Source organism: Armigeres subalbatus, chromosome 3 (assembly GCF_024139115.2).
Source record: "Armigeres subalbatus isolate Guangzhou_Male chromosome 3, GZ_Asu_2, whole genome shotgun sequence".
Classification (NCBI taxonomy): Eukaryota; Metazoa; Arthropoda; class Insecta; order Diptera; family Culicidae; genus Armigeres; species Armigeres subalbatus.
The window spans coordinates 350,484,636-350,628,814 of NC_085141.1; the positions used below are offsets into that span (position 1 = coordinate 350,484,636).

Below are 144,179 nucleotides of genomic sequence, written 5' to 3' on the forward strand. Positions count from 1 at the left end.
TTTCAGTAGCCGTCGTGGAGAGAGGGTTCGAAGTAAGCTATTTTATAACACTTTTCATTTTCTTTCTTCGTATTTAGAATTGAATATATATGATTATTGCAGAAAGAGCTGGTTCACAAATTACGTAACGCTTTTTATATAAAAAAGGGTTATTCACGCGAATGTACAATATCTCAGAAACAAAATGTTCTAGTAAGGATGGGTGAAGTTGAATTAGACGATATAAACATTACGGGGTTTTCGAAATAAAAATCAACCAGAATAATTTGATTCCGAGTGAATTTTTCTGATGAACTTGGTTGAACTTGAATCTTGTTCTAGTCTAGGAAATTGTCGAGTCTTGATATCAATTGACATTTGACGATGTTGTGCCGTATGATATACGAAGTCATCATATATTACATAGTAACTTAGCTTAGAAACCACAGTTATTAACGAATAGACTTTTAAGGTTTCATCAAACTTCAAAGGATGTCATCGCGAATAAATTTCACCAAACAATGTTTATAATATAAAATAATTGCATGTCTTTTATGAAAAAACCACAATAACTGCATTGCTAAAAGCCCTGTACCAAAATAGAAACCAACTTACCAACCTATAACAACCAATCAGAAGTCGTGCCCATTCGCCCCAAACCTGCTCAGCGAATGTGTTTTTGTGTTAAGAGAACCCTTCCTATGCAAGGGTGGCCCGCTTAGCAACAAAATCTCTCGACGGAGGTTCTTTATTTGTGAACCGAGCGTATCTGCGAAATGTGTAATATGGGATAAGAAAACTCATGCATTGAGAACCAACGAGAAGCAAACGCAAGAATGCTTAACGTGTGAATCCTACTTACGTGTCCTTGTATTTCTGCACGTCCTGTGGGCTCAATGACGGGCGGGTGCTGGCAAAGGCTTCCAATAAATGTCGCTGGCTAATCGTTATCTTCTCGGGAACATGCTGTGTGCGAGGCAAGAAAGGAAGCGAAAGAAGACAAACGTATTAAAGGAGTATCGTTTCATGATCGGCTATTAAAATCAGCTTTGTGGCGAGAATAAAGAAGGGTGTTAGAGACGGGGAAGAACAGTCAAATGAAGGCAAAACCATTTCATAGTCTTTTTTCTAGCTGGTATGGCTTGAGGAGTTCTGAGATATTTTTTAGTAAATAACAAAATTAAAAAACGGTATCCAATCTCGGTGATCGTCATCAACTTTCGGAATTTTTCACTAGATTTGTCAAAATTCAACAAGGTATAGGTATAGTTACCAGTTTTGGCCATGTTTCTAATTTGACCAGTTTCTCGCCTCACTCCGAAAATAAAGATTTTTTCGAGGGTTTCATTAGCTGTAACAGGAGACATATCCCTTATGCTTCTTTGCTGTGGAAACTAATCGATAGTTTTTGGAAAATATGCAACTTACTTGATGGGCTACAGCTCTTCGATGAACCTACGCCGAATGGAGTATCCTTCTCCACTGGACTCGATCCTGGGCCAATCGCTTCCAGTCGCCCTGAACATTGAGCGCCCTCAGGTCCTCTTCAACTGCAAAAAGCCATCGTGTACGCGGCCTTCCACGAAGCCTGCGGCCTCTTCCGGGTTCTCTACTAAATATTATCTTCGCTTGTCGTTCTTCCGGCATACGAACAACGTGACCAGCCCACCGTAGTCTGCCGTGTTGCATAAGCTTAATAATATCCAGCCCTTTATACACCTGGTACAATTCGTGATTCATGCGACGCCGCCAGATACCGTTCTCCTGTTTACCGCCGAGTATTGTCCGCAGCACCTTACGCTCAAACACTCCGAGAGCTCTCCGATCAGCCTCCTTTAACGTCCATGTCTCATGGCCGTATAAAGCCACCGGAAGGATCAGAGTAGTATACAGCGCGAGTTTTGTTTTCGTTTGCAGACTACGGGACTTAAGCTGGTTACGAAGTCCGTAATAAGCCCTATTTGCAGCTGCAATACGCCTTTTCACCTCGCGGGTAACATCATTATCGCACGTCACTAATGTTCCAAGATACACAAATTCTTCTACCACTTCAAATTTTTCACCATCCAGCACTATTTCGCTACCACCACCACTAATGAACCCACGTTGATTGCCAGCGACCATGTACTTCGTTTTGCTGGTATTGATCGTGAGTCCAATCCTCGCTGTCTCCCTCTTAAAAGGCGCAAAAGCCTCTTCCACGGCGCGGCGATCAATTCCGATAATATCGATATCGTCCGCAAATCCCAGGAGCATATGCGATTTTGTGATAATGGTACCGCTTCTTTGCACACCAGCTCTCCTAATCGCTCCCTCGAGCGCTATATTGAACAGTAGGTTCGAGAGTGCATCACCCTGCTTTAATCCATCTAAGGTAACAAATGACGTCGATATTTCATCCGCAACCCTTACACTTGATTTCGATCCGTCCAACGTTATACGAATCAGCCGTATCAGTTTCGCCGGAAAACCATGTTCAAGCATAATTTGCCATAATTCATTCCGTTTCACTGAGTCGTACGCCGCCTTGAAATCAATAAACAGATGATGTGTCTGCAAGTTGTACTCCCGGAATTTATCAAGGATTTGTCTCAGGGTAAACATTTGATCCGTCGTTGATCGGCCCTCACGAAAACCTGCTTGGTATTCGCCGACGAAGGACTCTTCAAGAGGTCTCAATCTGTTGAACAGAATACGGGACATAATTTTGTACGCCGAATTAAGGAGGGTTATTCCTCGGTAATTGGCGCACTCCAGTCTGTGCCCTTTCTTAAACAGAGGGCAAATGAGGCCGTCCAACCAGCTAGCAGGCATTTCCTCGTCTTCCCATATTTTCGACATAATATGGTGCAGAACTTCATAAAGCTGCTCACTGCCATGTTTGAGAAGTTCAGCCGGGAGCTGATCCTTCCCCGCAGCCTTATTGTTTTCAGCTCTTTGACAGCTTTTTAACCTCATCTAGTGTAGGTGACTCCACAGCTTGTCCATCGTCGCTAATATTTATTCTGTTCACCGATGCACCGTCACTTCCTCCATTCAACAAAGTCTCGAAGTGTTGCTTCCACCTGGCAGCCACTTCAGTTTTATCTGTCAGCAAATTCCCTTGTTGGTCGTTGCACATGACGGGAGATGGCGCTGTCTTTCTCCGCACGCCATTGACAGACTCATAAAACCTCCGCATATCGTTCTGCTCCATTTTTCCTGCGCCTCACTAATCACTTGTTCTTCGTACTCTTTTTTTTCCTGCGGTGGGTTCGTTTTTCGGCTGCTCTTGCTTCCTTGTACCGATCTCTATTCGATCGGGTACCTGACACCAACATCCGGCTTCTGGCAACGTTCTTCTCGTCTGTCACTCTCTGGCACTCCACATCGAACCATCCCTGTCCTGGGTCTCCTCTGTGCAGTGCCTACCACTTCTCGTGCTGTTGTGCCCACCGCTCCATGGATCGACTCCCATAGATCGTTGATGTTGTCGCTAACGTTGATTGCACTTATCCGTTCGTCGAGCTTCTGGCGGTACTCAGCCGATACACCTTCCGCCGACAATCGCTGGATATTGTAACGCATCGTTCGCTGTGATCTTTCGTTCGATATAGTTGACAACCGTGATCGAATTTTACTGACAACGAGGTAGTGATCAGAGTCAATGTTCGGACCTCTGAATGTCCGCACATCGATAACATCCGAGAAATGGCGCCCATCCACCAGAACATGGTCTATCTGGTTGCAAGTTTCACCATTTGGGTGTCTCCAGGTGTGCTTTCGGATGTTCTTTCGTGCGAAGTAGGTGCTACTGATGGCCATCCCTCTGGCAGCAGCAAAATTTACTAGCCGTAGGCCGTTGTCATTGGTAGCGGAGTGAAGGCTCTCCCTACCGATTATGGGACGGAAAAAGTCCTCTCTACCGACCTGAGCGTTAGCGTCTCCGATAACAATTTTCACGTCATGCTTTGGGCACTCTCCATAGGCTTTATCAAGACATTCATAAAACGTGTCCTTCACGTCGTCGGATTTATCGTTTGTCGGTGCGTACACGTTGATTAGGCTGTAATTGAAGAATTTGCCCTGTATCATCAACACACAGATTCGTTCGCTAATGGGTTTCCACCGCATCACTCGCTTCATCTACTTTCCCATCACTACGAAACCAACTCCATGTTCTGCTTTTCCGCCGCCGCTGTGATAGATGTTATACTTGGATGCAGTGTTGGTCGTGGGGTCCACGGCTCGTAATTCACGTTCTCCGGATCTAAGCCATCGGACTTCTTGAATAGCGGCCACGTTCACTCCAACTTTCTGTAGTTCACGAGCCAGAAGGCTCACTCGTCCAGGTTCATTTAGGGTCCTGACATTCCAGGTACCGAGTTTCCAATCATAGTCCTTATTTCGTTGCCGGGTCGGTTGCCAAAAATAACGTTCTCTTTTTCTTCTATCTCCATTTTTCGTGGTATTTGAGAGGCTTCAGTAAGCTACCTTACCGGGGTCGCGTTACCTACATCGCGATGATGGGGCTGCCACCTTAGGTATAGCTGACGCGATACAGCATTTCGTTAATCAGCCGCTGGGTACCAGGCAGACGCTGTTTGAGCCGCACCTCCTGATGAACAGACGCTCGAGGCGTACCTTCTCACTCTAGCTGATGTCAGAAGGACAACAGTGCCCAGGCTGCACTACCAGCTAAGTACACAACCCTTAGCTGGCGGTCTTTTGTCATCGGACGACCCGTGGAAGCGTGAGATAGGGACTTGTGGGGACCAGAGCTCTGTTGGGCGCTCCTTCCTTGATGTCAACCCACCATTTTGCAGCCCATGCAACTATGTTGGCCAAATTAAACTATTGTATGAAACTATTGAATTCTCAACAATCACAAAATTTTAAAACTCGGGTAAGATACGATAAAATTTCTAAATCTTTCGCATTAAAGGAGATGTAAAATTAACCGTCTTCGATTTTCGGCACTGGTTTTAAATAAAACAATACTTTGAAGTGCATTAAAACGACGCTTTCAAGAAAAGGCACTATCCGTCCGGCGCGGTTGGTTTATTGATTGGAACTGACTAATTACAGAGTTAGGCGACTTTCTCCCCTCTTCGCGCTAGCTAAGAGTTGGGCAGAGAATACTGCAAAAGAGATGAGAAGGTATCATCTCTATCCTACATTGGATGCTGTAAGATAGCCTGATTATCACAATCTCAGGGAAGCTGAGAATTGCACAGTGGTTCTGATGAAGGAATGGTTAATTTTAGTTACAGTCGCTTTACAGATATTTTACATCACCGGCCGCCTTGAAATACGCGGGATTTCAAACCTAAACTTATAGATAACATCTTGACTTATCAATCTAAGCTTTACAACATTCAATTTCACAGTACATTAAACGATACAAAACAATTTAGCCGAGACTGCCCTCATACGAATATGATCTTTAGTGCTTCCAGAAGATGACTTTTTGTTACGACTCCTGTTGACGACTCTCGTTGTTGACCCGCTGCATAGCGACTCTTGCAGAACTTCTGACGTGACGTTCGTGTGGACCGGAGCAGTGTGACATTGGGTTCACATCCTTCTTGCATATTGAGATGTACATCTGAGTAATGGTGACGTGTTGAGGAGTTGACGTAACCTTGCGTGATCATCCTATGCATCATCCTTCCAGCGTACTCGTAATGACGATGATAGCTTGACGTTTTTCGAATCAATACATGAAACCATAATGTGCGCATCATAATGGAAACAAACCGGTTCTCAACCGGTATGATGGAAGTTGTCATCTAAGGGAATCGAGAATTGAGCAGCGAGGCAATGAGTGAAACAACAAGGCATCGCATCGTGGTAGAGTCGCAGAGCCTCCGGAGCAGGCAGGCAGCTATGGCGGACGAAGCACTTAACTGGTATGCGGGGACCGGCTGGTCCCCGCAGGTGCACCTGCACCTATGTTGATGTGATGACATCCAGGACACTGATGGACATCTTAGTGGAGGCGCATACCCTCCTGTAGACGTAGACGGCTATGGCGGACGGAACATTCTTTGAGTTTTTTCATCATTCATTGAAACACAAATACTTAACTGGAGTGCGGGGACCGGTTGGCCCCCGCAGGCGCTCCTGCGCCTAGTTGGAGGACTCTTGGGTCCTCTAATCGTGTAGCAAGTTAGTGTTTTCACGAATGGGCAAAACGCATATTTTGGAAATTGTCCGAGTAAACGTGCCGTCCTTAGTTTTTACCGCCACCGCCTTTATGTTTCCATCCGCTCCTGCGTGGATTTGTACCACTCGACCGAGCAACCATTTTAGAAAAGGCATGTTGTCTTCATTTATGAGAACCATTGTTCTCACGCTCAAATAGCTCTTTCTCTTTGGCCACTTCGCCCTGTTATTTAGATCGGACAAGTACTGCGGTGACCATTTTGACCAGATATATTGAACAAACGCCTGTGCTTGCTTCCACCTTGGCAGTTGGTTGTCTGGTAGCTCTGGAACTGATGGCTCTGGTATCGCTACAAGAGACCACTGGATGAGGAAATGTCCAGGTGTCAACACATCCATGTCCCCTGGATCGTTTCTTAACGGTGTAAGAGGCCGTGAATTGAGGCACGCTTCGATTTGCACCAAAATGGTCTGCAGTTCGTCTTGAGTCACGATCTTCAAACCGATTGTCCTTCTCAAATGGTGCTTCATCGATTTTACAGCAGTCTCCCAGAGGCCACCGAAATTCAATGACTTAGGAGGAATGAAGCAAAACTCGATTCCTTTGTCGGCTGCTGTGGACACGATTGCTTTCTGCGCTTGCTCCGTCATGAAGAGCTGCTGGAGTTCATCTAGTTTGCGTCTCGCTCCCACAAAATTGGTTGCGTCATCGCACATGATAACTTCTGGGATGTCCCTTCTGACAGTGAATCGTTTCAGAGCACTTATAAAGGCCATCGTAGTCAAATCGGCTACCATCTCGATATGGACGGCTTTAGTCACCAGACAGACAAAAATTGCCGTGAAATATTTAACCATGACCCTCTTCCGGAATGGGTAATTATCTTGGAAGGGGCCACAGTAATCCACGCCAACTCGAAGAAATGGTGGCGCAGGTGTCACTCGAATTGTCGGCAAATCAGCCATTAGCTGTTCCTGCACGCTGGGTTTGTTGCGAAAACATGTAACACAATCGTGAATGAATCTGCGTGCCAGGCTTCTGATGCTAAGAATCCAATATCTCTCCCTAACGCTGGCGATCAATAGCTGCTGACCGGCATGAAGAAGTTGCTTGTGGTAGTAACGCATTATAAGCAATGATAGAGGATGATTCTTGTCGAATATGATGGGATGCTTTCTGTTCGCCGAGATTGGAGCATTTTCCAGCCGGCCGCCGACTCGAATTATGCCTTGGATTTAATGAAACGATACGGTATGTAGATTTCACTTCTCCTCTTCTGTTCAAATCCATAATCTCTTGATCAAAACATTCTCGTTGAGCGATGAGCGTGAGTCTACGAATGGCTCCTTCCCATTCCACGTGTGTAAGTGGCCCGATACGTCTGTTTGAGCGATCAGCTTGGAGCGTGTTGTCCTTGAATCTGATCCACCATGCAACAATATTCACTAGCGTATGGAACGACGACGTCCGAGTGAAGATAACTCCTTGACTACAGCAGCAACAGTTTGATATGGATGTACATTCTCCTCTAACAGTGCTGCGTCTACTTGCGATCTGGACACCGCGATAGTTGTTGGCCAGCTCGACTTGTCTTTCAGCATCCAGCTAGAGCCGCTCCACCAGAGGGAACAGTTCTTGAGCTGCTCCGGAGTTGCTCCTCGTGATATTAAATCGGCTGGATTATCTATGCCAGGGACGTGGCTCCACTGTCCTTTTTTCGTCAAATGCTGCACTTCGGACACTCGATTCGCTACAAACATCTGCCTGCGTGATGGAATAGAAGCTAGCCAGTACAGGACAATCATAGAGTCCGTCCAAAAGTAGGCCTCAAACGAACTCGGAATACTTTTTGAAACTGCTTCGTACACGTGGGCTAGCAGCAAGGTAGATGACAGTTCAAGCCTGGGGATGGTTTGCAGCTTTCTTTTCTTCTTGGTTGAACCTTCCAAAGGCGCCACCCTGGATTTTGCTATCAGCAGACGTGATGTTATCTCTCCATCCCAATGTACGCATCGTATGTAGATACATGCACCGTATGCTTTTGTGGAGGCATCGCAAAACCCATGCAGTTCGACCGACTTGAGTTCCTTACGAAATCCGATCCATCGAGGAATCTGCAGCTAGTTCTTCGTATCATGATATCTTAATCATCCACAGATGCTGAATGAATATTTTTCCGGACACAATAACTGGCCCAATGAGACCACTTGGAACGAAAATTCTTGCAAGGTCAGAGACAGCGACGCATTTCGTTATGGCAGATTCATTCCACTCAGGTGCTTTGAAGTTGAAAAAATCTGATTGAGGCTCCCACACAAGCCCCAAGGTCTTGATTGCTGCACTTGAACCATCTAACTCGAAAGAAGTTCTTTCCCCAGACAACCAGAATGCGTGCATAATAGAATTGTTTTTTCTGTTATGCGATGCCTATGCGCACAATTTTCATCGCACACCAGTCGCGGAAACGCTTTTTACGTACAAAAGTGGAGGCGATATATGTGTATTTCTTATCCGACGTTGCACGGTAGTATATGCGATGGACACGAATTTTATGCGAGTTTGTTCGTTATACATTGCGATGTGGTTTGTGATAACAAGCTGTGTTTGACAGATAATCCGATTTCATTTGAGTTTGTTTGTAGAAATATGCTATGTCAACAAATGAAGCTAGAATAAACTCGAAAAATAGCCTACTGTGCGGGAAAATTTATAAATAAATAGATGAGCTTTGCACCACAATGGGATTTTGATGAAATTTGGATCGGTAAACGATTTTAATCGTGCATTGTTATGCGATGATGGGATCGGTAGGAGAGTCACGCCAGAAAGTCCTCTGCAATCTACGATCACTAGGCTGTACTAGTACCATACAGTACATTTTTTCGACGTCGGCCACTATCGCGTATTGATTCCATCGAAAGCGTGTGACAATGGATATCAGATCATCTTGTACTGTGGGCCCAACCATAAGGGCATTGTTGAGTGACACTCCGCTGGTCGTTGCACAAGACGCATCAAAGACGACCCGAAGTTTTGTTGTGGTGCTATCTGGCTTCAGGATGCAGTGATGAGGAATGTAGTCCTCCTTCCTCCTCGTAATTCAGCTCTACCATGTGACCCAGTCGACGATACTCATGGATGAATTCCTTGTACATCCTTTTCGTTTCTGGGCTTGCCTCCAGTCTCTTCTCTAGGCTCAAAAAACGTTTCAGTGCTGTGGCCCTTGAGTCTCCCAATCGTTGGATGAGAAACTCCTTCTTCGGTAGCGTTACAACAAATCTAATTGGTTGCATAGCGAATTGTTGTTCTGTCGTATATGGCCTCACATATTGATTCCACGACTGATAAAACGCGAATTCGATCGACAGGTTTCCAGTTCCCAAAAACGCTTGACTAACTGATCCACTTGGTCCGTGCAAAAATTGGCAACCATTGGTCTCACAATACTCGCTTCGTCTGGTGCCGCACACAATCCATCCCAACTCTGTATTTAGCAGTAAAGGTCCATCCTGCTGAGGTTTCAGCTTCTCGGTTGATAATACTCCATAAAACAATCCTGCACCCACGATGATGTCCACCACATTAGGTACGCAGAAAGTTGGATCTGCTAGCACGATGTCTTCAGGTAACTGCAATTTCTCACGGTTGATTCTCGCGCTAGGTAGAACGGTTGTCACTTGCGGAAGAACGTAGAACTTCTCCTCCTTGGTGAATTCAGATATTCTTGAGTGAAGGTGAGCAGTGACCGATTGTTTACACCTTCTCGTAGCCTGGCCAATGCCGCTTACTGAGAAAGACTCCTTGGCTCTTCTAAACTTCAGCTTCTGCGACAGGTTCTCCGACATAAAACTGGACTGGGAACCACTGTCCAGTAAGACTCGAGCGAGCATAGTACTGCCAAAACTATCTTCAACAATAACTACTGCAGTTGCAAGTAGAGCTGGTCGATCTGATTTGTTGTCAGAAAGAGATGCATTGTAGCTTGTACTTTGGGGTTGTGTTGTTGGTGGTGTTTCGTGTTGCGTGTTTTGTATGCTTGTGAGTAGAGATGGTCGGGTTTCACATTTTGCAAACCCGAACCCGACCCGAACCCGATTTAGAAATTCCTTTCAAACCCGGACCCGACCCGAACCCGGAATGAAAACTCTTATCGAACCCGAACCGGCCCGTATCCGACAATTTGTGCAGTCCTAAACCCGAGCTGGACCCGAACATTTTTTTTTGCAGAAAACTCAAACTATATATTTTAAATTTCTCTTTACACCCAAAAGGGTATAGACCCAAACAACGAACAAGCCCTAAAATTACCAGAAACGAATAAAACAATATTCAATACTTTATTTCTCGTTGACAGCTAGGTCTCGGTGCGAACAGAAGCTTTTGTTCTTGCTACATGTGCCACTGTTTACGTATATTCGAGGTTCTTTTTTCACTTTTCTCGCCAATCGTGGAGATCGCTACCATCGGTTCTCAGTGCCCTGCACATAAATCTGTCCGCGTGTTCCTGCTTCCGACGTTTTACCGGGAACTGCAGTCGTTTTTCAACCAAAATACTTGACGCGACGCGAGTGTGCTTTTTTCTAATTGCCAGCTGCAAACGTCAAACGAACAGTGTTGTTTTCGTGATACCGTAAAGTGGAGTACCTCTGAACTTCAACCACAAAAGTGAACATAGTTCATAGTTGGCATAGCTGAAATACTTTCCTGCTGAGGGGAGACAGTCTTTCCGACTAATTTCACCGGATTGCCAACCATGGAGTTGGCACCGGATGCCTTTCCCCCCATCAGTGATCTTCGATGGAGACTTTGCTGGTGCACGACTGCCAAGCTATCTGGACAAAAATGGAACATCTGGAGCAATCCAAGTCCTAAGACTGGAAGCTTGCAATGGATCACTACCAAGCGACCCTTTCCTGCTACGTAAATCTGTTGAAATGTGCGTGGGTACGAAAATAGACGGAGCCTTCCCGGAAGGAAACGAGGGAATAACATACGCATTAAAAGTTCGCAGCTCAGCACAGGTAGCAAAACTGCTGAAGCTGACTTCTTTATCAGATGGAACTGAAATTAAAATCTCCGAGCACCCAACTCTCAACACCTCTCGCTGTATTGTCAACTGCAGTTCTGTTTCAAGCCTTAATGATGAAACTGTCCTGGAAGGTCTTGCTAACCAAGGTGTCCGAAGCATTCGTCGTATCAAACGAAGAGTTGGAGACAAAGAAGAAAACACGTCAACGATTATTCTCACAATCAGTGGAACCGTGATTCCCTCTCACGTGGATTTTGGCTGGATCAGGTGCAAAACTCGTCCATACTATCCCACCCCCATGCAATGCTACAATTGCTGGGGGTTCGGACATACTAGCAAACGTTGTAAACAACCTAAACCTACCTGTGGAATTTGCTCGCAAGAACATGCCGTTGACAAGGAAACTAAATGTGCTGCAGAAGATTTCTGTAAACGCTGCGACCAACACAACCATCCGCTATCCAGTAAAAGATGCCCAACGTATTGCAAGGAAACCGAGATCCAACGAATTCGGGTTAACTTGGGTATATCCTACTCGCAAGCCAAACGTCATTACGACCAAACTCACGGACAAAACAGCTACTCCAAAATTACAGCAGCAGGAAAAGACCAGACAATTACCGAATTATCCTCTAAGGTGGACAAACTTCAACATGAGATGGAAAGGAAGAACAAAAGGATCGAGATTCTTGAATCGAGCAAAATGCTATCCGATAATGAAATGATCGAAGACCTGCTACAAAAGCTAGAAAATCTTACATCCGCAATGAAGCAGAAAGATGAACGCATTCGTGCCTTGAAACAGCCCTGCAGAGTGGCTCCCGTATTTCACTCGTCCGCAAGCACGGTACAATCGAAGACCTGGTCTCAAAAGTAACCAATCTTGAGACCAAACTGGAGCGCAAGGAAAAAGAAGTCAAGGTACTCCGTACAATCTTTGACAAACAGCAGCGGCAGAAGCAAGATTGGACCGCCGACAACTCGAAGAACGAGTCCGCACCGAAAAAGGACACGAAGCCGAAGAAGGAATGGAAACCTACCCCAATGTACGAAAGTGACACCAGCCCGATTGCCTGCTATACAACTACTGAAGAGAGAACCCCAAAAAGAGACCACCCTCCCACTGACTCGGATGACTCCTCCAGTCAAAGGAAAATTAAAGCTCTCACTTCCGACAGTGACATCTACGCTGACGTTTCCACCTACAGCGGCGACGACTGCATGTCGGAATGAAGAGGAAACGCCTCCAGTAATTTCTATACTGATCCTCTGTTTTTCGAAACATCATACTCTCATTTTTGCCATGGGCCCCGAAATGCATAAAAAAACTACGCTTTCTGCAAAAGAAGATAATACTGGTCGCTCAATCACCGAAATACTTTTACAATTCGACACTCATCATCCCAGCAACACAACCCATCCAAAACCCCCTCGGGACAATGGAGGACCCGCCGGTTCGGAAACTGAATCACCACCGGAACTAGCGAACCATTCTCTACATCCCAAGCATTTTGGAAGAAGTAGAATTAGAGGAAGAAAAGACCAACCACCCGCAAGATTTAGGACATTATCAACCGTCAACTCCATCGCAGCAGCTTACGACCGTGACCAACTGCTTAGGTTCGGCCCCACCGCCGTACCTTCAGCTGGTTCCTCTAGGCATATTCCCGTCGCTAACTTTAAAAAAACTTCGCTTCCGAGGCAGAACTAAGGACCTCCAACAGATCGTCAAACCCACGTAACGCAATCGCAGCTTCCCCATTCGTACTACAGTGGAACATAAATGGTTTCAACAACAATATCAGCGACCTTGAATGGCTCATCCAAAATAATCCACCAGTCGTCCTGGCCTTACAAGAAGTCCACCGTTCCAGTGTAGATAGACTCAACCGATCGCTAGGAGGAAAGTACCGTTGGGTATATAAAAGTAACGCAAACATCTATCACTCGGTGGCTATAGGAGTCCTGGCATCATTCCAATACTCTAGTATCCAGTTGTACACAAGTTTACCAATCGTAGCAGTGAGAATTAATTATCCGTTTCCCGTATCGATAGCGAGTGTGTACTTACCATGCGGAAAGATACCAGACCTACGAAACCAAATCCTCCAGGTACTGAAATCCATACAAGGACCAACATTAGTCTTAGGAGACTTTAACGGACATCATAATTCGTGGGGGAGTCCCATTTCGAATGCGAGAGGAATCACATTAGCAGAGACCGCCGAAGCACTAGATTTGGTACCACTCAATGACGGTTCCATAACCTTCACTAGTGGCCATCGTGAATCTGCAGTCGACGTATCACTAGCAAGCTCTGGTATCGTAAATCGGCTGCTCTGGCGTGTCGGTGACGACCCACTCGGAAGCGACCATCATCCAATCACAATATCACTCCAGGAACAAATACCAGAAATCACACGTCGCCCACGATGGCTGTATGAGCAAGCAGATTGGGCATCTTTCCAGACTATTATAGATGAAAGTCTTAACACAACCGAACAAAGCAGTATTTCCGATTTCATACAGACTATTCGACAAGCAGCAACCACAACGATTCCGATCACCAGTCCAAAACCAGGGCGCAGGGCCCTGGTATGGTGGTCACCGGTAACCAAACAAGCAACTAAAGCTAGGAGGAAAGCCCTACGTGCAGAAAAGCGTCTACCTGCTGATCACCCTAACAAAAGAAATGCAGTCGATTTATACAAACTAAAACGAAATGAATGCCGACAAATTATACGGGATGCTAAAGATCGCAGCTGGGAGTATTTCCTAGATGGAATAAACAGCAATCAATCGACGACAGTGCTATGGGGAAGGGTTAATGCTCTCAGTGGGAAACGTAAAGCTCGCGGTATGGCAATCTACCTTGAAGGTGTACTCACCCACGACCCTGCCATCATAGCTGATGAGCTTGGTCTGTACTTCTCATCTCTCTCATCCTTCGATACATATAGCGATGTTTTCATCCATCGGAAAAATGCCACCATAGATGATTTGGACAAAATGCTCATCCCGACCGATACAACGTGCCTGCCAATTAACGAACCGTTTCGTTTAAATGAGCTAGAAATGGCGCTATCCAGGTGCAAAGGCAAATCTGCCTGACCAGACGAAATAGGCTACCCAACCCTGAAGCATCTCACTCCCAATGGAAAGGCGACTCTATTACGACTGTTAAACAAGGAATGGTCCGACAATTCCCTACCACAAAACTGGAACCACAGCCTTGTAATCCCTATTCCGAAACATGGACTGTCTTCAAGAACACCTAAAAGCTTTCGACCGATATCATTGACATGCTGCATCAGCAAAGTTATGGAGAGAATGGTAAATCGTCGGCTCATCCACTTTCTCGAATCTAATGGGTATCTCGACCACAGGCAGCACGCCTTTCGCTCCGGCCACGGAACGGGTACGTATTTTGCAACTCTTAGTCAAGTTCTTCATGATGCCAAATCCGAGGATCAACACATCGAGCTTGCCACATTGGACCTGGCGAAAGCTTACAATCGAGCTTGGACACCCGGTGTTATACAGCAGCTCAGGAAATGGGGTCTATCAGGACACATTCTCCACTTCCTACGAAACTTCCTCCGTAAAAGAACCTTTCAAGTTTGTGTTGGCAATTACCGCTCGAAATATTTTGCTGACGATAATGGGGTCCCACAGGGCTCTGTCATTGCCGTCACGATCTTTCTGGTGGCAATTAATGGAATCTTCGTTAACCTTCCGAAAGAAATATACATCTTCGTATATGCAGATGACATCATGCTCATAGCTGTGGGTTCAACTGAGAAAGCTTTGCGGCGCAAGCTCCAAGCCGCTGTGAACGCTGTTGCCAAATGGGCAAACGAAGAAGGTTTCGATATCGCCACCGATAAAAGTGCTATAATGCACATTTGCAGTTCGTCTCATCGTCCCATGCGTTCAACGGTCTGCGTCAATAGACAAACAATCCCTTTGAAAAAATCGATTCGAGTATACTAGGTGTCTATCTGGATCGCCGTCTTACATTCCAAGATCAAGCAAGTAAAACAAAATTGTAAACCACGTTTGAATCTCTTACGCACCTTATCAAAACGTCATCAAATGAGCAACCGCGATGTACGGTTACGAGTATCCGAAGCAATCATCAACAGCAGATTACTCTACGGTATTGAACTAACCTGTCTATCAACTGACGCTTTGACAACAGCACTCGCACCCGTATATCATCAAGCAATTAGGATTACCTCCGGCCTGTTGCCTTCGACACCTTCTGATGCTACATGCGTAGAAAGTGGGAGGTTGCCCTTCAAGCTACTCATCGTTGATACCATCTGCAAACGAGCTACTAGCTTTATCGAGAAAACGGAACCATGTAGGGGTGGAGTTTTTCTCCTTGATGAGGCGAATCGACTCCTCGAAAATCATGCCAACAAGGTGCTCCCCCCGGTGGCCGAAATTCATTGGAATGGAGCCAGAAGTTGGAATTCGCCAAAACTGAACTTCGACATGTCAATCAAAAACCAATTTCGAGCAGGAACGAAATCTCATGCGCTATCTAAGTGTGTTGTAGAACTACTTGGTACCAAGTTCCGCAATTTTACGCTTCGATACACAGATGGTTCCAAATCTGGCGACAAGGTAGGGATAGGAGTCACCGATGCAGTAACAAGTCATTTCTTCCGTCTCCCAGAGGCATGCTCAGTTTTCTCGGCAGAAGTTGCTGCAATCCTCTTTGCTTGCACTACACCATCACCAAATCCGATTGTCGTACTGACAGACTCCGCCAGCGCCATTTCAGCGCTATCTTCCGGCGTAGCAAGCCATCCGTGGATTCAGGAGATCCAACTACAAGCACCTTCTGATACCGTCTTCCTTTGAATACCAGGGCACTGTGAGATTCGCGGCAATGAAGAAGCCGACCATCTAGCAGCTTTTGGTAGACGTTCAAATCTATTAACCAAGAATGTCCCCAGCCAGGATTTGAAAAAATGGATATCAGTCACTATTAGAAACTCATGGTATAATCAGCAATCCCATTTTCTACGGAAAATCAAAAATGATATCTGTCGCTGGGAAGACCCAAAGAAACACTCCGAGCAAAAAATCATCTCCAGGCTGAGAACTGGGCATACAAAAATTTCCCATAACATGGGGCACGCAAAATTCGGTTGAACATTTCATTATCAACTGTCCACAATATGAAGCGGCACGAGTCCTCCACGATATACCAAGTAGCATACGGACCGCACTCAACAACGATCCTGATAATATAGCCCGGCTGATAAATTTCCTGAAATATACTGGATTATACCAGAGCATCTAATCAAAGTTTTCACCATGTGCAGAAGTTTATAGGCAACGAGAGAAGACAACGCCCAACAAGGACCCACGTGAACTCACCTCGATCATCTCATGGCCATTTCTATTGTTATTTGAATTTCATTATAGTTAATATTGTAAACTCTTACTTGTTAGTATTGCCCAGGGGGGTTTAAAATGCCCTCTTCTTTCTCCACAGAGAAGAACCAGTCCAGGGCTGAAATTCTCTTGAATAAAGAAAAAAAAATACTTTATTTCTCAAACACGAACCCGACATTTTTTCATCTCACAAACCCGTACCCGACCCGAACCCGACATTGTTCTAAATTTTCAAACCCGAACCCGACCCGAACCCGTCGTGTCTCTACTTGTGAGGTTGGAATTGTTGGCAATGTTTGATCGCTGAGATGGATGGGATTTTTGTGATAGTGGTTGTGTTCCTGAGGTTGAAGCATTCTGTGTCTGTATCTGTGGGTTCTGAGGAGGACGTTGGAATCACTTGACCGGCTGTGGAACTGACTGACGGGAGAACGATTGAGCTGTGCTTAGACGTAACATAGAATAATGCCGTTGACCACACATGCGACACGAACTCCGACTGCATGATTTAGACACGTGACCACGACCTAAGCAGTTAAAGCATAAACGGTTCATCATCACTGCATTTCTTCTTTCTTCAACCTTTAGAGTCTTGAACTTTCCGCACATGAATGGTGAATGCTGATTCCCTCCGCAGAATGGACAGACGGATTGAGCTTGAAGTTGGATTCCAGTGTAGCTGCCGGCCGGTTTCGTTGTCTTCTTCTGATCCGACTGAAAGCGGAGCGGAGTTGGTGTAAAAACCGACTGGAGAACGATACAGTGGTTTTTCAGGAACTTTAGCCTAGCATTATACGTTGGAACCTGAGACGAGACCTGCAAAGACGGCTTCTTTTTCCCTGTTTTGACACTTGCTCTTCTTTTCATCACAGTTGATCATCGATTCTCAACTGTTTCCTTGAGTGTTTCACCTAAATCCCGGGTAGAATCTTCTGAGCACAATAAAAGTGTTTGTGATTTACGGATTTGTAAACTTATTTTTATAAAGATTTTCCTATCGGAAATAAAACACGTATTCATAACTGTTAAATATTAAGCTGTCCGGCTTTTCTAGAATACTTTTCAAAGTGAAAAAGTACTCGTAAAACAAAATCATTCGGAATACTTTTTGAGGGATACCAATACTTTTACACAAAAAGGTGCTGGTTGCATCTGACAATTCGTGACAGCGCTTGCTGGTTGCAGATGAAGTTACATTTTTTCCTCTTTGCAAGTCCCGTCCCAGGTTGGAACATCTCGTGACCGATGCTCGGTTTCCCAGAGTCTCAGAGTTGTAGTGTCCAACTTGCTCGCCAACATGTATGCTAAAATCGTGCTCCATTTAGCAGTTTCTTCTCCCAGCTTATCAAGCATTTGAAGATGTTTATCAAATTCACTTAAAATGTGATTCAGTGAATCGAAGCATTCCTTGCGTACTGGCTCCAACGCAAAAAGAGCGTCCAAATGCGATTTGACCAAGAGCTTCTTGTTTTCATACCGTGACTCAAGAGCCTGCCACGCTATGGTATAGTTGACTGCGGTCATCTCGATCGACTCTATCTCTTGGAGGGCTTCTCCGGAAAGGCATGAACGGAGATACGTGAATTTGTCAATCGCTGATAGTTGACTATTGTTCGCTATCAGGTTCTTGAAGGAATCGCGAAACGTTAACCAGTCCCGCAGGTTTCCTTTGAACAACGGCAGCTTCAGCTGGCAGTTTCCCATGGGATAGCTGTTGCGTCGCCGTGGCAGCTTCTTTGAGTTGATTAGGACTCGGAATACAGGCCTGTAACTGTCGTCTCAACGTGAAGTACTCGTCGACAAACTCCTTCATAACGTGTCCGTTCTGCTTCTCCCGCTTCTGGACCCGTGATGCTTTGTCCTGCTTGCCCTCCTCCTCATCGAGCTCAACATCTTCCAACAGCATTTCGATTTGCGTGCGAACGTCACAGAACATCTCGAAAGCCTCGTCAAGTTTTGTGATTCTAAACGGAACTGTATCCCCATCATGAGAATCCTCATAATTAGACACGAAATCCTCGGTTGAAGCGACGATAATCTTGATTTGTCTCTCCTGCTTCGATAGTTTCCGCAATTCGTTATCAGCCATGGTATGCCACTTGCACTTGCACTCATCTAATTATCACTAACTCACATTCACAGTTCCACAGCGACTCGCGATTGATTGATCGAATAGCGATTGACAGAAACCCAACAGATAGAAATGGAAAAAACTGCAGATCAATTAAGCATTTTCAAAACCTCAATAAATCAGAAAATCGACTCAGCGAATCAAACAAAATCCCATATACCCTCAACAAGCAACACATGCAACTTGCTCGACTTTAGACGGCTGCCTAGCAGCATGCAATCAATGCTCGTCTGTTTTAACAATAGATACCCCAAAGTAAAACATGCAACTTATCTTGCTTGTCGCTTCGTAGACATAATCAGCTTGGTACAAACGCTCGGCAACATCCAGTTCCAACTCCAACAGCAGCAGCACTCGATGGTTTCTTGGTGACGATCAGCAACATTCGGTATTCACAGGCCAGGATCAACAACAGCAGCAACAGGATAAACCAGCACGATAGTCTTCGCCAGGTAACAGATACACCTTCTTTTCCAGTTCACGTCCCAATAGAATGATTATTCTTCACCAATTTGCTCGATTGGCCGTACAAACTACTAATGGCGAACTTGCCTCTTTTAGGCATTCAATCAATTGACGGCAAATGTCCACAAAAGCCAGTACACATAAAGCACGATTCGACCTCTTGCTTATTGTTCAATTCGACCGGGCACTTTCACAGTAGGTCTCAGACCTGAACTATAGTCACTGTTCGTTAAACAATACATATAGACGGAGAGCGTATCACATCATAATATGTATACCGCAATGGAATTAGCACCCGACGATTTGCTATCGATAATCCGCGCGATATTCACGATATGCACTTTTCTTAATATCCGCTTCCAAGGACCAAATGTAAAATTAACCGTCTTCGATTTTCGGCACTGGTTTTAAATAAAACAATACTTTGAAGTGCATTAAAACGACGCTTTCAAGAAAAACTATCCGTTCGGCTCGGTTGGTTTATAGATTGGAACTGACTAATTACAGAGTTAGGCGACTTTCTCCCTTCTTCGCGTTAGCTAAGAGTTGGACAGAGAATACTGCAAAAGAGATGAGAAGGTATCATCTCTATCCTATATTGGATGCTGTAAGATAGCCTGAGTCTCACAATCTCAGGGAAGCTGAGGATTGCACAGTGGTTCTGATGATGGAATGGTTAATTTTAGTAACAGTCGCTTCACAGATATTTTACAGGAGACATAAAAGAAATATGCTTACATATTTCAAACAGTTGCCGATTTCAAACTCCTACCATCTGTCGAAAAATCACTATAATAAAGTATTCAAAAACTTCCGGCGTGTAATCCGACCTGCTGTCGCAGGAGAGTAGCATCGATCTTCTTCCACATCCTGGCTAGGATAACTTTGCATTGGACTTTTTATTATTGAAGAAATAACAATTTTAAAACTGGATCCGTAGTTTATTATTTTGGAAAACAGCCAGGTTATCAAGTGAATCGAAAAATAAACGTGCCATCGGAAAGGGATCAGCCGAATACGTTAGGTAACTGTCGGGGACAAAATAGTACTTATCGCCCGTAACAAAAGATATTTTAGTTACTAGATAAAGATTGTCGCTTCAGTTCCCTTTGTTCTGCTGTCCGGAACATGTTGGGTACCAAGCTGTCAAATCGTATGGATTTTCCTTCTTTGACATTTAGCTCCCCTATCCTCGCCAGCAAAAGATGTTCCGGACAGCGACGACAGCGACAATCTTTATCTAGTAACTAAAATATCTTTTCCCGTAACTAATCTGGGAAAAAACTGGTTGCTTTGCAAACGTGTTGTAAGTCATCGTGGCCTACTGATTCTCAATTCAAATTATGCCGCGTTGGCGCGGTTGCGTATGGCGAGTCACGTGAGACGTAGGATCGATAAGAGATATCGGCAATGGATATTATGCATATTACACACTGCCAAACAAGAATTCAAATAACTTTAAATTCTTGACATACAAAACTATCGCGACAAAAAATACAAAATAACTCGATTACTCGCCAACATTACTTATCAACACCAAGCCATTGATGTATGTATCAATGCAAAACGATTACGATATCAGCAGAAGCTAATGTGATAAAAACACAAACTCCTGCTAGTCATTACCGTTGTTACCGAACTAGCAGGAAATCATCATCCTTACTTTGTTCTCCCTTTCCTCCTTTATAAAACGGCAAAGACCTCCTTTTCACAACAGCGCTCACATTCAAGTGCTAACAAAGTGATGCCCTCCGAGCAACCCCACAACCCCTACAACAAGAGCAGCTAAATCCTCTCCAGGTTTCGTACCGCGCTTTCCGTTTCGTGATGCAATAAACGCAAAACGGAAGCCGCGGAAATATCTTATCGCTGCTGCCTTGTGGGGTGCGGTGCGAGCGACATCGCTACTCGCTGTGCTTTCGCCTTACGCTTTGCGACTCTCGAACGGAGACTGAGCAGTAATTAACTGCTCTAAGGCAATATCATCTCCCACTCGCTGCGATGGCTGCTGACAATAATTAAAATCTGGTTGTAATTTAACGCGAATTTGGATTCGTGCGTTCCATTCTCTGGCGGCGTTTGTTCGCGCGGATAGAAAACACCACCAGGAGTTGCATAATTGGATTAGTTTTCCAGGCGAACGGAGATTGTCATCATGCCGCGGTATGAAAAAGACACCGAAGAAAATTTCACCTACCTCATCGTCTACGGCACTGGTAAGGCACTCCTGAACGGCAAGCATATTAGCCGACGTCAGAATGGATTGGATGTCTGCTCCGGTATAAGTATTGGATTTCTTGGCGAAATATGGAAGTTGCACATCAGCGGCAAGGTCCAACGAGTGACTCAGGTTTTTGAAAATCTCGTGACGTGATTTCTGAAACAGAATAAACAGATGTTAGAAACCATCAAGTGATAATGTTAGATACTTTCTACTTACTTCATCTGGTAAACTGCACTCGACTAATCGATCAATTCGACCGGATCGTAGCAATGCTGGATCGAGGAGTTCTGGTCTCGAAGTGGCTCCGATCACCGTCACTCCTTGAAGGCCTTCCACGCCGTCCAGTTCGGTGAGCAATTGATTCACCACACGGTCCGTTACTCCCGTTGAGTCGTGACCCCTTCGGGGTGCTAAACTGTCAAACTCATCGAAAAATAGAACACATGGTTTGGCACTTCGTGCTCGGTCGAACAAATTGCGCACATTCTCCTCACTCTGCCCGATGTATTTCGCCAACAATTCTGGACCTTTTACCGATATCATCCGAAGGTTCCAGGTTTTCGCCAGCTTAGAAACTGTAAAACTCAATAGAGATTAGTCTTAAATTTTTTTTTCTACATTGTACCCACCTAAATAAGTCTTTCCAGTGCCGGGAGGACCGAATAGTAATATTCCGGCCTGATTCCGTAGCGGTGAACACTCGAAGATTTTCGGGAACTTAGTCGGCCACATCAACACCTCCTGGAAGACATCGATGGCATTTTCCAGGCCTGGAATTTGATCCCCCGGAACATCGTCCTCGTCATCCAGGTTACTCGAACGATTTTCTATTCCTTGCAAACAATACTCGTTTGTAACATCCAAGGCACTTCCAATCATTTCTTCCGTCACTAATGGAGATTTAAAATCTACATGCGTAATAAAAAAAAATCTGTCATTAATAGAAAATATTATTGATGCCAAAATTCGAATCCTTACTTTTTTTAAACGCGTAAAATACGGCACGATCAACCATCTGTACCAAACTGCCAACCGAATATCCTTCAGTCGAGTTGGCCAACTTCTTCCAGTTGATCTTCTTCTCCAGTTTGCACCGCTTGTTAACGAACAAACTTTTGATCACAATTTCCCTATCAGTCTTGTCAAGATTTGGAACCTTCTGCAGGTTGTGGAACAGGTGAGATCCCCGTGAAGCGTACAGCCTCCGGTTGAGGTTGGCAACGCTGCCGACTGAGGCGATCACCGAGATCGGATTGGCACTGGTAAACTCCTCGATCTGTTTGCGCACCACATCTGACACTCTGAAAAGAACGGCATTGTTTAGGGGCGCTTTCTGAATTCTTGTGATCGCAACTTACTTGTTGTGGTACTCGGCGTCTTGGGTGTTCTGATCACCGGGGTTGTGCGTTAGGACGTCTAGCCCTTCCAAGTACAGCACCGCCGGGCTGTGGAACATACACATGTAGAAAGCGTGGCGAAGATCCTTCTGTATCGAGTCCGGTTTACGGCCTTTGTGTTTAGAGCAATGGAAGGTGTTTGTGTAGCAATGATATGGCGCTTCATTTAGCCGACGAAGCACCGTTTGGATAATGGTTCGTTTGCCACTCTGATTGGAACCTGGGAAGGAGATGCAAAATTCAGTCAATACAAGCGGTGTGTTTTTATTTCGAGAAACGCACGTTTTTGGAGGATGAAAATAAAGTACCCGTTCTGAGACCAGGATCCAGACGAAAGTTGCCCCAGATAATCGTCCACCATTCTCCGACTAGCAATAGGGTTTCTTACCCCATTTTCGGCCAATCATGCGTACGACTGAATTATTTAATCGGTATTTATAACATGCCCAACAAACAATTTGAGCTGAATAAGCTAGTTTTTCAGTCGAAGAAGACTGTTTTTGGTAGAAAAATCGCTTTATGAGCTCCCAATGTTTGTTGGGTGAAGCAACTTTTCCTTTATTTTGTGGGCCATGCAATACTGCTATGGTGCTCACTTCCGCTTAAAATAGCTATTCTTGTTAAACATTGCTTGAAAAAGCTTTTTAATGGTTTAAATTAACGAGGTGCAGCACTTATTTAATGTGTGTCATGAATTTATAGTTATTTGAATTCTCGTTCGGCAGTGTATAACTCGTCTTACTCGCAACCGCGCCAATGCGGCACAATGAATCACATACAGTAGTTGGTTTCCTACCCGCCGCTCCCACATCCAGGCGTTATCGTATATGCGCAAATAGCCAGCATGAGTTAACCGCCAGAAATTTGTATGGCGAAAGACATCCACCTGGGAGGACAGTAGCAGCTACAAAAGTAAACACCGTTTACCTTTGCTATGACGAAACCCTCATCATCAGGAGATGATAATATATCCTGGATGGGATATCGCCCGCAAGTCCAGATGGCAACCATCTGAGACTTATCCGCAATCCAACTGCCGTTTCCAGCAGGGATACTATATGGATCGAACAGCAAAGCTACATCAGCTTTACACTCGATAACCGACTGTTGTATCAGCAGTTTAGGTTTAGCTGTGTTACCTGCGTGTCTGGATCCTTCTAGAGGCCGGACAGGCCTGGACACCGGTAAGGTGTCTGTTGTCTGTACCCGGGGGACAGATCAGACACCTTGGTGCAGCCTGACAGGTGCGAGCTTGGTGGCCTTCAGCTCCACACCTACGGCATAGCTTACTGCGATCAGGTCCTTTACAGTCCTATGACTTATGTCCGTTGCAAGACACCTGAAGCAGGTCTGAAGCGGTTGGCTTATACTTAGCGGACATACCGACCAATCCACTTTCAGTTTAGCCCTATATATTACCTTTTTGGCCTCAGCCTGAGGTACTTGGAATGAGGCAACCTGCATTCCCGCGTAGCTTTTGCGTAACCGAACCGCAGATTACTGGATATTGACATTGCACTGATCTTTCAGTGCGTCGACCATGTCTCTGGCCTCGGTCACTTCATCCAGGCCCTTGCACTGGAAGTTCGAGACTGGTCATAAGGCTCTTACCCCATCACCTCTTCCGTCAACTTTTTGTACTCAGAACTGTTCTGAACAGCATCCCGCTTCAAGGCGAGAATCATCTCTCATGACCTTCAAGACTGCAGCGTAGCTTTTATCGTCAGTTTTGACGATAATCGCCTCGCCTCTGTCTTTACGCTTACCACTGCCATTGGAAGGCGCACCCGTCTTCTCCTGGACTCTACCCTTCTTAGCAGTTGTGCGCACCGTTCCACCTGCCGCACTCTTTGCGGCCTGCTGATGTTTCCTCCTCGCCTTCTTGGGGTTCACGAGATCCCACCAGGGTAGGACTTTCTCCAGGCGAGCTTTAGTGGTCCTTGTTGGTAGAGGCACTGGTTTCTCCGGCTTGGGAGGGCCGGCCTTCCGCTCAACCTTCTCCCGTCTTTCCCACTTAGGGTCTGCAGACTTCTCGGTAGCGCCTCCTGCGTAACCTTACTGAGCTTCGGAGTCGCCCCTGTCACGGTCATCCTCCTTAGGAGTTCCTCGGTCTGGCTCTCCGCCAACCGTTTCCCTTCGGCCAGGAGGCGAATCTTCGATTCAGTCTCCTCTTATTCCTTCTCCACCTGGTGTTCCTCCATTTTCCGTTCCTTCGTAAGTTTGAGTATTTCTCGCTCCGCACTCTTACTGGCCTCTAGTAGGGTCCTCCACTCGGACTTGGCCTCCACTACTAGGGCACAAAGCGCTTGTACACCAAATTTGAGATTCTTGCTGTAATAACCACGGTTGTCCAGGAACGACATGATCACGCCCGATACATCCGTGATCACCTCCATCGTCTGGCCACCGCGTTCTTCGTGGTTCGCCATCACCGAATTGATGGCACGGGTCAGGGTGGGGCCGTTCATCTTCACTTCGACCGGCACCTCCTCAGACCCTCCACAGGCTTCTCCATCGCCTTCCCCCGGCGATGTTTGGGGAGACATCTCAAGGCCACTACGTCTGACGAAAATATTCTCCTTGCCACCACACTCCTCCCTCATTCGTAGATTTGGTAATTTATGAAGATTTCATGTTTGTTGGGTCCCCCTTGCGGCTGCTGTCGAATCCTGCTGGTGTAGTCGCCTTCGCGATCTCATGGTTATCTATACATACCTTGCGGCATGCAGGGAGGCCACGCGAGGGTTGACACTTTGGTGTTTAGTGCCAGATCAGCGCTAGTCAGGAAAGAGCATCTGAACCCTGATGTGCCGATGGTACTCTCTGGGCTTATGCTTTTGAAGCGGCACACAGTCGCTTTGATATAGTCTGCTTGCGGACACTTGTGGTTTTTTGGGAGTGAATTGACAGAGCCCACTGCTAAACCCCACCACGTCTGTCAAGCCCTTGGACGTAGTCCCTGTTGCCCCAACATCTTTTGGTCTAACAAGCACATTATGTTCAATAATGCTGTCGCTGTCAGATATGCTTGCAATTGTTTCATTCACTTCTACTGTCGTCGCGGAGTCACCATTCAGTGAATTGTTGTGTGCTGCGACGAAGGTAGCAGCTGATGCTTCAGCTTTCTGTGCAGATGTTACTAGCAGGCTGCCATCAACTTTCAAGGGAGGGCTGTGCTTCACGTTATTCCGGAGATTTTTGCTCAAATTTTCGAATCGATACTCTGCGCTTTTACTACAAATGGTGTTATTGAGCTGAGACACAATTGTCCCTAGCATCGGGTCTCGTGTGCGTAAGTACTGACGTCGTTTTACCTTTTTTAAACGGAGCAGCAGCTTATTGATTCGGGAAGAACAGTTTTCCGAGGAACGATTGTTATTTCCGGTACGCTTGCGTCTTCAGCACGTCATCCTACATTTTCAAACAGATTGATGGCTTCGTCTATTTTGTCAGGTCGATATTCTCGTTGATCGTCCTGGAGAAAAGACTCCAATTTGCTTGGTTGTAGCACCGAGAACTGTAGCATTGTAGCACCGACCTGGAGGCACCGTTGGAAGATGATCCGACGACAGTTCACGACAACGACGACAACGATCGGAACTGACATTTTGATTAGATTCACAGGGTGAGATCTAATATTAATGACCATCCTCTCCCTGGTGGGTGACGTGTTGAAGACTCTGGATAGTTGATATAGAAATCCGATGACATGTACTCCTGGAAGAGAATACTACCCGCTATATTTGTACTGGCACAATTCCACATCGTGTGCCGAGCGTTGAAATCTCCAACAATGAAGAACAGAACATCCTAAGATGTTAACATTCGTATATCGCGCCTAAACTGGTGTGGGTGTTGCATTTTATTCAATCCGGGATAGTAGGCTGCCACAATGTTCAGTGACGACACAGCGGTGTTGATTGTGATTCATATGGGCTCAATAGTCGTAGTCGAGAGATCCAGTTGACTGTAGGAGAGTTCTCTTTTTATATGGATAGCTACGCCTCCACCACGGTCTGCATTCGTGCATTGGCGATCCATACGAATTGCCGTGTAGCTTGGGTGGTACGAGATACGTTTTCACTAGGCAATTGTTGCACATTGGGTTGCTGGAGTGGCAACCTATCGTTTTGGGATTGTACAATTCTGGTCTTTCGGCCCACAGTGGTTAGATTTTTCCTTTTCTCAAGCTTATTCAGATACAACAAGCGTGTTGGACACCCTCTGAAGTTGACAATGTGATTTTGACTACAGTTTGCACTTTTAATTTTGTCTTTCGTCACTGATCTATTGTCTGCTATAGCAGGGATTTGGCATTCTTTTGTTTGGTGGAGCTCTCCGCACTTGACACATTTCGCTTGCAGGTTGCAGTTTTGCATACCATGTCCATATTGTTGGCATCTGAAGCAACAATCAATATGAAACTGGAAATTTTTTCGTGGTTCCTGTTTAGTAAGCTATGAACGGTCTTCGGTACCCAACAATAAAAGCGTCGCTGCATTACGTAATCTATTGATGCACCCTTAGAACAAGTTTTAGCACTGCTGTCATCAGAGATGCCAGATTTGAAGACATGTCTTCAATTTGAAGACATTTGAATCTCTGTGAAGACATTTATTTCGTGAAGACATTTTGAAGACTTTTCAAAATATTTGAAGACTTATCTACTTATTTGCAGATACTCGAAGACAATCAATAAGCCAGCGAGAGAAAAAATAGTTTTATTTCTTAGTTATAAACTCTGCGACTTCTGTATAGTCGGGGTTCAGCCAAATCACACCAAGCGCCAATGAAAAATTTACTATTTTTTGCCAAGGTTTTCATGTAATAGATTCACTTGGTCAAAAATCGCATCGGACATCGTTCAACGCCATAGCTGAGGATCCCTTACAACAAATGTACGCTTGACTTAACATGAAATACTTTCCGTTTGTTTTTTGCGAACAAAATATCACAAGTTAGTCAAAAAGCCGCTTGGTGCGGTTTGGCTGAATCCCAACCATATGTAAATTATGCAAAAAAATACAAAAGTTATAATAGTCTTTGTCTGGGGCTTAGAATTTCAAACATAAAAATACATTCACACTAGCTGGCTGATAAATGCAACGCATTTTAGACTTTATACGCACTTAACTTAAAAAAATCCCGATGGCGTGTATGTAAAAAGGTATTTCAATCATTACATTGGAACGCAATAGCCGATATAATTTACGGCAAAAATATATTTAACTCTTCTATGACTTGATTTAATCTAATCAATCGTTGAGCTAGAACCTGATCTTTTTCTAAATTCCTTACGAATTCATTTGATCCTTTCGGTATGTCCATGTGACTTTCCTCTAAATATTCGACGGGAAACTCTTTGAATTTTCTGTGAATCTTTAAAAGAATTTCCGATGAAAATTATGAGGAATTTCTTGTCTACATTCAATAGAATTGAAATTGGAAATTCAGTACAAAATTAATATTTAATAATTTCCGTAGAAAAGCATAAAGGAAATCCTCCAAAATATAAACGAAAAATTCATCTTGATTTCCACGATTCCCACAATAAATCCCTTTTAGTTTCCACAAGAAAATTGTCTCGAATAATTTTCATAAAAAAATCTTACGAATGTCGATAAGAAATTTAAATTATGCTGGATATTTCTTATAATTTTCAAGGTAAATTTCTACAGGAAAATCTACCTAGAAGAAATTCAGAGGAAACTTGCTACCAGTGTTGTGAAATGTCATTTGCATTCGTTTGTATAATTTCCCCAGAACTTTTTTCAGAAGGTTCATGTTGTATGACGAACTTATAGCGGTTAAATGGGCCGACAACTTTGTCTAACGAGACTTTGCTGTAAATATGTAATCTGGGGCGTGGGAGGCAAAATGTCATTCAAATGACATTATGTCAAATGACACGTGACATTTTGGCGAGTTTTCACTCTCCAGCCTTTGATGTTATACTTAGAGCAATGTACCCTTGGACAAAAATATAACCCTACTCAAGCGTTATGAGTACATTCAAAATTATGAGTACATTCAAAATTAGTTATGAACAAATTAGTCAAATGACATGCAGATGACATTTTACAAGCCTGCTTGCTACACACTTTTGTTAAATTCTTTCTTGAATTCCTTTGGTAGTTCTTCTGGAAATATCTTTAAACATTCTTCCAGTAATTTCTCTGCAAATTCCTCTATGAATTTCTTTAAAAAAATCGTCCTGGTATTCTTTCTGTAATCTTTCCAGGAAATTGTCCGGAAGTTTCAGGGGTTTTTCCGAAAAATCCTCCAGGAATTCATTTGGAAGATCCTCCGAAAGTTTCTCCAGAACTCCTTCGGTATACATATAGTTCCTTCACGAATTCCTCCAGTAGCTCCTCCAGGATTTTTTTCGAAAGTTTTCCCGGGATTGCGGCGGAAGCTCCACAAGGGATCCCTCCGGAAGTTCTTCCTCTGGAAGATCTTTTAAGAAAGTTGCCGAATGACTCTCCAAGAATGCCTCCTGAAGTATAATATGAAATTTATCTGGTATTTCCTCCAGGATTGCTTTCGGAAATTTCTGCAGCAATACATCAGGAAGCTCCACAAAGAATTCATCCAGAACTACCACCAAGAATTTCTCCAGAAGTTTCTTCAGGAATTCCACCGGAAATTGCTTCAGTAATTCCTCAGGAATATTCTTCAAAAATTCATCAGGAAAATCCTTCAGGTATTCCTCCAGAAAAAAAACATCCGGAATTCACCCTGAAGTTTCTACAGGAATTCCTTCTTAAGTTCCTCTAAGAATTCCTCCGGAAGTTCCTTCTGAACTTTTCCGGAAGTTTCTTCAGTAAATCCTTTGGATCTTCCAACAGGAATTCCTCAGGAAATTTCTTCAGGAGACTTCCAGAAGTAATTAGAAGCTTCATCCAAAAGAAATTATTATAAGTTATAAGAAGCTCCATCAGGAATTTATCCGGAAGTTGATCTAGAAATTTAACCGGAAGCTCCTTCAGAAAATTCTCTGGATGTTACTTCAAGTATTTCACAGTAAATTTTGAATCCCAACAGGGTTTCTTTAAAAAGAAATTTGGAAGAATTCTCGCCTAACTTTTCAAAAGGACTTAAGTAACATTTTTTTCATGAATTAATTTGAATACTGCATTCAACAGCCTTCTTGTTCTGTTGATTGTGCTATTCAACTTAATTCATGAAATAAATGTTACTTAGGTCCTTTTGAAAAGTTAAGCGAGAATTCCACGTGAAAATTCAGTTTAAAATACGACTCAGTACAAAATCCAGGGGAAACTCGTTTATAATAAAAAATTAAATAATTTTAAAGAATATTCTCTTGAATTCTAACAATTTGTATGTTAAAAAAATAAACATTATTCCACATCAGTAAAACAAGGAGATTATTGAATTTACAAACCTATTGGATTTTGAAATTTCTCGCTAATAATCGTAATTTTAATATTGAAGACATTTGAAGACATTTTTAAACGACTGTGAAGACATATGAAAATATCTTCTGGCATCCCTGGCTGTCATAGCAACATTTTCGTAGGTTGTTTTTTCTTCAAACAAAAACAATCTACAAAAATGGAAGCTGCAACTGTTTGCAGTTAATTACTATTGTGAAAAAAATACTACTTTATAGTGAAGTTTTACCTATTTAAAGCCATTAGAAAACTGTAAGTGTTCTGGTGAACATGATTGTAAAAAGTAGAACTTATTATATTTGAACTTTTTTTTAGAAAAGTGAATCTCTAAACCCGCATCGCAAGCCATATCCCTTTTACCAATAACAGTATGACTCTAATTTTATGGCCCCGGAACCGCTCAGTCCCGGAAGGGAACTGGCATAGACCCCTAGCTACTGCTGTAGACATGGCAGCCGTCTAGGGTGGGCGCAGATTGCAGAAGGCCTCTTTTTGCTCAGGGTTTTTGGTGCGGGAAGGCTATCGGAAGCGTGAATATAGGTAACTGTGAAATTTTATTTCAACTGAGAGTTTTATTCAAACAGTAACAATTACCAACAGGTGCTTGGTCGATAAGATGGTCGGTTAGTCGTTGGACGATAATGCGACGGTCGGGTGCCTTGATGCAACCCACGAGCATTCGGTCGTCAAAGTCACCCGCGGGAGGCCAAACGGGAACGCAGCCGTCTCGTGGCCGAAGGGTGGTGAGACCCTAAATTGATAAGGCAGCTGGAATGTCGTACAAACAACAGCTTCCGACAAGTGGCCGAGCGATGTTGCGGTCAAACGATAACGTAGCCGGCTCCCAACGAATTGAGCCGAACTAGAATCCAGGGTACGAATGGGCGATCGAGCAGGATGCCATTGCACTATAGGATTTCGGGCGGTCATTAATCGAAAATGTCATGTCTTCCGAATTATTTTAAAATATTTTCTCTCCATTGTCAATACTCTAATTAAGAGAAATTCTGAATTTGAAGTCTCTAGGTGCACTAGTTCCAAAGATATAAGGTGGCAAAGTCAGAAATGGGTAAAAAGTTAGCAAATTTTCTGAAAAAATATTTTATTTTCAACTATTTATTGAAATATTTTTAAATGTTTTTTCTTCAATGTTAATACATCATTACAAAGGTTATTGTATAAGCTTTTAAATGGTGTGCAAAAACTAATGGTTACACTGTGAAAAAAATTGAAAAAATGCGGAAGCAATATTTTTTCCAAAACGACGCTATTTTCAACTTTGATAGTGAAGAACTTTTTTTCCTCAGGAATCCCCAGGTTCTTTTATGATACACATCAAGGACAAAGCTTCGACTAAAATGTCCTGAAAGAATTTCTTGCCAGTATTTGCAATTAACAGAGTTAAGTCACTCTGATTTTTTTTCATTTGTTTTTTACCGTGTTTTGCCTCTCTCGTACTCCAAGGTTAATGCTCATTCCAAAACGAATGTTTGATAGAAGGCCCGGAGACCCCTAGTGGTATATATCAACTAACTCAGCGCGAAGAATTGAGGTGATGTCTGTATGTGTGTGCATGCGCGTCTGTATGTATGTGCGCAAAAGAACGCAATCGCCATTTAGACACTTATTTGTGTCCGATTTTCTCGCAACAAGTTTCATTCGACGGGAAATCTAGTCCCATCGTTTCCTATTGAAAATGGGTCAGACTGAACTATGCGCTCAAAGGGTATGGTCAAAATACATTTATTGGTAATAACTTCGACTTTATTTATAACCATTTGAGCTCATTTAATTAACTTTTCAAAGGAGTAAATGAATAAAACCCCAATGCAATGCAGCACAACGGTAACGGAAGGATTTAACAGTTCGCTCATATATTTCCTGTCAAATTTTACCGTTTCCGTCGCCATTCCGCTGAAATGCGTTTGGGGCTTGAGTGGTTTGAGTCATTCTCTAAACCTAATTTTCTGAGCTATTCATTAGCTACTGATGGAGAACTAAATATGAGATTTCATAATATGTAAATATTTATAAATCTCCTGGAATCAATAATTCCCGACATGTTTATTGCAAAAGTAAAGACGAACAATATCTTAGTTAGAACGGAGCGTATGAAATTCCTGCTAGTGTTCATGAATGTCTGGCTAATGGTAGGGAAATATTTATTCACTCATCTACACTTTGAGGTTCACTGGCTGAACAACCAGCGGAAAGTCAATATAAACAGTTGAAGAAATTTAGAACTCATAATGCAAGAAAATGATCAAGAGAGGCAAATGTTGACGTTTTCCTTCGTGCCTTACATGAATCAGATCCAGTTTAAGCTCGATTTGGATAACGAGGAGACGTTGGAAAAAATTTTCACTTAGTTATTCTTATGCCATGCGTAATTTTGTAATATTTGAAGATTTTCAAAAGTTCTTTATCTTCTAATACTTTAGATGAATTTATCTCATCTTCCATCGTTGATGGAATTGAAGAAAATATCATTGAAGACTTAAACCTTGACACAGAAAAAGAATGATGCTGTATATAACTTGTAGAAATCATGAAAACAAATCAAAAGTAATTCAAATAGTGTTGTTATTTAAATTAAAAGAATTTTGCTTTTCGGAAGAATGGAGCATTCTTACATTCCACAATGAATGTCCACATTTTTTGAGAATATATTAATCTCATTTTTTGAATAACTTGTACACGTAAAAATGTCATGGGATTGCGATTTCTAATTTGCTAATACCCTTTTTCAAAAGTTATTTTCAATTCTGATTATTTGATTAACATTTAATGCTTTATGATCCTTCAGATCCTAGTACTTTGTCAAACAAATTGTTCTAAATACAAATTGTGAGGCATGAGAGTGAGAACAAAAAATATCACGGAATGTCATGAAATTAATGTCATTTAACATGATCGCCGCCATAATGTCCATAAATTGCTGAACTTAGTTTTTGTACAGCCCCTTCCTTCTCCTTAAGAAAACGCACGAAATTTCAACTTCCCAAATAGGTTTGCTTTGTCACGTTAATCGAACCTATGAAAAAATAATTACGTAATTCATAGACGATCCCCAAAGGGGGGTTGGAAATTGTATATTCATGCTATTTCAACCATACCCAGCTAAAACTAAGTGGAAAATCACTTTAAAAGTCCAATTTTATTTTGACCGCTCGCTTGTATGGGGATCCCCCATAGTGCATTGGCAGGTGGCCGTAGCGACCTTTGACAGATAGGTCAGAGCCGCGTCCTTTCTCGAGAAACTGCAGATATAAATATACGCAAAAAAAACACTTGGCACCTCTGTCTTTAACTTTCCCACAAGAACCCTGTCGACCAAACGCTTAGGCTTCTGTCCCACCGCCTCAGGCTTGAGTACTCATCCCTCACGGAAGCGCGTCTTTTATCTTCCCTATTTTCATACTGTTAGAGGTCGCTCAATCACCTGGTTTGCATTTTGACGACCCACCGTATAAATTTAATTTTACCGTTTAGAAACAAAAAACAAGTAAGAAGCCTTCACGCTTCAATTGATCAACTAAAGATAACTAAATGTTACCACTGGTAACATTTAGTTTTTGTTTTCCTTGGAATTCGATTAAAAACAAGGATTTTCCATTTGCGACGCTCCTGCTGCAGATTCTACTGATGCACGCAAAAATCGAAACTATTCGCAAAGAAACGAAACAGATTCATCTATCGTACTATTCTAGAGCAAAATTATTTTCATTATTTGAATTGATCACGATCATAAGAACAACATTGATGTAGGCAAGGATGTAGGTGAATCTGATCTGTACCGAAATTTTGCAAGTTCAAGCTGAAGAGTTATATCGAGTGTGTATGGTCCAATGCACCGAATGAACACAATGACGTTTGAGACGGGCGCTGTTTACTAAAAATGAACACTTGCATGAACTCGATGAATGAAAAAGTATTCATTCTTAGTAAACAGCGCCCGTCTCAAACGTCAATGATGAACTCGGTGCATTGGACCATGGTCCAATGCACCGAATGAACACAATGACGTTTGAGACGGGCGCTGTTTACTAAAATGAACACTTGCATGAACTCGATGAATGAAAAGTATTCATTCTTAGTAATCAGCGCCCGTCTCAAACGTCAATGATGAACTCGGTGCATTGGACCATTGGAATGCTATCAGGGATACATGATTCTGCCGATAACATGCGTGGACGTACGGTCCTTGAAACTTTTGAGCATCCTCGGGCCGCCGCCATTACATGTTCATCCTTAAATAGATTCACAGTTTGGTCAAAATTCATGCAAAAAAATGCAAACGTAATTTTCCAAAGTAATTTCTTGTAAGCCTTCAAGGGAGTTCTAACGAATCTGAAAACAATTGAAAATATTATAGTTAAGGAAAATTAAAAATATTGTAACTCCCGCAAACCATTGAAAAATAAAAATAATAAATAAATAGTCAGGATGATAACCTTGACAACAGTAAAAAATACCTGCCTACCTAGTGAAAAACTATAACTATTCGAATTTATGTTGAAGCGTTGCTTTGTTTTACTGGGTAAGAAATCTTAGTACATGGAACCATAAAATGAGTACTAATTTGTTCTGACCCCAACATCTTGATTATTATATCTATGTCTGAAGCGTCAATCTTCTTCCAAGTGTTGAAACGCCGTTGAATCGTTTTCTGGAGCGTTAGGAGCTTTACACCCGCATAGAAATAAAACGTACACTGAATGGTTATTATTATAAGATTTCCATTCCGCATGTGATCAACATTAGCTGTACGATTCACGTACAATCATATGATTAATTTATCAATCGCTTTGATCATACCAAATTGTTGACAGATTATACATCTTATAGTAAAGATTACTTGAATGGGAAATGAAAAATAATATGTAAAGGAAAAAATCATACATGATATAATTTGGGTAGCTATTCACACCCGACTGCATAAAAAGAAGTATTTTTATTTTCAGTGTTAAAGTCGACGGCACTTGGTCAGGAAGATTTGAAAGCTTCGTAGTTTTGAATGAAGTCGGTGGTGATCGAGGTGGCGATCTCAGTGGTGATTGAAAAAATGCATGTAAGTCAAAACTCTATTATATGAAATATGTTTTGAATCTATTTTTCTTTCTCCCACATGTTCGTTTATCTACAGAAGCACCCTTTTTATTTCATTACGAGGGGGAGACATAGGATGATATTACGCCACCTTGTACGCCGGTGCAATACGCTGTTCATTACTGCGCTACCGGATTCATCATATCAGTTGAACCGCAATGACATGCTTATGCAGGTAATATTCTGCTGTATAGCCCCTTTTCAATGTATGTGGTGCTCGGGTTGTAAAACGGCCATGCGTTGATCCAATGACTGAACGGTATTGTCACAGGATGCCGGACCCAAGTAACCAAAAGTTCCATTAAAAGTACGCTTTTCGCTTAATCAGCTTGCGTGAGCTGATTAAGCGAAAAACGTACTTTTAAAAGAACTTTTGGTTACTTGGGGAACTCTGATGAATACACTAGACCATCATTACAAAGTCCACGGAGTGTTTCTGTATTGCGACTTGACTAATCGCAATAACCTTTCAATTATTGGGCCGATATTAGTTAGTGGTGATTGGTTTCTATAGATATTGCGCCTATCTACGTTCGTATCATGATATTTAAGCTCAAATCCAGCCATTACAGTCGCGTTCCATTTTATTGCGTTCATGGCTTTAGTATCACGAGTGGTCAGCAATGTTTATTATTTGATCTTGTAGCAGTCATGAAACAAATCTTAACAGAAATTATTTTTAAGAACAGGTAACCACCGGCTAACCCTAAATGGGCCTATTTTACAAATATTTATAATATAATTTCGTCTTGAGTAATACCTATACTTTTACTATTACTTTTATATTTCCACGCATCTATTTGTTAGAAAGAACACCTTGCGTAAGGTACCCCAGGGCAAGTGAAAATACGGGGTAAGTGGGTACTATGGCTGTCGATTAATCGGTGAACGCTTTTAATGGTAACAATTTTCTAGAAAGATGAAGCAGAACTATCAACAAATTCACCTGACACAAAAATATTTAGAATCAAAACCATTTGCGGCACCATACTAGTGCTATTGCTTGATCATGACTTTGAACTACCAGGAAAAGCTATTACTTTTATTTTAATTCAATGGATTCCCAACAAAATAGTCGTTTCTAAATTTATCAATGATGTGGAAAGTGAATATTTTGAGCAATTAAATAGTTGTGTGACATCGAAAACTATTTAAAAGTTTTGATTGAAGCCAAAATCTGCAGTTTTCACTTACCCTTGAGTTTTAATATACGTGGGGCAAGTGGGACATATTTGAACAAAATCTTCGATAGAACCATTTTAACTGTTTTTAGATTGTTGTCTTGTGAAAAATAACTCCGACACTCATATATCATATGGACCTGAATCAGCTGCAGTTCGATATCTTTGGTTTCGTTGTTAAGAAGTAGTGTACAGTTGATTTACCAAATGTGTGTAAATTATCTGAAAATTATCTCCCGCATGGAAAAAAGCAATGGTTATAACTATGCGAAATTTTTGTTTACAGTGCAAATAATCTATTTATTCTACAATAGATCAACAGGTTTTGTCTTGTGTTTAGTTATTTTACAGCATCAGATTCAAGATTTTCAGATAAATAAAGTGCTTAAGACATAATAATCACCTAAATAAAAACCTTCCTTTTAAAGTTCTAATTTATATAACAATTTGTGTTCTAAATAGAGAAACATTCATTCGAAAAGTGAACAAAGATTTGCTTATCCTTTCCATCTAACACATTTGGTAAGACAGTAAGCTAATGGAAAGCCAGACAACAGCCAATTAAACAGTGAACCAACTGTTGTCTTGTTTTTATATCTGCTAACATTGTAACCCTTTTCTTTTTGCAAAACAAAAGTCTGACGAGCAATAAACCTCCATTCATGATCTGAAATACTACGACTCAGAAATAACATGAATAATATCTACATTCTTCAAATTAGTTTCGCTCGACAGTATAAAGCAGAATAGGTCCCACTTGCCCCGTTTGAAGAAGTAAGTGGGTCCCACAGGTAAATTTATTTCTGCCACTACCAATATTTTTGTAACTGAATAAATGGCTTACAACAAGTCTACACTTCAACACCGGAAGCATATAATGATGTATCCGTGGTTAATGTCCTGAAATACCCTGTTTTCTAAGTATGCGTTAACAATTTTGCTGAACTAGCGTTTTTTTAGGTCCCACTTGCCCTGGGGTACCTTAATACAATGCATTTATCCCCGATCATTGTGAACAGATGACCACGTAGCGTATTTTCAACGCCACGTGCATGCAGTGTTAATATAATCCAGGTAGACATCAATGCGGGGAAGCTTTTCCCCGCATCACTTTTGCGTTTTTAACTGTTGAAAAGACGCTACGTGGACATCGAACCTAACATGTGGAGTTAACAACAATTTTTAACTAATACTTCGTCGAATCTCGCTCTCGCTTTGCATCCTATCGCTTTATCGCATCCTTACGTATATATTATAGAAATGCTCCATCACCACTAAATGTATTCATTCTTTCAATATAATTTACAGGTGGAGTTGTTAAGTGGACATCTGTACGAAAGGAGTCCTGTTAACGCAGCTTATGCTTGCGCTCGGCAATGGCGGCGAATGTGGCAAAATACAGTACATGTAGAGTCCTATAAGAAGAGTAACGTCATGTGCCACGTTTGACAGGTCTCCTGCTCGTTTGGAACGCGCATTTGTATGAAACTGACAGACGATTCTGTTCCAATTCTGACACTTGACGACACTGTTATTATAGTCACTGTAAGTACATGTACTAAGAAGATTAGAAAAAGCTATATTTTCTTATAAATAAAATATAACAGAAACTTTTTAGTGTTGGCTTATTTTATTACACAAAATTGAAGAAAAAACAAAATATTATCCCATTGAAGTTTGTAAAATAATATTATACATCGTAAAATACAGTAATTGTATAATTGAATAATTATCGCACAGCGTTTAATTTGGATTAGAAGCTGAATCGTTGATAAATCATACTATTTATTATTTTTGTTGAATATAATCAAAACTCGAATGATCGCGTGGAATAAAAAATGAAGATAAACTCATGATTCACGGTAAAATTGCTTTGCAATAATACATGCAAAAGTTGATGGTTTTGAATGGTAACGATACTTAACAACCCATTCAATGTATCATCCAAAATCTAAATAATATAAGGGCTATCGTAAATATCATTCATGGAATAATAAGCGTACAGTATTTTCTATGATTCCGCTAAAAATTCAACTATAGTTCTTTATACTCTGAAAACGATAACTAGAAGAATAGTTGTATAATTTCATTTTATTCGGGCAGCCCCTTGTGGAAATTGTAGCAGGTAGGCGCAGCGATATCGCCAGAACTCGACGCAGAAAGCAGCTTAACGTCCGATGGAACAATGCTGTTAAGCCGCAGTTCAGCAATAAGTTTTGTTTTGATGGTGATTTGTGTATTACCAATTCGGAGAAGGTAATCATCTTGACTAATGTTTGCTGCGACTTACATTTGATTCAGTTCTGTAACCGTTTTATCGTAAACGAATATCGGTGGGCAACGTATTTTCCTAGAACTAGCACAGTGATTTATGGTGCCACTTACGGATGACACATCGTTTGCAGCTGCGTCCATATTGTCCAAAGACTCAGACAGCGATTGGAACGAGTTACTGGTCGGTACACTAAACACCGGTAGGTGGGTAGAAGATGATGGTTTGCATGTAGGTGGCACGGGTCGCGATTGTATCATCCCCAGGTTGATATTTCCGGAGGTAGTTCGGGTACGATGTGAGTCTTCAGGAACCACTAAGGACTTTCCCAACATTGTGTAGATTTGTTGTGATGAGGTTATGCAGAGCCGTAGCGTGGACTTCCAGCGCCCTTGGCGAAACCTTTATTAGGCTCAGATGTTAAAAAAACGTGCTATGAGCAGGGAGATTTAATTTTTTTTTGCGAGGAGGGTCTAATGAATTTTTGCTTTATGAATTCCTAAAGCCTCTATAACCTGCATATGTTCCAATAGGTAGAGTGTAAGGGTCATTAAAAGACCAGAACATTTCTAGAAATCCGCTGAAGTTTAACGATGTTCTGAAAGATTTAGTAAACTAACGCAAGTAAAAAAACAGAACCAGTAGTGTGTGGATTTACGACAAAAAAGGATTTAATTAAGAAAATAAATTAGCTCTCAATTTGTGCTTGCTATTCGATTTTGATTGCTATCGAACCTAGTCACATCAAGAAGAACCCTTATATGAAGTGGATGACCATCGGAATCGCCATTAGCCCTTTCGATGACGAAAAATTCAATTTCGGAGTGGCTTGGTTTGCAAAAACTACTGATCTTTCAATGAACTTCAACTTTGGAGTGAATTGGTTGATTGTGAGAATAGCGATTGGTCCAAGTCGTATCAAGAACAAAACAATTCCGGAGTGGGTTGATTGATGGCTCGAATAACCAACGAGCCCTATTCAGATCAAGGTATATGAGTTTTTGGAGTGGGTCTGACGGTAGTTTGGTGGCACTGTTTGTTTTGGAAGAACCAATAAATTTCTACTTTAAAGAAAGTCAGTTACTGATCTCCCTCCCTCTCCCTAATCTGATTTAGCCATCGTTACTGAAATCCCTCGATACATATTCTCATATTCAGCATACCATCATTTCAAATACTTTTTCCGCTAAAAGATTTACCAGTTTATAAAGATTATACTGGATCAAGTGCGATCGCATAGTTTGTCGGCATAAAATGAGAGAATTTATCTCAAATTCATACAAATTTCTTATCAGAAGATCCGTACATCTGTTACAGTCGCCTCTCTACATCTCGATGTTCTATATCTCGATATATCTCCCTATGTCGATGGTTTCCTCAGTCCCTTCAATAAACATACATTTAGGCTTCCTACATCTCTATCTCGATATCTCTCTATCTCGATGGGTTCTGATCATATTTTGTTCAGTATTCTCTCTCTTTATGTCGATATGTTCAAATTTTTAGGCTACTAGACCATCTTTGGACAATAACAAACACATCAACAACAGGAAAAGACTTATTTGTTTTGTTGTCGTTTTTCGTAGCAACGAGCTTTTTTGGATCTAGTACCCATCTCAATTTTCCTTCCATTCCTCGATCTCTCCCTATCTCGATGGTCCCTTCAATATCGAGATGTGGAGAGGCGACTGTATTAGATAACGGTTTGCATTTTTAAGTCGCGAACCAAAACTATATGTACAGTCGCCTCTCCACATCTCGATATTGAAGGGACCATCGAGATATGGAGAGATCGAGGAATGGAAGGAAAATTGAAATGGGTACTAGATCCAAAAAAGCTCGTTGCTATGAAAAACGACAACAAAATAAATGTCATTTCTTGTTGTTGATATGATTGTTATTGTACAAAAATGGTCTAGTAGCCTAAAAATTTCGACATAAGGAGAGTGAATCCAGAACATAATATGATTAGAACACATCGAGATAGAGAGATATCGAGATAGGGAGGTTATCGAGATGTAGAAACCCAAATGTTAGTAGATTCAAGGAACCGGGGAAACCATCGACATAGGGAGAGATATCGAGATATAGAACATCGAGATGTAGAGAGTCGACTGTATTTGATTTACGCTTCGCCTTTGGCTTATTGAAGTCCTTATCTGGGGCTTCTTCCCCAGAAGCTTGTTTCATGCTCCTTTCCATTTGCATTTCCTGTTCCTTCCTTTTCCTTCCACTTTCTTTTCCATCAAGTAAATAATGAAAAAGACATTCCTAAATCAGGGGAGCACGCCGACGTTTTGATATATTGAAATGTTATGACCCCGGGAGTTCCCAGAAAGAGAATAGCCTAGACCCCAAGCTGCTGGTCTGAACAACGGCAGCTTCCGGGGTGCAGCTTCCGGGGCGCAAAATGCCTCCTTTCTCCCAGGTCCCAAGGACTTTATTCTTTTTACTTTACCTTTAATGGTTTATTCCGCGGTATGGGCGGCGATGAGATACAGTGGCAACGGCTTGGTCAGTTAGCAGTGGCAGATGGCGTTAGGTACTGGCGCGACGTGTAGCTTGATGGTCGTCGAATGACCCGGCGTCCACGAGGTGTTGCTTCTCGACGATCTTATGGCCGAGGTAAATTCCGGAATTTCCGGAATTGTGTTAGTTGGCACGATACGTGAGAAAAGCTGGGACGAACAATAGCTGTACTGTGGTTATCAGGACTCCGTATGACAAAATGGCGTTCGTTGCGTGGTACCGCCCGTAGAAAGTACCTTCAGTAATACGACAAGTCCCGGCACCTCTGGGCAGAATGTTAGCAACCTCGGTGATTCTCACTTGGCAGGTCTTGCCAAGCTCGGGGACGATCGGCTTCTTCACTACGCACCGCTCACTGGAAGTCGTCTGCCGACCGGATAGCTTTGGTCCACGGAAGTCGTCTCGCAGAACTGGGGCCAACAGTTGTCAACCCCAGAAACGAATAACCAAACGTTGGCCAGCCTAATGCCAATTCATCGCTCAGGCACGCGGAAAACTACCAGCAACAGGACGCCGATTTGCAAGATGGCGTTCTCGTGTTAATAACACCTACAGTTGGTGAGAGGCGTCGAAAAGGCGCAATCACCACACACGCACGTAGCTGGATTCCCAATTATTTCGTTCCCAAACGTCAAACTATCGGACTGTCTATTTGGGCTGATTTACCACTTATCATCAAATTACGAGTTTCACGACGAATGGAATAAACTTCAAAGATGCGAGTTGGCTGTAGGTTTTTAGTATCTCGTACCTCTACTGATCGTTTATTCCTGTCTTCATCGAAGACTCTGGAGCACATATTTTTGATAACCCTATTCGTTTGCCACCCACTTTGGCCGTTTTAAAATTACGATTAGACACTAACTTGACAAATTATTTCCCTGCATTCCAACACCATACACAAAGTGAAACCATTTGGTAACAACCTGTATCAGTTATTGTCGGAACAGGGCCTTCCAACAATACATCAAATGATTGATTATGTATGTAGTCCCCGAGAGAATCGTAATAAAAGGTTAAATTTGTATCACTTTGAACCAGTGAATTTTTGAATAATTTGCCATCATTTCCTATAGCGGAATTCTGGATTTTGGCGCCCCCCTAGGGCCAGGCGCCCTTGGCGGGGACCAACCAGGCCAACCACACGCTACGGCGCTGGTTATGCGCAATTTGTTTTTCTCGTAATTCTTAGGGGCTCCATACACGCTGCGACGTGTTGTACAACTTTGATTCCGCTCCAGGAAATTTGGCTCGGTCGGAGTAAAGTCGGAGCGTCCGTGGGCAAGTTGTACGACTGTTGGACAGTCCACAGACGATCCGACTTTACTCCAACCGAACCAAATTTCCTGGGGCGGAGTCAAAGTTGTACAACATGTCGGAGCGTGTATGGGGCTCCTTACGAATAACAATATTAACTTTTCCCACCGGCCCAGCATTCTCACCAGTGCCGGTCACGGGCTTAAAGCGGGAAGGTTTCTCCAGGATGACCAATAACGGAGCCAAAGAATAGAATATAACAAAGCGCGCTACTACAAGAGAGATGTTTATAGTTAGTATGAATGAAAAATTTACCATTTTCTTTTTTGTGTAGTTTTCATTCTAGGTACGAACAAAATATTAGAAGTCAGTCAAAAGATGCTTGGTGCGTTTTCGATTTTACGTCCTGTCACTTTTGAGTTTAGTTTGATTTTAATTCGATAAATGGGACGTGGGATGGATAACGGCAAACATATGGGTATCACGCTTAAAGATTTATCGTTTATATGGGATGTATCGTTTAAGGTTCATTTTATACGCGTTTCTCTCAAAATATTTAACTTAAATCAAAGGGTGCACAGATTGAAGAATTGGTCACGTGACGCCTATGCGAAATACGTCGATAATTAGTTAGACGAGCAGTATCAAAGATTGAACAAAGGTTAGATTTATCTTTGCCAAGATCGATTGATCGAATGACGGAATTCCGCCTTCAACTCACCTGCAACAATCACATTGTAGCTTTTCCTCACAGTGCTCCTCTCATCAAGGCACAGTTTCAACTTCAGCTGATCCACACAGTCATCCACTATCTTCTGGAACTTTCCAATTTTCACCTGCTTTTGCTCAACCTCACCCAGCCCCGGCTTCGTTTTCTTCTCATCTTCCTCAACTGGAATCACTCCGTTTAGGTCTTTCACTTCTCCCGAACACACTATCTTACTCTGCCGCAAAATTACCGCGTTCACCAAACAATACTTCAAATTCCCCGGCTGCAATTTCACCGTCAAGAAGTACTCCGGAAGTCGAAAGACTTGCCCCTGATTCAACAGCACCGGATGCACTTTCGAGTTGAACAAAATGAATTCTTTGAACTTTTCCACGATATCACTTTCGATCTTCGCCGCCACCTTAGTCGCCGGAACCAGCTCGATCATGTCCACAATATTGAGCGCGTTCTGTTTCGCTCGAAGAGTAATCTTCTCCCCGTGATGGATTTCCAGCTGATCCATCAACTTCTGATTTATTTCCACCGTTGGATAGGCATTCTTGGGGAACCGCTCCCCATCGGATGTGAGCCGAACGCTCACAAAGTACTCCCGATCGTCGTTGGTGGTCAGCAGAAACGGCAAGTTGATATCCATTCCGGCGGGGATGTTCTCCTTGGTGATGTAGATGTCACAGATTTGCGAATTGTTTCGCCGACAGTTCCACACACCTCGGAGAACACGAAATTCGTAGGTTTTGGGAGCTTCCCTAGCGAGGGTGGCAACCAGATCGTCCAAATATTGCGATTTGTTTTTAAATTTGGAAACCGTGGGAGTTTTGGGTTGTTCATCGGTGACAACGGAAGGCTGTTCGTTAATGAAGCTCGCCATCGATTTACTGCTATGAAGCTTGGTCAAGTGTCTGTCGAGATCGCTTTCGAATAGTGAGTTCCGAAGGGCAGTTTGAGCGTTTGATAACACGCCATTTCCGTGGGTAGAGCTCCGTTTCAAAATGCCATTTTCTTTAGGTTTCTCGTTCAAGTGGTTTTCTTTGCCATTTTCAAGAGAATTGTTTTTGTGCCACGTGGTCGGCCGCTTCTTAACGAGGTCAGTAGTGGGAGCTGCCAAAGTCGAACTGAGCAAACCAACCGAATTCATCAGCGTGTCTCCATTTTCGTGACCGTTCGATTTGTTCCGTTGTTGGTTCCGTATTCGAACGAGCTCCGCTATGTTCAAATTTGTATTGCTGCGCACTAATGCTCCTGGCACGGCTTGTGAATCCTTTTTCAGTGGAGATGTTTTGTACGGCTCTACAACCAATTCGGTGTCGTTTTCGAGACGACCATATGGGAGAGGAGGGATGGTAAATTCTGGAAACAGGATAATAGATTATTAACTGTCAAAGCTATGAATCAAGAACTAAAAGAATGATTAGCATCAATAGAAAAACGTAGCTCGTTTGTCATGATTTTCCATTGGTTCAACTTACTTATTTTGATCTTGATGCTGATGGAATCGTTAATCCACACTATCAAGTGTTGTCCTTTTGTCACTATCCTCGTCTGGTCCAGCATGATCGATTGAATTCGACTGCTACTAACTTTCTGTCAATCAAAAACAATTAAATATATAAGCGCTGATCGGCTTCGTTAACATCAAATTCGGAAACCAACCAGCATCTCCCAGTCTTTCTCGCTGGCCGCCGTCACCTCAACCGATTTCAGTGACCGTGCCTCGATGATCATGGCCACATTAACGACATCGCCTTCCTTCAGTCCCATTGAGGTGGCCACCTGTGCATTGATTCCGATTCGATTGTCCTGATAGCCGCCACCTCCGAATGGGGACCATGACATGAAGTAGCTGTCGATACCGCGCGTTATGCTCAAACAGCCGTTTTTCTAAAAATAAACAACCAAACAAACCAAAAAGCGCTTATTAAGAGATGAACATTTCCTCCTCGTTACGCGTACCAACCCCGGCCCTTCCCAAACTCCCCGTTTTGTGCCCCCGAGTCAGCTCGTTTTCGTCGTCGCTGGTGGCACGATTATTTTTATCTCTCATCCCGAACGAGAGCCAATCCACTTCAATAAGTGGCAGATTTTTGCGCTTTCCTTAGCGCTAGGAGAGATTGGAAACTCGGGCAGGTTTAATTACTAACCACTGTCACGGTCTAACAACTAAACCCGACTCTCTGCTATGTCGCTTGAGATATGAATGAGATTCTGTCTCTCCGGAATAAATGATTAGCATTCCAATGCGATGAATCGAATTTTTGATGCAATTCACCACTCATTTTAATGATATGCATAAGAGTACGAAAACCAGATCAAAGTTCAATCCAACTTACGTAGCTTGACAGCATCCGATAATAGTTGTCCGGAAGTGTTACGTAGTTGTTCCGGAATGGAGAATATGAAACGGTCAAAGTCCGACGATACATCTTCTATCTTTTCCCCAGACAAATTTGCCTTCTTGGGTTTTCTTTTTCACGAACTGTGGCACTATGACTTGCAGCAGCTGCACGACCAACGAGACTACACCGCACTCACTTTCGTTGGCGACGTATTTTTCGTTCTACTTTGCTTTAAGATCAAACTTGCACTACCCGTCGTTGATCTGGTCGGGAGCTTGTTACGTCTATCGTTCTGAGGCAATTTTTCTGAAAATCCTCCCTGGGATATTGCCTGGTTTGATAACACGCTCGTTCTCGATTTTGCTGTGACACGACTACTCACTCAAGGCTGATTGCGCATCAATGAATGAGTATAGGTGAAAGTTTTTTTTTTATTTTGTATGATTTCCTACTGTTTGATGGTTTAATCTGTGAATGACTGTTTACGTTGTTTACTGCTATTTTCGTGAGAAGCGTAGATCCAGCGAATAGACCAGTGCATGATGACGTAGGTTGACAGTTCACAGAGCTTTTTCACCGGGACTTAGCCTCTGGCGAAGCTTCCGATAAAATTGTTTCGTCATTTTATTCGCATGTAGATGTCCTTTGCGATTGATTTCATGCTGAATGCATAGAATATCATTGAAATATTCGGATCGCAGCAATTTTAAACTAAAAATATGAATTTTAATTTTCTCCTCATCGATTTTTCTTCTAACACCTTGTAAACAAGCTCTGTGAACTGTCAAATAAGTGAGGTTAGATCAAGATCTTGCATAGACTAACGCAAAATGAACTCCCCCAAGAAATTATGACGTTTGAGCGGGTCGCATAATGAACGCAAAATGAACTTTTGTTCGAGAAGACGACCCGCTCAAATGTCAAAATCCATCGGGTGAGTGAATTTGATGAACTCCTGCACAGGTCTATTGGTCTATAACGGAGCTCTGAGTGATAACGAAAGTGAACCACAAAATGAAATAAAAAGCAAAATAAACAACATTGAAGACGAGGGGTGACACATTAGCGGAACACGTTCGTGAAACAAATATAAAAATTTATAAATTTAGATCATTCCTACCATCAATCATCATTCAGCTCACTCAGGCTTTGGTCCGATTCGTGAATTAAAATCGAATTAAACTTAAAAGTGACAATACAAAACAATTTCTAACAATAACCCTGCTCGCACATTCTCTCGGCAACCGTTGTGATAACAAGTTGGGAAGTATAGCCTTGTGAACAATCAAGTCGCGACCAGACTTTCCAAATATACAGCCTTTCTGCTGCATTCAGTTTGAAAGAGCACTAACTGTCGCTTTGCATGCTATCAGTAACTTTTAGTAAATCTGTTCGACGATATCGACCTGCTAGTAATGAACGATGCCTCACCAACATTAATTAAACCACCAAACACCCGTCCCTCAGCACTAGATTTAACTCTTGCTACACCACAAATAGCCACCAAGATAGACTGGGAAGTTTTAGATGAGGAGCTGTCAGGTAATCATAAGCTAGTCACATTCAAAATAATAGACTCTGAACTCCATCCCATTCAAGCAAGTTGTAGTTAACAAGAAAAAAACTATAAATCTAGTTAATAAAATAGATGTAAATAGAATAAATAATGCCTCAGACCTACAGGAATCTCTAAATGAATGCATAGATAAATCTCTTTACAACATAACAGACAATAAAATAGTACCTAAAAAATGGTGGACCTCTGAAATCAGCAACTTAAAAACTATTTCAGGAATTTAACGATGCAAAACTTTCTAGGATTTCGCAAAGCTAAGGCTAAACTCAAATCTGTTATCAGAAGAGAGAAAAGGAAGTCTTTTAACACACTGATAAAAGAACTAACCCCAAATCTACCACCAAAAATACCATGGTCAGAATGTTGAATGGAGGGTTTCATAAAAAGGACAATCTGATTTGAATGAATAACGAAGAACTGGCTCAAAATCATAAATACAAATTTTCCACCAATACATAATATGTTAGTTTCACCTCAAAAACAGAAAAAAACACTTCCACACAAATCACTAAGACAGATTTTGTAAACACTCTCAGACACAAAAAAGACTCATCAGCACCTGGAAACGATTACATCTTCTACTACATTTTAAAACAGCTAAAACCAGAACGCCGTATGAAGCTTGAGATCCTGGGACTGAGTGAAGTCCGTTGGCCATACTTTGGAGAACACAGAACGCCGTAGGGACAAGTTCTGCTATACTTAGGGTGACCATATGGTATCCTAAAGGAGGACATGTCCTCCTTTTTCATTAAAAACTAGATGTCCTCCTTTTGCGCTAAAATGTCCTCCTTTTTGGAAATTGGAAAACAGTGACATAAATAACTATTGCTGGAGAAATTCTAGTTTAACAAACAATAACAAAACATTGCATACGTTTGCGTTTCTGGTTTTAATTCTAAAATATTTTCCTTTAAGTTTTGGAATGTAATTAATGTAAATATAGAAAATGAAATGCGTGAGCTGAAGTAATACAGGTGCCAAAAATATCAGAAGCTTGGGAATTTTGAGTGGAAAAACAGTTTAGAATTTGTTCAATTGAGAACTTTGTGGTCATACAGTTAACGGTATTATTCTAATTCACATGCCTTAAATTGTGATTCTCAATGGCACTCAAGAAAAAAATCGCTGGACAACCAAGCATCTTGTATTCGGTCCTTATACAGTCGGGATTTGCTGGTTGGGATTTTAATACTTAGGTCTAGTTGGGCCTCCGCTGGTTGGGTCATTACCCAACTAAAAAGCAACCGTACGTCAAAATTTCAAATGACTGTCAGTTGATCCAACTAAAACACAGAATTCGTTAGTAGCGTCGAGGTCGTGGCCCAACCAGCGAATCGTGACTGTAGAACCTAATGTTCGGTCAGTTATTCATGTTTGCAATAAAGTATTCAGAATTGTAAACAATGATTCTTGTTGGAATTGTGTGGAATATTGCTGAAAATTCCAGCAAGATAATATTCAACATTTGTGATCTACTGATTTTAAAGTTAGTTGCAGCTTCAATCTTTCCATTTAAAAAATATGTTACTGGTAGTTTATAATTAGAAAGTGCTTCATGTAGACTGTAATAATAGACGGAAACGCTTCATCTGTAGTTATTAAAGTAATCTATTATGTTAATAAAATAGTAGAAGACGTTGTGTTTGCCTCGACTTACAAAAACTTCTTCCAACAGACTTTCCTGTGCCAAAATCTAACAAACATAATATTCTTAATCATATTAAAAACTTAATCATATTAAAAATCGATCGATGTTTTTAATGTCCTCCTTTTTCAACCAAATGTCCTCCTTTTTCGCTCAATGCGGGTGAATTGTCCTCCTTTGGAAAAAAATCATATGGTCACCCTAGCTATACTCTGGTTTACGAGGTGAACACGCTCTCCGGCATCGGGGATTTGGTTTCCTACTAAGCGCTCAGGCACACTCTGCGCTTATGAAATGGGAACCTATAAGTGAAAGGATAATCGTTGCCAGATTTAGAACACGGGTCCGAAACCTTACTATTATGCGCCAACCGACGCTGCCGATCTGCAAGACAAAGAGAACTTCTACAGTCAACTCAATGCCGTCGTAGATAGAATTCCTAAGGGTGATATCAAGATCTGTTTGGACAACTTCAAGGCGAAGATCGGATCCGACAACTCCAACCATGAGCGCATTATGGGACGCCATGGTCTCGAAGAAATGAGCGAAAACGGAGAGCTGTTCGCAGACTTTTGTGGTAATAACGACATGGTGATCGGCTGATCACTCTTCCCTCATCGACCGGTTCACAAGGTCACGTGGGTCTTTCGTGATGGCTTTACATAAAATCAAATCGACCACATCTGCATCTGCCGAAAATGGAAACGGAGCCTTCTTGATGTACGGAATAAACGTAGTGCCGATATCGCGTCTGATCATCACCTGCTCATCGGCGAAATACGCCTGCGCATTGCGCTAATTCGTCGGCAGGAGGAAAGAGTTGGTCGACGTTTCAACACACGCCGACTGGAAGATGCCACGGAGAAACGGTCCTTCGTTGAAGAACTGGAGACGCGTGCTGCAGATATTCCGGAAGGTGGCAGCGTGGAAGACCAAGCACCGCCATCAAGAATGCCTTCATCGCCACCAGCGAGAACAATCTGGGTGAACTGCGCACCTAGAGAAAACAATGGATCACCGATGAGACCTGGAGGAACATAGCGAGCGATCGAAAACCAGAGGAGCCAAAGTCTTAGCTCGTCAACGATACGCGGCTCTTGAGAAGGAAGTAAAACGCTCATGTCAACGGGACAAGCGAGCGTGGACAGACTCTCTGGCCGACGAAGGAGAGAGAGCCGCCGCAACCGGGGACATTCGCCTCCTCTACGATATCTCACGAAGCTTAAGCGGGGCTAAGATGAATGCAACGATGCCTGTGAAAGACGCGAATGATCAGTTATTGACCGACCCAACTGACCAGCTGAAACGCTGGTTCGAGCACTTCGAACAACTTTTTCAAGTACCAGCCAGGCCATCACCACCTCGGCATGACCTGCCTAGGATCCGACGTATAACACGCGCCAATACCGAAGCTCCATCACTGCTAGAGATTCAAACAGCCATCCAAAGCATGAAATCGAATAAAGCCCCAGGGGTCGACCGCATATCAGCCGAGATGCTCAAAGCTGACCCCATGACATCCGCTCAACTACTGCATCGTTTGGAATGGGTGCCGGACCGACTCAGTCGAGTGGGGGAATCCGAGCTCAGGATCGTAAAGTGACCTCTTCCTCCATGTCGTTGGTCCATATGGTTCCGTTTTGATTGCAGCGACTGTTGCCCCAGGCTTGATGCTTGGCATTCAGGTCACCGGCAATGATGAACTGACCTTGTCTCCGCGTAAGCCTGATGATGTCCCTCCGAAGGGCGCCCGATGATCCGTCGTCGCAGTACGCCACGATGAGCGTGATTGAGCCGACAGAGGTAGTAACTTCCACACCGATGGCCTCAACGATGCGCAGCTGGAAGCTTGGCAGCAGGCGACAGTTGATGTTGTAGCAAAGGGCGATGGCCACACCACCTCCCTTGGTCGGCCGGTCGAGTCGCACGATGCGAAAGTTCGGGATGTTGACTTTCACCTCCGGTTTAAGGTGCGTTTCGGTGATGAACGCCACGTCTATTGCCTTCTCCTCAAGAAAATCCATCAGCTCAATTGTTTTGTTCTTTAGGAAGCAAGCGTTCCAGTTGACCAGGCCCACCCTAGCAGCCATTTTCAATGATGAACATGCTAAGAGTGAAGACCTGGTCGAAGCGGGTTTTGCAGCCGCACAGCCGAGTGGCGAGCTGCGCGAAGATCGGCATCAATTGCTCCGAAGTGTACAGCGGAGCAGATTCTTCCAGTGGGACGGCTCCGTTCTGCTGACGGAACCCAGGAGGGAGTGGGGGCCATTCGCTGGTGGATGGTGCCGACGATGCAGGAGCTTGAATCGACGCAGCTGCCAGTACGGCTATAGCGATGGGAGTATTGGAATCACGCGACGAGGAGCCGGGATGGCTGGAAAGTTCACCTCGATGATTGCAGGAACACGGTTCTTCTTCGGAAGGGCCCTGGTGGTAGCCTTTTTCCGGATTTCCAGGAACTCTTTGGGCAGCTCTTTGTGGTGGCCCGATGTTTGTCGCCACAGTTGGCGCACTTGGGATCGGCCACCTTCATCTTGTCGCACTCGTCAGTCAGATGGGGTTCGCCACACTTGTTGCAGCGCGGCTTCAAGCGGCAGTTCCTGGTGCCGTGCCCGAAATTGAAGCAGTTGGTGCACTGCTTGTAGTACTCATACTTGTAGACCTCGAGGAACTCCACGACGGATTTGTGGTGGTCCTTATTGACCGGCATCACTATCACGCCCTCGCTGCAGAGCGAAATGTACACTTGAGCCCTTTAGCGATTAATTGGCCAATTTTCGGGCGCAAACAGAGGCGGGCACTTCTCCTCCCGCTCAGGTTGCACCTGTGGCAGCCTCGGTGGCAGCTGCGATTGCTGCTTGTTCCTCTATTTCGGCGGATTGCCGGCGTCATCAAGCGGTTGTTTTTGGTGCGCTGTGAGGCAAAAGCGAGATGGTTGTTACCGGATGTGTTGAAAATTTGGTTAGGTTACTATTTTCACACTATTCACTATTTTCACAAACGCTGTGAGTTTTGGTGTGGCCAAAAGACCAGCATCCAAATCACTACTTTCATTGTTGTCCGGCATTCTTGCAACATGCCCAGCCCATCGTACCCTTCCGGCTTTAGCTACCTTCTGGATGCTGGGTTCGGTCTCCCGAATACTCCGAGTGCTTGTAAGTAAGTTGATAACTTTCCACTAAATCATTCACTATTGGTGACTGACGACGTAAGATGATCTGGGATATCACTTTGTAGGCGGCATTAAGAATGGTGATCGCTCGAAAGTTCTAGTTTGTCGCCTTTCTTGTAGATGAGGCATATGACCTTTCCTTCCACTCCTCCGGTAGCTTCTCAGTTTCCCAGATTTTGACAATCAGTTTGTGTAGGCAAGTTGCCAGCTTTTCAGGGACCATCTTGAGGGGCTCAGCTTCGATATCATCCTTAGCAGCTACTTAATTGGTCTTTAGTTGTTGGATGGCATCCTTAACTTCCTTCAAGAGCGGGGCCTGGTTGGCTTCCATCTTCCGCTGTACTGACGTAGTTATCTCCTGATCTACCTTGACTTTCACTGCCTGTACTCTCAGTGCCATTCAAATGTTCATCGTAGTACTGCTTCCACCTTTCGATCGACACACGTTCGTCCGTCAAGATGCGCCCATGCTATACCCGGCACATTTCGGCTCGCGGCATGAAGCCTTTGCGGGATGCGTTGAGCTTCTGATAGAACTTGCGTATTTCTTGAGAACGGCACAGCTGTTCCATCTCCTCGCACTCCGCTTCTTCCAGGCGGCGTTTCTTCTCCTGACAAAGGCAGGTTGGCTGTTTCCGCTTCCGTCTATAGCGTTCCACGTTCTGCCGGATCTATTGCTAAAGCTCTGGTAGATGGTAATGGTATGATAACCTTTAAACGCTACGATGATGAATCCACTGTCCTTGAGCAAAACACTACATCAGAGGGGTAAAATGGTCGGGTGGGTTCCTTCAAGAAAAACTGCTATGGTCGTGATATCCCGCGGATGGTGAAAACGAGACAATTTCTTCAAGTTACGACGCCAGATCAATCCCCAATATCTTGGTATGACCCGCCATGGGCACAGCGCATTAGTCGCATCAACTCCGAAGCCCCATCACGAAGTAGAAGATTGAAGCAGCTATCCGAAGCATGAAATCCAACAGGGCTTCCAGGGTCGATCACATTTCAACAAAGATTTCCGAAGCTGGTGCCCTCCACCTCCACGCATCGTTGCATCAACTCTAGACCAACATTTTACAATTCAACGAACTCCAAGAATTCCTCTGGTTAGATTTTTTTTTACGATCGTGGAGAATATGTGAGAACTTCTGAAAAAAATTTCAGCCCTGGCCAAACCCTCCTTTATAACGGGTCTTACAATCAACGTCTACACGACCAAATACCGTCGTGCGGGGCTTCTTGTGACAAATCGGGGCCTACTTTGGACATTTGCAACAAGATTTTTTTTTATCTATTGCGTTTATTTGACAGGCTTAGGCGTGTATAACACTTAATGGAGCCGAGACTTTATGATATTTACAATCGATATCATCTTATTATCAACAGTTAGTAAGGGGAAAGGGTATAGACCAAGATACTCGAGGCGACTCAAGGTTAGGTTGCGTAATTTCAGGACGGGCTAGGTTGGGATTTAGGTTTGAGGTATTACAGCTGCTCATCCGGGTATTTGACGTCATTAACGGTATGGCGTAGCGTCGGGCTCGAGTTGTGGTTCGTCAGGGAGCATCTTCCGGATGTTCATAGCTTCGTATTCTTCTTCTTCTCTTCTTATTAGCATTACATCCCCACACTGGGACAGAGCCGCCTCGCAGCTTAGTGTTCATTCAGCACTTCTACAGTTATTAACTGCGAGGTTTCTAAGCCAAGTTACCATTTTTGCATTCGTATATCATGAGGCTAACATGATGATACTTTTATGCCCAGGGAAGTCGAGACAATTTCCAATCCGAAAATTGCCTAGACCGGCACCGGGAATCGAACCCAGCCACCCTCAGAATGGTCTTGCTTTGTAGCCGCGCGTCTTACCGCACGGCTAAGGAGGGCCCCTATTACTTCGTATTACACAGAACAATAAGACAAAAACAGCAACAAGAATTATGACGTAGATTACTATCAAAACGCCATTGTCACCATTCGGGTGCCTTGCTGATAGTTGGATGGCAACTTTCTGTTTTCAAATTTATTATTGTTTTTGTTTAATTTCTTTAGAAAATCAAAAATCCAAAGTGGCCCCCGGAGGCACGGCCCGTCTTCAGTGTCTTGTACTTGACTCGTAAGCGTTTCTAGCTTTTAATACCATGTGCGTATACTTTATTGTTTGATGACAATTACGATTACAATAAAATATGAATGCGTTTAACACTAATTAGAGTATGCATAGTCTATAACATTAATAAATAATCCTAGAATAGATTCATGTCTAAAATTGATTAGAATGGTTAGCACAATTCATTATTTTGAACCACAGGAGTACGTTTTCTGGAAACTTTTGAATATGATTGATCTACCATTTGATGATTCTTTCATTTCTAAAGAGATCTTTTGAACACCCAATCAGGCCACATGCAACACTGACCTACGGAAGCTCGCTATTGTTCCGCATCCACGCCAGCAAAATACTGAGAACCGGCTGTAGGAACGCTATCCTTCAAATGTCGCTATATAAACTGATAAACGTTGAATCGTGGCTGATGCGTTTGCCGTCACCCTTCGTCTCCGCCACGGCCATGATCACGTCCAGCAGCAGCTCCCGCGTTAGCTCCTGCATCTTCGGCAACCGGGCGACCTGCCAGAAATTGTGCACCACCATCCGCAGGGCGTAGTTCTTGATGTCGGGAACGTTCATTTTGTCGGACGCCTCCAAGATCTGCAGCACATTGTCGTAGGTGATGTTGTTCTCTAGATTGTGCTTGCAGAAGGCCTGCAGTCGGTTGTTGGTGAAACCGTAGAAGCACGGGGCTTGAAAGAGGTACAGCGAGTCCTCCGGGGGCATTTTCGTGTCACCGTAGTAGATGTAGCGCAGGAGAGAACTGAACGCCTCTTGAGATGGGGAGATATCTCCGATTTGTATCTGAAAAGGCAATTGTTAGGTGTGTGCTTACTGCTTTCAGGGACTTACAAATTAACTTACATTAACAGTGTTGTCCGCTGGCATGAAGGAGCGGAACATGGCTTGGAAGTAGGTGCATCTGGCAGCGAGAATCGATTTGTGTGCTGGAATAACAATTCCTTCGAGGACCAGATTGATATCGCAAAATTCTTTTCCGCCAGACTTCAGAAAAACTGCCATGTCGTTTTCCAGCGACGTCCCGATTGTCTTGTCGTACTTCATATCGGTGGAGTGTTTGCTTGGATTCAGGCGCTTGCGGATGATTTCTACAATCAATGGCTTTTCCAGTGCAGCAAACTCCGGAGACATGACGATATCGTAGAAGTGATCCTCTTTGGTGATGAAACCCAAGCAATGATCCTTAATTAAAGTGAGACCCATTCGATCAGCATTGTAAAGAGCGTCCAGGACGTTTGGTTTGGAGATTTTGAACTCTAGATATTGCACGCAGAGTTGCTCCAACCTTGGAATGTAAAATTGGACGGCAAGCTGATAAACATCCATCATAAGCAACACAATTTTGTTACAGGATGGATCCTTAACTGAAATTAGAACAGATTCAGATTATTGTTCGCCCTACACAGAAAAACCGAAATATGCACTTACAATCAATTCGATCTGTGTAGATGTAGTTGAGAACCATTTCGAAAGCCTCAGGTTGTGCGTTTGGTAGCTGAACTTCCAATATTGGACGTTCAGCGAAGGGAACTTCCGTCGTTCCAAATAGTTTTTCAAAATGCAAGTTTCTTGCATCACGAGCCGCTCTAGAAAAAAGGAACTTCATTTTTTAATCATCTGAAAAAAAAATGGCACTGCAGCTACTCACAATATCTTAGATCTCAAAAACTGCGAACGCGCTACGATCATCGCAATGTGCGCCGGAACTTTGACTTCATCCGTTCCAACGACAAACTGCACATCGCAGAACTGACGATTTTGCAAAAACATTCCAAAGTCGTCCTGCAGCGTACATTTCGGATAGCTGGAAAACTGGAACCGATACATGTCGCCGCTGCGCACGTTATTATCGATGGTTCCACCGAAGATGTACATGGCATCGCCAATTACTGCCGCAGCGTGAAACAACCTTCCACTCGGGACTTGCGATTCCGGTGCCGGTATGACCGTCGACCAAACCTGCGAGTCCAGATCGTAGCAGTACAAATCGTTCGGCAGAGTAGAATCAGCTGCCCCGCCAAACACGTACAGGAACCGATCGTGATGGACCATAGTGTGCCCATAACGGCGAGCTGGTGGCGGAGGAGCACCCCGCAAAATATGCTCAGTTGAGATCCGGCGCCATCTGGAAAATTAATCATTAAATTACTCGTAAATGTAATTTTAATTAAAAGAGGTTCAGACTTACGTTTTATCTTTGAAATTGAATTGAAATAGCGTGTTCGTAATTTGAAGCCCACTCTGGCCGGAGAACACGTACATACATCCACGAGCCACGGCCACCGGGAAATTGCAACACGTCGGCGGACAGTCTCCCCTCTGTTGAACCTCCTCCCACTGGTGGGTTTCGCCGGTCAACCGAATCGTCCACATATCATTCAACCGGGCGTTCCCATCGTACCCGGCGTAGATCCAAAGCTTGTTATCGTAAACCGCTGCACCGTGGGCACTCCTCGGCACCGGGGTCCTTCCGACAAACTTCCACTCGGTCCACTGTCCATTCTGGAAGTTGTACTCAAACAAATCGTTCTTGTTGGTCAAATTCGAGTTGGAATGGATGTCGCCCGTGTATCCTCCGAATACAAACATCGACGTCCCGTGGACAACCGCCGAATGGTGGTAACGCGGTGCCGGCGATGTTCCCGTCGAAAATGCCTGTGCCCAGGACTTATCCTTCACCCCGAACCGGATCAAATCGTTCAGCATATTTTTCCCATTGTCTCCTCCGAAGACAAAAATGGCATCTTTGTAGGCAACTACCGTGTGCTTGGAGCGCCGAGCCCCAACAAACTCATCACATTCAAGCATGCGTTTCCATTTGTTTGCTACGCTAGGCGACGGTCCTGGTGTCGGTCCGGATGCCAAGGAACTGCTGCTGCCCGGACAAACCAGAGCAGTAGCCGAGGGCGTGGGCGAAGTAAAGCGATTTGCGTTGGCCATAGTTTCTGTTGCGATCTGCACTGTTTTGTCAATAATTTAAACCACAGGAGCACTTACTGGGCTAAATAAATACATATATTTGCATTATTTGCAAATTTTGAATGAAAAATCAACTTAAACACTCCCGGTTCCGACTTCCGAGACAAGGGAAATCTGCAGCTTTTTTCGTTTTTTTCACTTGAATGTTCGGTGTACGTTCACGAATTTTACCCAAGCATTTTTAGAGCATACACGCCGTTTGTTGCTTTCGTTTAAATTTAAATCAATAGTGATTCAAATTGTTCGAAGGCATTTAGCAGCAGCAGCAGCTGTTTAATTTAACAGCAGAGATTCAAGGGTCTGTCTCATTTGGAGAATTAAACTTAAAAGTGACAGTTCGAAAATTAAAAAATCACCAGGACATCGATGGAAAATGATTCGATATCTGTCAAAAGTAATCTTGCTCTGCGAGCAGGGTTATTCGATAATTATTGAAATGTCATTTTTAAGTTTAATTTCAGTTTAATTATCCAATTGAGACAGACCCTAAAGCTTAATAATGAAATCAGTAGTGATTCAAGGTGATTTACTATCATTCCAAATTTTCGATCAATACAGCTCAGACAAACAGACGTAACACTGCATGAGGAAATTCGCATCGACCATGAGCTAAACCACGGAACGGAAGTACAACAGCTTGGTGTAAATTCATTGCATGAATAAGAGCATCATAAGGCTTGCTGACGTTAATCATCTTTCTTTTGCACGCGCACGGAGGGGATAGGATTTGTTTTCATCGGGAAACGCTTCCGAAGCGTTTCCCGATGAAAACAAATCCTATCTATTATGTGCGCGTACAAGAGAAAGATGATCAAACGTCAGCAAGCTCTATTATAAGTCGCGAGCATTTTAATCACCCGCGCAGAGCTGTCATTTAAGTTTCGTCATTCGTTTCCGTATCGGTCACTATTTTCGGCTCTCAATTTAACTGCTGTATTCCGTACCGGTGAAGTTTGACAGTTGATATGATAAACAAAAGATATTTTAGTTACTAGATAAAGATTGTCGATGTCGTCGCTGTCCGGAACATCTTTTGCTGGCGAGGATAGGGGAGCTAAATGTCAAAGAAGGAAAATCCATACGATTTGACAGCTTGGTACCCAACATGTTCCGGACAGCAGAACAAAGGGAACCGAAGCGACAATCTTTATCGCTCGCCAAGTCGTTTTGCACCTGGTCTGCCCATCTCGCTCGCTGCGCTCCACGCCGTCTCGTACCTGCCGGATCGGAAGCGAACACCATCTTTGCAGGGTTGCTGTCCGGCATTCTTGCAACATGTCCTGCCCATCGTACCCTTCCGGCTTTAGCTACCTTCTGGATACTGGGTTCGCCGTAGAGTTGGGCGAGCTCATGGTTTATTCTTCGCCGCCACACACCGTCTTCTTGCACACCGCCAAAGATGGTCCTAAGCACCCGTCTCTCGAATACTCCGAGTGCTTGCAAGTCCTCCTCGAGCATTGTCCATGTTTCATGTCCGTAGAGGACAACTGGTCTTATAAGCGTCTTGTACATGACACATTTTGTGCGGTGGCGAATCTTTTTCGACCGCAGTTTCTTCTGAAGCCCGTAGTAGGCCCGATTTCCACAGATGATGCGCCTTCGTATTTCACGACTAACGTTGTTGTCAGCCGTTAGCAAGGATCCGAGGTAGACGAATTCCTCGACCACCTCGAAGGTATCCCCGTCTATCGTAACACTGCTTCCCAGGCGGGCCCTGTCGCGCTCGGTTCCGCCCACAAGCATGTACTTTGTCTTTGACGCATTCACCACCAGTCCAACTTTTGTTGCTTCACGTTTCAGACGGGTGTACAGTTCTGCCACCTTTGCAAATGTACGGCCGACAATGTCCATGTCATCCGCGAAGCAAGTAAATTGACTGGATCTGTTGAAAATCGTACCCCGGCTGTTACACCCGGCTCTCCGCATGACACCTTCTAGCGCAAACAGGCACGAAAGTCCATCATCTTGTCTTAGTTCTTCTTCTTCTTCTTCTTCTTGGCATTACATCCCCACACTGGGACAGAGCCGCCTCGCAGCTTAGTGTTCATTAAGCACTTCCACAGTTATTAACTGCGGGGTTTCTAAGCCAGGTTACCATTTTTGCATTCGTATATCGTGAGGCTAGCACGATGATACTTTTATGCCCAGGGAAGTCGAGACAGTTTCCAATCCGAAAATTGCCTTGACCGGCACCGGGAATCGAACCCAACCACCCTCAGCATGGTCTTGCTTTGTAGCCGCGCGTCTTACCGCACGGCTAAGGAGGGCCTTGTCTTAGTCCCCGGCGCGATTCGAACGAACTGGAGTGCTCGCCCGAAATCTTCACACAGTTTTGCACACCATCCACCGTTGCTTTGATCAGTCTGGTAAGCTTCCCAGGGAAGCTGTTCTCGTCCATAATTTTCCATAGCTCTACGCGGTTTATACTGTCGTATGCCGCCTTGAAATCAACGAACAGATGGTGCGTTGGGACCTGGTATTCTCGGCATTTTTGAAGGATTTACCGTACAGTAAAGATCTGGTCCGTTGTCGAGCGGCCGTCAACGAAGCCGGCTTGATAACTTCCCACGAACTCGTTCACTAATGGTGACAGACGACGGAAAATGAACTGGGATATCACTTTGTAGGCGGCATTAAGGATGGTGTAGATGGGGCATATAACCCCTTCCTTCCACTCCTCCGGTAGCTGTTCGGTTTCCCAGATTCTGACTATCAGTTTGTGCAGGCAAGTGGCCAGCTTTTCCAGGGCCATCTTGATGAGCTCAGCTCCGATACCATCCTTACCAGCTGCTTTATTGGTCTTTAGCTGTTGAATGGCATCCTTAACTTCCCTCAAGGTGGGGACTGGTTGGCTTCCATCGTCCGCTGAACTGACGTAGTCATCTCCTCCGCTGCCTTGACTTTCACTGCTTGTACTCTCAGCGCCATTCAGATGTTCCTCGTAGTGCTGCTTCCACCTTTCGATCACCACACGTTCGTCCGTCAAGATGCTCCCATCCTTATCCCGGCACATTTCGGCTCGCGGCACGAAGCCTTTGCGGGATGCGTTGAGCTTCTGATAGAACTTGCGTGTATCTTGAGAACGGCACAGCTGTTCCATCTCCTCGCACTCCGCTTCTTCCAGGCGGCGTTTCTTCTCCTGAAAAAGGCGGGTCTGCAGTCTCCGCTTCCGTCTATAACGTTCCACATTCTGCCGGGTACCTTGCTGCAGCGCGACCGCCCGCGCTGCGTCCTTCTCCTCCAGAATCTGTCTGCACTCTTCGTCGAACCAATCGTTCCGTCGACTTCGACCCATATACCCGACGTTGTTCTCCGCTGCGTCGTTAATGGCTGCTTTGACAGTATTCCAGCAGTCCTCAAGAGGGGCCCCATCGAGCTCACCCTCTTCCTGTTGGGCAGACAAGGGAACCCCCTCACGAAGAACAAAACAATACTAGAGTTCCCTCTCTACACCACGGCAGGACTGATAATTCTGCCAGCAGCTGCAGTTCTCTTTATTCAACAATAGGTACATACAATAATCCATAACAAACTTCCTTAATCTATACCAAAGAGCAACTACAACTAACCGGCGCCCGCTTCTTATCCATCTTCGTCTTTATCATCATCAGTACAGCGAAACGTCGCACACTACCTGATATTCCAACACTCCTCCTTAGTGTGCACGCCTCGCAACTCTCCTGGCTCCTCCTAACACCGAGCCTTTAGTCCAGAGCTCCTCCTCGCCGAACAATTCCTCCTGGTCCAATCCGTTGCCCGTACAAATGGCCTCTATCCGACGTTTGCACAGCACCCTGTTGACCATCTCCTGAATGTTCCGACGCTCCTCTTGGACTGCTGCTGACCAGCCAGCATCCTACCGAAAGTTCCAACCTCCTGATGATTTCCTTCCGGCGCTACCCAAGACTTACGTGGCTGATCCATGATCCCACTGCGCCACGCGACTTATGCGGCTGATCCATGATCCCACTGCGATAACGTCGACGGACATAACATCCCACTAAGATGAAGAACGGGAATCGTTCCTGGGCCCATAACCTGTTGGGCAGACAAGGGAACCCCCTCACGAAGAACAAAACAATACTAGAGTTCCCTCTCTACACCACGGCAGGCTACTGACTGATAATTCTGCCAGCAGCTGCAGTTCTCTTTATTCAACAATAGGTACATACAATAATCCATAACAAACTTCCTTAATCTATACCAAAGAGCAACTACAACTAACCGGCGCCCGCTTCTTATCCATCTTCGATCTACAGCGAAACGTCGCACACTACCTGATATTCCAACACTTCCGGCAACGCTGCCTCGAGATGCTGCGCGTATACAGTGGCGACATCAGATTGCTTCAGTCGCTCTAGGTCGTACCGCGGCGGTCGTCGGTACCGAACATTGTTGATGATAGTTTTGGGCGCAGTTTAACCATCACCATATAGTGGTCAGAGCCGATGTTAGCGCCACGATATGTCCTGGCCAGGGAATCAATTTTTCTGAAATGCGCTTGCGAAACAAGCGACAAAAGAGAACCAACGACAAAGATTTGTTTTTGTCGGAGATAATAATGACAAAGATCCGAAAATTTTTGTCAGCAACAAAAAAGAAGACAATCTTGTTGCTAACTTTTAATCCCGTTATTTTTCATTATTTCTAGAGCAAATTTCGGTTTTATGCTATCATAGTTTCTGCTTTTATGGAAATATTCGAGAATCGAACAATGATTACAATATTAGCATAGTATTCTCGGAAATATCAGAGCATGCAAGGCAAATGATTCTTGTCATATTGTGTTCGGGTTCTGATAAAGGTTTGTCGCTAGGTGCGTTTGTCAGAACAAACTCTGTTGACGACAAAGGGTATATTGTTAGGCGTTGCTCGAATATTGATTCCCTGGTCCTGACGTCGATAATGTCGGAGAAGTGCCGTCCATCAATCAGAACGTGGTCGATTTGTGATTCTGTCTGCAGTGGTGATCTCCAGGTGTACCGATACGGGAGGCTGTGTTGGAAGTAGGTGCTGCGAATGGCCATATTCTTGGAGGCGGCGAATTCAATTAGTCGTAGGCCGTTTTCGTTCTTCAGCCGGTGAGCGCTGAACTTTCCAATAGTCGGTCTAAACTCCTCCTCTTGGCCAACCTGAGCGTTCAAATCTCCTATGATGATTTTGACGTCGTGGCTTGGGCAGCTGTCGTACTCACGTTCCAGCTGCGCGTAGAATGCGTCCTTATCATCATCAGTACTTCCGGAGTGTGGGCTATGGACGTTGATTATGCTGAAGTTGAAGAACCGGCCTTTGATCCTCAACTTGCACATTCTTTCATTGATCGGCCACCACCCGATCACGCGCCTTTGCATGTCGCCCATCACTATGAAAGCTGTTCCCAGCTCGCGATGCTCCCGATGAAGTTGAGAGATTTGCAGTTCTCCAATCCGAGTTTCCAATCGCTAGTCCCTTTTTGTCGCAGTGGTCTTCGCCGATGGTTCCGGTCCGTACTCTCTTGTTGATTGTTCGTTGCGTTTTTTTTTGGCTGGCTTGCAGGGCCTGAACCAAACCCCCTAAATTTCCGGAGGACCATTCCTCCTTATTTCCGGTGGACCATGGTGCACAGTTTCACTTAGAGTCCCTCGCTGGCACTCGGACGATGATCAGCCGCTCCTAACATGGAGAACAGACGCTGTTGTGAGCCGATCCTGACATGGAGAACAGACGCTCAATAAGATTTGCACCTCCGGAGAGGAGCAAACCCCCCCTTCCCTGTCAGCATACGACCATAGTTCCCACCGGGGTTGGTTACCCGATCTTCCCTAAGGTTGCTCGTATCCCGGCCAGCACCGCGGGGAGGTAGGGATAGGAGTTGCTGGGTAAGAGGCTAAGGACCGCGAGATGGGGTCTATTTTATTCCTTCACGTACGCGAAGTACCAATGGTACGCTTTACCCAGCATTTGCCATGCCAAGCGGGCGGAGTTCCAAGAATATCCGGAAGAAGGCTTTCACCAGGAACTTGCCGAAAATTAACCGTGTTTCTGCGCTCAACGAGGTGAACTATCCGGCCATCCCGGCCCCCCTTCGAGGGATTCCGATCATCGGAACAAGCGACTGGCAGCGGGAGCTTTGATTTAAAATTTTGAATAACATTCTCTCAAGAGACTGGCAACGCTGCATAAAAATGGAATCCGTTCACGATAGATATTTGACTTTCTTGGCTTCCACCCTGGTTGATGCTTTTGCGAAACAGCTGTTCTCGCAAAGAAAGACGCATCTAAAGAAAACTGTCAAAATCACGTGCGCGGCGCGCGAGATGCGAAAAGCGTCCAAAACGAGACCTGAAATCAAGTGCTTTTTATTTTGATTCTTTTCGTTTCATATGAAACCTTTTTGTCTTGTTGTGAAATGATTACAAATTTAATGTGTGACAGTGTTTGTTAAAAATTTATGTTCCTCTCCTGTAAGTCTCCGGAAGTAACAGCGATGGACTCGGATGAAGATGACGACAGTTTCGATCAAGATTGGGACAATCTTCAAACCATAACCAAATTTGACGGAGGTATGAACGGAAATTGCAGTAAATCTGGAATATTCTGGATTGTTCCAATGGGTGTGCTCCTTTTATATTACAGTGCGATCCCAGGACGAACTCACGTCGGTGACCCGTGCCTCAACCAGACTAATGGACAACGGTCTCCAGAGTCGTATTGCTGCCAAAGCGAGCACGCCGGTATCGCTGCTGGTGGAGAGTTTGGTGCAGCAACTGTGCGCCCTCCTGGAGGCGGACCCGCAGCGGTCGAAGGATCTGTACGAAAAGATCTGCGAGCGACTGCACGGGGTCAATCTGATAGATGAAACGTACTCGATGGGAGAATTCGAAATGATGCGTAGTGAGTATCAGAAGGCTTTGTACCAGTTGGTCAGTATTGCAAGGGGACAGAATCTACCGGCGGTGGCACTGGAGAACATCTGGCCATTGCAGCCATCGCTTGGACTGGAGTGGTCTCGCTATCACAGGGAGTTTACTGAATTGGATTTCATTGCCGGAGGAGGGTTCGGCAAGGTTTACAAGGCCCGAAATAATTTGGACGGAATTGTGTACGCCGTGAAGAAGATTACAATCCGATCGACTACGATCCAAAACGTGTTGGTGCATCTGGCCGAGGTGAAGACGTTGGCCAGTTTGAATCACGTCAACATAGTGCCATATAAGGCGGCATGGTTGGAACCATTGATGGCTAATGGAGGGTCAGGCAGCAGTGGTTCGGAAGAGGATGGAACGGGCGTGTCCACCATTGACGAAGAAGATGAAGATTACGAGGAGGAAGAATCTAGCAACGAAGAGGAGGAAGATGATAGGATTTCAAATGGAGTGTCGTTCAGTTACGTTTCCGGTTATCAGGTAAATCAAAGCATTTTTTTTTCAAATTTCTAGTTGATAAACGCTAAATTTATTATAAATGTTTGTTTTAACGCAGGCACCTAACAAATTCAATTAAATTGAATTCCTACATTTTAATCTAAATCTATCTAATATTTTAATCTTTAAGTTATATAACTTATAGTAGGTATGATCATGGTTTATGAAATTCTTACCCCTTGTTTTTAGTCACGCAAGAGGAAATCCACGCTTAATGATTCGCTCAAACTAGAAGACAACACCGACGATTTCAGCATTCAATTCGAGGACAGCAATGGATACATGTCGGAAGAAAATAACCAACAGCTGGCCGAGTTGGATGACGCACGTGCAAACCGAATCAGTTTAGAAGAATCACAGCCTCATGTGAAACTAAAGTGGGCTACGCTTTATATTCAGATGACCCTTTGCCACCTCACACTTCGCCAGTGGCTGGACGATCGAAATCAATTCACTTGTTTCGAAGAATTCTACAGCAAATTTTTGAACAGTCCTCGCCAAGAATGCACAACTACTGCCAATCCAAAGAACTCCTTTTGTCGTCAGACTTCGAAACGAAGTACCAGTAGTTCTGGCGATTCTGGGTCACTGGTAGACGCTAAAGCTTATACGCCAAGTCCTCCGCAGGACGATAGACCTGCCAGCCACACGCCGCACCACTTGGATGTGATAACCGACGTCCTACATCAACTGCTAAATGGTCTCACCTACATCCATTCGCGTGGAATTGTCCACCACGATATCAAACCGAGCAACATTTTCGTCAGCGTCAGTGACCACGATAAATCAATTTCCATTCAGTTGGGAGATTTCGGTCTCGCGTGTCCACTTCAGAGCTCCCACACCGGAGCAGGTTTCGGGACACCTCTCTACGCAGCCCCGGAACAACTGGAAGGCAAGTGCGATCCCAAGTCGGATATCTATAGCATGGGAATTATTCTCCTGGAACTTCTGATCCCCTCCGACACCGACATGGAACGTGCCGATATGATCAAACAGGTTCGCAAGGGACAGTTTCCCGATCATCTGGACCCGGAATACACAGAACTGCTCAAAAATATACTCAGTACTCGCCCAAGTCGTCGTCCGGATACCTTCGCCCTGACCGAAGCCGTCAATTGTATGAAGCTCAACCGCGACAAAGTCATCTCCCAGCTGAGGAAGAGCCTTTCGCAACAGGAAGAGCAAATTCAGGCCCTCAGGACAACAATTGACGAGAAAAATCGTCAGCAGGAAGAATCGCAAGAGGAGCTGTCGCTCCTGGAGCTGCGAAATAGCGAGTCGTTGATTCTGAAGGAACAGCTACGCTCCAAGGACGAAGAGCTGAAAACCAAAGATCAAGAGATTCTTAGGTTGCAAGAATTACTTAAGAACTATCAGACTAGGGATAGCGATGGAGGAGAAGAAGGAGGAGCAACTAAGCAGTAGTGATGAAAAAACGCAATTTTGTAGCGTGTTGACACCATTTTATCCAGTTCGACTGCAAATCAAATGGATGATTCCTAAAAGTAGGTAGTTTTGATAGTTTTCGTATGATAATTGAAATATATTTATTATGACAAATAAAAATTTCTGCTTCATATACAGTGAAAGCCCAATAGATTGTGGACACTTGTTCACCGGGGTCAAGTGGGAAGCAATAAAACACGCTATTTAATCGTAAACTAAACCGCGATCTTTAATTTTTGCTTCCTCTACGAACGTACAAGACAATTTTTTCGACTCTTATTTAAGGTTTGTGTTTGTGAATGTAATGATGTTGGGCAAAGCACATTGGAGTCGAAAATCTCAACAAGCAAAATCAAGAAGACTATTCAAAACAACAAAACAACACAGCAGTCACCTATTGAATTCGGAGCTTATATCCGATGAAGCTGATAAAAAAGCTGATGGTCATAGCCCGGATCAAGAATCTCTCACCAGTTCTCGTTAGCAGCCTCCAAAATAAAAATTAATGAATGCTCTATTGGGTCGCGTGATAACTTCACTCTCCCCACAAGGATTTTCAGGAAGACGGCGTTAAACACATAAATGAACGAAATGGGTCGCGTAATAACCTCACTCTCCTCGTTACACCAGCAGAATATCCTAAGCTTACAGGAACCGGAGGTCAACTCTCGGTGCTTGTCAGCAAGCATCACAATTGCCGCCACCATAGCGTCAAATGAATCTGTATTCCATACACCAGCTCAAAATACAGACTCTTGCCGTACCGCTCAAGACAAATCCGCCGCATTCAGAACTAGAAGATCTCCATTTGCCTTGCAGTGGAATATTAATGGTTACTATAATAACCTGCCAGATCTGGAGAATCTCGTTTGCAACTACAAACCCACTATTCTGGCAATTCAAGAAATCCACCGAACGAATATCAACGGACTAAACCGTACGTACATTGGGAGGACAATACCAGTGGGTTCTCAAGAGCAAAGAAAATATTTTTCACTCGGCAGCCATAGGAGTCCTGACACCAATTGCTTTCACCATCATCCAGCTGCCCACAGACCTTCCAATCATGGCAGTCAAACTGGAGTATCCAATACCAGCCGTGCAGCAAAACTCCTCATCTGAAAGATACTCTCACTGCTCAGTGGCTTAGATGGCCCTATCTTATTCCTTGGGAACGCAAACGGTCACCATCCGACATGGGGTATTTAGTCTCAAAGTTAACACCAGAGGATCAACTTTAATGCAAGTAGTAGAGGCATTGGATTGTAGGGGTATTTGGGGGGCAGTAGAGGTAGAGGCATTGGGGGCAGCAGGGACTATGTCCAAGGGCTTGACGATCCCTCCCCAGGCCATCTGCGAGTTGTGGCGCCTGCCTAGGATGTGGTGGGGTTTGACAATGGGCCCTGTTAAACCTCTATAAAAAGCTGCATGTATCCGCAAGTAGGCTCCGCAAAAGCGACCTGTGGAGTTTGTTCCGTTAATATACAAGCGTGAGTCTCCAGGAAAACCTTTTACCTTGGATGGTGCAGCACATGTGACTGACATCCACGTGCAACGACCGCTTCTATTATTGTTTTTTCTATTATTGGTATCAGGCCTACTTCGATGGTTTCAAAGCCATTGAATATTTACTTATATAGTAAACGGCAAGTGCTATTTCACTGCCACACATTCCCCCCCTTCTCAGGACTTTTCGATTTTTTTTATTATTACACTTGCCAAATATTATGAAAATGGCTTTATTCAAAGATTAATTTTCTTATTAGTTGCTTCCCAATAAACTTGGAAGCTGATAGGGCGCGTACTCAACAAAAATTAGTCTTCTTCTGCTTGAAACTAGCGTTTTTTCAGCTTAAGTCGTGTGTTGGGTAGCTGAATTTGACTATTTGACTAGCACCACTCGCGCTCATTACAAAAATAGCAACTCTGAGCACTTTATGCGAGCACCACTCGCGCTCATTACAAAAATAGCAATACTGAGCACTTTATGCGAGCACCACTGGGCGCTCATTTAAAAAATTAGCAATAATAAGTTGAATAATGTTTCTAACTGAACACCTTCGGGTCCGAGGAAAGCAGCCTTGATCTCGAATACATGTCGGTCTGGTCTCGAATACATGTCTGGTCTGGTCTTGATCTCGAATACATCCTTGTCCACCAATTTTTGAAAGTTGCTGATGTTAGATTATAATCGTCGTCCATCCATCCCTTTGCTGTCGTAATCCCTTAAGAATGTCTTCCTCTTGTTGTACATCTCAATATCTGTCGTTAATCCCTCCCGTATGTCTTCCTCTCATCGTTGTCTCCCAAAAAAAAGTTTGTCTCGTTACAGATGTGAAACATTGCCAAGGATTTCAACTGTGTAAACATCAGCATTGTTATTAATTAAAAACCCTAAATTCCCTCCCTTTCCTATTGTATTCCCTAACCTCGACCAAACCGCGAGTCTTTCGGTTTCCCAAAGCTAACATTAGTGTATAAGAATCATGAAAAAATGTATTCAAAAACATGATTACGGCTCCGTAACGCTTGACGGCAAATGAGCCTTCCAAATAAATGATAGTTAAAACAAAAGTTGAATAATGTATTCAACCAATGAAAATAGAGTGCGAGACACTGAAGACGGCCTTACTGTTGAGGTCGAAATACGTATCTGTCAAAGGTACAATAAAGTAGTGGAATTAAATGGAATAGGTAGTATAAACTCGTCTTATGACAAGAAAATTGACAGTATCTATTTTCATTGGTATTCCACCGATATTTTGGTTTTGGGAAAATTTTGATTCAGCGGTCGTGATGTGGAGCCGAAATATAAGTCTGAAAATATCACTAAGTGAATAAGGGTCTGTTCACAAATTAATCAAACCAAAAAGCATGGCAAGCGTATGAACATTACAAGCGCCCTTCGTACGTCAATGCAAGCAGAGAACACAATTGCTAAACTGAATGGCAATTGTAAAGCTCTCACGTATATATTTTCACAAATATGTACTCACCATTTATGTATTCTTACCTATTTCTTCATAACGGGAATTTCCAAAAGATACCTCCCGTCTCCCCCGATAATGATAGTTTTTTTTTCGAGCACTTTACTTTCACTTTTTTTTATCACCCGCGTAGTACAAAACGAAGAATGCTACACGATACAATTTGTCCTTGGGCACTCCCGCTTGCTTAAGACCAGATTCTAAATAAATGTATTATTAATGACTTTAATCTGGCAGGATCGCCAAATGTGGAGTTTGTTCCGTTAATATACAAGCGGGAGTCTCCAGGAAAACCTTTTACCTTGGATGGTGCAGCACATGTGACTGACATCCACGTGCAACGACTGCTTCGATTATTGTTTATTCGATTATTGGTATCAGGCCTACTTCGATGGTTTCAAAGCCATTGAATATTTACTTATACAGTACACCCCCGCTGATCCGACAAATGTATGGCCGGACTACCGGGGTTTCTCTCGTTAATCCGATTGTCAAATCCATACAAATGAACCAAAACAAAATCACAGCACAAATTTGAAAACTGACAGCATAATGTGTTTAAATGGGTGTTGATACTTTTTAATCCGGAAAATTCCGAATTAGCGAGATCCGGACTAACGAGTCGTCGGACTAGCGAGGTCCGGATAAGCGGGGGGATACTGTATAGTAAACGGCAAGTGCTATTTCACTGCCACACACGACCGTGTGCCGCTCAAAGCGCACAAGCCCAAGTCTTGGTGTTAGGTGGGACGCTAAACAGCCCTGACACGACGGCCCTCCGACGAGACAGGAGGTTTGCGCAGGCCCAATAAGCTGCCTTTAAAAACAACTATTACGAACGACATAGAAGATAATACGACTAGATACAATCGGCAACGACCTAGGCGACGAATAAAGGATCACGATTGGAAGCTTGGAACATGGAACTGCAAGTCGCTAGGCTTCGCAGGTTGCGACAGGATAATCTACGATGAATTACATCCCCGCAACTTCGATGTCGTAGCGCTGCAGGAAATCTGCTGGACAGGACAGAAAGTGTGGAAAAGCGGGCATCGAGCGGCTACCTTCTACCAAAGCTGTGGCACCACCAACGAGCTGGAAACCGGCTTCATAGTGCTGGGAAAGATGCGCCAACGCGTGATTGGGTGGCAGCCAATCAACGCAAGGATGTGCAAGCTGAGGATAAAAGGCCGTTTCTTCAACTATAGCATCATCAACGTGCACTGCCCACACGAAGGGAGATCCGACGACGAGAAAGAAGCGTTCTATGCGCAGCTGGAGCAGACATACGATGGATGCCCACTGCGGGACGTCAAAATCGTCATCGGTGACATGAACGCTCAGGTAGGAAGGGAGGAAATGTATAGACCGGTCATCGGACCGGATAGTCTGCATACCGTATCGAACGACAACGGCCAACGATGCATAAACTTTGCAGCCTCCCGCGGAATGGTAGTCCGAAGCACTTTCTTCCCCCGTGAGAATATCCACAAGGCCACATGGAAATCACCTAATCAAGTAACGGAAAACCAAATCGACCACGTTCTAATCGACGGTAAATTCTTCTCCGACATCACGAACGTACGCACTTACCGCAGTGCGAATATTGAATCCGACCACTACCTCGTCGCAGTATGTCTGCGCTCAAAACTCTCGACGGTGATCAACACGCGTCGGAGTCGTCCGCCGCGGCTACAAGACGGTAGACTAGCCCAAGACTACGCGCAGCAGCTGGAAGTGGCACTCCCAACGGAAGAGCAGCTAGGCGCAGCATCTCTTGAAGATGGCTGGAGAGATATTCGATCCGCCATTGGAAGCACCGCAACCGCTGCACTAGGCACGGTGGCTCCGGATCAGAGAAACGACTGGTATGACGGCGAATGTGAGCAGTTAGTTGAGGAGAAGAATGCAGCATGGGCGAGATTGCTGCAACACCGCACGAGTGCGAACGAGGCACGATACAAACGGGCGCGGAACAGACAAAACTCGATTTTCCGGAGGAAAAAGCGCCAGCAGGAAGATCGAGACCGTGAAGAGACGGAGGAACTGTACCGCGCTAATAACGCACGAAAGTTCTATGAGAAGTTGAACTGTTCACGTAAGGGCCACGTGCCACAGCCCGATATGTGTAAGGACATAAATGGGAACCTTCTTACGAACGAGCGTGAGGTGATCCAAAGGTGGCGGCAGCACTACGAAGAGCACCTGAATGGCGATATGGCAGACAACGGTGGCGGTATGGTAATGAACCTAGGAGCACGCGCGCAGGACATGCGACTTCCGGCTCCGAATCTCCAGGAAATCCAGGAGGAGATTGGCCGGCTGAAGAACAACAAAGCCCCTGGGGTTGACCAACTACCAGGAGAGCTATTTAAACACGGTGGTGAGGCACTGGCTAGAGCGCTGCACTGGGTCATTACCAAGATTTGGGAGGAGGAAGTTTTGCCGCAGGAGTGGATGGAAGGTGTCGTGTGTCCCATCTACAAAAGGGCGATAAGCTGGATTGTAACAACCAGTGTTGGTAGAATCATGCTCAAATCTCGCTCACCGAAGCCTCATGCACGAGCTGACTCGGTTGCGATTCTACATGGAGAGCATCGCGCATGAGTTTTTCATGCAGAATCGCATCGTTTCAATTATTCGCCGAAAAATGATTTCGCTCCAAAAAGCGTCAATACCCAATCGAAGCGTATTTTATGTTTACGTATGGATTTGTAATTCATTGATTTAGGCAAAGAAAGTTATACCAATGGATTTAATGAAGAATAACACGCAAAAATCACGCAATGATTCAAATCGCGAGTCGAATCATGGACGATTCTCTGGGCATGAGTCGAGTGAGGTTTTCCTCGCGCTTGATTTGAATCGTGGATGAGATTTGAGAATTTGAGTTTTTACCAACACTGGTAGCAACTACCGCGCAATCACATTGCTGAACGCCGCCTACAAGGTACTCTCCCAAATTTTATGCCGTCGACTAGCACAAACAGCAAGGGAGTTCGTGGGGCAGTACCAGGCGGGTTTTATGGTCGAACGCTCCACCACGAACCAGGTGTTCGCCATTCGCCAAGTACTGCAGAAATGCCGCGAATACAACGTGCCCACACATCATCTATTCATCGACTTCAAAGCCGCATATGATACAATCGATCGGGACCAGCTATGGCAGCTAATGCACGAACACGGTTTTCCGGATAAACTGACACGGTTGATCAAAGCGACGATGGATCGGGTGATGTGCGTAGTTCGAGTTTCAGGGGCATTCTCGAGTCCCTTCGAAACCCGCAGAGGGTTACGGCAAGGTGATGGTCTTTCGTGTTTGCTATTCAACATCGCTTTGGAAGGGGTAATACGAAGAGCAGGGATTAACACGAGTGGTACAATTTTCAATAAGTCCGTCCAGCTATTTGGCTTCGCCGACGACATAGATATTATGGCACGTAACTTTGAGAAGATGGAGGAAGCCTACATCAGACTGAAGAGGGAAGCCAAGCGGATCGGACTAGTCATCAACACGTCGAAGATGAAGTACATGATAGGAAGAGGTTCAAGAGAAGACAATGTGAGCCACCCACCGCGAGTTTGCATCGGTGGTGACGAAATCGAGGTGGTAGAAGAATTTGTGTACTTGGGCTCACTGGTGACTGCCGAAAATGACACCAGCAGAGAAATTCGGAGACGCGTAGTGGCTGGAAATCGTACGTACTTTGGACTCCGCAAGACGCTCCGATCGAATAGAGTTCGCCGCCGTACCAAACTGACAATCTACAAAACGCTAATTAGACCGGTAGTCCTCTACGGACACGAGACCTGGACGATGCTCGTGGAGGACCAACGCGCACTTGGAGTTTTCGAAAGGAAAGTGCTGCGTACCATCTATGGTGGGGTGCAGATGGCGAACGGTACGTGGAGGAGGCGAATGAACCACGAATTGCATCAGCTGTTGGGAGAATCATCCATCGTTCACACCGCGAAAATCGGACGACTGCGATGGGCCGGGCACGTAGCCAGAATGTCGGACAGTAACCCGGTGAAAATGGTTCTCGACAACGATCCGACGGGCACAAGAAGGCGAGGTGCGCAGCGGGCAAGGTGGATCGATCAGGTGGAAGATGACTTGCGGACCCTCCGTAGACTGCGTGGTTGGCGAAGTGTAGCCATGGACCGAGCCGAATGGAGAAGACTCTTATATACCGCACAGGCCACTTCGGCCTTAGTCTGATTAAATAAATAAATAAATATATGCAACCAGCGTTGTGATAGTTACTTAGCATGTCACAATAGTTATTCAATCCGGCGAGCGCCTTATAGATAGGCAGCATGAAGCACAGTACGATATCATTCGTTAAGTTGTCACTCAACCCAAGACATCCGCCTTTGGGTAGGCAATTATTTTGTCACTTTCACGGCAAATCGCCGTGGTTTTATCTCGTTTTAAATACTGGAGTCTGGGAAAATTTCCTTATAACTAAGGAAGGATCAAAATCTCACTGTAGGTGGATTAATCTGGGTTTTCAAAGCTTAAAACGGTAGAAGCAATGCTACATGCACTGTCTTCCAAGTCTGGAGATCTGTTTTCCATTACTTACTTGATGTATGAGCATATGCGATCTTGTGATAATGGTACCGCTTCTTTGCACATAAGCTCTCCTAATCGCTCCCTCGAGCGCTATATTGAACAGTAAATTAGAGAGTGCATCACCCTGCTTTAATCCATCTAAGGTTACAAATGACGTCGACATTTCATCCGCAACCCTTACACTTGATTTCGATCCGTCCAACGTTATACGAATTAGCCGTATCAGTTTTGTCGGAAAACCATGTTCAACCTTAATTTGCCATAATTCATTCCGTTTCACTAATCGTACGCCGCCTTGAAATCAATGAACAGATGATGTTTCTGCAAGTTATACTCCCGGAATTTATCAAGGATTTGTCTCCGGTTAAACATTTGATCCGTCGTTTATCGGCCCTCACGAAAACCTGCTTGGTATTCGCCGACGAAGGACTCTTCAAGCGGTCTCAATCTGTTGAACAGAATACGGGACATAATTTTGTACGCCGAATGAAGGAGGGTTATTCCTCGGTAATTGGCGCACTCCAGTCTGTGCCCTTTCTTAAAGAGAGGACAAATGAGGCCGTCCAACCAGCTTGCAGGCAATTCCTCGTCTTCCCATATTTTCGACATAATATTGTGCAGAACTTCATAAAGCTGCTCACTGCCATGTTTGAGAAGTTCAGCCGAGAGCTGGTCCTTCCCCGCAGCCTTATTGTTTTTCAGCTCTTTAACAGCTTTTTTTTAACCTTATCTAGTGTAGGTGACTCCACAGCTTGTCCATCGTCCCTAATGTTTATTCTGTTCACCAATGCACCGTCACTTCCATCATTTAACAAAGACTCGAAGTGTTGCTTCCACCTGGCAGCCACTTCGGCTTTATCTGTCAGCAAATTCCATTGTTGGTCGTTGCACATGACGGGAGATGTCGCTGTCTTTCTCCGCACATCATTGACAGACTCATAAATTTTTCGTCTCTCATTCTGCTCCATTTTTTCCTGTGCCTCGCTAATAACTTGTTCTTCGTACTCTTTTTTCTTCCTGCGGTGGCTGCTGGCTTTTTTCGGCTGCTCTTGCTTCCTTGTACCGATCTCTATTTGATCGGGTACCCGACACCAACATCCGGCTTCTGGCAACGTCCTGGTTCACTTCGGTGGAGTCCCGAGCAAAGGCAGATAACTGAAATGATATTAAACTGATAACACGCTAAGTTATCCTTATTATCATTTTGATATTTTGTTATCAATCATGTGATTAACTGATAACTGACTAATAACAAATTTTATTATCAATACAAATTTTCCATTTTATTCAAAATATCGCGTCGTTCATTATCTTCTTGTAAACAAACTAACTTATGGAAACATATTTTATGGTGAATGGTCATCCCAATATATTCAACACGAGGTAAACACGAGGTATTTTAACACGAGGCTTTACCAAAAAATTGCGATTCTTCTTTAAACAGATTTACCATACACACCCGTTTCAAATTACTCAGAGACTGAGTGAAATTGTATTGCCGTCTCTTTTTTTCCCACGGAAAAGTTACTCAATTTTCGTAAAAAGTGGAACTACTCAAAATTTGAGTAGTTCCACTTTTTACGAAAATTGAGTAATATTTCCGTGAGAAAAAAAAAGTTGGCAATACAATTTCACTCAGTCTCTGAGTGATTTGAAACGGGCGTGTACACAATAGGATTAATATTAATCCAGCTTTCAATTCTCACCATAATGGTGGATGTTATAAAAAGTGTAACTAGAACTGTTTCCAAACACTGAACTGAAATTTTCGTTTCAGCAGATAATTATTTTCACCGTTACCAACGATATCTATTGATTTTATTTATTTCTCTGTCAACAAGGCAATTTACGCAAGAGTTAATTTTTTCTTATTTGTTTTATGCTATGCTTATTAACTTAATTTTTATTTCAGGTGTCGTTGAATAATGAAATATGTATGTATGTATCTGAGTTGAATTGGTTCAACTACAAATTAGTACTTCATGGCCTTGCAACTCCGGGAACATATGATCCAAGACTATAGGACCAAGAGAATATGCTCATTCAGGAATTGTGAACACTCTTGACTAACCGCCTACTTTGCATGACAACGTCTATATATAAAAATGAGTTTGCATTTACTCTTTGGCAATATAATTCACGGACGGCAATACAATTCGTCTTGGGATCCGCAGTGTTCATGTATATGATGAAGCGGAAAATTTTACAGGGAATGCCGGATAATCAAGAAATTGCACGGTGAAGCATGCGAAGAAAATTTTGAAACTCTTTTTAAACATTGCGGAAAAACGGTTAACAGTGCGGGGTCGGGGTTTATACTGTGTATAAAGTGCAATATCACTAAATAAAATGTTAAATCGAAAAGATGTGGTTATTATACAATATAAGAAATTTTCGACCCCGTACTGCTAACCGTTTTTATTTTAAATGCTTCTAGAATTTTTAAAAAGAGTTTAAAAATTTTCTACGTATGCTTCCCCGTGCAATTTTTTTCGAATATCATCTTTTCTGTTTCTTCTTCTTCATGCTACTGCCAATGAAGTCGATCTAGAGTGCGGCGCTGCAAAATTCTCAACTATTAACAGTTTGAACCAAGGTTTAAACGCAAAATACAAACCCAAGATCGTTATCTACAATCAAACCTCCATGAGTCGAAAGTTAAGGGACGGTAGACTCATGGAAATATCGAGATATGGAAAAGAAAATCATTTCATCACAGTAACCCATAACACAATTTTTAGTATGGAAAAATTTGCTTCCATGAGTCGATATCGAGTCATAGAACATCAACTCCTAGAGGTTCGACTGTACATAAGTAAGAATGAGTTGAGGTTTCTGTTGTCTCGATTTAACTAGCAAAAGGATATTCTCCAAATAGCAACTTTTTTCATGGATTAATTCTGGAACGTTTCACTGCGAAATTACAAAGTTGTTGCTAGCAACCTAATGATGTACAGTTAGTGAGGAAAACTAACCTGAGCAAGGTCGGGAACGATTGCCTTGTATTTATATATTTATTTATTTGTTAACAACTGAAAGTTTTCAATACAAGGACGATGAACTGTATTTGTCATTTGATCGCCGGTTTGCTATTTTGAATTAAAATTCGGTTAACATTTTTGTTATGTTGACTGGTAATACAACCAAAATGATAACAATTCTAGTTATCAATATAACTGGATAATAAAGTTTGTTATCTATAAGTTATTCTGTTTTGCACTCTGTCCAGCCGACATTTATTTACATATAATGGTCATGGCATCATGATTTGATTGTAAATAGACTTCAGTAAATGCAAGATTGTAGAAAGCGTAGTGCTCTTCTCTTCTGCTCCTCAAGAAAGCGTAATTGGATGAGTGCCAAGAGATGACGCCGTACAATCACTCGATTCGAGTTCGAATCTCAATGAATGCCAATATTTTTTCCAATGCGTAATGAAGTCGGTAAAGAAGATTTAACTATTTTGGTCGATAAAACAGTGATGGCTGATAACTAAATGATAACTAAATAAGTTATTTTGAGTAAATAGCATGTATAACAAAATGTGTTATCAACTTGGTATCAGTGATAACTTAATTTGTTTTCATTTAAATATTTCACGCACAAAAATCTGGTATCATTTTTGTTATGTTGGCTGTTAATTCAGCCAAAATGATAACAAGTTCAGTTATCAAAATGTCCGATAACCGGATAATAGAATTTGTTATCAATTAGTTATTCATCTTTGCTCGGGGTGCCTACCACTTCTCGTGCTGTTGTGCTCACCGCTCCATGGATCGACTCCCATAGATCGTTGATGTTGTCGCTAACGTTGATTGCACTTATCCGTTCGTCAAGCTTCTGGCGGTACTCAGCCGATACTCCTTCCGCCGACAATCGCTGGATATTGTAACGCATCGTTCGCTGTAATCTTTCGTTCGATACAGTTGACAACCGTGATCGAATTTGACTGACAACGAGGTAGTGATCAGAGTCAATGTTCGGACCTCTGAATGTCCGCACATCGATAGCATCCGAAAAATGGCGCCCATCCACCAGAACATAGTCTATCTGGTTGCAAGTCTCATCATTTGGGTGTCTCCAGGTGAACTTTCGGATGTTATTTCGTGCAAAAAGTGCTACTGATGGCCATTCTGCTGGCAGCAGCAAAATTTACTAGCCGTAGGCCGTTGTCATTGGTAGTGAAGGAGTGAAGGCTCACCCTACCGATTATGGGACGGAAAAAGTCCTCTCTACCGACCTGAGCGTTGGCGTCTCCGATAACAATTTTCACGTCATGCTTTGGGCACTCTCCATAGGCTTTATCAAGAATTCATTAAACGTGTCATTCACGTCGTCGGATTTATCGTTTGTCGGTGCGTAAACGTTGATTAGGCTGTAATTGAAGAATTTGCCCCGTATCCTCAACACACAGATTCGTTCGCTAATGGGTTTCCAGCGCATTACTGGCTTCATCTGCTTGCCCATCACTACGAAACCAACTCCATGCTCTGTTTTTCCGCCGCCTCTGTGATAGATGTTATACTTGAATGTAGTGTAGGTAGTGGGGTCCACGGCTCGGAATTCACGTTCTCCGGATCTAGGCCATCGGACTTCTTGAATAGCGGCCACGTTCACTCCAACCTTCTGCAGTTCACGAGCCAGAAGGCTCACTCGTCCAGGTTCATTTAGGGTCCTGACATTCCAGCGATAATCATTCCAGGAGTAACCACGAATGTTGTCAAATTGAGAAGGTCCAGAGGTACATTTAATGATGTAGACCCAGCTTCGGCGTTTGTTGCTTGTACTGGCTCGAACACTGATACAAAAAAATTGGCGAACATCGTTTCACAGGTGTATTTGCGTTGTCGGTATCGTACATCACATTGCTTGATATAGACGAATTTTTCCTTTTGCTATTAACAAATTTCCAAAAATGTTTCGGATTACGTCCAAGACTGGTTTCTACCCTCATAACATGTGCCTTGTACAGTGCTGAATTCAAACAACGGTATGAATTACTAGCGCACTGGAAGTTGATATTGCTCTTAGCTGACTGTTTTTCACTATGCTTCCGTTGACTGGCTTATTTAATACAATGATATGGAAATGCTAATATCATCTTCCAAACTTGGACGTACATGTTCATGATAGCATTAGAGGCGAAAGTATAGAATTGATAGTTCCGTTAGGATACGGCAGGCATGAAGAATGTTTTTATAGAAGTCGATTTGAAAGCGAGCGGAGGGCAATATTTGTGATGGCACATATCGCACGACCTTATTTAATACGTATTAAGTTCCGAAGAAAAGGTGTATTCCAGACGGCCGAAAGTAGATGACGTTTTGGAGGCACGTTTAGTTGCAGCCATTGCTGAACGAGAAACTATCCGCTATATCATTAACATCTTTGCAATCACTCAGGTAGCCCCAGTACGTCAGGGTCAGCACGGACTTCTTAAGGTCCTTACTGTACTTTCCGCCATTGTCCAGAGAGGACATGATTACGTCCGTTACGTCGTTAATCACCTGCATTTTCTGGCCTCCACTTTACTTGTGACTGGTCTGGTCTGGTCTGGGTAGCTCCGTCCATCTTGATCTCGATGAGCGGCTCCTCCGACCTGCCACGCTCTTCTGTATCGCCTGCTCCTGGCGATCGGTGGGGCGATTTGTTAAGGCCAGACCGGTTAAGGATCCACCCTTTCGTCCGACGCTTCTCCCTCTCCACTCAAATTAGTTTTTGTTTGTTTAGTCGACATTTTGGTCCCACGAGTCGCGCGAGAAAATAGGTCCACCACGCCAGAGCTCCGCAATAACGTGGTAAGGGAACGTTATACTGTGGGGAGTGCCCAGGTACCCCACAGGCTCCGTTAGCGGCCTGCTTTTTATTTCACACCTCAGATTATGCATCCCCTTGGCACGGGTCGCTTTATACCGTAGGATTAAGACCGCATCGTGCCTTTGTGCTGTGCGGTTCTTTCTCTCTTTGCGGAAGGAAGTTTTTAATACTACCCGAAGCTATTTTAATTTCAACGGTGCTTCTTAGCGCTATTTGTACCCACTGATCCCGTTACGATCTTTGCAAGGACCCGTGCCTTCGTTTTACGTTGGACCCGTTTGCGGAAGTAAAATTCCGACAAGCGGTGGTAATCCTGCAGGGACACCGTTCTGGGAAAAACCTCTTAGAAGGTCACGTCTCCACGCTCAGCAATGAGTATTAACAAAAACAAGAGGAAGGGGGTCTCTGAATTCTCCACTTCCTTCAAAGAAACAAGGTTTCAAGACCGTCCTGCCAAAGCGCGGAAAAATAGAAGGAAGCTGGAGAATTCAGATATTTCTTCTAACTCTAATATCGGAAATAATTCTTCTCCTATTGAACTGAGCAATCAGTTCGATTTGATTCATGACGAAATTGAGCAAATCGAATCTACCTCTAGCCCAGGTGATTTGATTCATGCGAAGAAACAACGGATTCCGCCAATCGTGGTATCTGTTGCCGAGTTTTCTGGCTTTCGAAATGAAATCTTGAGTAACTTTCAGGGGATCAAGATTTCATTTCAGATTGCTAGGAAGGGTGACTCCCGCGTTGGCCGGGATCCTTTGACGACCGCAAACGTCTTCTTCAGTATTTAACTGAGAAGCGGTATAAATACTTCACATACGACGACAAATTGAGCGATTGTTCAAAGTCGTCTTGAAAGGTCTCCCCTGTGATGATAAATCACTGGATGAGATTAAAATTGAAATTTCAAAATTGGATGAGATTAAAATTTAAAATTGGATTTTCACCAGTCCAAGTAATTAAGATGAAAAAGAAATCCCACTCTGGAACTTCCCAGAGGGGCATTTCTCAAGAATTTTATTTAGTTCATTTTAACAAAAGTGAACTAAATAATATGAAAAGTTTGGAAAAGGCCTGTATTATGTCTCATGTCCGTGTTACATGGGAACATTTCCGCAGGCCTGGGGGAAATTTCCAAAACCCCACTCAGTGCCGTAAGTGCCAAAAGTGGGGTCATGGAACCAAACATTGTCACATGGATGCTAAATGCATGATTTGTGGTGGAACCTCTCACGCCAAGGACGCATGTCCTGTGAGAGAAGATTCCAATAAATTTAAGTGCGCAAATTGTGGGGGCAATCATAAATCCAATTTCTGGGAATGCCCTTCACGCAAAAAAGTTTTGAATTCCCGTGCAAAATTGATGACGGGAAATTCCAATCGGATCCCAGATTCGACGGGTAGAAATTTTTCAAACGCTCAAATTTCGAAACCAGTTATCGGTCGAGCAATTCATACCCACCACAATTCACAAACAAATTTTGCCGCTCGTCAACGGGTAGCAAGCACTTCAGTAAATTCCAATTTTTCCAATGTACCTACGTATGCAAACATCGCTGCTGGTAGACCAAATTTCTCTTCTCAAAATGAGGTTTATACCCATGTCCCAACGGAAAATAACGGTCATGTTGCCGATTCAGGTAGCATGACTGCTTCCGATTTTGATTTTTTAACGGAATAATTGCATCACATGATTGATGCAATGTTCAAAGCAAATACCATACCAGAAGCTGTTCAGGTTGGTATAAAGTACACTCAAAAAATTGTTATCGGACTCCGTTTTAATGGATCTAAATAATTGTGTGAAAGTTCTAAATTGGAATGCCCGCTCTCTAAAGGGTAAGGAAGATGAATTATTCAACTTCCTAACAGTTCATAATGTGCATATTGCCATTATAACAGAAACTTATTTAAGGCCCGGACTCTCCATTAAAAGAGATCCAAATTATTTTATCTACAGAAATGATCGTCTTGACAGCGCCTGTGGTGGGGTTGCCATTGTCATGAATAGACGTATCAAACATAAATTATTTTCTTCGTTTGAAACCAAAGTTTTTGAAACCTTGGGAGTTTCTGTTGAAACAAATTTTGGTCAATTTTCCTTCATTGCAGCCTATTTGCCTTTTCAATGCAATGGGCAGCAAAAGAATTTGTTGAAAGCTGATCTTCAAATTCTGACTCGCAACAAATCAAAATTCTTCGTAATTGGTGACTTCAACGCCAAACACCGCTCATGGAATAATGCTCAAAGCAATTCCAACGGCAAAATTTTATTTGAAGATTGTTCTGCGGGATATTATACTATTCAATATCCCAATGGCCCAACTTGTTTTTCATCCACTCGAAATCCTTCGACAATTGATTTGGTTTTAACGGATTCAAGTCAGCTGTGTGGCCAATTGGTAACTCATGCTGACTTTGACTCTGATCACCTTCCTGTGACATTTGAAATCTCACAAGAAGCCATTTATAATCCAATCAGCTCTACTTTCAATTATCATAGAGCTGATTGGGATTTATAGAAACGTATATCGATAGGAATTTTGATGTTGATATTCCTCTCGATACCAAAAGTGATATTGATAATGCTCTCGTATCTTTGACAAATTTAATTGTCGAAGCCAGAGGCATTGCAATTCCGAAATGTGAAGTTAAATTCAACTCCATTATTATTGACGACGATCTTCAGCTACTGATCCGTCTTAAAAATGTGAGAAGAAGGCAATACCAAAGAACTCGCGATCCCGCGTTGAAAGTTATTTGGCGAGATTTGCAAAATGAAATTAAAAACGTTTCGCTATTCTGAGAAATACCAACTTTGAGAATAATGTCTCGAAGTTGAATCCCAGTTCGAATCCTTTTGAAATTAACAAAATTCTTAAAAACCTCAAAAGCCAATTCCAGCGCTTAAAGAGGGAAATAAAATTTTATTAACAAATGGCGAAAAGTCTCAAAAACTTGCTCAGCAGTTCGAGAGTGCCCATAATTTTAGTCTAGGTCTCACTAGTCCAATTGAGGATCAGGTTACACGAAGCTTCGAAGACATTCTCAACCAAGAGAATGTTTTTGACCCTTCGTTGGGAAATAATTTGGATGAAGTGAGATCTATTACTAGAAAATTTAAAAATATGAAAGTCCCGGGTGATGATGGTATTTTCTACATACTTATCAAAAAACTTCCTGAGAGCTCTTTATCCTCTTTGGTTAATTTATTTAACAAATGTTTTAAATTAGCATGCTTCCCAGAAAAAATGGAAAAATGCCAAATTAGTTCCAAATTTGAAACCGGACAAAAATCCAACTGAGGCAGCTAGTTATCGCCCAATAGGTTTGCTTTCTTCAATAAGCAAACTGTTTGAAAAGATTATTTTAAATAGAATGATGGTTCATATTAATGACCATTCTATTTTTGCTGATGAGCAATTTGGTTTTCGCCATGGGCATTCAACCACTCATCAGTTATTAAGAGTTACGAACTTAATTCGGCTCAACAAATCTGAAGGATATTCGACTGGAGTTGCTCTTCTTGATATAGAGAAAGCATTTGACAGTGTTTGGCATGAAGGTTTGATTGTAAAATTGATGAATTTTAATTTTCCTCTGTACATCATTAAACTGATCCAAAATTATTTATCAGATCGCTCACTGCAGGTGAACTATCAGAATTCTAAATCTGATAGATTACCTGTAAGGGCTGGTGTCCCCCAAGGCAGCATACTGGGGCCCATTTTGTATAACATTTTACTTCTGACTTACCTGATTTACCACCAGGGTGTCAAAATCTTTGTTTGCAGATGACACGGGCCTTTCAGCCAAAGGGCGTAGCCTTCGTGTCATTTGTAGTAGATTGCAAAAAGTTTGGATATTTTCTCCACTTACTTGCAAAATGGAAAATTTCCCGAATGCTTCCAAAACTCAGCTTATAATTTTCCCACATAAGCCGAGAGCTTCTTATTTGAAACCTTCTAGCAGACATATAGTCACTGTGAATGGGGTTCCAATTAATTGGTCTAGCGAAGCTAAATATTTAGGACTTCTGCTAGATCAGAAATTAACTTTTAAAAATCACATTGAAGGCCTTCAAGCCAAATGTAACAAATATATTAAGTGTCTATATCCACTTATAAACAGAAAATCAAAACTTTGTCTTAAGAACAAACTTTTGATTTACAAACAAATTTTTAGACCTGCCATGTTGTATGCTGTGCCAATATGGACTAGTTGCTGCAATACCAGAAAGAAGGCACTTCAGAGGATTCAAAATAAAATTTTGAAAATGATTCTGAAGTTGCCTCCGTGGTATAGTACCAATGAACTTCATAGAATTTCTAATATTGAGACATTGCAACAAATGTCCAACAAAATAATTTCCAATTTTAGACAAACTCCAAACAAACTCCAATTTTAGATTAACTCCTTGTACCCTTAGTATAAAATAGGTAAAGTTTAGTTTAAGTTGAAAACATTGTAATTCCTACATGGTTCAATTCAACCAGAGGAAAAATTCTAACTGCCAGAGGCAATTGAAATGTATTAATAATAACTAAAAATATAACATAGCAAATAGGGATGATAGTGTTAAGAAAACACGGAACACCTAGTCTAAGAGATGAATGCATGTATTAAATAATTAGCAAATAAAATTAGTTAAAAAAAAAAAAATCGTAGGATAAGGGGTTAGGGGACGTCATATTATTAGCTGCACTGAAAGGCTCTTGATAATATGACCAGATTTACACCGCTACATACGGCTCTTCTTCTTCTTCTTCTTATTCTTCTTATTGGCATTACATCCTCACACTGGCACTGGGACAGAGCCGCCTCGCAGCTCAGTGTTCATTAGGCACTTCCACAGTTATTAACTGCGAGGTTTCTAAGCCAAGTTACCATTTTTGCACAGTTACCATTTACCAGGGAAGTCGAGACAATTTCCAATCCGAAAATTGCCTAGACCGGCACCGGGAATCGAACCCAGCCACCCTCAGCATGGTCAGCGTCTTACCGCACGGCTAACATTGCTCTAAAGTGGGTATACCCCGTTAGGCATAAATACGTCAGGCATAAGGACGTTAGACATAAGTACGTTAGGTATAATGGACGTTAAGCATATCAGACGTTAGGCATAAAATGACCCAAAAAACAGCCCATGACATGAAGAAGGCAGAATTATGCGAAACGTCCGTTATGCCTATCGTCCTTATGCCTAACGCCGTGGACCCCTCTAAAGTATGTATCTATATCCCCACCCCAGTAACATTTTGGTTTTATGTCGGTTTCATAGAAGTCATGTAGAGCAAATAATGGTTTTCATGACCATTATAAAACCTAAAATGTTACTTGGGCAGTGTAGCGGGGATGATTTTGACTCTGATCACCTTTCTGTGACGTTTTAAATCTCACAAGAAGCCATTAACAATTCAATCAGCTCTACTTTTAATTATCATAGCGATTTAAAACGTATAAGGTTATCTGACGTTTATCATCTTTTCCTTGCACGCGCACAGACGGCATAGGGTTTGTTTTTATACGGAAACGCTTCCAAAGCGTTTGGATATTTTTTTCACTTACTTGCAAAAATGGAAAATTTTCTCAAATGCTTCCAAAACTCAGCTTATAATCACATAGCAAACATATTGTCACTATGAATGGGGTTCAAATTAATTGGTCTACCAAAGCTAAACAGTAAGGATTTCTGCTAGATCAAAAATTACCTTCTAAACACCACATTGAAAGCATTCAAGCCAAATGTAACGAATATATTAAATGGATATCCACTTATAAACAGAAAATCAAAACTTTGTCTTAAGAAAAAAATTTTGATTCATAAACAAATTTTTAGACCAGCCATGTGGTATGCTGTGCTAATATGGACTAGTTGCTGCAATACCAGAAAGAAGGCATTTCAGAGGATTCAAAATAAACTTTTGAAAAGGTTTCTGAAGTTGCCTCCGTGGTATAGTATCAATGAACTTCATAGAATTTCTAATATTGAGACATAGCAACAAATGTCCAATCAAATAATTTCCAATTTTAGACTAAAATCGTAGCAATCTTCTGTTGCAACGGTTAGCTCCTTGTACCCTGAGTATAAATAAGGTTAAGTTTAGTTTAAGTTTAAAACATTGTAATTCCTACATAGCTCAATTCAATCAGAGGAAAAATCCAAACTGCAAGAGACAATTGAAATGTATTAATAATAATTAAAAATGTATCATAGCAAATAAGGATGATAGTGTTAAGAAAACGCTCACTTAGTCGAAGAGATGAATGAACGATTTTAAATTCCTAATTTTCCAAAATTTGTCCCCAAATCTATACCCAATCAAAAGATTTGATTTTCAGACGAACAAATATATTCTTTTTCTTCCCCGCTATTATTTATTCTGTGAATCCTTGGAAATATTCTACATTCTATTTACAGGGGTGGTGAACTCTTCTTTGTGTTTTCCACACCACTAACTTCAACCAGCAGAATGACCTACAACTCCTACCAGCGCGCAGGAGTCTTCTTGCTTTTTTGAGGGCAACACAAGAAGTGCGTCTCTTTTATTCATTTTCTTCTCTATAGAGCGCACCACATGTGACTCGCGATCAAACGATCATTCCGAGGGGTGAAGAAGATTCCTCGACAGGATCTTGATCGGGATTTTTGATTCTATTCGTTTTGCCCTTATTCATTGCTCTGCTGCACACAGAAACAGAAACGGCAGGAACAGGCTGACGATTTCGGGTTCAATGTTTTCTCAAACTCGACGTTTTTTCATTATTATTATTTGTGTTGCGTGACCATAAGGTTGACGAGTGTACGCGGAAAATGCTTGATCGAGGGGTGTTTTTGGAGGTTGGATGAACTTGTTTCCACTTCGTTCAGTGACAAATTTGAATCTACTCAATCTGTTTGAGTCTAAAATCTAAAACTATCAATCCTTCGCTTAACTGAACAAAAAATGTTCAACAAAAAATAGTTTCTAGTTCACATTGAAGATCTATCCTATCTTATAAAACTGCATTACCTCCCCTACAGAAGCCGTATGTTGCATATTGCGAGTGGGATTCGTGTAGGGTCCGCAAAGTGGAAACTCGTGCCCTCAAACGGATGGATGATTTTGGAGAGACAACCGCCGCCCGGTCGTCGCAGTTTTTGCTTCACGCAATCGGAACCTCGCATCGGGTCGAGCCGTCCGCCCTGCCACGCAACCGATAAAAGGAAATGCATTATTTTGCGGAAATGCATCAGTGCACCACTCGAGGGCTGTCCTTTGTATTAATAAAATAGGTAACGCGTGCCGGCTGTCATGCGAGGTGCGTGGAAGCTTCGCCTGGTGAATGAGTCGGTGGATTTTGACTTTGATCGGAAGAATGTGTAGCGATGCGGTCAGATGTTGGATGAATCTTGTTCGGAAACTTGGCGTGTTAATTTAATTTGAAGTTCATTGTTGTCTTACATTGTTTGCAACATATGTATTTTTTTGTTGCATGCTTGCTATAAAAGGATGGGGGATGTAATTTGGATTTCTGTGGATTTAGGTTTATGAAAGAATTGAAACAAATCAGCTGACGACCAATAATATGCAATCCATAACAACTTACCATTTACCTAGAGTATGGGTTTTTAGGTCGCTGAAAATTATCGTCAATTCTGTCAGACATTTTTTTAAAGGACCAGACATGTAGCGGAATCACCGAATTGAATAAGTCAGACAACGTTTATTAGAGAGAAAAGCAGAATTTTGTCGAATTTCAAAATAGCTTAACTTTGCTTAAAATAATACGATTTTGATAAAAACACGACCATCGAACGCAGAAATTCTTCTTGTTTTCTGCTCAGGTTCTAAATCTCAGATCTGTCAATGGCCACCGGAGATGATCCGGGGTTTGCGAAGGTATGTTGAAACAGCAATTTTTCTTCTGCTTGTCATTTTATGTGACGTTAACTTATCATGTTTTGTGCTTTCCCCAGAAATTAAAAATAATTTGCAGACCAATGATGGCTGAGGGCCCTACTTGGCCTGAGAGTAACGATGTCTGACAGTTGATAAATTAATGCAACTTCACATCGTTAAAACTGATCTAATGCAACTTGGGTATGGTTTAAAGTATTTTAGTCGAATGCCATTTGGCCGAAAGGATCATTTGGCCGAATTACATTTGGCCGAATGCCGTTTGACCGAATAGTTGAAATTGAAGGGAGAAGTAAGATGTTCGAAGTGAGAAATGAGAAGTTAGTGGTGAGAAGTGACATGCGATAGTTGCGAATTTAGAAGAAGGATGTGAGTAGTGAGGAAAACAGAAGCTAAGGATGAGATGAGAGGAATGATAATTCGTATGTAAGAAGCGAAGTGTTGAGAAGTGAGAAGTGAGTGGTGAGATATAAGACAGAAAGAAGGAATAAGAAAAAAAGGAAGAAGTAAGAAGGAAGAAAAATGAAAGATAAAGGAAGAAGGAAGGAATAAGAAAGAAAAAACAAGAAGAAGAAAAGAGAGAATAAAGAAGAAAGTAGAAAATATGTCAAGGAAGAAGAAAGAAGAAGGAAAAGGGGAGCAAAAAGAGGAATTAAGCAAATTGGAAAAAAATAAGGATTAAGCTCCCAGTTTTCATATCTCACTTCTAAACATTAACATATAACTTCTCCCTTCTCACTCCTTTTTCCTCAGTTCTCATTTCTCATTTCTTACTTTCTTCTTCTCACTTTCACTTTTCATTTCGTACTCCTAGCTTTGAATTTCCCGCTTCTCAGTTTTCACTTCTCGCTTTTCATTTCTCTCTTCTCACTGCTCACTACTCACTTCTCATTTCTTACTTTTTACTTTTACTAACTTATTTCTAAAGAAGAAAGAAAAAGAAAGCGGAAGGAGGTAGAAGGTAGAAGAAGAAGAAATAAGGGAAAGGAAAAGGAAAAGAAAGAAAGTAGAAAGAAAAGGGGATAAGTAAGAAAAAAAGCTCGCTTAGCACTTCTCAGTTCTTACTTCTCACTTCTCATTTCTTACAACTTACTTGTCACTTCTCACTTTTTTTCTTATTTCTCATTTTTCACTTCTCACTTCCCACTGTTCACTACTCGCTTCTCACTTCTCAAATCTCGATTCACATTTCTCATTTTTATCTTTCCTTCTCAGTATGAAATACTTCTCATTGCAAACTTTTTCTACTCACAATCTTTATTTTCAAAATTCGGCCAAATAGCCTGACGTTTCTGACAACTAGTTAGCGAGTTGAAAATGCATTGGAAAATTATTTCGACTTGGAGAATATCGAGCAAGGGAGGTATCGACTTACGGAGGGAACGCAGTATGTATGATTCAAGGGACTTTTAAATTCATCGAGTAAGGGAAGCTACATATAATTATAAGTCTCACAGTATTTACATTTAACTACTTACTTTTGCATCTATGGAGTTTGATCATAGGTATTGATATTGGAAACGACAACTTCAATGTTGTGTAGAATTATTAGCAATTTGTTTATTCAAAACTTCTGGAAATAAAACTAATAATTAAATACAAAAGGGTCTGTTTCGTCCAGGGTGGGACGACCCTACGTTGTGTAATTTTAATGGTGATTCTCCGGGCGACGAATAAAGAAATACTTCTGCTTTGAACTGGACGGTTGATTTATTGCCTCCGAGAGGCAGCGTGCCTGCTCGGAGGTTACTATGAACACTGTACAACAAGCATGGTTGAGAGTCGCCTTTTATAAGCGACTCTTAGTACGGAAACAATATTACATTTATTTGGGGACGTGTGCACAACATTCAAATTTTAAAGTCTAATTAGATTTCCTGCTCGCCAATTCTTACGTATATAACGCGACAGAGTTATTGGCATGAGGAGGGAATAAAACGAATCACACGCTGCTCTGCTTTGCGCGGTCCTTCTTCCATCCCAACAACAGAAGACGGCGGTGACGATGAGTGTTGAGCGAACATATTAGGATTGCTTCATTTCTAGCTATTAAGCCCTTATTTACTCAAGCAACTGTAGGTCATTTATATTTTTTATTAATGATAGTATTTGAAGTTTAAAAATTCTATTTAAAAAAAATCCAGGGTGTCTACTCATCTGTAAAAACAAAATTCCCTGATTTTTCCAGGTGTTTTACATTAATTTATGTGCACAAACGTGCCATATATAGATTTTAGCAACACGCAAATAGAATTGAAAAGAGTAAATATAGCGAAAAATATTTTTTTGAAGAATTTTTTGGTAGCCTTACATAAACAATATTGTAAATTACTTAAGAAATTCCTCCAGGAATTTCTTCACGAGTTTACCCAGAAATTGCTTCAGTCATTCGATCAAAATTCCTTCAGGTATTCACAACAAAATTTCTCCATAGATTCCATCGGAAAGTCCTCCGGATTTTAAGAATTGCTTCAGAACTTCCTGCAGGATTTAATTTGAAAATTTCTTTGCTAAAACTTTAGAAAACATCTCAAGGAATTGTTCCGGAAATTCCTTTAGAGAAGCATTTGCCGATGCATTTGCGATTCCTTCACGTTTTTTTTTCAATTCCTTTAGGTGTTTGTACGAAAATGTCTTGTGAAAATCCCTCGGAAATACCAATATAAAATACTTTGTTGATTTCTTCAGATATCATTTCATTTCATTTATTTAGTTAACATCTAAACAGATAACACTGAATCAACAATTTGACGCCACAATGCACGGTTCGAGGCCGCATCTCTCCATCCTCGGATACGCCTCACGCTCGCCAAGTCGTTTTGCACCTGGTCTGCCCATCTCGCTCGCTGCGCTCCACGCCGTCTCGTACCTGCCGGATCGGAAGCGAACACCATCTTTGCAGGGTTGCTGTCCGGCATTCTTGCAACATGTCCTGCCCATCGTACCCTTCCGGCTTTAGCTACCTTCTGGATACTAGGTTCGCCGTAGAGTTGGGCGAGCTCATGGTTCATTCTTCGCCACCACACACCGTCTTCTTGCACACCGCCAAAGATGGTCCTAAGTACCCGTCTCTCGAATACTCCGAGTGCTTGCAAGTCCTCCTCGAGCATTGTCCATGTTTCATGTCCGTAGAGGACAACCGGTCTTATAAGCGTCTTGTACACATTGGTGCGGTGGCGAATCTTTTTCGACCGCAGTTTCTTCTGGAGCCCGTAGTAGGCCCGACTTCCACAGATGATGCGCCTTCGTATTTCACGACTAACGTTGTTGTCAGCCGTTAGCAAGGATCCGAGTTAGACAAATTCCTCGACCCTCTCGAAGGTATCCCCGTCTAACGTAACACTGCTTCCCAGGCGGGCCCTGTCGCGCTCGGTTCCGCCCACAAGCATGTACTTTGTCTTTGACGCATTCACCACCAGTCCAACTTTTGTTGCTTCACGTTTCAGGCGGGTGTACAGTAGACCTCTTCATGTTTTCAAAAAGTATCGAAAATTCAACCGGTCAGCCGAGAATAACAATTCTTATGCTAAAATAAGTCTCCTGTCAAATTTTCAGCTAATTCGGATAAAATTTCGAGGTGGCTCAAGTCAATTTAGTGTTTTTCGGCTATTTTAAATTTTCAAAAAAATCTAAAAAGAGACATAAACTTCGAAAACTATCGCAACAACCTCTATACTGAAGCTTTTGGGGTGCTCTACAAGTCTTGTGAACATTGCTATTCGTTCCGTTCACGTTTTGTCCATGTAAAAATAATTTTCAAGCGTTTAGATGCATAAAAATACAGTTTCCCCAAAGTAGTTGTTTTATAAAATTCTTGAATGTATGACAAATCATTGATAATTTATTATATTATTATTCCTCCTTTTTCCCTGAAAACTTGAGTAATATAATTGTCGATGTGCGATTCACCGTTAAATTCTTAAAAATCAGAAGCTGAACATTTGTCATAATTTTGCACGCTGAGATTTCTTCAAACAAGTTGTTCGAACAAAAATGCTTCGATTTCACTTGTTACTACGATGCACTCAATGTTAAAAGCATGCAGACATATGGTGGCATTAACAAAATTTGGAAGTCGTTTGTTGTAAGCATCAAATATCATATGATTTGATTTATGTTTTGTTCGAACAACTTGTTTGGAGAAACCCTAATCGCACATCGACAATTATATTACTCAAATTTTCAGGGAAAAAAGAGGAATAATAATATTTTAAATGAGCAATCATTTGTCATACATTCAAGAATTTTGTAGAACAACGACTTTTGGGGGAAACTGTATTTTTATGCATCTAAAAGCTTGAAAATTATTTTTACATGGACAAAACGTGAACGGAACGAATAGCAATGTTCACAAGACTCGTAGAGCACACCAAAAGCTTCCGTATAGAGGTTGTTGCGATAGTTTTCGACGTTTATATCTCTTGTTGGATTTTTTCCAAAATTGAAAATAGCTCAAAAACACTAAATTGACTTGAGCCACCACGAAATTTTATCCGAATTAGCTGAAAATTTGACAGGAGGCTTATTTTAGCATAAGAATTGTGATTCTGGGCTGACCGGTTGAATTTTCGATACTTTTTGAAAACATGAAGAGGTCTAGTGTATAGTTCTGCCACCTTTGCAAATGTTCGGCCGACAATGTACATGTCATCCGCGAAGCAAATAAATTGACTGGATCTGTTGAAAATCGTACCCCGGCTGTTACACCCGGCTCTCCGCATGACACCTTCTAGCGCAATGTTGAACGACAGGCACGAAAGTCCATCACATTGTCTTAGTCCCCGGCGCGATTCGAACGAACTAGAGTGTTCGCCCGAAATCTTCACACAGTTTTGCACACTCTTCCGGCATCGTTGCTTTGATCAGTCTAGTGAGCTTCTCAGGGAAGCTGTTCCCGTCCATAATTTTCCATAGCTCTACGCGGTATATACTGTCGTGTGCCACCTTGAAATCAATAAACAGATGGTGCGTTGGGACCTAGTATTCACGGCATTTTTGAAGGATTTGCCGTACAGTAAAGATCTGGTCCGTTGTCGAGCGGCCGTCAACGAAGTCGGCTTGATAACTTCTCACGAACTCATTCACTAATGATGACAGACGACGGAAGATGATCTGGGATATCACTTTGTAAACGGCATTAAGGATGGTGATCGCTCGAAAGTTCTCACACTCCAGCTTGTCGCATTTCTTGTAGATGGGGCATATAACCCTTTCCTTCCTTTCCTCCGGCAGCTGATCGGTTTCCCAGATTCTGACTATCTGTTTGTGCAGGCAAGTGGCCAGCTTTTCTGGGCCCATCTTGATGAGCTCAGCTCCGATACCATCGTTACCAGCTGCTTTATTGGTCTTTAGCTGTTGAATGGCATCCTTAACTTCCCTCAAGGTGGGGGCTGGTTGGCTTCCATCGTCCGCTGAACTGACGTAGTCATCTCCTCCGCTGCCTTGATTTTCACTGCCTGTACTCTCCGCGCCATTCAGATATTCCTCGTAGTGCTGCTTCCACCTTTCGATCACCACACGTTCGTCCATCAAGATGCTCCCATCCTTATCTCTGCACATTTCGGCCCGCGGCACGAAGCCTTTGCGGGATGCGTTGAGCTTCTGATAGAACTTGCGTGTTTCTTGAGAACGGCACAGCTGTTCCATCTCCTCACACTCCGCTTCTTCCAGGCGGCGTTTCTTCTCCTGAAAAAGGCGGGTCTGCTGTCTCCGCTTCCGTCTATAACGTTCCACGTTCTGCCGGGTACCTTGCTGCAGCGCGACCGCCCGCGCTGCGTCCTTCTCCTCCAGAATCTGTCTGCACTCTTCGTCGAACCAATCGTTCCGTCGACTTCGTCCCATATACCCGACGTTGTTCTCCGCTGCGTCGTTAATGGTTGCTTTGACTGTATCCCAGCAGTCTTCAAGAGAGGCCCCATCGAGCTCACCCTCTTCCGGCAACGCTGCTTCGAAATGCTGCGCGTATGCAGTGGCGACATCAGGTTGCTTCAGTCGCTCTAGGTCGTACCGCGGCGGTCGTCGGTACCGAACATTGTTGATGACGGATAGTTTTGGGCGCAGTTTAACCATCACCAGATAGTGGTCAGAGCCGATGTTAGCGCCACGATATGTCCTGACGTCGATAATGTCGGAGAAGTGCCGTCCATCAATCAGAACGTGGTCGATTTGTGATTCTGTCTGCAGTGGTGATCTCCAGGTGTACCGATACGGGAGGCTGTGTTGGAAGTAGGTGCTGCGAATGGCCATATTCTTGGAGGCGGCGAAATCAATTAGTCGTAGGCCGTTTTCGTTCGTCAGCCGGTGAGCGCTGAACTTTCCAATAGTCGGTCTAAACTCCTCCTCTTAGCCAACCTGAGCGTTCAAATCTCCTATGATGATTTTAACGTCGTGGCTTGGGCAGCTATCGTACTCACGTTCAAACTGCGCGTAGAATGCGTCCTTATCGTCATCAGTGCTTCCGGAGTGTGGGCTATGAACGTTGATTATGCTGAAGTTGAAGAACCGGCCTTTGATCCTCAACCTGCACATTCTTTCATTGATCGGCCACCACCCGATCACGCGCCTTTGCATGTCGCCCATCACTATGAAAGCTGTTCCCAGCTCGTGTGTGTTGCCGCAGCTCTGGTAGATGGTATGATTACCTCTAAACGTTCGCACCATTGATCCCTTCCAACAATCCTCCTGCAGCGCTACGATGCCGAATCCACGGTCCTTGAGCACATCGGCGAGTATGCGTGTGCTCCCTATGAAGTTGAGAGATTTGCAGTTCCACGAACCGAGTTTCCAATCGCTAGTCCCTTTTTGTCGCAGTGGTCTTCGCCGATGGTTCCGGTCCGTACTCTCTTGTTGATTGTTCGTTGCGTTTGTTTTTTTAAAGGCTGGCTTGCAGGGCCTGACACCAAACCCCCTAAATTTCCGGAGGACCATTCCTCCTTATTTCCGGTGGACCATGGTGCACAGTTTCACTTAGAGTCCCTCGCTGACACTCGGACGATGATCAGCCGCCCCTAACATGGAGAACAGACGCTGTTGTGAGCCGATCCTGACATGGAGAACAGACGCTCAATAAGATTTGCATCTCCGGAGAGGAGCAAACCCCCCCTTCCCTGTCAGCATACGACCATATTTCCCAGTTGGTTACTCAATCTTCCCTAAGGTTGCTCGCATCCCGGTCAGCACCGCGGGGAGGTAGGGATAGGAGTTGCTGGGTAAGAGGCTAAGGACCGCGAAATGGGGTCTATTTATTCCTTCAGGTACGCGAAGTACCAATGGTACGCTTTACCCAGCATTTGCCGTGCCAAGCAAGACCATGCTGAGGGTGGCTGGGTTTGGTTCCCGGTGCCGGTCTAGGCAATTTTCGGATTGGAAATTGTCTCGACTTCCCTGGGCATAAAAGTATCATCGTGCTAGCCTCATGATATACGAATGCAAAAATGGTAACTTGGCTTAGAAACCTCGCAGTTAATAACTGTGGAAGTGCTTAATGAACACTAAGCTGCGAGGCGGCTCTGTCCCAGTGTGGGGATGTAATGCCAATAAGAAGAAGATTGGAAATTATTTGTTGGGAACTTTTTCAAAACATTTACAAGTAATACAGCGAAATTTTCTAATTTAAAATGGGTATTAACACTATTGCTGATTGTGCATCTTTAATTGCGAATGCTTTTTGCGAATAAATGAAAGTGATTATTTCAATCAAATTTTTATTTTCATCAGTTTAGTTGATTTTGTTTGCTGGGGAATCAGAACTGTTATAGTATAACCATGTTTTAATGTACGTGTCGTTTAGTACCAAGCACAACTTAACAAATGGTCAGTCATATGACATGACTCGTACCCATCCCGGGATCATGTGGATTATGAAACCAATCACCTGGATGAGCAGACCAAATCTCTCTAATTTTATTCTTCTTCATCCACCACCGCTGCCCTCGCTGCCTCAGCTATCATCGGCCTGTAGCCGTGAACTCCGAACAATGCGATGGGCGATTGCATCCATTGCAACCGACACCACTGCATCCGACCATCATCAAGCACAGAATGACAAACAAATGCGCCCACTTCTTTCATGCATATTCGCAGATCCACCGGCAGTTCTACCGCTGATGACTGCATGATGTCGCTGTGTAGGTAAACACAGTGAACAAACGAACGAAACGAAAAAAAATGCGCAAGCAAAAAGCACGTCAGTACGCGCTGCTTAGAGTTTCCATTTCCCGGCCATTTTCGTTGTCCCGGGATTCGGGATGAACTTATTCATATATCCCGGGAAATCCCGGGATCCCGGGATTTTCGGATGTTTCCTTAGAAAACTTATTTTTTGATTTAAAAACTATTTTATTCAATGTTCAGGGGTAAAGTTAATATTTTAGAAAGGCCACATTATACAGAGTTCAAATTGGAACTCAATTCAATTATAATTTGAATCGATTCTTTCGAAAAAAAAAACGACTTCAAGAAGCATATAATATTCACGTTTTTCTCGGAAGGTAGAGTACCCGTTTGGAATATATGATTGCCAAGTCCGAGAAGAAGGGTTCGCTGGCGGTTCAAGTCGGCTTGACTGTTTGCATTGCTTTGAATATGCATTGCGTTTAGACAGTTGCTGGGATTGCATTCAATACCCTAGTGACGAAAGATGGAAGATGTACAGTAGAATCGTACTGGGCCCATAACCCATTGGAGATATGGGAACCCCCTCACAAAAAAATCACAATACTAGAGTATCCTCCAACCCACTAATTCTCGGGTACTTATTCAAAAGGACGTATGTGATTTTGTAAACAAAGATTCAAACGTCGATTTGTCCGATCTGATGGCACTCCCACGCAAACCAACGCCACCAACAGGTAGCCGAAGCCTCCCCCTATCTGCCTATGGTGATGGTTTGATCAGATCGGACAAATCGACGTTTGAATCTTTGTTTACAAAATCACATACGTCCTTTTGAATAAGTACCCGAGAATTGATACTTTCGCCAAGAGCTGCAGCTCTTCCTAATCTTGAACAGATCGGTTCCTAATCTTGATGTCCTTATGGTCCAGGAAGATTTCGGATTATCTACAGAAACGTAATCGCAGTCGCGGGATCATGCATTGGCTGCGAAAGTCATGGGTAGCGCCGTACAGAATTTAGTGGGAGATTCGAACTTTCGGTAGCTTGCTAGTTGGTCAGTAGGTGTCCAAGCGAAGCTTTGGTCAGGAGCTGGTCAGCAGCAAGAACCAAAAAAATAGGCAGAGCATCGGAGTCGGACCACTTGTACTTGCGCATGGGCTGGAAAGTTTGTTGTACGAACGTCGATTGGAAGGACATGAATTGGATCAAGAATTGTTTTGGAGGCAAGAAGCTCAGGAAGACTGACTCAATGTTGGGCGGCACGAGGAGATTAGCAAGGCGAATATCAGCTAGTGTACAGTACACAACCTCGCTGTAGACGGGAGATGGGTAGGAAGCAGGCGCCAAAAATATGTAGCTGATCTTCTACTGTAGATACTTGTCGCTTAATTAATAGAGAGCTGTAGCTGCTGGAAAAAGTATCAGTCAGTAGCCCTCCATTGAGTGGTATAGGGGAATCTAATATTTCTGTTAAGGTGTTCTATTAACTATCTCCGGTGTTTTCATGTATGTTCCTCTCTTACTAGTTTGATAATAAGATGAAATCGATTGTGCATCACAAAGAACCTTGGAACCGTATACATGTTTGAGCCTACCAAATAAACGAAGTTGGAAAAAAAATATGTCGGATGGGAGGTATAAAAATATGATATGGGTCTATCACCTAAGATGGGTTTCGCGTTCAAAACAAATAACTTTTGTAAGAAGAAAAAGTACACTGTTTGCGAACCGGAAATGAAACAGCATTTTTTGTCCCGGGTATCCCGGGATGTTCGGGATTTCAAAAATAATATCCCGGGAATCGGGAAATCCCGAATTTTCCTATATCCCGGGATTTTTGTCCCAGGATGTCCTGGATGGAAACTCTAGCACTGCTGTCACAAACTGTAATGACTCGCACACGGCAGACACTGCTTCTTTTATACACAAAGAAAATCTTCACATAGACCCGAAGGCCCGTGACATACCGCATTCTGATGTCCGTGTTAGGAACGCACGGGATTGGTTACATATGAAACTTTTACTGGATTTGACAAGAATTAAAATTTTCAATAGCTTATCGTTATAATCTTAAGTTTCAATGAAATCTGGTACTTATTCAAAAGGACGTATGTGATTTTGTAAACAAAGATTCAAACGTCGATTTGTCCGGTCTGATGGCACTCCCCCGCAAACTATCACCATAGGCAGATAGGGGGGTGCTTCGGCTACCTGTTGGGGGCGTTAGTTTGTGTGGGAGTGCCATCAGATCGGACAAATCGACGTTTGAATCTTTGTTTACAAAATCACATACGTCCTGAATAAGTACCTGAGAAATAGGCAAATTGCTGGAGAGTGTTCGAGTCCATTGATATATAAATCTTTAAATCCATCGAAAGATAAAGGTGCTAATAACGTTCAATATCTTCCCTTTCAGCGTAACGCCCTCGATTTCCAAAAATCTAAATGACAGCCAGTATAGTAAAGAAAGACGTAAGTCCTACGTCAAAAAAGTTCAGTTGTCCATTGCTTCCTTGTTGAAGTTGTTTAGATTCTGGGAAGTTTATCTATGTTGCTGGAAGGTAGCAATAATTTTGGTCCCCATGTGCATCCCAAGAGAAGAAGTTTTTTATTCTAATTACGTAGGGGAACTGTTCCGTTTTCCATTTCACTGAACATATACTCATCTCATCGCAAAACAAAGAAATACAGCACCAAATAATCGCTTTTTTTTGCTAACACGCAAGCCAACTGGTGAAAAAAAATCAAAAAAATAAGAAACAAACCAAATTATTTTTCATTGCTTTGTTTTTGATGGGATGGAAATAGGAGCTATGGGATGAAGTGCCGAACCGTTCCACTAAATCCTGGCCAAATGAAAGCACATTGCAATGAAATTCGTGTTCGAGATTCTTTAGGAGATGAAAATATTTCACAGGAGACTTCAATTGTGGATTTTAACTTCAAGCCACGAACCTAGAAGGCTTTCCCTTATTATTCCAGTTTTTAGCGCACGCTCGCGTTCGTACCTACTACGTCTTAAAATTTGCAATTTTTTTTAAACAAAACATGAAAACATCTTTCTCTTCACCTCTGTGTAATTATTACAATTTACTACCCAAAAGCGCAGCAACTCCAATCACTAATTTATATCGGGTAATAATTTCTCCGACTTAAACCATCATCAAATCGAACGCACTTGCTGAAATTTTTATGGTGCACCAGTTGATAAATTAAAGATTTCTTGCTTTACTTTTCAAAATGACCCAACTGAAAATGAGAGAATTTTCTTTGACGAATCATTCTTCGGTTCAACGATGACAATGGTGTTCTATGCAAAAACAGTCTTCTTTCGCTTCGTATTTTCAATCCTAGCCAAGTGTTGTACGCAATAGAAAACGGAATTTACTCGCATTTCTACTTTGACCGCACGGAAACATCACGCGAGATTTCGTTCCTGCCCTTGATCCGAGGAAAAAACCCCTTCTTTAATACGATCCACGGTGATGCCCTCCAAAAGCAGAGCACCTGCCTTAATTTTATGTTACTGATGCTGAAGCTGGGGCTGCCGTTTGTTTGCTTGCTGCTGTCTTGCTTTTCGACGCAGCGACACAACGAGAGAAGATTTACGCACAGTCGCCCCTTAAACACACCAATTTCCTTGTTGTAGAGCCGTTCGAAATGGGAAAGGTGACTGCCGAACGATCTTTGCCGCTCTTGTGTCTTCCAATTGTTCCCCCCCTTCGAGCCATTACTGGAGCGTGTGCCGCTCTGCCCGATGGCCAGTCAACCCCAGCAGGATACACGTGGTGGCTGAGTGAATGCCAAACATCGAGTTACAAATTGGCGTACGCCTGATGAAGTAGGAACATTCCAAATTAACGTTGTTTTATGAGCTTCCTGGTGCGAAGAGTATTATTTTTGATGGAAATTTTTCCGTTACGGCTTTATTGGCAATTTGATTTTATTGTTGTATTATTTTGAATCAATAATTACGTTTCGCTGTTCCTGTATTGATGTTTATCCACTTTATCATGGCGCCAATACATTTTAGTTGGACACACGTAAAGCGTGACGAAAGCTGGGCGATGATCCTTGTTGGGTGCCAGCGCGCTGTCGTTCCTTCGTGGAGTGTTTTGGCGTGGATGGCTCCAATTCGGCCCCAGCAGCTTGTGTCGCATGCTGCTGCAGCAGTAACCATTTCGTTTGTCGTTTGTAATGAGATAATTGCTTCAGGCGGAGATACATCGGCACCGATAAGACAACGAGATGTCATTATGTGATTGTCGAACTGGCGGGATGGCATCGGTTGAAAGTTTCTGGGAAATGGGAGAAGTGTGCATTGTAAGGTGTAAACAATTTGAATGAATTTTCGAAAGACTGATTTCGTTTCCAGAATATGACGCTCAACCACCTTTCCAGCATCGAATACGAGGGAATCAAATAAGGTGGCATAGTCTTCGTGTTTTTTTTGATTCCACAAAGTTTGAATTATTTCCTGAACAAGCTTTGCTTGATAAAGCAATACAAAAAAACTGATTCTACTGCTGACATCCTCGTTGTCACCATGACCCGTTGTTTCAATAAAGGTTCCAATCTAGAGATGAGCAAAACGGATCATTCCGATGAAGGGATCAGATCACGGTCATTCACTCTAATGATCCGGATCTTTCAACAGGATCGGATCATTAGAAAAGAACGCAAGAAGAATGCAAAATGGTGAAATGTTTGTCATTGAGGCTCACACTTTTGAATCGTACAGACAATAACTTCACTCTTTCTTGTTCACAAGCGTACACACTTCTCATTTTATCATTCCCTTACAAATAATCAAATAATTTGCTGATCTGGTGAACCGGATCCTTTAACCGATTCAATACGGATGAATCAGCTGTCAAAAATCAGTTTTAAGAGATAGAGCCTTGCTTTCTTCAGCAAAAATGTTCAAAATTACCTGCTTCATCCAGAAGAAATATTGCACAGGCCAGGTTACGGGCGCTACGATGATCTAGAGCATCCAAACTATCAATGAGTTGTAATTTTGATGTTTTTAGGAATTTACACAATGGTTTACCATATTCTTGTTAAATAATTGAAATTGAAATGCTTAATAATAAAATCCTGCGCCTGCCCAGCGGTATAACAGATCGTTTTCAATGTCTACGATAAACCAAGCCGTCCTTGAATTCAGATCTTAATATACAAATCGATCATGAGGATCTTATGAGTTGGAATAGCACGGTACCTCGTAACACCATTACAGACACACCACAGAATTCGTTCAATATCTACGATACTCTAAATTATCCTCGAGTACAGATCTTAATATTCAAATCGATCAACATGAAGATCTTCGATGTCCCTACTAGTTTTATAAGTTGGAAAAGCTCCACGCCTTGGTTGATGCTTTCGCATCATAATATTCGTCTTGTCCAGGTATTTCCACACCGTTTGACGTGTGGCATCCCGGCCCATGGCGCGGAATAATGAAGCCGGCTCGTCGCCCTCACGTTTCTTCAGCACTCGATTTAAATTATCTAAAGGCGGACGTGGTATCAAATTTAGGTACAATATCACTGCTCTAAGGTAATCCTAGTGGAATGAGCGCTCATCTGAGTCCATGAGCTCGAACGCAATATCAATTTGAGTATAATATGGCTGCTTCATGACGGTCATAGTGGAATGCAGTCTGACACAGTGTCAATTTGAGCACAATATGACTGGTCGAAGACTATCATAGTTGATTGAGCGCTCGTCTAAGGGCATCTACGACACTCCAAACTATCCTTGAGTGCAGATCTTAATATTCAAATCGATCAACAAGAAGATCTTCGATGTCCTCACTAGCTTTATGAGTTGGAATCCACGGTACCTCGTAACACCATTACAGACACACCACAGAATTCGTTCAATATCTACGACACTCCAAACTGTCCTTGAGTACAGATCTTAATATTCAAAACGATCAACATGAAGATCTTCGATGTCTCAACTATTTTTATTTGTTGGAATAGCTCACGTATGTACTTCATCGGGAACACACGCATATGTGCGGCCTAGTTCTGACGAACGAGCTATCACCGGGTGTGCTGTCTAATCGCGTGTGCGACTCCGTTCGTTGTCCCACAAGGAAAGAGGCAAAGTCATGGCCTGCTGTTTACTAGTTAGTGTTGGCAACCAAACCGTTATACGATATTCACATATACGCCATCAATGGACTCTAAAAGTGGATTGCCCAACTCCTAATATATCTCACCCTCATATTCCCCTTCTTCTCTCACTAAAAAAGAGAAAAAAACCATTTACTTAGGATTTTCATAAACAACTATTTACATCGCATTTTTTTTTTCTAATTTTACAATCCAGTATCGAATATCCGTACTCAATTCCTATATTCAAAATCTTCCTAATTCAAACTGGAATTCAAATATTTCAATATGATTTTCCAATCTGATACTCAAATCCAATGTATGAATCCGAAAAGCAAATCCAATACTTGAACAAAGTTTATTCCCAGACCAACATTGGAACGATTTTATAATGGAATACTAAAATCAAAAATTCATATAAAATGATCAAGTTTTTTTCATTCTCCTCATCTTCCATGGCTCTGCATTACAACTGGTACTCGGTTTACTATTTATGTGTACTTTAGCATTTCACAACTAATATTCTAATCCAACTCCATCTTTCAAATACAATCTCTAGCTTATAACCAAAAGTTGATTCTAAAATAATATTAAATATTTGCAACCAAGCCAATTGCAATTTCCAAATCTAATAATCATGTTACCTCACCCATTATCAAAAATCAAATGTTTCATTGAAAACCAGTACCAAAAACAATCCAAGCTCAATATTTCAATTCGAAGTCCACATACAAATACGCAAATACATATTTACTAAGCAAACTAATCCAGCCTTCTTTAACATTCTGAAAATGTCAACTATTTCAGATTCATGATCCTCCAGCTGTATGTATTCCTTTTAATTTTTTTTGTAAATATTTCTAGCATTGCAATCCAAAGCCAATAGAATTCGATCCGGCAGTCCATATCCAATAGAATTTGATGGGAAAATCAAATCAATATGGGTGGTTCGCCAAACATGTTGACCGGAGAAGGGAACCCCCTCACGAAGAACAAAACAATACTAGAGTTCCCTCTCTACACCACGGCAGGCTACTGACTGATACTTCTGTCAGCAGCTGCAGTTCTCTTTATTCAACAATAGGTATATACAATACATCCATAACAATATTCCTTAATCTACCCAAGAGTAACTACAACCAACTGCCGCCTACCTCCTATCCATCTACGATGTACTGCGAAGCGTCGCACACTACCAGATATTCCAACAAAACATACTATGCCCTTCAAGCTCAAGCCAATAAGTCCGGTATTATGACACAATGCCTTCGAAATTCAAATTTGAATAGTTGTGTTCTGCTGATCCGCATTAACGTTGCTTTGACGCAAACAATCCACCCCTCTTTTACACAACCTTCACCATCAAAAGCTGAAACAATCCGATACTCTTCCAGAGCACCTTCGACAACACAAGCAGAAAGCCGATGGGAAAACAAGTCATTTATTCCGAAAAAATATCATGTTTAGTCGAAAACGATATTTAAGAACAACAAATTATTCAATCTGGCACCTTCGATATTACAAGTGGAAACCGATGAGAAAACGAATGCTTCGTCGCTACTCCAGAATTCTTTCGACATTTTAACTAGTTTAAGAATGAGAAAACAAATAACTTTTTTTTCGGCGTTTTTCCAGAGCGTCTGCGACGTCACAAGCCAAAACATTCAATCCAGCCCTCTACCACAGCAGCTTCGACATCACATGTCGAAACCGATGAGAAAACAAATCATTTATGCTGGCTGGCGCTCTTCCAGAGCGCCTTCAACTTTTTTTAAAAGTAAAAACCGTTGAGAAACAACACATTTGTAAATTCAGCATCTTCGACATCAGAAGTCGAAACCGTTGTGCAAATCATTTTATCCGATGCTCTTCCAGAGCGTCTTCAGTACTACAAGTCCTTACCAATGAGCAAATCATTCGTTCCGACGCTTCCCACAGCGTCTTCGACATAAAAAGTCCGATGTGCAAATTTATCAATCCGACGCTCTTTCAGAGCGTCTTCGACATCACAAGTCGAAACAGATGTGCAAATCATTCAATTCGACACTCTTCCAGAGCGTCTTCGACATCACAAGTCGAAACCGATGTGCAAATCATTTAATTCGACGCTCTTCCAGAGCGTCTTCGACACTACAAGTCGAAACCGAAGAACAAATTTATCAATCCGACGCTCTTCCAGAGCGTCTTCAACATCACAAGCCGAAACCGATGTGCAAATCATTTAATCCGACTCTCTTCTAGAGCTTCTTCGACACTACAAGTCGAAACCGATGAGCAAATTTATCAATCCGACGCTCTTCCATAGCGTCTTCTACATCACAAGTCGGAACCGATGTGCAAATCATTCAATAAGACGCTCTTCCAGAGCGTCTTCGACATCACAAGTCGCAACCGGTGTGCAAATAATTTAATCCAACGCTCTTCCAGAGCGTCTTTGACACTACAAGTCGAAACCGAAGAACAAATTTATCAATCCGACGCTCTTCCAGAGCGTCTTCAACATCACAAGCCGAAACCGATGTGCAAATCATTTAATCTGACTCTCTTCCAGAGTTTCTTCGACACTACAAGTCGAAACCGATGAGCAAATTTATCAATCCGACGCTCTTCCATAGCGTCTTCTACATCACAAGTCGGAACCGATGTGCAAATCATTCAATACGACGCTCTTCCAGAGCGTCTTCGACATCACAAGTCGAAACCGGTGTGCAAATAATTTAATCCAACGCTCTTCCAGAGCGTCTTCGACACTACAAGTCGAAACTGATGAGCGAATTTATTAATCCGACGCTCTTCCAGAGCGTCTTCGACATTACAAGTCAAAACCGATGAAAAAATTTCCCACGCCCACAGGATACTTACAAAACAATTATTTCCAACCAGGAACAACCTGGCAGGATCGCCAAATGTGCGGCCTAGTTCTGCCGAACGAGCTATCACGGGGTGTGCTGTCTAATTGCGCGTGCGACTCCGTTGTCCCACAAGGAAAGAGGCAAAGTCATGGCCTGCTATTTACTAGTTAGTGTTGGCAACCAAACCGTTATACGATATTTGCATATCTGTCATCAATGCACTCTAAAAATGGATTTTCCAACACCTAATATATCTCACCCTCAGAGCATACTCGCCGATGTGCTCAAGGACCGTGGAATCGGCATCGTAGCGCTGCAGGAGGTTTTTTGGAAGGGATCAATGGTGCGAACGTTTAGAGGTAATCATACCATCTACCAGAGCTGCGGCAACACACACACAAGCTGGGAACAGCTTTCATAGTGATGGGCGACATGCAAAGGCGCGTGATCGAGTGGTGGCCGATCATCGAGAGAATGTGCAGGTTGGAGGATCAAAGGCCGGTTCTTTAACTTCAGCATAATCAATGTCCATAGCCCACACTCCGGAAGCACTGATGATGATAAGGACGCATTCTACGCGCAGCTGGAACATGAGTACGATAGCTGCCCAAGCCACGACGTCAAAATCATCATAGCAAATTTTAACGCTTAGGTTGACCAAGAGGAGGAGTTTAGACCGACTATTGGGAAGCTCAGCGCTCACCGGTTGATGAACGAAAACGGCCTACGACGGGTGATTTCGCCGCCTCCAAGAATATGGCCATTTGCAGCACCTACTTTCAACACAGCCTCCCGTATCGGTACACCTGGAGATCACCACTGCAGACAGAATCACAAATCGACCACGTTCTTATTGATGGATGGCACTTCTCCGACATTATCGACGTCAGGACATATCGTGGCGCTAACATCGACTCTGACCACTATCTGGTGATGGTTAAACTGCGCCCAAAACTATCCGTCATCAACAATGTTCGGTACCGACGACCGCCGTGGTACGACCTAGAGCGACTGAAGCAACCTGATGTTGCCACTGCATACGCGCAGCATCTCGAGGCAGCGTTGCCGGAAGAGGGTGAGCTCGATGGGGCCCCTCTTGAGGACTGCTGGAATACTGTCAAAGCAGCCATTAACGACGCAGCGGAGAACAAGGTCGGGTATATGGGACGAAGTCGACGGAACGATTGGTTCGACGAAGAGTGCAGACAGATTTTGGAGGAGAAGGACGCAGCGCGGGCGGTCGCGCTGCAGCAAGGTACCCGGTAGAACGTGGAACGTTATAGACGGACGCGGAGATAGCAGACCCGCCTTTTACAGGAGTAGAAACGCCGCCTGGAAGAAGCGGAGTCCGAGGAGATGGAACAGCTGTGCCGTTCTCAAGAAACACGCAAGTTCTATCAGAAGCTCAACGCATGCCGTAAAGGCTTCGTGCCGCGAGCCGAAATGTGCATGGATAAGCATGGGAGCATCTTGACGGACGAACGTGTGGTGATCGAAAGGTGGAAGCAGCCTTACGAGGAACATTTGAATGGCGCTGAGAGTACAGGCAGTGAAAGTCAAGGCAGTGGAGTAGATGACTAGGTCAGTTCAGCGGACGATGGAAGCCAACCAGCCCCCATCTTGAGGGAAGTTAAGAATGCCATCCAACAGCTAAAGCAGCTGTTCATTGATTACAAGGCGGCATACGACAGTATAGACCGCGTGGAGCTATGAAAAATTATGGACGAGAACAGCTTCCCTGAGAAGCTTACCAGACTGATCAAAGCAACGGGCGAACACTCCAGTTCGTTCGAATCGCACCGGGGACTAAGACAAGGTGATGGACTTTCGTGCCTGTTGTTCAACATTGCGTTAGAAGCTGTCATGCGGAGAGCCGGGGTAGGATTTTCAACAGATCCAGTCAATTTATTTGCTTCGCGGATGACATGGACATTGTCGGCCGAACATTTGCCTGGGAAGCAGTGTTACGATAGACGGGGATACCTTCGAGGTGGTCGAGGAATTCGTCTACCTCGGATCCTTGCTAACGGCTGATAACAATGTTAGTCGTTAAATACGAAGGATCATCTGTGGAAGTCGGGCCTACTACTGACTCCAGAAGAAACGGTCAAAAAAGATTCGCCACCGCACCAAATGTGTTATTTACAAGACGCTGATAAGCCGGTTGTCCTCTACGGACATGAAACATGGACAATGCTCGAGAAGGACTTGCAAGCACTTGGAGTATTCGAGAGAGGGGTGCTTAGAACCATCTTAGGTGGTGTGCAGGAAGACGGTGTGTGACGGCGAAGAATGAACCACGAGCTCGCTCAGCTCTACGGCGAACTCAGTATCCAGAAGGTAGCTAAAGTCGGAAGGGTACGATGAGCAGGGCATGTTGCAAGAATGGCAGACAGCAACCCTGCAAAGATGGTGTTTGCTTCCGATCCGGCAGGTACGAGACGGCGTGGAGCACAGCGAGCGAGGTGGGCAGACCAGGTGCAAAATGACTTGGTGAGCGTGGGGCGCATTCGAGGACGGAGAGATGCGGCCTCCAACTGTGTATTGTGACATCAAATTGTTGATTCAGTGTTATCTGTTTTGATGTGAACTAAATAAATGAATGAAGTCATTATAAATGTTGTCGATACATTTATGTTACCAGTGTTCCTGTTTTTTTTTTTAAATTTAGGACGCCTTTCAGTTTTTAAACAATGAATATTGTTTGACCTATAGCACGGTGTATCTATGGGGAAACATTATTTTTCAAAAATCAGTATCTCTGAAACACCCACCACGTGAAAGTAGATGCTCTCCTCTTTCATATAGTGGGTAAACTAAAATGTTCTATCGGGGGATCTAGAATTTTTTTTTATTTTTTTCACTATTTTTGGTGCAAATTCCATAGAAATCTCAAATGATATCCGATTTAACCCCCCCAAAAATGTATGGAAAAATGACCCGCGATAGAACATTTAAAAAATGCACCTACGTGAAAGAGGAAAACTTATACTTTCGTGCAGTGAGTGTTTTAGAGATACTGATTTTTTGAAAATAAGCCTCTTCGGACAAACACACCGTGATAGCATTAGATAACGTATTTAGCCGGAAGAAGGGGTCCCGGGGCCGACAAATTGTGGGGGCCCCAAAATGTACAAAAAAGGTTGGTTTTGGTACATAAGATTTGTGGGGGCCCGGGGCCGAATTGGTAATACAATCGAACAGATTTTTTTATACAAGAAATATCCCACTGCAGCTTTATGATCCATACTAAGCCGTTACAAATATGTAATTAACATTTTGTTCTACTGGTCTCCGATAAAGAAGAAGAAAGACAAAAGAAGGAAGAAGATAAGAAAGAAGAAAATAGAAAAAATCTCTTTTTTTAGTTCTCGTTCCTCGGCTGTTACTTTTCACTTCTTACTACTCCTTACTCACAACTCACTTTTCACTCTTCATTTCTCACTGCTTACTTCTTACTTCTCTCTTCTCACCTCCCTCTTTCCGCTATTCATTTCTCACTTTGCACTTCTCACTATTAATTTCTGACTTCTCACTTCGCACATCTCACTACTACTTCGCACTACAAATTTCTTACTTCTAACTTCTACTTTTCCCTTCTTACTTTTCACTTCTCACTTCGAGTTTCTCACTTCTAACTTCTCACTTCTCATTTCTCATTTGCCACTTCTCACTTCTTACTTCGCACTTCTCATTAATCGCTTTCACTCCTCACTTTTCTTTTCGCATTTCTAACTTCTATCTTCTTATTTCTCACTTTCTTACTTCTCCGCTTATCACTTTTCACTTCTTACTTCTTTCTATATCGTGCATGTAACGGTTTCAGATAACATCGAGTTAGCGAGGTAAAAATAAATTGGAAAATTACTCCGACTTCATAGAAGAGAATATTGAGTAAGGGTTATATCGATGGGCGTTAAAGGAGGCTGATCGGAGAGCTCTCGGAGTGTTCGAGCGTAAGGTGCTGCGGACAATACTTGGCGGTAAACAGGAGAACGGTATCTGCCGGCGCCGTCAGATACCGACCGAACGATCATTCAGTCACGTTCGCTTTGTGTGCGGTCAGTATCAAACAATGTTTATCTACATTTTTTTTTATCAATGCCAAAAAATCCAACATTTGATGAAAAATCGATTGATAGTTTATTAATGTTTGTGCTGTTATCGGTGTTTTTATCTATCCAAATAAGATTATGTGAGAGATTTGGACATCTTATGAATCTTTAAAGGCATGGTCAAGCGAAGTCCTTCGTCCACTTCGCGGTTAAATCAGAAAAATTATCCATTGTTAGTTTTAACGCTATTTATGAAAATCACGCATAAAATATTATCTCTAGAATATTGGATTTAGCACCCAAGTACAATTTCTATCCCGAAGGGTATTGAAAGCATTGACATTGATCTCTATTATTGGCTCTCTGAAGAACCGTTTGTTTTTTGGACATACATGCTGCATCATGTGGCCTTTCTTCAGCCTATCTCGACTCAGCACCGATGCCGGCCGGTCTCGGCTCGATTCTGCTGCTGCTGCCGGTATCTGCTCAGCATTGCTGCTTTGTCGGGTCTGTAGGGTGGACTGCTGATGTACTGGCTAGGTTTCGGCTGATGATGGTCGCTTCGATGGTGTCGAGCCGAAAAAGCGTTCGGTGCAGACTTCATTCCCTGCTAAAAGGTGTGAGTGCTGTTCAATCGATGATGCGATTGCTTCGCTTGTCCCGGTCAGAATGAAAGGAAAAAATCTCGTAGCGCTATTTTATGGCTTCTCGGCAAACCCAGCGGCTGCTCATTCGCTGGTGTCTGCACCAATCAGAAGGTGGTAATGGAATGATGCAAGAATTATGCAGTACCCATATTCAGAGAAACCCTATTGCCTATTGAAACAAGTTTTTCGGGTCTTATTGAGCATGGACATGAAAGGCATACTTGCAATCTGTCGATTGAGGGTCTTACCGCAGAAATTTGTCCACTGAGACGAACGCTATTAACGTTTAAAATCTTTCAACACAGCGTAACGCGGTCGATTTGAATATTTTGAAATGACACCCGGTATAGTAAAGAGAGACGTAAGTCCTACGTCAAAAATTGAATGTGATGCAATATTTGACAATTGGGTGTGTGATTTTATTCTGCAATTCTCTTATAGTAAATTCCTTTTGGGGCAGCATCTTGTCTAATAATAACTTACGTTTGCAGTGTAAAAATTTAAATGTTTTATGCTACCTTCTTGATAATAAATACACTGAAGTATATTTTTAATTGGGGGCCCTCCTTAGCCGTGTGGTAAGACGCGCGGCTACAAAGCAAGACCATGCTGAGGGTGGCTGGGTTCGATTCCCGGTGCCGGTCTAGGCAATTTTCGGATTGGAAATTATCTCGACTTCCCTGGGCATAAAAGTATCATCGTGTTAGCCTCATGATATACGAATGCAAAAATGGTAACCTGGCTTAGAAACCTCATAGTTAATAACTGTGGAAGTGCTTAATGAACACTAAGCTACGAGGCGGCTCTGTCCCAGTGTGGGGATGTAATGCCAATAAGAAGAAGAAGAAGATATTTTTAATGTGTAGAATCGATCAAACTAACAAGGAAACACAAATAACATACCAATGCTAAAAAGAATCAACAGAAATGTCCAACACTATTTTACAAAATTCATCGATCAGACTTGAAAGATTGTCTTCCCTTTGCCACAGAAGGCTCCCGATCCCGACAACTGGCGTTGTGAGTTTTCCAAACCGATTGAACCTGAAAGGATCACTGCACGAACAGAAATTTGAAAAATGTGCTCACCGAACCGCAGCCCAGTCCAAGGCACGGGATCCTTTTTTTTATGATTGCCGGCGAAAGCTGCCGACCGAGAAGGAATGGGGGTAGATCCCTAACGCAAACCGGTTTTGCCGCGCTCCTACGATCCTTTCGATCTGGTTGGTGGTGGTGGCGTGCGTCAGGCGTTAGGTGCTGCCGGCCGGTTGGCACGCGTTCGTGTTCGCAAAGGGCCGCAAGGGACTATAAATTTTTGAAACGTCTTCCACCCCCCTGAACACCCTTCGTACCCCTCACGCTTAATCAACGTCCTTCGATCCTCTGGTTGTTGGTAGCCAGAAGAAATCGCATACATTTTTGTTTACAACCGAAACGCAAAAGGTGCGATGAATCGCGATGAACCCTGATTAATCGAGATGAGTATCGATGAGTTATGAGTCCGATCGATCCGGCAGAGCATTGCCCCGGCTCCAAAACTGGTATCATGTTTGAATTCGGAATCGTTGGAAAAAGAGTCTGTTGATTTCGATTCCGAGATATATTTACCTTCAATGCACAACGCTTTACGCTACCGAGGTTAATAGCCGGGGTTCGTGACTTCTCTTTCGGTGCAAATTAAACATCATCAACATTATCCGGAGGAAAGCCGTGCAGGCGGCACAACTGCTGCCCGAGTCCTTTGAATTAAGATTGCAGCAGAATTAAGAGAAGCTTATGTCGCAGGGCAGGTTCATATTCGGGGTGGTGGAAACGGAGAAAAAGAAAAGCCATAAAATTGAAGAAATTGGTGCAGTAGAGGAAAACAGAATATAAAACGGTCATCCCAAAGCCCGGCAACATGCATGGCTACATGAATAAAATCCACCTGTCTCCCAACAACTGCCGATTTCAGCGTCGAACCGGCTTGTGCATCAGACGCGTGCTTGTCCACGTGCCATCTCTTGCTAGCGTGAGAGATCGATCGTCTTACACTGTGGCCGGGGACTCGCTTTCTCCGAGCGCTTCAAGGATATCTGCTTGCGTTGTCCCAATTTTCCGAGGGTCGATCATTTTCACCTGAGTTGTATTGTTCGGATGTAAGTGACACACTACATATGATAAGTGTCGTGTATAGGTTTTAATATTCCGAAACCGGACGAAATTTCATCGGCTCGTCTGTGAAGGGTTACGACTGTGAGAGAGGACCCCCAGTTTAGGATGAAATCGATACACTTTGCAGCACGCTGCTCACCTGACACGCTAATGTCTGCCGAGAGGAGTGAGAAGCTTCGACACACGGAAATAGGGAAGCAGTTCCAATAAAATTTATTGCACCCCTCACAGCTTTCATTTGGCTCGAGGGCGTGTGCCACCTCCTATTGGGGCAGCTTTGGTTGGCGGTCTGACAAACGGTGTCATAACATTGCCGAAGAGTGTTCGTGTTTTTTTTAAGTCTGAATGCAGCCTTTACGATGGTGAAGTTCTTACGTTTTGTGCGTTTTGGGTTTGATATTATCAGCTGGATTTAATTGTGACAATATCTAGAATAAAACCTGACACGCATCGCAAGGGAACAGACGTAACACACGGCAATAAATTATCGCTCATCGACTTAATGTTCAAATAAATTACAACCCGCTCAACTTTTCAGAAGGTCATAAATGGTAATAGTAGATTCCTCAATGAGGAATCCTCATTGTCCAATATAGATTTGGTGCACAGACGTCAATAATTTTAAAAGGGGCAACAGGATGTGTTTGATGGCGTTTCTCGTTGTTTCAAAATCAATGTTTAGTGTAATTATGTAATCATTTTTTATACAAGATGATGTCGAAATAAAAAGACAGGACACCGTCTTCGACCAGAGGTCGTATAGACTGAATACTAGCATGATACAACGGACAGGACACATAACACCCAGTGGACCAGTGGAGAATTTTTCGATCGCGAAAAGTTTTCTCCTTACCAGGCCGGGAATCGAACTCACACTCCACATCAAAATGAATGTCAATTTGATAGGATCTAACTAATACACTGCTGGGAACAATGATTTTTTAATTTATTTTTGTGAATTTTGATACAGATATCAGTTCTTCACTTGTCTAGTAAAACCAAGGCCAGATGGGCACTTAGAGAAAAGAAGGGGGCTTGAAATGGAGCCAACCTCAGGTCCAACCTACAGACCTTCCAAATGCAAGGTTCATTGTAATATAAAAACCGATTAAAAATAAATAGGACAGAATACTTAGAACTTGCCCATTAAAATCCGACAAAATATTGGTCGGTGATAAAACTCTCCTATTATACACAAAACGCTGCATAAAGTGTGACAGGGTTATCATCTATCCGAAATTCAGTCCTCTTCTTCTGAAAAAAAAAACAGCTAGCCTGCTGGATTTGTGACCACTCTATCGTAAAGGCATGTTGAGTGGATTCCTAAGCCCTGATTGGTTGTGTTTCTATGGCTGTAACGTTGACTGAAATTTAAGACAAACTATGCGCTGATTTCCGGAGGGAAATAAACGTCAATTCAAGTGAGATCTAACCTTCAACTGATTTGCTCAAACCCCTATATTTGGTTCACCATTAACATTTACTAGAGTAGCGGTTCTCAACCTGGGGTACATGTACCCCTGGGGGTACCTTTGCTGACCCCAGAAGGGCACCTAGGACAAAAAAGAGTAATGGCGAAAGTATTACAATTCATATAAAAGTTTATTGATAAAGTTTTGATAATTGTAGGGGAAAACGTTCGGTTGTGGGCACCCTTTTGTCTTTGATCTATAACTTTGGCCCTAGTTTGTCTTATGCCGACATCTGGTTACCAATGGAAAGCAAGACTAATAACCTTACTACTAGCGAAAAAAATATTTTGATTTCATCGGTTCGAAAAAAAAATTTTGACAATTTGACATTTTTGGACATTTCAATTTTGTGGTTCGGTTGTGGGCACCCTTGAAAACTCAGCTAAACATTAAGAAGCATGAATAGAAACCACCCAGATTTAAAGAAAAGGAATAATTTATTCTTTCTAATGGCCAGGAGGCACTAAAAATATTAGATCAATCCACCTAGCAGTGATGATGCCTCCATTGGTGCATTAGGGAGGATTACTTTACAGACACCCTAGCGGTAATAGTGTTTTTCTCGTTCATTACAAAAATTAATATTTTGGCCATAAATTTTGATCCCATAGTCCGATATGACCAATTTTCAATATGAAACAATGGGACAGGATTTCCCATCGAATGCAACTTGTTACAAGTAAATCAGTCAACGATTTGTTCTTAAAGGTGTGGATATAATAACTAGACACACCCAAAGAACAAAAATTTGAAAAAAAAACTCATTATTTCGATCAATTATGTCAAAATAATTATAAAAACTGCATGAAAACGTAATTTAAAATAAGTTAGGGGACAATTAAAACGATATTGAATAATTTGTGAATAACATAAGGGCGCCCATTAAATTCTTTTTGAAAAAAAAGGTGCCCATAACCGAGCCGATGAAGATAAAAAAATTCGCGCTGAAATTTTAATGGCAATTGTTATTGAGCCTTAAAATAGATTAAATTTATTGTATAAATATGCATTGGAACTCACTTTTTGAATTAAATCACTTCAATTTATGACACTTTGAAAAAGGCCAAAATAACTTTCGTGTTGTTTTTTTTTGTAGAAAAAAATATTTTTTTCTTAGTTCAAAGTAGAGATCCCCATCTGGTTTGATATTGAGCACAAATAATCATGTAACAATAGCAAACTAATAACGGTTGTCAGAATGACAGCATCTGTTTTCTGTCAAAAGATACGATACCGAACGGTGCCCACAACCGAACCTCCTCCCCTATATATTTTTTTAATTCAACACTTTGTATTGTACATAATATACACGACAATCGACGCAAAGCCTATGAAATCCTGCCCAGCACAACCAGCACAGTGTACAAAGGGCTGTGGGACAAAAAAATCTTTATGAATAATGCAGGCTCGGAAGCCTCCTTCCAAGAGGCTCGGAAGCCTCCTTCCAAGAGGCTCGGAAGCCTCCTTTCAAGAGGCTCGGAAGCCTCCTTTCAAGAGGCTCAGGCCTCCTTTCAAGAGGCTCAGAAGCCTCCTTTCAAGAGGCTCAGAAGCCTCCTTCAAGAGGCTCAGAAGCCTCCTTCAAGAGGCTCAGAAGCCTCCTTCAAGAGGCTCAGAAGCCTCCTTTCAATTGGCTCAGAAGCCTCCTTCAAGAGGCTCAGGAAGCCTCCTTTTAAGAGGCTCAGAAGCCTCCTTTCAAGAGGCTCAGAAGCCTCCTTTCAAGAGGCTCAAGCCTCCTTTCAAGAGGCTCGGAAGCCTCCTTTCAAGAGGCCCAGAAGCCTCCTTTCAAGAGGCTCAGAAGCCTCCTTCAAGAGGCCTCAGAAGCCTCCTTTCAAGAGGCTCAGAAGCCTCCTTTCAAGAGGCTCGAGCCTCCTTTCAAGAGGCTCAGAAGCCTCCTTTCAAGAGGCTCAGCCTCCTTTCAAGAGGCTCGGAAGTCTCCTTTCAAGAGGCTCAGGAAGCCTCCTTTCAAGAGGCTCAAGCCTCCTTTCAAGAGGCTCAGGAAGCCTCCTTTCAAGAGGCTCAGAAGCCTCCTTTCAAGAGGCTCAGAAGCCTCCTTTCAAGAGGCTCAGAAGCCTCCTTTCAAGAGGCTCAGGCCTCCTTCAAGAGGCTCAGAAGCCTCCTTTCAAGAGGCTCAGAAGCCTCCTTTCAAGAGGCTCAGAAGCCTCCTTTCAAGAGGCTCAGAAGCCTCCTTTCAAGAGGCTCAGAAGCCTCCTTTCAAGAGGCTCAGAAGCCTCCTTTCAAGAGGCTCAGAAGCCTCCTTTCAAGAGGCTCCAGCCTCCTTTCAAGAGGCTCAGAAGCCTCCTTTCAAGAGGCTCAAGCCTCCTTTCAAGAGGCTCAGAAGCCTCCTTTCAAGAGGCTCAGAAGCCTCCTTTCAAGAGGCTCAGAAGCCTCCTTTCAAGAGGCTCAGAAGCCTCCTTTCAAGAGGCCTCAAGCCTCCTTTCAAGAGGCCTCAGAAGCCTCCTTTCAAGAGGCTCCAGCCTCCTTTCAAGAGGCCCGGAAGCCTCCTTTCAAGAGGCCTCAGGCCTCCTTTCAAGAGGCTCCAGCCTCCTTCAAGAGGCTCAGAAGCCTCCTTTCAAGAGGCTCAGCCTCCTTTCAAGAGGCTCAGAAGCCTCCTTCAAGAGGCTCAGAAGCCTCCTTTCAAGAGGCCTCAGAAGCCTCCTTTCAAGAGGCTCAGGCCTCCTTTCAAGAGGCTCAGAAGCCTCCTTTCAAGAGGCTCAGAAGCCTCCTTTCAAGAGGCTCAGAAGCCTCCTTCAAGAGGCTCAGAAGCCTCCTTTCAAGAGGCTCAGGCCTCCTTCAAGAGGCTCAGAAGCCTCCTTCAAGAGGCTCAGGCCTCCTTTCAAGAGGCCTCAGAAGCCTCCTTTCAAGAGGCTCAGAAGCCTCCTTCAAGAGGCTCAGAAGCCTCCTTTCAAGAGGCTCAGGCCTCCTTTCAAGAGGCTCAGAAGCCTCCTTTCAAGAGGCCTCGGCCTCCTTTCAAGAGGCTCAAGCCTCCTTTCAAGAGGCCTGGAAGCCACCTTCAAGAGGCTCAGAAGCCACCTTTCAAGAGGCTCAGAAGCCACCTTTCAAGAGGCTCAGAAGCCACCTTCAAGAGGCTCAGGCCTCCTTTCAAGAGGCCCGGAAGCCTCCTTCAAGAGGCTCAGAAGCCTCCTTTCAAGAGGCTCAGAGCCTCCTTTCAAGAGGCTCAGAAGCCTCTTTCAAGAGGCTCAGGCCTCCTTTCAAGAGGCTCAGGCCTCCTTTCAAGAGGCCTCAGGAAGCCTCCTTTCAAGAGGCTCAGCCTCCTTCAAGAGGCTCAGAGCCTCCTTTCAAGAGGCCCAGGCCTCCTTTCAAGAGGCTCAGAAGCCTCCTTTCAAGAGGCTCAGAAGCCTCCTTCAAGAGGCTCAGAAGCCTCCTTTCAAGAGGCCTCAGAAGCCTCCTTTCAAGAGGCTCAGGCCTCCTTTCAAGAGGCTCGAGCCTCCTTCAAGAGGCTCAGAAGCCTCCTTTCAAGAGGCTCAGGCCTCCTTCAAGAGGCTCAGAAGCCTCCTTTCAAGAGGCTCAGCCTCCTTTCAAGAGGCTCAGAAGCCTCCTTCAAGAGGCTCAAGCCTCCTTTCAAGAGGCTCAGCCTCCTTCAAGAGGCCTCAGAAGCCTCCTTTCAAGAGGCTCTCAGGCCTCCTTTCAAGAGGCCTCAGAAGCCTCCTTTCAAGAGGCTCAGAAGCCTCCTTTCAAGAGGCTCAGAAGCCTCCTTCAAGAGGCTCAGAGCCTCCTTTCAAGAGGCTCAGAAGCCTCCTTTCAAGAGGCTCAAGCCTCCTTCAAGAGGCCTCAGAAGCCTCCTTTCAAGAGGCTCAGGCCTCCTTTCAAGAGGCTCAGAAGCCTCCTTTCAAGAGGCTCAGAAGCCTCCTTTCAAGAGGCTCAGAAGCCTCCTTTCAAGAGGCTCAGAAGCCTCCTTTCAAGAGGCTCAGAAGCCTCCTTTCAAGAGGCTCGGAAGCCTCCTTTCAAGAGGCCTCGGAAGCCTCCTTTCAAGAGGCTCAGGCCTCCTTTCAAGAGGCTCAGGCCTCCTTCAAGAGGCTCAGAAGCCTCCTTTCAAGAGGCTCAGAAGCCTCCTTTCAAGAGGCTCAGAAGCCTCCTTTCAAGAGGCTCAGAAGCCTCCTTTCAAGAGGCTCAGGCCTCCTTCAAGAGGCTCAGAAGCCTCCTTTCAAGAGGCTCAGGCCTCCTTTCAAGAGGCTCAGAAGCCTCCTTTCAAGAGGCTCAGGCCTCCTTTCAAGAGGCTCAAAGCCTCCTTTCAAGAGGCTCAGAAGCCTCCTTTCAAGAGGCTCAGAAGCCTCCTTTCAAGAGGCTCGAAGCCTCCTTTCAAGAGGCTCGGAAGCCTCCTTTCAAGAGGCTCCGGAAGCCTCCTTTCAAGAGGCCTCGGAAGCCTCCTTTCAAGAGGCTCGGAAGCCTCCTTTCAAGAGGCTCGGAAGCCTCCTTTCAAGAGGCTCGGAAGCCTCCTTTCAAGAGGCTCGGAAGCCTCCTTTAAAGAGGCTCGGAAACCTCCTTTAAAGAGGCTCGGAAGCCTGCTTTCAAGAGGCTCAGAAGCCTCCTTTCAAGAGGCTCGGAAGCCTCCTTTCAAGAAGCTTGGAAGCGTCCTTTCAAGAGGTTCGGAAGCCTCCTTTCAAGAGGCTCGAAACTGAGTTTGAATTAGAAAGTTCCACGGAATAACGATTTTTAAATGAAGGTTAAAAGAAGGATTAATTTTTTTTTTTATGTTCACATACAGCGATTAAAAGAAAAAAAAATCATATTTTTATAAATTTCCAGTAGTTTTTGATTGTTTTTCGATTTTACTTAATCTAGAATTATATTCTACAACTAGAGAAACGCAGAGCTACCGTCCGGATATCATGGTAGATTAGATCGCCTCTAGAAGTTAGAAAGCATGCCAAATGCAATTTGGCTGAACACCATTTGTCCAAATACTGTTCAGACGAATAGTTGAATTTGCTACCTTATTAAGAGAAGTGAAAAGTGAGATTTTCGAAGTGAATAAAGAAAAGTGAGAAATGAGATGCTTGATGTGAGTACAGATCTGTGTTGAACTTAATCTAGAATTAAAAAAACACATCAATAAGGTTTAAAAAATGTGAGTACAGAGTAGTGAGTAATTAGTACTGTGAAACGGAAGTGAGTACTGAGTAATGAGATGTGTGCAGTAACAAGTGAGAAGTGAGCAATGGGAAGTGAGAAATAAGAAATGAGAAGTGAGTGGTGAGAAGTGAAAATTGATAGCTAAGAAGTGAGAAGTAGGAGGGAGTAGTGAGAAAAAGATGAGAAGTAAGAGATGAATATTGAGAAGTGAGAAGTGAGAAGTTAGTGTGAGATAGAGAACAGAAAGAAAAACGAAGAAGAGAAGGGAAAGAATAAGGAAGAAAGTAGAAAAGATAAGAATTAGGGAGAAGGAAAAAGGAAGGACAAAACAATAAGGAAAAAGTAGTAAGGAAGAAGTAATAAGGAAGAACAAAGTAAGAAGAAGGCAGAAAGAAGAAAGTAGAAGGAATAAGGAAGATGAAAGAAGGAAGATGGAAGAAGGAAGATGGAAGAGAGAAGAGGGAAGAAAGAAGGAAGAAAGAAGCAGGAAAAAGGAAGAAGGAAGAAGGAAGAAGAAAGAAGGAAGAAGGAAGAAGGAAGAAGGAAGAAGGAAGAAGGAAGAAGGAAGAAGGAAGAAGGCAGAAGAAAGAAGGCAGAAGTTTTCAACTTTTATCTTTTAAGTTTTTTGCAATTTTGCAAATCACTTGTCATTACTCACTTTTCACTACTCGCATTCTAATATTTTTTTCAACTATTCGACCAGATGGCCGGATACCGACGGAGAATGTAGTGGCAGCGACAAGCAGGGCCGCGGTTTTGGCCTAAAAATACTACATTGCTTAGGAAGACTATGTCAATATTAGGTTACTACCAGTGGCTCCTAAGCCCTTGCCTAAAAATGAAGCCGTTGGTGTAGCGATGTTCATGGTTTATGTATTCCGTGTTAAGCAACTCCACTCCAAGCCACCGACCCACGAAGAGGTTCCGTATTGTTTCCTATCTTGAAGCGTCTCGCGATGGAGTTTTTTTATATTGGCTATGGAGAAGTGCCAGCTCCTCGCTCCATGCCAGTGGATCCTGGTCTTTGAGGAGAGATGGACGTCGGCTACCGCACGCAGTATATGGTCCCCTTTAATATGAAGAGGGATCCTGTGATTTCCGGCAGTAGAAGCGGCGATGGAAGCAGCCTCAAGGCATATAGCAGCAAGAACGCGGTGTGGCGAAGTGGCAAGACGCCATCCTCGGCGCCGGCAGACGCGGCAGGTGTGGAGAGTAGGAGACCGGAGGCGATCCCAACGTAACTGTTGAGAATCGGGACAGGACGTTAAGGAGGTTACGGTATGCAATGCAGTTGAGTTCAAGACGGTACAGAAGCCGGCGATCTATAATGACTTCCCCAATGCGGAGACTAATACCCCTGTTGCTGGTCATGTGGGGCTTTGAAAGTGTTTCGAATAGGTTGACCCTGGTACGGCAGTCGATTTTAACGGAGCGGAAATGAGGCAGAAATGTGAAGCCACGGTCGATGCAGACGTCGAATACTTTGGCAATTTTACGGTTGGGGATGGAATGTTCCCCCAACCTGATGCGCGGTCTTGACAGTTGATGCCTTCATCGATATACGTGATCGCGTGATCGCATTTGCTGGTGGTCATGCTAAATCCTACCGAGGTGGCCAAACGAAGGGCGGCACTTGCTACGGATTGCGCTCTAATAGGACTGCGTCCAAAAGTGTCTTCGACGACGACCAATAGGATGTCGTTGGCGTAAATGAAGACGTTAACGTTGGGTGGTAGGAAGCGGAAGTCCCAGTTCAAGGAGACCAAAACTAAGGTTATCGCCAGGACCGACCCTTGGGGTACGTCGGTTTCTTCCGGTAGATGTAGATTCTGGAAGATTGACTTCCGTTGATGACTTAAAAAAAATGCCCTTTGAGGAAATTAGAATCGATCCGAGAAAACGCTAGTATGTTGCCCGAGAATCCCCATTCGCTGAGTTGCTGCTAAAACTAGGGGTCTCCATGTCCGATAAAATTCCTTCGAGATGTCAAGGGATACCAAATCAGCGTGTTTACCCTCCTCGAAGGCACTAGGCTGGAGCAGTAGGTTCCGGTTCTGTACTCAGGACGGAAGGTATGCTGTTGGAAGCCGAATCTTCAATCGGCCTCGAGCTTTTCGCGTAGACGTCGGTTAACTAGCCTCTCGACAACCTTAGAGACGCATTAGCGAGATAGGGCGGTATTTCAAGGCATCCCGAGAGGAGACGCTATCCTTTGGTATTGGGATGACGTGGCTGATACGCCATTCGTCTGGAATGGTTCGGCCCGACCAGGTTTGATTGGTCAAATCCAGGAGTAAGGCTTTAGCGGGAAGGAGAAGGTTTTTGGTCATCGGGTACCCATCTGGTCCAGAGGACTTCCGGTTACTCCTGGCGAGCGCGAATGACAGCTCTGCGTCAGAGAAAGGCAAGTTGAATGAGGAATCCGGCTGGGAATCCAATTACCGTGACAAGTGAGGCAAGATAATCCCTTAGAGCAGTGATCCCCAAAGTGCGGCCCTTCAAGCCTTTTCCTGCGGCCCGCGAAGGTTTTCTGAGAATACACTACGTGTGGCACTTTGATAAGCAATATATGACATCGACAGCTTTTTATCATTTTTTTTTTTCTGGAATCTGTCAAGTTCACATCACTAAGATATTGAATCACGATTTATATATCGTGGATAGTTCATTTCATTGTATCATTATGGCTCATGAAATTCATAGCTTCATACATAGATGATGTGTAGGCCGACAGCAAATATACTGCGATTTCCACTAAAAAGCTCAACATAATTTTCTTATACTGCGATGTTATCGCCTCGGGTCATGATAACAGCAAATTTGTTTTTAATTGCAGATTTGAAGGAACCCAAGATTGAACTATAGGTAAGAATAATGGTGTCATACACTGCTCCGTAATAATAATGTTTTTATTCCTCAAAATAAGTTTTGGATAAATTAAACTGAAATTTGGTGGATTATTACCTCCAGAAACTACTTGACTATTAACAATGAATTCTGTTCAGAATACCATTCGATTTTTTTCAGAATCGCAAACAGATTCTGTTCAGACCCTTAAATCGGATTCATTTAAGAATCCCAAACAACTAAACCTAAACTGATTCTATTTAAAATTTAAAACAAATTCCGAAAGGATTCTGCCCCGAATCTTGACCGGAATTCTGTTCAGAATCGCGAATGGATTCTCTTTAGAATTCGAAACGGGTTCTGTTTAAAATTCTGATAGGATGCTGTTCAGATTCCCGAATGAATTCTTTTCAGAATTTCAAACGGATTTTGTTTAGAATCCCAAACGGATTCTGTTCAGAGTTCCAGACGGATTCTGTTTAGAATCTCGAACGATCTATGCTCAGAATCTCGAACGGATGCTGCTCGCTCAGAATTCAAACAGGGTTTTGTTTTAACAACCAATTTGTTATTTGCTACGAAAAGTTATATGGAACAGCAAACCTCGAGTATGAAAAACCTAAGATTAAAATGAAATGATTATTTGGGAAAACAGCATAGAATATTTTCTGCCAACTGAGCAGACAATATGCTATGGCGAAAAACAATTTCTTATGTCAACTCCGCTACTGCAAAAAAAAAAGGTACTATAGACTAAAAGCGATAAAGTCTGAAGAATGAAATGTGTAAGGACAGTACATATTTTATTTGAAAAGATTCACAGAAATAAAATATTTTGTTTAAATATTCAGTATTCTGTAATATGCAATATAAGCAAAAAATCAAATCTTGCAAATATACTGCGGCCCGCTTCAACAGCTCAAAACTTCATTGCGGCCCTTTACAGTAAGCATGCTGGGGACCACTGAGATAGTGTGACGGAGTGCTATTCTCGGAGGTCGCTTCTCACTCGGCGGCATCGTTTCGCCATCGTGACCTCCGGGATGTCTTCTTCTTCTTCTTATTGGCATTACATCCCCACACTGGGACAGAGCCGCCTCGCAGCTTAGTGTTCATTGAGCACTTCCACAGTTATTAACTGCGAGGTTTCTAAGCCAGGTTACCATTTTTGCATTCGTATATCATGAGGCTAGCACGATGATACTTTTATGCCCAGGGAAGTCGAGACAGTTTCCAATCCGTAAATTGCCTAGACCGGCACCGGGAATCGAACCCAGCCACCCTCAGCATGGTCTTGCTTTGTAGCCGCGCGTCTTACCGCACGGCTAAGGAGGGCCCCATGAAGGGCGTCATACTATTGAAAAACATTCAAGAAACTTGATCATTTGAGCTCATCCATTTCTTTCAACTGATGTGACAAGCCGGTGATTATCATATACAGTCACTCTCAAAATTGAGCGTACAGCATGGATTAGATGAATATATTCGAAAATTCCAAAGGAAATTTAATTGTTGGCTCTGTTGTTTTTACTGCATTTCAATATTCATCCCTTCCTTCAATGTATGCGTACATAAAATGGTTGAATTTTTTTTCTCTAAAGCTCATTTATTTGAAAATAATCTCAAAATACGCCTATTAGATGTGACAAAATTGAGCGTACAGCGATTTTTTTCTATAAAATTTCTTTTTATAAACACGATTAATGTATTTTAATATTGTTTTTTCATGAATAATAATAAACATCCGCTACTTAAACATTCAATGTTTTGAAATTAAACCATGTTTTGGTCAAAATGGCGAACAAGTAAGATGTATAAACAATGCTATTTAACAATTCAATGCTTCTGGGCAAAATAGATGCTTTAAGATATGGATTTCTCCGGCATCGTGTCTTATATATGATAGATTATCGAAATCAAGCGAGACATACGATAAATTTGGGAAAAATTCAGTCGGTAAATGATGAAAACAGATGTAAACGTACAGAGAAAACGACAATTGTTGGGAATGGCATGTTTCAAATTAGCAATGTTCTTACCTCTCATTTGTTCGCCATTTTGACCAAAACATGGTTTAATTTCAAAACATTGAATGTTTAAGTAGCGGATGTTTAATATTATAAATATAATCATAAAAAAAAACAATATAAAAATACATTAATCGTGTTTATAATAAATTTTTTTTTAGAAATAATTCGCTGTACGCTCAATTTTGTCACATCTAATAGACGTATTTTGAGATTATTTTCAAATAAATGGCCTTTAGACAAAAAATTTCAACAATTTTTTTGTACGCATACATTGCAGGAAAGGGTGAATATTGAAATGCATTAAAAACAACCGAGCCAACCATTAAATTTCCTTTGAAATTATCGAATGTAGTCAACTAATCCATACTGTACGCTCAATTTTGAGAGTGACTGCACTCTTTCTGCTGGTAACGCAAGTTAAATGCAATGGATTAAATTAAGAGTAATCGCCGTTCAAAATTTCAGATTTAGAATCAATTACACCTATTTGGAGAAAAAAACATGGAATTGATTTGTTAAAATTTAAATGTATTACAAAATTTATTTATGTAAACGAATAGGGACACGGCAGGTATTTTCGTCTGTTCGTCATAGTCTCGAAAACCAATCAAAGAGACGCTTTTTTGTAAAACTCATCCGTACCAAATCGTAAGCTCAGGAGAAACGTTCTGCTATAGTGGAGTTCTAGCAAATGTACGTTGCTTTCGTTGGTTTTAGCCCCTACGACGATGGACGAAAATACCTGCCGTGTCCCTAGTTTTTAACGCTCCTCCGAAATGAAATGAATTTTATTATTGATGTTCACTCTACACCCAGTCAATTGAAAATCTCATGCTCGGCATTCATCAATCTCACGTGCTTCCGAATGATTTCTCTCTGACTCCGTCTCACGTTTCATTCATGAATGCATGCATGCTCTCAGTAAATAAGGCAATCTCTCGCTTCCCCAGTTCGAGCAATAAAAGGGGCGGAGCATTACACGATTCTCTCAATCATGTCGCGCTCTCTGTTGGTATATGTTCTTTTGTTGTTGCTCGCACCTTTTGAGTAGTGAATCTCGTTTTTTTTGTGTCTCTGACGGGGTGTGGGGACGACGGTCTAGATTATCAATCAGTCGTTGTGCTAACGAACTGTTGGGGTGGGGACGCCAGAGCACATGAAATGCGGGTTTGTCCGTTGGTAATGAATCTTTCGTTTTACATAATAAACTATTGATGGATTGGATAAGCAGCTTGTGTCGGAATGCCTGTTGAATACCAGTGTGTATGTATGCCATGTTCGTACTCTTTGTTCTATCTAGCTATGTAAGATTGTCAAAGGCGGGAATGTGATTGGCTGTGATTTATTGCAAAATGGAGTCTGGGTTTTGCAACTCTATACACAGCCGAACTAAGAAAAATAAATAAAATAAATTTGAGGGCGTTTATCAGAGGTAATTGTAGGCTGTAATGCTTAAGATTTTCATCAACAAGAGCTATAAATGATTGTGATGGATTCGAATTTGTAAATCTAGGATTTTGGTTTTAATTCAGTCTTCAGTACACGAACCGATAGAATAATAAGTCTTGACTATGGGAAGGGTAAGGGTAGTGATGAGGCAATGACTTCATTCGTTCAGGGGTGCCTATCATTCGTTCGTTAGTGAGGGCAGCGTACAATTAAAATAAAAAACGAACTCTGGCTATGACACACACGGTTCAACGGCTCGGACCGAGGATGGATGAGCTGATTTGTGTGAAGTGATGTTTTGTTGTATTTTTATTTTCTGCTTTAAATTCGTTTTTTTTCAGCTTTAGATGAGGGTACCGCATATTATTATGGAACATACAGAGAAGTCTGACACCGGTCGTTGTCGTCACCGGCATCGTCTGCGTACATAACTTATCCAATATCCAAGAGGCAGCAGTTGTGCGAGGCCTTTGAAGGTATATTCACCGACGATGGAAGGGAAGTTCAACGATTGGTAACCCTCAGCGATGCGAGGTTTAAAAACGTTGAGAGTCAACGGCTTTTTCCCGAGAGTGCTATCACCCCGCTTATGGAACCTCTTCGTACTGGGCTGATTGACCGTGGAGTGAGGGTTTGATGTCCTGCTCGAATGTTTTAGTGGGAAATTGGAAATGATGAGACCGACGATATCGTGTGATAGTGGGAATTGTTCCGATGCACGTGTGCTTGGGAATAGTTGTGCTCTAGACCTTGATATTATTATCACAGGTTTTCTATGATCCAACTAGGGGAAATCTGATCTAATTTTTGAAATGCCTTCAGGTTCATTTACGATACTTGTTACTTTTTTTTATTCATTTTCCCAAGCAATGAAAGTTTGATGTCTGACCTTAAAATCAATAAAATGTAGAAACATTATTGATTAAGTAAGCATCAAAAACCAAAAAATAGTACTGATTATGGATCGACTGTGCGATTGAGTTATATTTATTGAACGGCTACTCAGTCTTACAATTTCACAACGAGTTTATTATCTACCCGACGTTTCGACACGGGAATTGTGTCTTTTTCAAGGGGAAAATATTTCTGTTGTTTGTCGTCGTGTGTTTAGTCTAACTTGAACCGTCTGTTTGTCTGTCCGTACATGACTTCGGAAGCTCTGCTATCAGCATTAGACTGGAACCCAGCGGGATATCGCAGCAGAGGCAGACCCAGATGCTCTTGGCGGCGAAGCCTCAATAAAGAAATAAAAGAAGTCGACCGAAATATAACCTGGCAACAGGTTAAAGCGATAGCCGGGCAACGCTCAGGATGGAGATCTTTCAAGTCGGCCCTTTGCACCACCGGAGGTGCACAGGATCCACAAGTAAAGTAAAGCTATCACTTTTTATTTCTTTCCTAGCTAATAGCTAATGGTAAGAAATATTTTACCCTCGAAAAAGACGGGTAGATAAAATAGTTTTGCTGAGATCGCAGTAAAGTGTCTTCAGGCGTTGCAGATAAGGGAAATAAAAACTATTTAATTTCAATGTTCAACGTTTCGATGTATTGACCATCTTTTTCAAGGATTAGAAGCAAAGGCTTTCTATCTTGGTGGCTCTTTTAGTCGAGCATTAAACGTTCTAAAGATTTTTGGAATTCAAATACCTCTTCTTGTTAAAATTATTAAGGTCTTTTAGTGGAATTTCTTCATCTATCATAAGACGAGTTTAGTACTATTCCATTTAATTCTACCACGTTGTAATTTTTACAGATACGTATTTCGGCCTCAACTGTAAGGCCTTCTTCAGTGTCTCGTACTTGACTCGACTTACCTCTTCTTATACAAACAATTTTCAGTCAGATGTAAACAGCACAAACAAATTTAAATAGACAAATGCTTCTTTTGAGTCGGAACTAAAGAATTTAGCTTGGACTATTTGATAAAAACCAAAATATTCAAATGTTACCTATTTGGTTTACTTGTTTTGCATAATCATAAAGTTCGACAGTTCTATGTCTAATGATCTCGTCTCCTAAAACTAGAGGATATTTGTGATGAATTTCAAAGGACGTATACGTCTTTTTGCTGTTTTTAAATATGTTCCCACAGAAATGTTATTTTTCTTTAAATTTTTATTTTTTTATGGAAAAAAAATACTTATTTGTTGAAATAGTAAGCAATTATTTATTGCTTATTCAGATTTACTTATAAGTAGGGGAGCCGTTCGGGACTTCATCTCATAGCCCCCATTTCCATCCCATCAAAAACAAAGCAATGAAAAAGAATTGATTTGTTTTTAATTTTTGTAATTTTTTTCAGCAGTGAGCACGCATGTTAGCAAAAAGAAGCGTCGAGATTGGTGCCGTATTTCTCTGTTTTGCGATGAAATGAATATATGTTCAGTGAGACGGAAATCGGAACATTTCCCCTATTTCGGTTTTTTATGTTATGAAAAAAAATGTTTCTTTGTGGAAAACTCTTATATTGAATATCTCTTTTGTTCTGCTTTTTATTTGGAAACTTTGCACTATTTACAAAAAAAATCCTATGGGTTTCTCCACTTGTATATGCGATGTCATACCAACTGCCGTTTTCCATTTTTGAATCTCCCCTAAAGTAAACTCATCCCTGCGTAACGGAAGGATTTCCTTCTCTAAAACAGACGAAAAAAAACTCTTTTAGCCTTTATTCTGAAGTCACTATCACATTAATGCACCCCGTATCTAAATCAAAATGGCTTCTCAGAGTTGCAATCAAAACCCAGTCACCATCAACACATGCTTTGCACCCTCTTCTCAATAACCGTCCGGATTCAACCCCGACTCATCCATGATTCCTAAACCAGGTTCCATAAGTGAAAAACGCCACCCTTTCGAATCACCCATCCGAAAAGTGTGCTTCAACTGAGGGTGAAACTCATGGAACCATAACCGAAATCATCCCCTCATCTTGCACTTAAAAGGTAAATGACGATGCCTTTGAACCGATGAATGTGGGAACAGGGCTCCGCGCATCGTTTCCTGGACGCCGCAGTACCAGCAGCAGGCGCGCGGTGGTGACCCGATCGCGCAACAAGCCAGCAGCAGGGTGCAATTTGTAACGGAAAGTCGCGTGCCTCGACTTTCATGCGCCGTTGGGTTACGTATCGAAAACATTCGAGGCACTAACCATCATCATCGCCGTGGTCGGTCGCGCCGGTTGTTCCATGAAGCCGAAGGAAGGACAGCGAAGGTCCTGCTGCCGCATCGCAGTGCTGGTGAGGTGATCGTCGACACGAGTTGGAAAAAAGGCATGGATTGTATAGGTGAGTGGTATTTACCGACCAACATAGGTTTATTCAACCATCATCGTTGGGGGGAAAATAATGAGATAATGAAGGAACACAAAAAGAGGACGCGTGCCTAGCATTTCCCAGTGTGATGGTTACACTATGCTAGCATTAAGTGAAGAGGGTAAGGAAGTGAAGTGACGCAAAGAGGCTTGGATCGAACAGAAAGTGGCGCGCACGCGCTACCCGATAAAGTGTACATCGAAATAAAATACAATGTATGTTGAATTATAATTCACGGGATTATTTCAATTATTTTGTATCCTCAATTGGAATTCCAAGTAACATGTTGAATGACGATTTTGTGCATCATATTTAGAAAAACCCAAATTAATCCACCTAGCATTGGTGGTGCCTTCCTGGCACATTATGAAAATAAGAACACGGTGTCTTTGTCCGAAGAGGCTTATTCTCAAAAAATCAGTATTTCTAAAACACCCACTACATGAAAGTATAGGTTTTCCTCTTTCACGTAAGTGCATTTTTAAAATGTTCTATCGGGGGACATTTTTCCATACATTTTCAGGGGGGTTAAATCGGCTATCATTTGAGATTTCCAGCGCCGTAGCGTGCGGTTGGTCAGGTTGGCCTCCACCAAGAGCGCCAGACTTCAGGGAACGTCAAAATGAATATTTGCCCTAAGAAATTTTCATTTCTTTATTTCCACATCAACATTTTATATGGAACAGATTTGTACTCTCGTGCAACCAATTCTGGAAACGGCTTCTGTTGTTTGGGCGCAACGAATTTAGTTTTTTTTTTCCAAGTTCGTTTATTTGGTAGGCTCAGGCGTGTATAACACTTTACGGAGCCATGGTTCTTTGTGATATATACAATCAATATCATTTTATTATACAGTTAATAAGAGAGGGAAGGAGCCAGCGTACTCGTGGTGACTCGAGGTTAGTTACAATGTTTAGGGATGGACGAGGCTTAGGATTTGGGATAAGGAAATTTCAGCTTCTCATCCGGGCATTTGGCGTCAGTGACGATGTGGCGTGTCGTCGTGCTCGAGGAATGGTTCGACTGGAAGCATCTTCCGGATGGCAAGAGCTATGGAGCTCTATGAAACAAAAAGGCAGAGACTAAACACAAAAAAACCTTGAGGAAAGAAAAAAAATAAACAAAATATTAAATTTTGATGTCAGAAGCACAAAGAAAACTATAAATGGCCTGCATATAGACAACATCACGATCTCCCAAAACACCTCGAACTTCCCTGAAGGGTTGTTTACCTCGGGCCACAAGGGTATCCAATAATTGCTCTCTGGAGGCGTCATTTTCCGAGCAGGACCAAACTACGTGATCGATGTCATCATAACCGGCTCCGCACCTACATAAGTTGCTATCGACAAGGTTTATTCTGTACAAATGTGCGTTTAGTGAATAGTGATTAGACATAAGTCTCGACATCACGCGAATGAAGCCTCGACTTAAGTCCTCACCTCTGAACCACGCTCGCCCAGAAACTTTTGGAACTATAGAAAATAGCCACCGTCCAAGTTCGTTGTGTGTCCAATTTCTTTGCCAACTTTGAAGAGTACTCTGACGGACTAATGGGAAAAACTCGTTGCTCGAGAATTGTCTATCATAAACCTCACCTTCCTGTGCGCCCACCTTTGCCAGCGAGTCTGCCTTCTCATTGCCGTAGATTGAGCAGTGAGATGGGACCCAAACAAAGGTAATCTTGAAAGATCTTTCGACCAAAACACGCATCTGCTCTCTTATGTTTGAAAGAAAGTAAGATGCGTGCTTAACAGGTTTCATCGACCGGAGTGCCTCGATAGAACTAAGACTATCCGAGAAGATGAAATAATGGTCTACGGGCTGATTGGAAATTATCCCCAAAGCGAAGTTAATTGCTGCCAGCTCAGCAACATATACCGAACACGGTTCCTGAGGGTTTTGGAAGGTGGTTGAAGTTACATTGAAAACACCGAAGCCAGTGGATCCGTTGATGCGAGAACCATCAGTGAAATATCTGTTGTTGCAATTGACATGTTCATATTTTTCAGAAAAAAGTGAGGGAATAGATATTTGTCGAAGATGATCTGGTATTCCTTGAATAGCATGTTTCATGGACAGATCGTATACAATTGAGGAACTGTCGTTGGTGAAGTGAACTCGAGGGGGATTATAACACGGAAGACAAAGATCTGACGATATGTAGTTGAGATAAACTCTCAGGAATCTTGAACGACAAGTTAGTTCAAGCATATTATCGAAGTTATCTAGAACAAGTGTGTTACTTGTTCCACATTTGATGAGTATTCTAAGTGAGAGCTCCCAGTAACGGTGCTTTAAAGGAGTGACTCCAGCAAGCACCTCCAGGCTCATGTTATGCGTTGAATGCATGCAACCAAGGGCAATACGCAAACAACGATACTGAATTCGTTCCAATTTGATCAGGTGGCAATCAGCTGCTGAGAGGAAGCAGAAGGAGCCATACTCTAAAACAGAGAGAATAGTCGTTCTATAGAGTTTGATGAGGTCTTCCGGTGAGCACCCCACCATGTTCCGGAGATAGAACGTAGAAAATGGATCCTTTTCCGGCATTTTTGTATCAAATACTCAATGTGGAGTTTCCAGGTACATTTGGAATCAAACACGACCCCAAGGTATTTAGAAGATAAAGATTGGTTGATGTCATCATTCAACAGCTTGAGTTTCAGTTGAGCAGGATACCGCTTCTTAGTAAACACAACCAATTGAGTCTTTTGCGGTGAAAACTCGATCCCTAAATGTCTGGCCCAAACAGTCAGATTATCTAGGGTACTTTGCAATGGTTCTTGCAAGACAGCTGCACATGGACCTCTTAGAGAGACCACGGCATCATCTGCAAGTTGTCTGAGCGTGCATTGTCCTTCCAAACAATTGTCAATATCTTTAACATAGAAATTATAAAGCAAGGGACTTAAACACGAACCTTGGGGAAGGCCCATGTAGCTATTTCTGGAAGTTGTCAGAGTGCCGAGTGTGAAGTTCATTTGTTTTTCTGACAACAAATTGTACAAGAAATTATTCAAAATAACGGGTAATCCACTACTGTGCAGATTGCCTGACAGTACTTCTATGGAAACTGAATCAAAAGCGCCCTTAATGTCCAAGAATACTGAAGCCAATTGCTCCTTGTGCGCAAAGGCCAGTTGTATATCTGAAGAAAGCAACGCTAGACAATCGTTTGTTCCTTTCCCTTTTCTAAATCCAAACTGAGTATTTGAAAGCAATGCATTTTCTTCGACCCAATGGTCGACTCTTGAAAGGATCATTTTCTCCAATAATTTTCTCATGCATGATAGCATGGCAATCGGTCGGTATGAATTGTGATTAGACGCTGGTTTCCCAGGCTTTTGAATAGCTATTACTTTGACCTGTCGCCATTCAGGTGGCACAATGTTGTACTCCATGAAACAGTTGTACAGGTCAAGTAATCGTCTCTTGCGATATCTGGGAGGTTTTTAAGAAGATTGAATTTGATGTTATCGCATCCCGGAGCAGAGTTATTCGATGAAAGAAGAGACATAGAAAGTTCCAGCATTGAGAATGGTCCACCCAAAGAACCGGGATCAGTGACTGATTCTCGAAATAGCGGTTCTGCTGGTACGGAATCTGGACAGACCTTTTTTGCGAAGTTGAATATCCATCGATTGGAGTATTCTTCACTCTCGTTGGTGGAAATGCGGTTCCGCATGTTGCGGGCCGTTTTCCAAAGTGTTGTCATTGAGGTTTCTCGCGATAGTCCTCGACAAAACGTCGCCAGTAGCTACGTTTTTTGCCTTGAGAAGATTTTTGAGCTTTCTTTCGAGCCTCAAATACTCTTCAAAGCTCGGACCTTCCGTGTTTACGGAAGGCCTTGAAGGCATCAGATTTCTCAGAATACAACTTAGTACATTCATCATCCCATCCAGGAGTGGCTGGTCTTCTTATGACAGATGTACTTGGAACGCGTCGTTTCTGAGCTTCTAGTGCGCTTTTTTGAATCAACTCAGTAAGGAATCGATATTCATCCAAAGGTGGAAGAGTATCAGTTGATTCAATACCAATTTTTACCGCCGATGCAAATTTTGGCCAGTCAATGTTCTTCGTGAGGTCGAAAGGAACATTAACTGGCTCAGATTGTTGATAGCTACTTTTAATTGTGGTAACTATCGGCATATGATCACTACCATGGGGATCTTGAATTACCTTCCACGTGCAATCTAATGATAGTGAATTTGAACATAAAGACAGATCAATACGGCTTTGTTGACCATTTGGTCCTATTCGAGTTACTTCACCAGTGTTCAAAATATTCAAATTGAAATCGTCACACAAATCATAGAAAATAGGCGCTCTATAATCGTCATACGTTTCGCCCCATCCAATACCATGTGCGTTCATATCACCCAATATCAATACTGGAGATGATAGGAGGAGACTGCGCTCCAAAATGTCGACGATTAATAGAGGCACCTGGAGGAATATACACTGAAGCTATGCAAAGATCTTTATTCTTCACATTTACTTGGCAGGCGACGGTTTCTAAGCCGGGAACAGTCGGAATGGGAATTCTGGAGAAGGAGTAGCAGGTTTTGATCCCCAAAAGAACGCCACCATAATGATCATCCCGATCTTGGCGAATAATGTTAAAATCGTGGAAGTTGATTTCATCTTCAGAAGAAAGCCATGTTTCACAGAGTGCAAATATATCGCAATCGGAATTGCGAATCAAAAACTTGAACACGTCTAATTTATTTTTCAGACTGTGACAGTTCCACTGCAGCACAGTGATTGTACCTTCGGTGTTGGCCGTATTATCCATCGAAAGATACAATTTCTGCAAGAAGGGGCCATGAAACAGTCAATTGCTTCAGATAACTTTCAACTGTTGGAATAAAGAGGTCAATGATTGGCCTCAATGAATTTGGAATATTGAACAAGTTCAAAAAACGGTCCACAAGGTCCTTAAAGGAGATCAATCCTCGCTTGGACGGAATACTTTTTCTAGAAGTGCGAATTTGTTTTTTTCTTTCGTTGATTCTCCTAGCCGGATGTTTCTTCGAAACATCGGATTTTGGCAATGGCGGGAATGTCTTACTGCAACTAGGATCAAAAGAAGCAGTAGGGACAGGTTGCTTCGGGATTTTAAATAAACCCCCATTACCTTCAGATTTTGCCAAGCTTTTATGGATGATTTTTGTTCTCTTGCGGCGCGATCCCAGGGAAGACGGTTGCTTCCTCTTTTCGGGCACGTGTACCTCCGCAGGATCATCCATATCGGCTGCGTCAGAGTCCAATTCATCAATGGATATGGAATCATAATAATCACTCACACGAACGGTGGCTGAAATAGCAGTCGATGCAGTGGCTGTGGCGGATGTGTCTTGCGACTTAACCATTTCCGCATACGACTGCTTGGAGCGCTGTACCAACGAGCGCTTCACTTTTTGGGTGCGCTTTTGTACACCGGGCATTCCTGCAAACCATGGGGAGGATTCAAACCACAATAAGCACATTTTGTTGCTTGTTGCTGGCAGAACTCCTCCCGATGTCTTTCTGAGCATTTGCCACAACGTGGTTTGTTGTCACAAAACTCGGCAGTGTGACCAAGTTGTTTGCAGTTGGTACAATTAAATACCCTTGGCACAAAAAGACGCACCGGAAACAACATATTTTCTATATCTACATACTTTGGAAGCATCGAGCCGGCGAATGTCACCCGAAGCGAGCCCGACTTGGAATAAACCTTTTTGCCATCTACCGTGGCTGCTGAATGCAATTCCTTGCAGTCCAGAATATCCACGGTAGATTGCAGGGCGTTCTTTAGGCGACCTTTCCCTGCAAGCACATCCTTGCAAGTCAAGCTCGCTGCGTTGATTACGCCTTCTATCTCGACCTCCCGCGAGGGCACATAAACTAAATATTCAACATTGTACGCCCTGTCGCCAGCAATTTCATTCGCCACCTGGTATGTAGGTGCGGTGATGCGTAGTTTGTTCCTGTTGATTTGGCTGAATTCAAGCTTCGTAAAACGACGCGTCAAATCTCGTTTTATGCCCAGAAAATCTAGGCTCTTCACTTTCTGCCGAAAGTAAACAACCCAAGGCCCAGGCGAAGCCGCATGGTACAATCGTGTGCGCCCATTGCCTTCCACAGTCTCTGTCTCCATTCTCACCCCGCAAGGTGGAAGGATGATTTTGCTTATGTTAACTTAAGACTAATAGCTAATCAGAAAAAAAAACTAAAAAAAAACTAATTTTATTTATTCTATCAGTCCCACTCCGAATCAAGCAGATGGGAGAACAATAAAAACGTTTCTACTTATCTGCCCCTGCTGCTGTAGGTAGCAGCAGTAACAATAGCCTGCTTCACTGGCGTCGCCAGAAGCAGCTACTTCACTCGCCGACAGCGATCGCCTTGGATCCGTAGGTAGGCACCACACAATAGACTCGCACTACCGAACACAATCCGCGATGAGACACAGCACACACGTCTGGCTCGTTCGAACTATCGGCACGGAATGAATTTAGTTTTGACAGCTATTCCGTATTTTTAGGGACCTCCGAGTTTGGGCTGAAGGAGCCAATTGAATTTGAAACAAAAAATCGGAGAGTATTTATTTAGCTTTTCGGAATCCAATTTTGTTCCACCTCGCGTTTTCAAGGGCACTTCTACATGTATCAATATCAATACTGCATTAACGAACAGTTGTCATTTTTTATTTGACAGCGTCGCAGCTGTAAAGTCAAAATAAGAAGATGACAGTTATTCATTGCTTGGCTTGGAGGTTGGTGCCTCTGAAATCGCTAGGCATATTTTTTTTTGAAATTTGGTCAGTTTCACCTTAAAAAGTTATTTGAAAATCAAGAAGTTGATACCAACATTGCTATTGATTAAATTTTTGGTCACTATTTCGGCAACCTAGGGACTTTCGGAACCGTTATGGTTAACCACAGTGAGAAATGGATGACGAAAAGAAAGTTTTTTCATGTGTGTTCCTTCAAGGACCGGTTGACTAAATTCCGAAGGGCTCCTACGACTGATACCAGGAAGTCATGGTATGGGTTTCGTTGGTGATGAAATGAGACAATATTTTAAGAAAAACTCCATGCAGTCGGAATAATATGGAACCATAGGCATTTTTATCTAGGGATTTCGGTAACTCTCAAGTCATATTTGCTTCACTAGAATTGTAATTGGGACAATAATTGATTGCAGATGAATGTCAGTGTTTATTGCGGATTTTCCTTCTTTTCTTAATTATATTTTAATCGATTCCAGAGTATGATTGTTTGCCTTCCTCGTACATTAAGTACGAGAAAGGCTATATATTCGCTCTTAAAACAAACTTTCTTTCATTACTCTTCTACTTTCAATGGCGTTTCGACCATCTACCAAACCTCATGAGATTTATATTTTGTTGACCCAATTATGTGCATAAGTGCCTCCAAATCAGCAACAGACCCAAGCCCAGAGCAGGATTTTCCGTGATCCGAATAGATTTGATAGTGATTTCATCCACCAACCAATCAATCCATTTGATCCTACAAGGTCTACAAGCCGTTTCGATTCCATATTTGGTTTTAATGGACCAAACTAAGTCCGTTTGTACCGTCAAACCACCTAGCTCTGCCAGGTTAAGATTTTGGATTCCGATTGGGATTCCGGACATTTATTTTGCTTCAGATTTGCATTTCATTAAAACTACGTCTAGTGAGATCTCTAAATTGAATTTTGTTGAATTTTCTTGATCGGAATAGATGCTATGGCGATTTCGGCTTTTAATCAACCCACTTCAAAGCAGCATTTTTTTTTAAATGATTTTTATGATGCTGGCAATCTGAACCTACTCACCCCAGAGTGGGATTTTATTAATCTTATCAGGTTCAGAAGTGAATCCAAATCATCGTCAGACCCACTATAAAGGTACCCGAGCAGCACACATGTTACGCATAGATCACAGTAACTAATATATGACCAGATTCAGTTACAAATGAGTTGCTGCAACCAGATTCGCATGACTCGTGCTGCTTGGGTAGATTTGTCTCAATCCGTATAGACCCCATAGTGAAACCGTACATCGGCCGGTCCACTGCAGAGTTGAATATTTTTGACCCAATAAGATCTAGCAGTGCGTGGGTTATAAAAAAATCTTTTCTTTTTTATTTGCGTAAGTATTTTAATTCATTTTTTTAAATAAAACAAGCAAACTTTACCGCTTATATGATACCGCTTAATCGTTCTCGATCATAGATTATAGAATCTCACAAAAACAATAACTGCAGGAAATATTCATACTGATTCTGAATTCCCCTTTCAACCTTCTTATTTTACTTGTTTTTGATAAGATTCAAATGATTCTTTAAATATGATATTAGCGCATTTTATTTCCCTTTTTAAAAGAGGGGCGCCCAATAAAGGTTTCGCCAAGGGCGCTGGGAGCTCACGCTACGGCTGTGAGATTTCTATGAAATTTGCAATAAAAATAGTGAAAAAAATAAAAATTAGGGTAAAACGACCTATTATGGAGGGGTTAAGCACCGTGTCAAAACAAAATTGATCTCCAATTTTTTTCAAAAATTACCTGCTGGTCGATTTCTACATTGTAATAGTTAAATAGGATGCTCGTTAACTATAGTTTCGTAAATATTACGTCAATTGTGCTGAACTTATGTTGTTTTGTTTTTATCACAATAAAAACAAACTACCGCAATAATAGGACGCAGTTGCCTATCGTTGCGATATTTTTTGAAGGTCAGTCCTATTGTTGCGGTATTGCATGTAATTCTTATGGAGAGCGATACCGCAACACTAGGACCTTAGCACTATCGCAATAATAGGCTCAAAGGATTCAAATTTTTAACGAAAAATGTTGATTTTTCATAACGGAATTTCGTCAAACAAAAGCTGTTCTAGTCGTTAATTCGAAGAATTTTAGCGTACCCACAATTGTTTTTAATGCTATTATATCCAGAATGGACTACTTTAACACTACCGCAACATTAGGACATACCACAACGATAGGACGTTTTACCCTAGATCCCCCGATAGAACATTTTGGTTTACCCACTATATGAAAGAGGAAAGCATATACTTTCGCATGGTGGGTGTTTCAGAGATACTGATTTTTGAAAAATAATATCTTTCCATAGAGACACCGTGAAGAAAAACATATAAGAGAGACCAAATTTGCACTTTAGGTGTATAGATTTTACTTTTTCCTTCAATTTATGTCCATTTGCGTCATTTGAATCATTGCAGGTCTCCGTAAATTTTTTTTTCGATTTTCAAATTTTTTTTCAAGGCACAAAACAATGTTTTTTGAATGACTCTGGAACCCAATGGCCGATCGAACCAATTTTCAATAGGAAACAACTAGACCACAATCTGCGTCGGTTGCAACTTGTTGCGAGCAAATTGGATAATGCTAAGTACCAAAAAGTGTGTCTCACATTTTTGTACACACATACAAACACACATACAGACATCACCTCAATTCGTCGAGCTGAGTCGATTGGTATATAAAACTATGGGTCTCCGAGCCTTCTATCAGAAGTTTGGTTTTGGAGTGATCCTATAGCTTTTACGTGTACTTTGTATACGAAAAAGGCAAAAAGGTAACTGTAAGAGCATGGCGGAGCCGTTCATGTTACTTGGGATAGTTTTCATTTGCACAGGGTTACCATATTGGACGAGAATGATAAAAAGAGCTTGCATGGAATATACTTATGCCCTAGCTAGACTCTCGACGAAAAGTCATGATCCAAATAATAATTTTATAAGCACATGTGTCGTGCTTGACTCGACTCAAGTGTGAGACAAGAACGAGGTAAGAAGAGAACTAAGAAGAATGAGAAGAAAAGTAGAAGAGAGTATTTCAGCAGGACATACGTCGAAATTCTGCATAAATTTCCTAAAACTTCTTAAGATAGTTTCCAAGAAATCTAATGAATTTTTCCAGGAATTCTGCAGATCATTCTTATTTATTTCTGGAAAATGGATTTTTCAAAATTATTGGGTAAAAACTCCTCAAAATACTTGCAGAATTTGATTTCCAGAATACGTGGGGAAGATTTTTTCGTCACAATTCGGGTAAGAGAAAATCCCCAGAGATCTTGATGGGAATTTATTCATAATATCTGGGTTGAGGACAGTTATTCCGCAGGATACTTGGAGGACGAATTCCTAAAGCTTTTGGAAGAGGAATTCCTCCTGGAGGAGGGATTACTCAAAATTCGTGGGGAAGAAATTGAACTGAAAAGAAATTCCTTTGAAGTTTTGAAAGAGTAATTATCCAGAATTTCTGTAGAATGTTTTTTTTTCGGAGAAAATTTTCAGAATCTCTGGGGAAAGAGCACTTCTGTAGACTCCTTGGACGAGGAAGATACGTTTGGACGAAAGTTTTCTTCTAGAAAGCTACCAAGGCTTGAAACGGCATTAGGCCAAATGTCATCCAGTTGAATTCTATTTTATCGAATTGAACGTTTTGAATAAATAGTTATTATGATGAAAAACGATCGTCGCCGCCATTCTTGCATCTGATCTTCGCTGTTCGAAATTGGTCATGCCAGTGATCTAAAATTTCTAATGCCGAAAAATTGTCTACATTGTCTACATTATTACAAACAAATCAGTAGAACATCCGAAGATTTCCCATCATTCTTTTTTTTTAGAACCAGCCTCGAAAATCGTGCCTATTGGATGAATTTCTGTTTTCGTTTCAGCATTTTTTCATTTCACTCATTTTTTGCGAGAATTATTGTTGTACAATTATAAAAAATGTTTGGTCAACCTAGAGCATAAACAATAATATCGTAGTGAGGCACGCATTCTAGCCACACCACCACGCTATCTGCTATCTGAAAATTTGTTCCATAGAGGCTATTACCATTTGCATTGATGATGGCACGGAAAGGCTCGGATTTGTAAGAAAACGATCAAACCAAGTTATTGTGGCAATTGAAGTGAGTAAAATTTGGCAATCCGGCCTGATTTCGATTTTTCTCTGATTGATATTCCTACGGAAGTCTCGAGAAATTTGCAAAAGTAATGCGAAGTTTCGAAAAGTTACTCGAAAAAAGCCCGAAGAAAATCCAAGGATTGGCCGAGTGGATCCCGAAGAATCTTCGAAGGATTTTCTGAGGAATTTACGAAGAAATCTCGCCTAACTTTTCAAAAGGACATAAGTAACATTTTTTTCATGAATTAATTTGAGTACTGCAATCACAAGCTTTCATGTTGTTCTGTTGATTGTGCTATTCAAATTAATTCATGAAAAAAATATTACTTAGGTCCTTTTGAAAAGTTAAGCGAGAAATTGTCGAGGAACAATTGACGATAGAATTTGCCTAGGAAATTTTTAATAATATTGCGAGAAACTTCAGAACATTTTGCCGAACGAATCCCGAAATGCCGAGGAAATTACGGAAAACTTGCCGTTGGAATTCCGAATAAATTTCCCGAGGGGTGCCTATGAAGATTCTGGTAATTTCTCTAAATAAATACAAAGAATTTCATTCAACAAATTAGTGATATTCATCATGTTTCATTAAATTCCATAAAATTCATGAAAAAAATGTTACTTAGGTCCTTTTGAAAAGTTAAGCGAGAAATGTTCCGACCAGGATTAAGAAAAATTAAATTAGTAACCTTTTCAAAAGTTTTCAAACTTAATTTCAAAAATTTGATGAACTTTTAGTAAGTAAATTTCCCCATGCAATATAATGATTTTGATTATATAAACAAACGTTCAATTTAAATCTAAATAAACGGAATTCGCTCACGAATCACATGCAGTAGATAGACTTAATATTGCTTCACTGTAATCCACACCGAAATCCAACTGCTCGAAACAACGAAGCGTGCAAAGATCCGAACCCGATGCTCGTTTGATTGATCGTTTGATGGGGTGGACGAACCGAACGGACGACTCAATCCGACCAGCGCCCACTGAGCTATAAAAGCCCCATTACTGCCCAAAATGTCTCGATGGGCCGGAGCTGTGGGCAGTTGCGTGGATTTATGTTTTTATCGATGAAATCTTCGTTATTATCGCGGTACCACTGGATGACTTCCCGGCTGTAGTGGCAACTCGCCAAATCTGGCCAAAACTTCACGGGACCTTTATGGGCTTTATGGAAGGTAGACCGCGGTTTTTGAGACATTCCTCCTTGTACAGTTTCGAGTCCATCGTCTTATTCGTCACAAACACTTAGGTCTTTGCTCCACAGCTGCATATCCCTTGCCAAAATCATCTGTTTTTTTGCAAGTTTGTTCAAAAAGCAAACTTATACTTTGCAGGAACTACTCCTCGTTCCGTGGCCATGTAGAATGTTTGGCTAGGAAGCTGTCCATTTTGACGTAGGTTCCATCGTCGATTAGCAGGATTATCAACGTGGGTGTGCAGATTTTTTTCTCTCCTTTCGGCGTAAATCTGGAATAATTTTTGACTCGCTGCACGAAACATCGTGAAATTTATACCACAGAAAGTGGGCGCCCAGGTAGACATGCCGCTGTAAAATAATTCTTGCAGCGGTCAGTTTCTGTGCAGCTGCAATACAATATGTAAATGATTCCGGATTCTAACTGGACACAGCTTTAGTGGAAGCTAAAAGTTAAGGAGTAATTCCTCACTCACCTCAAGTGTTTGCCCTTTTATCGTGTGTGAACAATAGAAGATCCGCTATTGACGACACTGGTACAGTGATCACCGTAGTGACACGATCACATCGGAAAGTTTATGTGGTTTGCCAGCCACGTGGTGCACGCTTCCCAGAAGGTGGAACAAGACTGTACGTTACAAAGCAGTCCTTAAAAGTCCGTGATTGCCTTTTCGCTCACGGTGAAGTCTCTCGGTATTGAAGCTGACATCGTAAAGCAGGTTCCCGAATCCGGCCAAGCCTGATCCCATCCCTTCCTGCCGAACGCACCGGTACCCAGGCCCTCCCGACGACGCAGGTCCAACGGAACAGTGAGTTAACAAAACAGTGGAGTGTTTCCTATCTAAATTAGCCTTCAATAAATGCGCTTGATTAAACCATTAACAATAAATTACATCAAACGTTTGATTTTCAGGTTGAGAACACAGAAGAACAGGTAAGTCTTCCTTAATGCGGTATTGTGCCAGCCCCGAGATCCCCAAGAGGTGAGCTGGCTCGGGACGTACGGTCGTCCATGCCACAGACGCATGAGCGTCGTTGATAGTAACAAATTTTCAAAAAAATCGGGGATTACCAACACTCAATCGTGATCTTACTTTTTAATTATCAAGTGATAAAAACTCGCCAGCGATTAAGAATCGTTTGAAAATCGTATCTTGATTTCAAGCATTTATCGTAACATTCATTGGCGTAGCCAGGAATTCGAGTAGAGGGGGGCCAACTTTTTTAGGTCTTCTGAATCGTTGTTTATAGTAGTTTTATAAAAACACATGAATATTAGTGCTTGGCACTATTTCCTCCAAAGGTCTAAACACTTTGAAACCAAATCCACAACCAACAGTAAAGGCTGGATCACAATAGCGCATTGCACGTCGCGTCGCGCTGGGCGTTGAAGTCAGCGTTTTGTACTAAAACGCAACGCCAATGAACGTGACGCACTCACGTCCACAATGCAACGTTCGCGTTGTGCGTTTATTTAACAACAATAATGATTAAAACAATAATGGATTTAAAAATGCATGATATATTGCCCATCAGATATTTTTGAACAGAGTGAGAAAATTATTAACGAACTTAGTATTCAGAAAGAATATAAAATCGACAATAAAAAGTATTATAAAAATCCTGCATTCTTCCATAAGTTTTAGAAAACTAGAACCATAAATCTGAATTTCTAAACAAATCCTCTCTGAAATAATATTTATTATAAAATATTCAGAAAAAACAATATGCAAGCTTTCCTTCGATAATTGCTACAGGCATTCTATCCGGAATTCTATCAGGGATTCTTTAGAAATGACTCCAGGCACTTCTTCGTTCGGAATTCCTTCAAGATTTTCCCCTGGGAGATCCTTCAGGAGTTACTCCGAAAATTCCACCGGCAGTTCCTCCGGAAATTCCACCGGGAGTTCTTCCGGAAATTCCACCGGGAGTTTCTCTGGAAATTCTTCCAGGAGTTCCATCGGCAATTCCTCCAAGAATTCCTCCAGGATTTCCTCGAGAATTATTCCGATAGTTCTATCGGCAGTTCCTACGGGGGTTCCTCTGAAAATTCTTCCGGAAATTTCACCAGAATTTCCTCCGGGAATGCATTTAGGCTTTCTTTCTGGAATTCATTTAGGCTTCATCAGGAATTTATATAGAAATCCCTCCAGAAGCTCTTCCGAGAATTCTCCGGGAGGCCCTCTGATGATGATGATGGTCCAGCGACATACCCCTACAAAGGTTTCAGGTAGACGAGATTTGTCTATAAGATGAATTATACAAGATTTTTTCCGAGAATTCTTCTGGTAGTTTAGCTGGCAGTTCCTCCGGGGTTCCTTTGAAAATTCTTTCGGGAATTTCTTCAGAAATTCTTCCGGGTGCTCCTTCGAAATTTCCTCCAGGAATTCCACCGGCAATTTATCCGGGAATTGCGCCGGGAGTTCCACCAGTAGCTCTTCCAGAAAATCATTCAGGATTTTTTAGGAAATCATTTAGGCTTTCTTCAGAAATTTAGCTGGAAATTCCTCCTGAAGCTCTTCCGATAGTTACTCTGGGAGTTCCTGCCGGTGGTCCTCTAGGAATTCTTTCTGAAATTCCTCCGGGAGTTCTTACTCCACCGGCAGTTCCTTTAGGAATTCCTCCGGGAGTTTCTCCGGCAGTTTCTCTGGGTGTTCCTCTGAAGAAGAACTCCCGGAGGAACTCCCCGAGTTATTTCCGGAGGAAATTCCTGGAGAAATTATTAGAGGAATTTTCGGAGGAACTGGAGGAATTTACAGGAAGAATTTTCGAAGGAAATCCTGGAGGAACTCTCGTAAGAACTCCTGGATAAAATCCCAAATGAAATTCCGTAAGAATTCAAGGAGGAACTCCTGGAAGAATTTTTAAAAGACCTCCCGGGGGAATTCCCGGGAAACTCCCAGAGGAATTCTCCGAGGAAGTTCTGGAGCAATTTGTAGATAAATTCCTAAGGAAAACCCAAATGAATTCCTGAAAGAATTCCCGGGGGAACTACTGGTGCAACTCCCGGAGGAATTTCCAGAGGAACAGCCGGTGTAATACCCTGTGAAGTTCCTGTAAGGGGTTCCGGAGGAAACCTTGTAAAAACTCCTGGAGAAGCTCCCGGAGGAACTCCCACAAGCACTTTCGGAGGAAATTCCCAGATGAAATCCTGAAAGTATTCCCAGATGAATTGCTGAAGAAATTCCCGGGGGTTTGTTCTGAAGAAATTCCTGGAAGAACTCTTGGAAGATATCCTGGAGGAACTCTCAAATTAATTTCCGAATGAAATTCTGGAGTAAATTCCGAGTGAAGTCCGGAAAGAATTCTAGGACAATTCCGCGGAAAAATTCCCGGAGAAATTCCTGAAGGAATTCCTGGAGAAGTACCTGAAGGAATTCCCGGAAAAATACCTGGAAGAATTTCCGGGGAAATACTTGGACGAATTCCTGGAGAAATTCCTAAAGAAATTTCTAGAGGAATTCTTGAAGCATATTCTGAAGTCATTGTGAAAAGAATTCCAGAATGAAATCCTAGAGGATTTCGCTATTGAATTTATGTATGAAGGTATTCCCGAAAACATTCCTGGAAGTTTTCTCGGAGGAATTAAAGGAAGAGTTCCAGGAGGAATGCCCTAGAAGTTCCTAGAAGAATTTCCAAAGGAATTTCTTATAGATTTACAAGTGAAATTATGGAGCTAAATCGGAGGATTTCCGTCATAAATTTCTGAAGAAACTTCTGATGGAATTTTGGGAGGAAATTCCGTATGTATTCTTGAAGAAACTCTCGAATGCATTCCTGGAGGAAATGCCGAAATTTTTTTTGGGAGAATAGCAGAAGAAATGTCTAGAAGTAAAACTTGGAGAGAAGAAAAGATATCTTCAAGAAGTTTCCTCATGAATTTCCTAAAAAAAATAGTGACGGTTTTGTAGATAAAGGCCACCTTACACCTTGGGAATTTGGTCCGTTGATTTTTTCCCCGTCGATTTTGGAAATGCGATGTTTTCGGGATTTGGGCACGGAAAACCAAAATGCCGGCCCCATTCAAAATGCACGGGGACCAAAATCCGGCGGAAAACTTTTCTGAGGTGTAATGTAGCCTAAAGGCTGCCTTACACCTCGGGAAAATTTTCCACCGGATTTTGATCCCCGTCTATTTTAAATGGGACCGGGATTTTGATTTTCCGTGCCCAAATCCCGATAACATCGCATATGCAAAAATACATGGGGAAAAAATCCGCGGATCAACTTTCCGAGGTGTAAGGTGGCCTTAAGGAGGAATTACAATTACATGAGAAAGATTTTCTAACGATTTTCAGATGAATTTGTGGATAAGAGGAATGTGAGAAGTTCTCAGGGAAGCTTCTAGAAGGATTCAAAGGAGAATTCTTGAGCCCGAAATGTTTCGAGTTGTTTTAAACTTTCATATATTATGGATCCTGGATACCCTAATAAGTTTTTGGGATTTTTTTTTTAATTTCAACCACCTATTTCTAAATATAATTGGAACGTATGTTTAAGGATATTTATTTTATTTCAGTACCTGTTAAATTTTTCCACCATTTATTGGAGGGGGGGGGGGGGCGTACCCCTCTGTCTATGCCCTTGAACATTTTGAACTCTTTTTCCTTACTACTATGAAACCATAACGCC

At 42.7% G+C, this 144,179-nt stretch overlaps 3 protein-coding genes and 1 long non-coding RNA gene across 4 annotated transcripts; 2 read left to right on the forward strand and 2 right to left on the reverse strand.

The window, feature by feature from the left end:
* Positions 1-503: 503 nt before the first annotated feature.
* LOC134226036 (peroxisomal ATPase PEX1) lies at positions 504-46,113 on the reverse strand. Its single transcript, XM_062706551.1, has 11 exons — positions 45,606-46,113; positions 44,929-45,156; positions 44,745-44,859; positions 43,270-44,625; positions 22,747-23,005; positions 22,367-22,689; positions 22,018-22,296; positions 21,605-21,963; positions 21,362-21,541; positions 842-945; positions 504-748 (listed from the first exon to the last, which is right to left on the reverse strand). Exons 1-11 carry the CDS (start codon positions 45,696-45,698, stop codon positions 679-681), a joined length of 3,366 nt encoding a protein of 1,121 aa, XP_062562535.1. The 5' UTR covers positions 45,699-46,113; the 3' UTR covers positions 504-678.
* Positions 30,329-31,100, forward strand: LOC134223169 (uncharacterized). Its single transcript, XR_009982468.1, has 3 exons — positions 30,329-30,452; positions 30,516-30,740; positions 30,801-31,100. It is a non-coding gene; the product is annotated as an uncharacterized LOC134223169 (long non-coding RNA).
* Positions 46,114-54,130: 8,017 nt separating the features above from the next.
* On the reverse strand, positions 54,131-57,269 carry LOC134226038 (leucine-zipper-like transcriptional regulator 1 homolog). Its single transcript, XM_062706552.1, has 5 exons — positions 56,327-57,269; positions 55,787-56,263; positions 55,567-55,724; positions 54,982-55,502; positions 54,131-54,921 (listed from the first exon to the last, which is right to left on the reverse strand). Exons 1-5 carry the CDS (start codon positions 57,076-57,078, stop codon positions 54,499-54,501), a joined length of 2,331 nt encoding a protein of 776 aa, XP_062562536.1. The 5' UTR covers positions 57,079-57,269; the 3' UTR covers positions 54,131-54,498.
* A 6,110-nt stretch (positions 57,270-63,379) lies between these two features.
* Positions 63,380-66,189, forward strand: LOC134226039 (eukaryotic translation initiation factor 2-alpha kinase 1-like). Its single transcript, XM_062706553.1, has 3 exons — positions 63,380-63,659; positions 63,733-64,502; positions 64,710-66,189. Exons 1-3 carry the CDS (start codon positions 63,548-63,550, stop codon positions 65,946-65,948), a joined length of 2,121 nt encoding a protein of 706 aa, XP_062562537.1. The 5' UTR covers positions 63,380-63,547; the 3' UTR covers positions 65,949-66,189.
* Positions 66,190-144,179: the final 77,990 nt, after the last annotated feature.

Coding starts and splice junctions, on each gene's coding strand:
- LOC134226038 (XM_062706552.1), bottom strand. CDS start 57,078: ATGGCCAACGCAAATCGCTTTACTTCGCCCACGCCCTCGGCTACTGCT. Junction 56,264..56,326: donor TTCAATTTCAAAGATAAAAC/GTAAGTCTGAAC, acceptor TTAATTTTCCAG/ATGGCGCCGGATCTCAACTG. Junction 54,922..54,981: donor CAGCGGACAACACTGTTAAT/GTAAGTTAATTT, acceptor TTGCCTTTTCAG/ATACAAATCGGAGATATCTC.
- LOC134226039 (XM_062706553.1), top strand. CDS start 63,548: ATGTTCCTCTCCTGTAAGTCTCCGGAAGTAACAGCGATGGACTCGGAT. Junction 63,660..63,732: donor CATAACCAAATTTGACGGAG/GTATGAACGGAA, acceptor TTTATATTACAG/TGCGATCCCAGGACGAACTC. Junction 64,503..64,709: donor GTTACGTTTCCGGTTATCAG/GTAAATCAAAGC, acceptor CCTTGTTTTTAG/TCACGCAAGAGGAAATCCAC.
- LOC134226036 (XM_062706551.1), bottom strand. CDS start 45,698: ATGTATCGTCGGACTTTGACCGTTTCATATTCTCCATTCCGGAACAAC. Junction 22,297..22,366: donor ATTTTACGCGTTTAAAAAAA/GTAAGGATTCGA, acceptor TTACGCATGTAG/ATTTTAAATCTCCATTAGTG. Junction 21,542..21,604: donor AGTGCAGTTTACCAGATGAA/GTAAGTAGAAAG, acceptor ATTCTGTTTCAG/AAATCACGTCACGAGATTTT.